General features: G+C 39.3%; 6 protein-coding genes across 10 annotated transcripts; 3 read left to right on the forward strand and 3 right to left on the reverse strand.

Annotated features, from left to right (window-relative positions):
- The first annotated feature begins 3,558 nt into the window (after positions 1 to 3,558).
- On the forward strand, positions 3,559 to 34,269 carry lgr4 (leucine rich repeat containing G protein-coupled receptor 4). Of its 4 annotated transcripts, XM_022767837.1 has the most exons (19): positions 3,559 to 3,751; positions 4,163 to 4,275; positions 13,914 to 13,985; positions 18,345 to 18,416; positions 19,979 to 20,050; positions 23,667 to 23,882; positions 25,333 to 25,404; positions 26,460 to 26,528; positions 27,126 to 27,197; positions 27,438 to 27,509; positions 27,716 to 27,784; positions 27,874 to 27,945; positions 28,223 to 28,288; positions 28,463 to 28,534; positions 28,639 to 28,710; positions 28,861 to 28,986; positions 30,220 to 30,317; positions 31,350 to 31,403; positions 31,552 to 34,269. In XM_022767837.1, exons 1-19 carry the CDS (start codon positions 3,722 to 3,724, stop codon positions 32,958 to 32,960), a joined length of 2,898 nt encoding a protein of 965 aa, XP_022623558.1. In that variant the 5' UTR covers positions 3,559 to 3,721; the 3' UTR covers positions 32,961 to 34,269. The 4 variants fall into 4 exon arrangements, with proteins under 4 accessions (XP_022623558.1, XP_022623556.1, XP_022623557.1 ...); XM_022767835.1 differs by having other exon boundaries at positions 3,559 to 4,275; XM_022767836.1 differs by having other exon boundaries at positions 3,559 to 4,275; positions 31,353 to 31,403.
- Positions 34,270 to 37,498: 3,229 nt separating this feature from the next.
- On the reverse strand, positions 37,499 to 71,417 carry mybpc3 (myosin binding protein C, cardiac). 2 transcript variants are annotated; one of them, XM_022767944.1, is made up of 33 exons: positions 71,315 to 71,417; positions 67,087 to 67,356; positions 65,226 to 65,360; positions 64,445 to 64,522; positions 63,795 to 63,943; positions 63,149 to 63,266; positions 62,977 to 63,025; positions 60,035 to 60,094; positions 59,906 to 59,908; positions 59,036 to 59,059; positions 56,408 to 56,571; positions 56,180 to 56,312; positions 56,052 to 56,054; positions 55,787 to 55,911; positions 55,588 to 55,693; positions 54,379 to 54,545; positions 52,380 to 52,545; positions 52,188 to 52,294; positions 52,062 to 52,091; positions 51,833 to 51,972; positions 51,271 to 51,342; positions 49,392 to 49,551; positions 49,156 to 49,260; positions 48,835 to 49,023; positions 44,116 to 44,250; positions 43,695 to 43,862; positions 43,276 to 43,364; positions 41,865 to 42,060; positions 41,611 to 41,750; positions 39,926 to 40,085; positions 39,657 to 39,793; positions 39,043 to 39,229; positions 37,499 to 38,008 (listed from the first exon to the last, which is right to left on the reverse strand). In XM_022767944.1, the coding sequence occupies exons 1-33, from the start codon at positions 71,337 to 71,339 to the stop codon at positions 37,947 to 37,949; spliced, it is 3,852 nt and encodes a 1,283-aa protein (XP_022623665.1). In that variant the 5' UTR covers positions 71,340 to 71,417; the 3' UTR covers positions 37,499 to 37,946. The 2 variants fall into 2 exon arrangements, with proteins under 2 accessions (XP_022623665.1, XP_022623666.1); XM_022767945.1 differs by lacking the exon at positions 51,271 to 51,342.
- A 3,437-nt stretch (positions 71,418 to 74,854) lies between these two features.
- LOC111238387 (transcription factor PU.1-like) lies at positions 74,855 to 82,804 on the reverse strand. The gene is made up of 5 exons (XM_022767860.1): positions 82,446 to 82,804; positions 81,828 to 81,918; positions 80,387 to 80,583; positions 78,208 to 78,358; positions 74,855 to 75,887 (listed from the first exon to the last, which is right to left on the reverse strand). Exons 1-5 carry the CDS (start codon positions 82,485 to 82,487, stop codon positions 75,574 to 75,576), a joined length of 795 nt encoding a protein of 264 aa, XP_022623581.1. The 5' UTR covers positions 82,488 to 82,804; the 3' UTR covers positions 74,855 to 75,573.
- Positions 82,805 to 97,173: 14,369 nt separating this feature from the next.
- Positions 97,174 to 110,223, forward strand: slc39a13 (solute carrier family 39 member 13). The gene is made up of 10 exons (XM_022767926.1): positions 97,174 to 97,354; positions 98,732 to 99,097; positions 101,590 to 101,697; positions 102,197 to 102,339; positions 104,029 to 104,148; positions 105,180 to 105,269; positions 108,297 to 108,347; positions 108,514 to 108,646; positions 108,745 to 108,844; positions 109,225 to 110,223. Exons 2-10 carry the CDS (start codon positions 98,770 to 98,772, stop codon positions 109,298 to 109,300), a joined length of 1,149 nt encoding a protein of 382 aa, XP_022623647.1. The 5' UTR covers positions 97,174 to 97,354; positions 98,732 to 98,769; the 3' UTR covers positions 109,301 to 110,223.
- Positions 110,224 to 112,329: 2,106 nt separating this feature from the next.
- On the forward strand, positions 112,330 to 122,262 carry LOC111238399 (transmembrane protein 178B-like). The gene is made up of 4 exons (XM_022767878.1): positions 112,330 to 112,915; positions 116,108 to 116,221; positions 117,861 to 117,998; positions 118,240 to 122,262. Exons 1-4 carry the CDS (start codon positions 112,519 to 112,521, stop codon positions 118,485 to 118,487), a joined length of 897 nt encoding a protein of 298 aa, XP_022623599.1. The 5' UTR covers positions 112,330 to 112,518; the 3' UTR covers positions 118,488 to 122,262.
- Positions 122,263 to 122,789: 527 nt separating this feature from the next.
- On the reverse strand, positions 122,790 to 138,767 carry LOC111238400 (growth arrest-specific protein 2-like). Its single transcript, XM_022767879.1, has 7 exons — positions 138,644 to 138,767; positions 133,665 to 133,912; positions 132,307 to 132,416; positions 131,416 to 131,557; positions 128,693 to 128,871; positions 128,492 to 128,599; positions 122,790 to 123,526 (listed from the first exon to the last, which is right to left on the reverse strand). Exons 2-7 carry the CDS (start codon positions 133,885 to 133,887, stop codon positions 123,320 to 123,322), a joined length of 969 nt encoding a protein of 322 aa, XP_022623600.1. The 5' UTR covers positions 133,888 to 133,912; positions 138,644 to 138,767; the 3' UTR covers positions 122,790 to 123,319.
- Between the last annotated feature and the right edge of the window lie 5,412 nt (positions 138,768 to 144,179).

Below are 144,179 nucleotides of genomic sequence, written 5' to 3' on the forward strand. Positions count from 1 at the left end.
CATCCATCCTCTATCTATTCTGGAAAGTTGAATAATAAGTTTAAAAAAGTACAAATAAAATTAAAAAGGCATTTGCTCAAAATGAGTTAGCACAATTTATATCTGCAGCTCAAAATGCCAAGCCAGTCTTGTAGCATTCAATGCAAACTCTTATTTAAAACTATCAAAACTCTTATTTAAACTTCAAACTTAAAAGCTCTGTATTTCAAACCTTAAAAAGCCTCTTATTCTATAACTTGAACCTAAAATGATCATTATTAAAAACTTAACAATGAAACATAAAAAAGAAGAAGGGGGAGAGAGAGGAAGAGGTGGGAACAGAGAGATGCAGAGAGAAAGAGGGAGAGACACAGGGAGGGACGATTAGACGAGAGAGAGAAGAGAGAGAAATAAGGAATGAGAGTGAGAAGAAGAGAGAGGAACAGAGAGCAGAGAAAAGAGGGGTAGTGAGAGAAAGAAATGAGGGAGAGAGAAGAGAGGAGAGAAAGAGGGGGAGTGAGAGAAAGAGGGAGAGAGAGAGAGAGAAAGAGGGAGTGGAGAGAAAGAGGGGAGTGATCGAGAGGAAGAGAGAGGAGAAGAAAGATGAAAGAGACAAGAGAGAGAGTGGGACCAACCACCCGGGATGAGAGAGGAACAGAATGAAGAAGATCGGGAGAAGAAGAGAGAGAGAAAGAAGGGGGTGTGCGAGAAATGCGGGCGAGAGAGGAAGAGAGAGAAAATGAGGGGAGAGAGAAAGAAGATAGAGAAAGCAGGGGAGTTGAAAGAACGGTCGAGAGAGCGTACAGAGAACACATAAGCTAGGGGGAGAGAGAAACGAGAGAGAGAATAGTGAGAGAGAAAGAGGGGGAGAGGAAGGAGAGAGAAAAGAGGAAGTGAAAGAGGAAGCGGGAGAGCAATAGAAAAAGACGGGGGAGAGAGAGCAAACAGGATTCAGATCTTACATCTCTCAGTTCTTGCATTTCTTATGCGTTCATTTTGTGATCTGCTGCTCCATTTACACCCCGTCCGCACATTTCTATTGTAACGCTAATCCCGTTAGTTCGCATCCAGGTCCCCTTCCCTACAAAGGATTTCTCTGCCTGTAGTGCTCCTGTACCCAATCTTGTTTCTGCCAGTAATCGTCTACTCTGCCATTTAAAACCTATCCAAGGTGCTTTTTATCTGCGCAATCTTTTCCGCTTTCAGTCCTCGCAATGGTACGTCCTCACTTGGGGTGGCTCTATAAATGAGACCAAAGCACGGACAATTAGATTTTTAAATGTTTATAAAACAAGAAGTCTATATATTTCTTGACTTGGCTCTTGGCGACACTAGGCAAAACAGTCATGAGGAGGTGAGTGAGCAAAGAAAAGTGGAAGTGATCGTGGCGTGTCTTGTTTGCGAGGGCGGGTGGTGTTATCGATGCACAAGTCAGCGGTGACAAAGGACTGAGAGAGTGGTGAGGGACTGGCGCAGGGCGGGAGTGGGTGGCGGGAGCCACCAGAGGATTGTTCGTTAGTGCGCATTGTTGTTAAGCTGGGACTGTGAGCGTGCGGGATGGAGTGTGCGTGGTGTGCAGAGGAATAAGAGGATAGCAGCCGAGGGACCAGAGAGCTTAGCCGACGAGAGGAGGTGTGTGGTACCAGTTTTCAACAGTATATTTAGGAGACTAGTGGGTGGGGGGCTTGGGTGGATGTTAACCCTGCGAGGGGTCTGAGGCATGACAGTTGTTTTACTCATCGTGTTGGTGGAAGCACATGTGCAAGAGTGTTTGAAGTTCCATCAGTTTAAAAAATGTAATAAATTGTGTGGAGTCTGTGTTGAGATTGCAGGATAAGAGCTGTGTGAGCTTAAGCTGAACTAAGTTAGCGATAACATTTGTGGGTATGAGGAGAAGGCCCAGGTGGCAACGACAGGCGAGGTGTGGGGGCTGAGTGATAGGGGTGTTGAGATGGGGTGTGAGTGCTGAGGGTGGGAGCGTCAGAGTGATGAGGTGGTAGAGGCGAGGTTTGATGGAGTAAAGCGGACTGTTTCTGCCTGCAGACCTACATGGATCTCGATGGCGGAGGTCGTCTTTTAGAAGACAGAAATCGAGTCATACAAGGCAAGAGGTGTCCTGTTATAAAATGTTACCTGTCCGTATCTCTCGTGTGTGGGTTTTTCCTTTGTATTTAAAAAAAAGCTGAGGTGGCAATTGGAGTTAGGGGGCCACCTAGTGTTGAAGTGCCATTTCCATTTGTCTCTAAGTATAGCAGAAAGGGTGGTCCTCACTCCCAATGTGAATTGTTCCGGCCCTCACTTCGATGCCTGTACAGGAATGTGTGTGTGTGTGTGTGTGTAGAACTTGATTGGAGCTCACCTGTGGCAAACTGAATTGACTGTACATAGTCTAGAAAGGCACACACATGTGTATATAAGGTCTCAGAAGTCACATTACATGTCAGGACAAAAACCAAGCCATGAAGTCCAGAAGACTCTCTGTAGACTTCCGTGATCAAGCCATGGACATTTTCAAACCATTTCTAATGAGCTGAGTGTTCCCAGGAACACAGCGGGCTCTAATTGTGAAATAGAAGAACTTTGGAACCACCAAAGACTCTTTACCAGAGTTGGCCATCCAGCCAAACTGAGTAACCTGGCACTAAGGGCCTTGCTCATGGAGGTGACCAAGAAGCCGACAGTCATTCTAGCAGAGCCTCAGAAGTCTTCTGCAGAGATGGAGATCTAAGGTGTAATTTGCCACATAACTTTCTCACTTTAACTGAAAACACCCTACCTTTACTTGCAATCATGGGCACGGGCATGTTATGTACAAACCCACATGGAAAAAGACATGGAGATGCATGTAGTTGTTTTGTGTCTTTTTCTTGATGTTTATTTAGTAGATTTGCGTTTTCTTTTAGCTGTTTTGCATCTCATTCTGGTTGTTTTATGTCTCTTTGTAGTTGATTTACATCTCTTTGTGGTCTTTTTTGTGTTTGTGGTCACTTTATGTCTCTTTTCTTCTCATTTCTTCCTATTTGTTGTCATTTTATGTCACTTTGTTGTAGTTTTTGTCTATTTTTTTTTCTATTTTTAGGTTTTTGCATTTGCTATGTAGTCATTTTTAATAGTCATTTTCTTTCTTTTTTTTTTCTTTTTTTAAAAAAAAAATCATTTTACATCTGTTTTAAGTGATTTGACATCTCTTTAAGTTTCCGTTTTATTCCTCCTCTCCTTGTTGTTGTTTTGTGTTTCTTTGACATTTTGCAGTTGAAGCCCAGGGGCCCCCTGACCATTTGGGGCCCTAGGCCAGGGCCAGCAGTAGGCTCGTCCATGCTTAGATAGTTTACAGCAGTAGAACTTTTAGTCAAGTAAAGTATCTGACTACTTTTCCCACCACACTAGAAAAGTTTTACCTTACGTTTGTTTGTTTGTTTTCGTGTAACTGCTTTGTGGGTGAGTGTGCAGCACTTGGTTGGCAGACTGTCGTTGTGGTGCAGGTTTCAGCACAGGCCGGGCCCAGTGCTGCAGGTTGTCCGGTAGGGTGCCTGCCGAGCTACAAGCATGCTGTTGATGTCAGGAGCAGAGGAGGGGAACGTGAGGAATGGCTGAAAACTGACGGTGATCTCCTGCAAGGAAACATACCAGGACAGAAAATGATTGTCCGGTATGTTTAACTGAAGATTTCACTGTCACCGGATCAGCTTCTTAGCGACGCGTTAACAGCCACCGCTAGTTTTTTTTTCGGGGGGGTTATTTAATGGGACAACGAAAACGCAAAAAACGCAAGGTAGGCTACCGCTCCTGTCGCCAGCACTGCTACTTTATTTTCATGGACTAATACGACACACAGGGGGTTGAGAAATGTTTCACAGCAAGGTAAATCGCTCGTCTTCGTCTTCTTTCTAACACTAACTAGACGTTAGCGTGGATATTTTTGGTCAGGCTCGTTAATGTACGAAGTGTTTGAACGTTACATTTTGTATTGAAAAGCGTCGGTTAGGCTTCATCTCTTCATGCCTCAACCGACCAAACCACATGAGAAGTCGACGTCCGGAATAGATTAAACCACTAACAAAGCCTCCCCTGTCCGCCTTTTTGTGTCGCTTTCACCTGAACCGACGAGGAGAAAATGCGTGTGGATTTGTTTTGGATATGTTTGTGGTGTTTCCTTCGTCCTGGTGCCACCGGTCAAGGGCAGTCGACGGCCGTTTGTTCGCCCTCATGCAGCTGCGATGAAGATGGAGGTGCAGACTGCTCCGGGAGAGGACTGACCATCGTCCCAACCGGGCTCAGCGCTTTCACCTACTACCTGTAAGTGCTAACCAACATCCACCGCGAAGTACACGCTCAAAACATGTCTGTGCACCTATACATGCCTGACCGTAAAGGCCCTGTGCATGTATGGGATGTTGTTGTATTTGCACCGCAAGTGAATGATGGACATTCACCATCACCGGGTAAACTTTTCACATACTGTATGTCTCACTAGAGGAAATACTCTGAAGATGTTAGTCAGAATGACCTGGTTAGTCAGGGCTTGTAGTCTGAGTCATTATTTGATGTGTCACAACCCAAGGTCTTCTCACAGGTCAGTTTACAACACACAGTTATAGCTACAACTGCTTACCAACTTCTCCAGTGCAGCTAAAAAGTTGCATTCCTCTCAGAAACAATATTAAACCAGCTCACAGTTGAGTTGTAACAGACATCTGTAGGGCTGAAACTAATATTATCAGGTACTTTTTACTTTTAATCTAGGGTTGCAACAGATATGATATGACCCAGAAAAGTATTAAATTCTCACATTTGAGAAGCTGCAACCAGTGAAAGTTTGGCATATTTGCTTATGAACAAAATGATTATTCATTATTCAAGTTAGTTGACGATTATCTGTCAGTCAACTAACTGATTAATTGACTAATGGTTGCAGCTCTAAATCAGTCATTTTAGAGTTGATTAGTCGATAAATTGAGCTTCAGAAAATAAATGACAACTGTTTTGATAATAGAGCAATAAATACTTTCTGGTCCCAGTGTCTGAAAAGTGCAGATTTGATTCTTTTCTTTGTCATGGTAGTAACCTGAATATTTATGGGGTTTGGTTTTATTGTCTGGATTTATAGGCAATTTGAATATTTCATGTTGGACACATTGGACATTTTTTAGACCGAACTGTTTATCAAGAAAATTATCAGAAGCTTAATAAATAATAAGAACAATTGTCAGTTGCTACATTCACTCTATAAAATGTATGAAATAGTCAAAAAAGACAGGCACAAGTTTCCAGAGCCAACGTGATGTCTATAAATTTCTTTTTTTTGGCAACTAGCAGTCCAAATTAAAAAATATATTCAATTTACAACTATATAAAACTGAGACGAGCAGCAATCTCACATTTGAGTGTCTGGAACCAGTGAATGTTTACGACTTAATGATCAGCATGGTTTGACTTAGATCTATTTGTGACCTCATCACTCCATGCACTCCCTCAAACCGTTATTTGCTACCCGTCGCCCAGCAGCAGGTTGTGTTTTCAAAGGTATTTTTCAGATATCAGAGATGTCTACTTTCTGCTAGGAATGATAAAATGTTTGTCTGGGGCTAAACCAGCTAATATTGGATTGAAAACCAGGCTATATTGGATTTAAACATTAGTTTGGCCCCTGATAAACATTTTATTTTTCAGGCAAACAGAAGATGTTTCTGGGATCACATAATCACCTTTTAATAGACAACTTACTGCTGGATCACAGGTGAAAACATAACAATTTGAACTTTACCCCTATGTTTGGGTTGGACATGCTATGCGACTGAATCATGGAGTAAAGTTCGGAGTGTTGTGCTCACAAATGGGGCTAGATTTGGGTGAGTTCTGCTGTATGGATTGTAGCCAGCACTGCCTTGTTCCCAGTGCTGTACATACATAAAATAATTAGGAGTCAAGCTTGTGCCATTGTCACATTCTCACCACAAGAGTTTAACTTCTGCTTCAAAGTAAGGGCACTGGTTTTTACAAAAAGTGGAGCTAATGGGCACCAGGCAGGTTAGATCTGCACGGAAGGGTGCAGATACAGTTGATTGCCCCATGAAGAAACTCTTCAGTTTGTTTCACAGCCACTGGGTTAATCATAAACTTAAGTAACCACCTCTGCAACAGAACTGAAAACAGCAATTTATTGTGGCTTGTTGTAGTTACTGTGCTCCCTTGAATAACAAATAGAAGGAGTTATGACATTGAGTTTACACAGGCACTTGTCTATTTAGAATGTTACTTGGTTAATAGAATAACTTGCGTTTCATTGTCGCCTTGCCTCAAAGTGTAAAGGCTTGTGCTTGTTTGGGGAAACCTCTATGTAGTTTTGCCACCTTTTAAGAATGGTGGCCCAAGCCTCACTACACCAGAACCAATATTGTGCCACTTGAAATCACCATTGTTAAGTGAGTGTTAGGTAAAGTAAACAGAGGGAGTGGATTCATATACCAGGCTGTCAAGACATGTCACGCTAGGCCTACTGCTTACAGCTGAATCTCTCGGCATACTTCTTCCTCTGGGAGAAAAAAATGCCTCAATGTATTATGGGCAGTCCGACATCTCAACATAAAACAATGTTTTCACAAAATGATATCATACCTCTTATCCCCTCTGTGCTGGCCTATTTTATGCCAAACTGGAAAACAATATGTTGTTTTCAAGATCTTCTCGTCTCACAGTCTGCTCTCGCCATGGTTATCTCAATGCTCTGTGACAAGTTTTAAACACCAACGTGCCTAATGTATTCACTTCAAACTCTTAAAAGTATGTGAAAGGTTGTTTGTCCCTCTCTCTGTCCTACTCTCATTTGTTCTCCTGGTCTCTTGAACTTTAGTTGTCCTCTCCCACTCCCTCCGTCTTTTGTATGTGAAGCACTGGGGTTAGGGATCATGATGGATTAGTGAGACATATTGCAGCTGCAAGGGCTCCTTCTCTCATGGCTAATGCACCCACAATGGCCTGCTGATGTGTAAGGGGAAAAGTCTCATATATGAGTGTTTTGTATTACAATATCTTCAACTGAGCTCATTCACATTTGTTTGCAGTTATCATGTCTTTAGAATCAATATGGTGATGTAAAGACAGTGAGGAAAAATCTAGTCGGTGCCAAAAACAGGGAGTAAGGTGTATTAATTTTAAAGATACAAACATACAGATATATACAGTTAAAATAGCAGAAACAGACAGATTCAAGGTAGTGTTTTGTAAGCATAACTATGTCCAAAGGTCAGGAAAACAACTCTTTTCAAGGCTGAGTATTTAAGGCTGTTAATTTTGCCGTTCTGTGGATTTGTACCTTTTTTACTCTAGGAAAAAAAAAAAAATGGCAACAGAAGACCATACATTGTACAATAAATCATATGACAGTGTTGGAGTGGACTCTTACCTACAGCCCACAGGGGCTTGAGTTTTGGCATCTGTAATGGAAACAGCCCTGTCACAGAAAAGCAGATGAGTGAGAAAAGAGGAGGCCCCTCAGCCAGTTACAAAGCAAACACTCCTTTTGAAGGTATGTAGTTTACCTGTCACTGAGTCTCTGCACAGGTTTCGTTTTTTGGCACAGTGTCTGCATGAACTTGTGTGCATTTTAAGGGAGCAAGAGGGAGTTATTACAGCTTACATCTCACTTGAGTTAGGCCCTTTCATAGTGTGAACAAGGTTGAGACTTACGGAAAACAGAGGGGTGGCGTCAGGGGTCTTGCACTCTGCTGGTGAAGCTAGCCGGCTTCACCACTGGTGCCCTCAATCCATTTTTAACTGAATGATACTTTTGTTCTTGGTCAGCAGAGGTGAAAGGATCCAGTCAGTGGTTCCCGCTCCCAAACAGGATGACTTGTGGATGGGGGAATATTAACGCTCTCTCCCCCTCTCTGAGTCCCCAACCCTGTCCTCCACTTATACACCTATTCCCATCCCCCCATCACATAGTTTCTAACTGCTAATGATTGCAGGTTTTCTGAATCTTGTGCCCAGTATTCAAAAATGAACTATCATCCCAAGCTGAGTTTGAAGTTTTGAGGTTTTTGACTTAAATGGTCAAAGGTCAGGGTCATAGGACTAAGACCTGTTAACAGGACATGAGAGTTTTAAAGAATGATGGGCAAATGCTCAGAAGTCAGTTTGAAACGTGCCAAATGTTCTTTATATGTAATGTTTGTCGTGTGGAGAGCACATCGACAATTCTAGACCATCTTAGGTAGTTGACATTTATTCAGTGTATAGCCCAAGACTGGAGCAGAAGGATGCTGCTAATTGTGCGTTCACCATCCATAATATAACTGTGCTGAAACTCCCATTTGTTTCTTTCAGTAATGTGACATAATAGAGATAGGTTAGCTTTTAAATGTCCTCTGTACCAAATCATGTACATATCTACGATGTATAATCTTAACTGTCTGTTCACCAATATTTGACAACATTGATTCGATTTTGAAAAAATTAGGTGGCGTAATGCTCGTCATTGCATTGTGCAGTGCAGTGTGCTGCAGCATCCATTTAATTGTTTGTTACTAGTATCTTGAACATCCTTGATTGTATGTTTTGAGAGAATTTTGATGTATTGCAGCACTGGCCTCACATAATGATGCATTATTTGTGAGGACTGACAGAGTTTTTGTGTGGATTGTAGAAATAAGTTTAGTAGAGTAGTAGCGCCTGGTTACAAAAAAGAAGGAAGGAGATTATGTTAGTCCATATTTTCAAGACGTGCAGTTTTTCTCAAAAGTGATAGAAAGTTTAGCTTCAAAAGAAAGGGAGTTTGGAAAAGTCTTGATCTTTGCTGTACAGTTAACTTTCAGAAAACGTTGAACTTGTTAAATACAGGGGGAAGAAGAGTAAGCTCTTCTACCTCTGGAAATCAGGTTTCACTTGTTCAAGAAAGAGATGATAAAGTTAAAAGAAAAACGTGAAGGAAGTGAACTTGCAATTTGCATTCGAAGATATGTAAATCCTGCTATGAATATGCAAAATCGTTGCTAGTACTATTGAAAATGATGTATTGAAATGTACTTAATACGATTATACACTATATTCTATAGATTATGTATAAGGCTCTTAAATGTAGGATTTTTTTGCAAATTTCTTAAAAAGGAAAAACTGAAATATCACATTGACATAAGTACTCAAACTCATTGCTGTGACACTTAAAATTCTGCTCCCATTTCTCGTGATCATCTTTGAAATGAACTTCTGGAAGTTCTGGATCTCCACACAGGATCTCTGGAGGTCAGCCACAGTGACCATCAGGTTCTTGGTCATCTGTCTTACCAAGGCCCCTCTGCCCTGATTGTTCAGTTTGGCCAGGCAGTCAGCTCTAGGAAGAGTCCTACTTGTTCCAAACGTCTTCAATTTAAGAATTATGGAGGCCACTGTGCTCTTGGAAACCTTCAGTGCAGCAGATTGTTTTTTGTAGCCTTCCCCAAATCTGAGCCTCAACACAATCCTGTGTCTGAGCTCTACAGGCAGATCCTTCCTCCTTATGGCTTGGATTTTGCTCTGATATGCATTATCAGCTGTGAGATGTTATATAAACCGGTGTGTGCCTTTTATGAATCATTTCCAATCAGCTGTTTTTTACCACGGGTAGACTCCAATCAAGGTGTAGAAACATCTCAAAGATGATCAAGAGAAATGGCAGGCAAGTGTCACAGCAAAGGGCTTGAATTTGATATTTTTTCATGAGGCTGCAACATAACAAAATGTTAAAAAAAAATCGAAGGGGTCTGAACACTTTCTGAATGATATGATAAAAACATGAGTAAAAGGGAAATAAAAACAGTGCTTAAATTCCCTGTGAGCAGACTGTAGAGCTGCTCCATCAGCAGACTGCCTGAGTGATCCAACAAACTGTGACAGAAACATTAATTGAGAACATGCAACAGATTCTCTATAAATGCCACACAAAGTCTCCATGAGGGAAGTTGCATTTTTTTTAAAATTGTTTTTCAAATTTTCCTTTTCAAAATCCTGATCCTGTCATACATTTATATGTCACTTGTAAGCACAGTCTATTGCCGTTTTCTGATTGGCAAGCTGTGGTAAATTAAAAGAATAAAACAGGACACATAAAGTATGTTCTGGTCAGCAGTTTAACCACCATCAGTATGCAAGGTTTATTAAACAGCAGGTAACCATAGCAACTGGTCTTCTGCTTTATGCTGCGTTATCACTGAACTTAGTTGAAATGGACCTAGCCATATGTTTAACTGACTAATGCAATTCATGTGTTATTGCATGTGTGATAATGTATAGCTCATTATCACACATGCATTTTACATTAAGTAAGGTTGTCCTCCTCGTGTAAATTTAAGGTGTTGTCTAGTGTAATGTTGTACACTAAAAGTCACTTCTACAGGCTGTGAAAAAAAGGCACTGATGACATATACTGTATGTTTCACTTTTGCTTTCACAGCAGGTCAACACACAGGAACCACTGATAATCTAAGCACAATATTCAGAAATTAAAACATTTTTTTTGTATTTTAAGTATTTTTTTTAGAGCTTTGGATGGTAGGTCATTTTCAAATTTGTCAGATGATACAGGTATAAAATATCCATTCAACTTCAGCTTCTTTTTTTTTTTTTTTTTACACAAAAAAAATTACACAAAAAGTGAAAACAAATCTCTACCAACTGATGTAAATTCATTTTAAATCCAAAATGAAAAAATATTGATTGCATAAGCTTTCCTGAACATTTTTACAATATGGTGTTACAGTGTGGTGTGGGATGGTTTTAAATGGATAAGTACAGTAGCTGTGTCTGGTTTGTATAGCCATTACACGTTGCATTAAGGCTGAAATGTTGGATTTTCGATTTATCAGACCACAGGATCTTTGTTCAAAGCGTGTCCCTTTTTTCTAGGAGTGTGTTTGTTTTGGCCACTCTGCCACACAGGCTTGATTTGTGAAGTGCTGCGCTGATTGTTGTCCTTCCGGTGAAACCTCTCATAGGAACCAATGAACTCTCTAGTTATGTTACAGTAGCTTTTGGCATTTTGGCTTATGACCTCAAAGTCTTTTCCTGCTTGTTTGGATTGGTCTGGGTAACATATGGTTTTGTCTTAGTTATGAAGCCTATTGTGCTCTTACATATCACCTCACAAAGTTTCCCAACAAGTAAGTTTTATCAGGTGGTTAAAGCGGCTGCACAGCAGTTACGCCCAGTAGTTATTAAGTGTAAATATTTAGCAACAATTAAGCTCTTTGTAAGACGTAGTTTGTGTGGTTATTCAGTGATCTGTAAATCTGTACTTGGTAAACACACTATAAACAGGCCAAGTTTGAACTTATAAAGTGCTGCTGCAACAGGCAGCTGCTCTGTGCTTCGTTGCTGTGTTTGAATTCTATGAACACTTGTTATAGGCACTGTCTTTTGTGGCGCTTTAATATGGGTTTGTTTTGTTAGAAATAATGTCAAATAAACAACAGGTTTTGCACACATCTTAAGAATAAATTTACATCAGGTTGTAGGAAGTTTCAGAGATGCAACAGATGCACAGAGATGATTGTACATGTGTTTCAGCATGGCAGAAACACAACGGTTTAAACTGTGTATTCCTGATTAAAACCCCCATATTCACATAAGCAGAAATATGCTCAGTTAGTCTTTGCACCAGATATAAGTGTATTTACTGTTAATCTCATTCATTCTGAGCACAATCACTGTCTGATTAGTCTGATTAAAACACATAATTTTAGTAGATGATTGCTACACACTGTTAAAACTGTTATTTATCACACTATACGCAGTGTTTTAATGTTTGTCTCTCTGTGTCTGTGAGTGTGTAAGCAGTGCGTATGCACCCCATTGTATCTCTACCTTCTTCATCTTTTTCTTTCTCTCTAAAGGCAGCCCCTAAAACCATATGGTAAAAAAATTTGAAATTGGGCACACTGATTGGGGACACCCCCGTGATGCTTTTCACCAAGTGTCACATCTGTGCTTTAAGAGGTCTAGCGCCACCAACAGGTCAGATTTGGAGGTATGTTCACGTATGTAACTTTTGGACCGTATGCCCGATTTTCAAAAAATGAGGTACCATTAGATTCCTTGGATAAAGCTGAGTTCAATGATTTTCCACCATATTGGATTTTATGTAAAAGTGTTTTTTCACTACTGCTCAGACAAACTTTGTCCAATCGTCACTAAAATTGGCACGGCTGATCTTCAGACCAAGCCTCACAAAAGTTAGAACATGGAAGAACTCAAGTCATATCGGAACCAATCTTTAATCAACTGACATGAAACTTGCTGTGAGTGCTTACAACCATGCCCTTGACACAATGACACAATGTTTCCATGGCAACAGTGGCCTGCTGGGCTGCTTGGCCCTCACATAGCTGCTTGCCTCTATATTGTTAGAATATGTTCTTACTATACCTTAGCAATCATATTTTCCTTTTCTCAAAGCATGTCTGTTTTTTTTCTCAGATTCTCTGCTTCCTCTGCTAAAATGAAGCCAAATGGCACATGTGATAGAAATTTACTGATACCTGTTTGTAGAAGCATTTAGGCTTGTCACCGTTTATCACATCTGCATTTTTAGTGTCCTCTTCAATCTATCTTAGCTGGGACAGGCCAGGACCTTGATGAGTAAAGCAGCCAGACACAGAGGGAGGGAGGAAGTGTGATAGAGTCGTGCAGGCCTCCCATACTCCCCAGGCTTGCATGTGGTTCAAAGCAGTCAACAGTCTGCAGAAGATTTAGTCAAACGGTTTAAAATGTGGTTAGGGATGTATCCATCTGACCATCAGTGGTGGCAGATCTGCAGCAGTGGTTGCAGAACACCACCAGAGATGTTGTCAGGGTAGGAAAAAAAAACCCCATAAGCAGGATGTTGATGGAAGTGGTGTTGTAGCTGCACAGTCTATATGGTAATTGGATAACCAGGTAAGCGGAGATGGGATATAGGTCGCTGGGATGATGAGGGTTCTGTCAGGGCCCGCCTTTTAAGGCTTCTTTATGTGTGTGTTTGTGCATGTGTGTGTGTGTGTAGTTGGGACTGCAGAGGAAGGGCAATATGATCCTTGTAGGATTCAGGGGCCCACACACAAGGTCCTAGAGAGATCTGGCAGTGAAATTCAAGATGACCAGTCGGAGAGTGAAAGGGAGGGGGGCAGGGGGTTGCTACATTTGTGAATCCCGGATGTTTTTTCAGTCTTGATATGAGCCATCTCTTTACATATGGCGTCTGGGTGGAGGAGGGGTGGGGGCTTTCTTTTGAAGCAGGTTAGTAGATTCCTACTCAAGATTAGGCATCCAGAGTTGGGTTTACTTTCACATTATAGGTCTTCTCTGCAGACCTAATGTAGCATTTTGTCCCTTACATTTCACTGCCAGTTGAAAACACACAGCACTGCTTTCCTAAAGATAACACGGCTTCAGTAGTGAGCATATACATATCAGTGTGTTTTCTTTGAAATATCATTATGAAAATGTAAACACATATTCTCATATTAGCTTTGGCGGGGAAGCAAATCAAGTCCTGTGTGCATATTTTTCATGCTGCTACATGCCTATCTTTACTTGAAGTTGGTTTGAAAACTGAAGATCCCTGCGGCTAAGAAGAAGGGTTTTTTCAAGGCTTTTTTGTCGTTGAGCTTGCACTCATGCAGGCACAGTCAAAAGAGAAAAAAATTTACCCCTTACCCTGTTGTTCGTATAGTTTACTATTACACAACTCAAAGACTTCATCATGTTACAAGCTTAATTGCACGTTTGCTGTAGTTTGGTTCATACAACAAGACCCCACACAGAGATGAATTTCTCTAAAAAAAATACAAAATCTTATACAAGTGAGTAAAACTTTTAAGATCTGTTAAGTCTGCTTACTAAAACCTTAACAAACTCTGATTCAAAGGTTTCAGTGAGCTCAGAGATTTCACTGTTTCTAACTGATATTTTTTTTGTTTCCACAGTGACCTGAGCATGAACAACATCACTGAGCTTCCAGCATATGTATTCAAGAACTTCCCCTATCTGGAAGAACTGTGAGTACATGCCCCCCCCCCCCCCCCCCCCCCCCCCCCACCCCCCCCCCCCACTCGTTAATGATGTATTTACTCTGTACAATGTTGACATGAGGGCTGGGCTTTATGATACGCACCTGGGTATTTGAGTTCGTACTGCAAAACACACAGTATAGGTGCACAACATGCCCTTATTCTGAGCCGGAGAAGATAAGCGCAGCATTACATGAGGTAACAAATCACTCGCCATTCATGAATTGAGCAAGGGCAGTTATAAAAGGTGCAGTAAAGCTCAATTAAAAAGGTGAGGTGAGACAACATGTATTGAAGCTGCAATCATGTGACATCCTGTGTGGATTTTTCCTTTTAAGGGATTATCAGGGTGGCAACAGCACATCTATGCTCTGGGGCTTTGTTGAGTGGCATACATCTAATCTCAGTGGGTGTTTGTTATTTCTTTATTCTTTAAATACTCGGCTGTGTGGCTCTGTGCTGCTGGGAGTCAGAGATAAAATCTGTCTACCTGATATCAGGTAACGTGGCCCTGAGAATGCAAACTGACCAGCGAGTGAACAGAGGTTCCAGCTCCACTCGGCCATGTTTTTTCAGCTCCCTTGCATCTTTCAGCCGGCCGAGTCTTCACCCTCTTCTTTTCCATACACCACCCCAATCTCCTTTGTCGAAAGGCAATTTACTTTTCATCACATTGTGTGGAGGAATGCAAGGCAGGAAGGAAGAGGGCAAAACAATGGTTTCCATGGCAACAAGGCTAAAAAAGCCACCCAGTCTTACTGCTACGTCTTTCTTGTCTTAGATCGTCATAATAAAGAGAGGTATTTTGATTGACATATACCCTTAGTTCATATGTGTGTTTGTTTAACCTTTTTCTGGGAACAAATCTGCAGGCTTGTCTCAGTGAACTTTGGTGGATGGCTTTTTTGCTCTGAGGCTGCAGCAGTGTCAGTGAACCAGAGCATGGGCCCTGAGGGCAAAGACAGAAAGGGAAAGAGTTGACAGAGAAAGAGAGCGGGCCATCCTCATACAGGACAGGAGCGGAGACGAGGGAGGAATATAGCTTCCTTCGTAGTCACGCAATCTCCTCTGCTCTCTTTCTTTCTTGCCAAAGGCGCAACAAAGCTCAGCAGACGTGATGACAGGTATTCTCTAACTCCTTAGCAGTTTGTTTGTATTCTTGAAAATAACCTGTGACCAATAGGCTGTCTGCATCTACAGTGAATTGTGATAATGACATCTGGGTCAGTCTTATGTTGCTTATATGTTGCATTTTGTGGACAGTGTGATTTAAAGCATTTATTGTCATTAATGTAATGTTTTTTGTTTTATAATGTTTAAATGTATTCCTCTGCAGTGGCAGTAGGCTGGTGAACAGTAATCTTAATGTGATGGCGGAGCTACAGCTATGTACTTTCACTACCCCCACAGACACACACACACACACACACACACACACACACACACACACACACTGGTGAGCTTCTTGCTAGTACATATAGATACATGGGAGGTTACCTCTTACTACCAGCTCTATGTCACTGTCCATCTTCTGAGCAGTGTCGCCTGACCCCTTGCCACGAGCCTCCCTCACACTCCCCTGTTGCATTTTTAAAATATTCTGTGAGGAAGGGCTCTTCTTCAGAATTTGAAGGTGTAGTTACTCTTAAAGGATTTTGGAGTTACAGTCTGGACTATGGACTCATTGGTTGGTTTTCATTATTCTCTACAGTACAATGAATATTATGTGTAATAATGATACAGTACCCAAGAGCCTTGGTTGCAGCTGCCATGGAGAAGCCTGACAGTGGCAATACACTTAGTCGTTGCAGCTGGGAATAAAACACAGCACTATAGCTGCTATTTTGATCCAAAATTAATTGGGTATGATTGGATTTTTCCTGCTGAAATGCAGCTTGTGAGTTGTAGTTAACTTCAACTACAAAGTAGTACACGGGCTTTTACCTTATTTGAACTAGAAACTTTAATTTCTGATTTGTTAATCTTTTGTACTGATGATTCAACCAGGAAAGTTTCATGCCTCCAACTCTAAGCTACGCAACATAGTCTCTGGGCAAAAGGAATGCAACTTTTCTATAACCGAGGCACTTTACAACTCTGAACATGGTGATATGAACATTTTCATTGACAACATGAAATGAAATTGAAATGAAGTCATAGGCTTATCGTAACAGCTACCTATACCGACAGTGATACAGAAAGGTGTGTATTGCACATGTGGGAGCATGTGAGCAAGTTGTGGGGGAGGGGTGCTTGTTTGGGTTTTGCTATAGTAGTTTCCCTTATAGAAAGTTAGTGTATTGTTACAGCAAAGTTTAAGGCCTAAATATGTTTTTTTTTTTTTTGTAAAGTTCACAAGTCATGTTTGTAGGCCTTCTGTCAGACTGCACTGCAGGGCTCTTTGTGCATCTACTCCTGACAAAAGTAGACCTGAAGGAGTGGTGTTGCACAAGGATAGGATTTAGCCTTTCCTCAGTGAGATTTAGCACATTCTTCTGTCCTCATCAAAGCCTGGGGGGACGTACTGAATTTGCTGAGAGATGCAAGAGGAGGAGAAGCTCTTTATATTGTGAAACCTGAAGGATCTGAAAGATTTGTCAAAACACCTTTGCTTGTAGAGCTTAGCAGCTTGTGACATTGACTGCAGGTTCTGGGTTCTGTGAGTTCTTGAGGAATTAAGTCATATTGAATTAACCACATTGGCTACTATCTGTTGGAAATCAACCAGAATATGTCATTTTTAATTTGTAGGCGTCCATATGCGTGCGACAACTTGTACTGTAGTCATGACTATAACTGCAGGTCTTGGAGTGAAAGTCTAATTTCAAAAAAGATGTGGAAAGACACGCTCTTGACAAATTGTGGCTCAGTAGAGACAAATGTTCACATTGATTGATTTGGTGGTATTGTGAATTGTTGAATATGTCTTTGTCTCAAAGCCAAGTCAATCTCAATTGACAGCCTCTTTAAAATGCTGGTGAGCATTCACATCCAAATATCACAGCTATAGTCAACCATACAGTAAATATGGCCTGTGACGTCCAAAATCTTTTTTTAATGTGCGTTCAGAGCAGTTAGTCTGCTGTTGGTGGCGGCCCATGATGATGAGACATATAGTTTTTTTTTGACAACAGATTGTAAATCAATCCAAAATAAATAAAATTAAAAAAACAATCAACTAAATAATTTTTTTTTAGCAAAGTAAGATGTTTTTAATTGTTTAAGCTGTCAAGCTGTTGGAAGCTTTCAATTTAGAAGCACAGAAAGACTTTATTTAACTCTTTGAAGCATTTTACAGTCTTTTTGGACTTGCCATCTTCTGTGATACTGTTTCTTGGCTGCTGAACAGGTGACTCTCCATTCATGTGGTAGATGGAAATTTATTAGTAATTTGTTGCCTTTGAAGCCAATTTTCCATCCAAATTTTCCAAAAATCTGCAAAAGAAAGTGGAGTTAAATGACTGTTTCCATCCACCACTGTGATGCAAATATTAAGAGTTGATTCATTGAAATCATCTTGTTTCTATGTTTTTATGTGCACATTGATAAATAAAAACAGGTGGATAGAAACTTATGAAAGCAGTGAACTTTCTTGCATACAAACAAAAAAACAGTTTTCAATCCGCACGAAGGGTACATGGTCTTCTAGTACAGTCAGCCTTGATTCTCAGGCTCACACCCAACAGCTCTTGTTGCAGGGAATTCAGTCTGGCCTGACTCACATTGCAGAGTGATAAATCTGTTGCTAATCTCTCAAGCCAGATAGTATACTTGGGCTCCGTGTGCCAGTCAGCCTGTCCCATGCTTATTTACACCCCTATTTCCTATACACTTCCTGTGCCGAGCAGGAAAGGGAGGTGTCCCCTCAGCCTCAAGTAATTCGTGCAGAGACTGAAGCAGCTGCCTTATGATAAATGTTTCAAGACAGAACTGTTTAAAGGAAATAACGTTAGAGTCATACACAGCTTGTATCAGCCTCAGGGCGGTGAATTATTTTTTCACTCTCTCTAAAGGGAGCATTGAATAGTGATGGTTGGGAGGCCAGGAACAGTTCTAATCTCTTGTGGGTGACAGACGAAGTGACAACAGGCCATGGCACAGACGCATGTCTTTGACACCCCAGACCCCGTGTTCAGCTTGAGAGCTGGAACCTGATCTACTAAGGCGCTGGATGTGAAGAAGTTCTCAACACTGTGTATTGCTTTCTTAATACAATATACTCTGTTTGTAACTGTATGTTCTTTTCATGCAGAAAACATGGTCTCCTGTAGCTTTTAAGAAATGCCTCAAATATAAACTTGTCCCTCTCACTCTCTCTTTCTCTCTTTCTTTCTCTCTCTTATTCAGACGACTTGCGGGGAATGACCTGTCATTCATCCACCCTGAAGCCCTGTCTGGACTGCATCAGCTCAAAGTCCTGTAAGCATACATCCTCCCTGCCACCACCACCGGTGTCAGTACACACATACACACACCACCACATACACTTATGGCTGTGACAGCGTGAAGTGTTCCACACATGGGGTGGGGGGGTAAACACTGCAGTTCGTGGTAACATTCTGGTGCTGTCAGTTATTGCTACCCTAATCATAGTCGTACAACTAACATCCACTTGGAATAGTCTAAATGCACTTTTCCATTCCTGCCCCAACTGTAAACTGTAACATCAACAGAGAATTGCATACAAGCGCTGTCTATGAATTAATTCTGCATAATTTACATCAGGCAGCACAATTATGTGCTGCACACAAAAAGCACTGCCCTGTTGATTCTGCACTGAGCCAAAAGTTTAAAGTCCTGTTGAGTCAGAGGTGAGGTCTTGGATATGAGACTGAAAACACAAACACATTGAGGCATTGTATATGCTTATATCAATTGATTTATTTGATTTTTTCACATTGTTATCGGCAACTACAGAAGTCACAACATTATAAGTTTTATTTTGACTACATGCAGTTCAAACAGCCCCATTCACATTGGATTTGGGTCAGTTATTACAAACACTAACTATATAAGGACACACAATTTATACATTGCTCTTAATGAACCACAGATGGAATACACACTAAAAACAAACAAACAAATGCTTTCATTTGATGATCAAAGTTTTCTCATCAGCTTGGCAAACACCGAAATCAGGGAAACCACTGTCCTTTCCAAAGGAATAACTGTAACCGGTGTGGCTCAACACACTCACTGTGTGTTGACTCAAATCAACACTCAGAGGAGACCTTCAGAAAGCTCACTAGTATCGTGAACAAGGAATGTACCTGTGGATTTGGGGTGGGCGATATGGCAAAAATATCATATCACGATTTTTTAAAAATAAAATCACGATTTCGATTTTATCACGATCTTAAATTGGAAAAAGAAAAACAGACAATTTAGACCAAAGAACCTTTCTAAACAGATTTTATTTCAAATAGTCGCAGTTTTGCCTGCATGTGCAAACAACGTAAAGTTTAAGGTAAACAACAACATTCTGGTTCGTCGTGTTACCACCCGACGTGCGAACGGTTTCTGTGCAAACTTTGCAGATTACATTTGCTTGCGCTTGATCAGTTGCGGAAAATCCAAACCAATTCCATATAATGGAGGTGGAATTTTTTTTAGCGACCGACTCCGTTTGGCTTTCAGCCATCGCTCTCCATGTGCTACCGCTACACACACAAACAAGGAGGCGGGTAGGAAAGTGCGTCACTGCCCGTAATTCGCTATGATTGGTCGGTCAGGTTGACGACGTCAATACGTCTGGTGTGTCGGTGCATCAGCATAGAACTGCAATTTATAGAATGTGCCCTAGACGATCCCACGATCTCTGCAGTTTGAAAGATCGTCTTCACGTTGTAATCCTTCACGATCTAATATCGGCATATCGCCCACCCCTACTGTGGATACATATTGTTTTAGGTTTGTGATGCAAAAGGAACATTGTTGATTTTGTTGAGTTGATATCATCACTTTCACCGTTTTATCTTCAGGATGCTCCAGAATAACCAGCTAAAGACTGTGCCCAGTGCAGCCCTGAAGACCCTTCATTCTCTCCAGTCTCTGTAAGTCATGTGCAAAACACTCACACACACATGCTCAGGCATATCCATGCAAACATGTTTGGGGCATTGTCAAAGAACATTTGAATAATTGTACAGGTGAGATATTTTGTTGTATTAAAATAGCTTGAGTTGGTGAAACTACAGCCTCATGGACTGAAAATTGACTGTTTTGAATTGCGGATGGAACGTGTAAATGATCAGGGTAGTAGTGGTGCGGCTGTCATTCATGTGTAAATGTAAGAAATCACTCTACTATGACAATCTCAAGTCATAATGTCACACCAGCGATGTCAGTGAGTTTTATGAATAGCCCTTGTATTCTCTTGAAGTTGCAGTTAATGAAAAAGGTATTTCGACCTGAATTCCTGGACAGGAAGATATGCTGCAATCATCAGAGCTGTTGTCAGAGACAGCACTGCAGTGTATTTACACAGCCTGCTATCCAAAGTGGAATTCATAGAGTTTGTGCCAAACTAACAACCACATTCTAGACAGTTACTCACAAAGATAATAAAGCAATAGCAGAACACTATTAATCTAATCTACTAAAGATCTAAACGTTTTGTGCTAAAAATTTGCAAAACAAATTTATGCAAAAGTTGGTATATCGGCAATAATGGAGTTTAGTTTGAGGCTACTGATTTGTCAGTGTGAATGACAGATGAGATGCACTAAAAGTATATATAGAATTGAGATCAGTACTTGGGCTTTTTGCCACATTAGGTGCATGGTTCAGTTGGTCCACCATTTTGGGCCAGACCAAACTGTCTATTAGTAAACTAAACACATTAAAGAAGTTTTGAAACTGAGTAGAACATATAGTGGGATTGCTTTTGCAGCAATCTCACCTAACTATTGGATGGATCCTCTGACTCTGGTGACATCACCAAGACGTTTGTAGTTGTGAGTAAAATGTCTCGACAACAATTGAATGGATTGCCATGAAATTTGGTACACACATTCTCGCCCCCCTCAGGATGAACTGGTGATCTTTGCCGATCATCAGGTCAATTTATTCATTTGTCCAATACTTCAGCTGTACTTTGTGTTTAGTACTAATGAATAAATAGCATGCTAACCTGTGTAAAGTCAGTCCGAAGCGCCACTGTGCCTAAGTACAGCCTCATGCATATCTCTCCAAATTACAGAAATAACACGTCGAGCCGGGGCGGCACGGTGGTGCAGTGGTTAGCGCTGTCGCCTCACAGCAAGAAGGTTCCGGGTTCGAGTCCCGGCTTGGACGCGGGGTCTTTCTGTGTGGAGTTTGCATGTTCTCCCCATGCCTGTGTGGGTTCTCTCCGGGAACTCCGGCTTCCTCCCACAGTCCAAAGACATGCAAATGGGGACTAGGCTGATTGGTTACTCCAAATTGACCATAGGTATGAATGTGAGAGTGAATGGTTGTTTGTCTCTGTGTGCCCTGCGATGGACTGGCGACCTGTCCAGGGTGTACCCCGCCTCTCGCCCGAAAGGATGCTGGGATAGGCTCCAGCCCCCCCGCGACCCTACTAGAGGATAAGCGGTAGAAAATGAATGAATGAACACGTTGAGCCACGTTATTTAAAATAAATGTCAACTCTGGAAATGCCAAACTGCATTGTGTTACGGTAAGAGTTTGTCAAACTTCAGCAACCATGTTCCTGGTCATATTGAGCATCAGATTGCTTGAACTGTTCAGAACAGATAGTTGTCATTCACCATCGTAGTTTAATTTTCCCTGTTTAATACATGGCTGCAGCCATCACTTATAGTATCTTAGATTATACCTACAGGTAACAGCAATATGACGAGGGTGAAGACTTCACTCCTGCTGCAGTGTTTGTTGTGCGCCAAGCAATAGCCCTGTGCAAATGTCAGTCACTCTAAATCAGCAGGTTTTCAATGAGCTTGTGTGTTCCTACATGTTTACTCGTAACTGTTAGCCCTCTCACAATTTCCTGCTTCGCTTGCCCTCAATCTCGACATTGTATTTCTGCGTCTACTGAATGTCAGTTTCATTGAGACCATAACATGTACATGGCTTTATTTGTACCACCTACCTCCACCACTGCGCCTTTTGAATTTGACAGACTAAAGGAGAAATGGATCCAGCTGGAGAAACGTGCTGAAAATCCAGCTTTCTGCCATTATCACTCCTCTATATCCCTCCTCGTGTCCCTTGCTTCCCCTTGTCTTTTTTTTTTTTTTTTTTTTTTTTTTTGTGCCTCTCCTCTTTCTTTTTAACAGATGTCTTTTCTCTGTGAGGGTTTTAAGGTCTGTAGCTGAAGTAATATGCTTTGGCAGAGCTAGGACTTGGTTTGTATAAAGCCTTAGAGAGCTAAATGTCAATCAAGACTGTTTTTCTTCCAGCCCAGACACTTGAGGAATTTTGAGGGAGGGCGAGACGCTCAGGGAAGGAGGATAGCATGAAAAAACAGTGCAGTGATGGTGAAACGGGCAGTTGTGCATTAATCTTTAAATTAAGAATATTTCCTTTTTTTTTTTTAAACCACCAAACTATTGGCTTCTGATTACAATTTTATCTACAGGGGTCAGTGCTCTCTAGTACATTAAAATTTCATGGGGAACACTTACACATTGGATACCCTAAATATCCACAGCATGAAACTATGCTCTATATATTATAAAATTAAAATTTTGTGAATTAACCAGTAAGAAATGGACAGTTTAATATCACATTTACCAGGGCAGCCAGATAAACATTGTGTGTCATACATTTGAAGAATGAAGAGTTTCCCTAAGTGAGCGATGACAGGTATTTCTGTATTTCCCATAAGTGTGGCTAAAAAAAAAAAAAGACAGAAAGTGAGACCATTGCAGTGGTTGCAATAATGCAGGTGTTGTGCTGCTAAGTGGTCACAAAGAGCAAGTGTAGCCACAGAGTAAAGCTCAAACCTTGGCCTGCAGTCAAGATTCAGATGTTTCTGGAGGAGTTTATAGTCTAGGAGGATGTTGACGTTGAACTGCTGCCCCTCTGCAGTGAGTTGAATGATGTGAGGTTATGCAAATGCAACTTGGGTGCTTTGGAGGTGTTCTGGGTGGGGCTAGTAACCAAACACACCAAAACGTCTATCACATATACATAAGGCTGTAGTCTTTCTATATTTATTTTATTTAAAGTAAAGATGGTAATCACTGCTCTGCCAGGACACCCTGTGTACAGCGCTGACACACACACACACACACACACAGAGAGCAGGGGCAGAGAGATTCTGCAGACTAGATGCAGAGTTGGGGAAAATATGCGTTTTAAAAAAAAAAAAACTCATCCACGGAGATCTCCTCAAAAACAAATGGATATGATTAAAATGGTAAAAACACAATAACGCAGTTTCACGTTAAAAATCTCCCTTTCTCCAACAGACACAGGACGTCAGGATGGAAAGAGTAGCCGGCTGGAAATGCTTTAATGTCCGGCACTTAGGGAAAACCCTGTCATATAGTATCAATAAAATGATCAATTCTTAAACCGGAAATACAGTTTTCCTGCAAGAATGATATGGAAATAATTGATGAAAAAAAAGTTGTTAATAATTTTGCTTTTTTATTTATGGCAGTATCAAATGTCTTAGTCATTTTAAGCATCATATTAATTGAATCAATCTGTGATTTGTAGTCGCCTGGATGCGAACCATATCACCACCGTTCCAGACGACAGTTTTGAAGGCCTTCAGCAGCTGCGCCACCTCTGGTTGGATGACAACAACCTGACGGAGGTCCCCATCAGTTCCCTGAGACACCAGGCGAACCTTCAGGCTCTGACGCTGGCACTCAACTGCATCTCGTACATACCAGACAACGCCTTCGCAAACCTCACCAGTCTAGTTGTGTTGTAAGTTATATTAAGCTACTGTACAAATGTTTACAAATTGTTTACTCAGCAATTTGCGCTGATCCCTTCAGGTGTACTAAAAAAATATTCTAATGATGGTCTCTATCAAACTGAACTAAACGCTGTTGTATGTTACGTCACTGCTACATGAAAAAATACCAAGAAGGACAGATTTTGTAAATGGGTAAGTAGTCATGTTGTAAATCAGTCCCTGGATTAAAAAAAACATATAGACAGTTACATAGTTATATACCATGGCATTTCATCAGTCAAGGCTTTTGGTGAGATATCTTTTAAAAGCCGCAGCATTTGAGTAATAAACAGTTTGATTCATTAAAGTGAGCTTCCCCAGGACAGCCTGAGCATGCGGTCTTAATAGACCTATACACTAAATAACTCAACAGGAACAACCTGCTGGTGTACTTTTTTTAAACTTTAATTAACCTGCCACACTGACTAAGAACATTCTCATGTTTACTGAAATGACCTGAGGGAGAAGCTGAGGAGGTGACGGTCACACGGTGTTGAGTAGCTCCGGATATTTCTCAAATTGAAAACCAACACATGCAAATTCCCTGCAGAGAGATTATACAGTAACAGTTTCATGTCTCTTTAGTGTCTGAGCCATGACTTGTAATGAGTGGATGGATATTTTTGGGGGGTAATTTCTGTAAGTAACCAACTCTCACTCTATCTGACTGAGTGCTAGTAAAATATGACTGGTTCTCCCCTTTAAATTAAAGAAGCTGTAATTCATAGTTGCTCATACATCATCTATATTATTCTGTCACCACAAATCAATGCAAATTACCTCTCCTTGTGTTCTGCTCTGGCTCTGAATGTATCCTCTGAGCAACTGCAAATCAGATTCACAACACAAACTTTGTACTATTTATTTCCACAGCTTACAGTCAGTAAGTCAACAAAATGGGTTGCTGCTCCTGCCTGCTGCGTTTTTGCGTGCAAAATATGCCACTGGGGTTTGAATTTGAATGTTAATGACACTCTGAAAAAGTTGCTTGATGGTAATGTAAAAATCAAGATTATGTTGTTGTTTTATGCATGGTGGGAAATGCTGAAACCTTCCATGAGAAGAACAAGTACAAATGCTGTATGTGGTGTGTTACGAATCTGAGGGATTATTCCAAACTTACATTTTTTTCCCCCTTGCTGCTGTTATAGAATCACACAAACACAAGCACACAGACACACTGAATGGTATTGCTGGAGGGTTAGTATAAACATGTCAGGATAAACAGGAAGAAAAGACCTAGAATCTATTAGGCTGGGAAAACCCTCTGCATATACACATGTAGTACACACACCTGATCAAATCACACACATCACGCAAGCTGGATTAAAACCCCGGATGAATGGGAAAGATAATTTTATATCTGTCGCAGCATGAAAACCTCAAAAATGTGCGTAAAACTGCTTTTTGCTTTTCCAGGCATCTTCACAACAACAGAATTAAAGAGATAGGAGACAACTGTTTTGCTGGACTCTTGAACCTGGAGACACTGTAAGTGGACAGTCGCACAGTGTGCATCTGTCTAAGTGTGTTTGTGCTCGTGTTTGTGTGTGCTAACAGCTCCCCCACCCACCTCTGCCCCAGTCCTCCAGACATCATTGTGTCCACTTCCTCCTTTAATTGCTCTAGGATAAATAGAGCAAAGTACATGATGCTTATCAAATCTGCCCTCCCACTGTTCACTTCCTCCTGCCACACAGCCTTACCTAATGGCAAACAGCTACTGTACAACACACAGACCTTTTACAGGAGACTGGGGATGTCCTGATCCTTTTTTTGTTTTTTATCCTAACTTCCAGTCTGATCCATTTAAAATGAAATATCTGCTGGTACTTGTGGTGATCTACTGTTTACATTTCCCTACATAACAACATGGCAGAGTGAACACTTAATTTAGTTATATTGAAATTAGTTAAGGTTTGCAATGGTGTTTTCAAGCCTATAGTGTGGTGTGTCGTGTTTTGAATAATATCTACGAAGGATCAAGGCAAAGTCCCTACTACCTATTGTGCCAAAACAATAACAAATCAATTGATTGATTAGTCGATGGGCATGAAATTAACAATATTTTTAATGATGCATTACCCTCCTGTCAATTTTCAAGCAAAAATGCCTTTTTTCTGGCTGTTCAGTTGTGAGTTTTTGCTGCTTTCCCCTGTTTCATATCATTATAAATTCGATATCGAACCAACCAATGATTGAATCCAAAAAATACATGTCAATTGTTAAAGAATTATTGTTTGTAATCCAAGCTCCATGGTTCAGTTGCTTGCAACATGTGGAGCTAAATCATTCAGTACTGCTAGCAAGTCATATATTTTGTTAATAGGATTATAACAATGCTAGTAATCTTAATTATTAACAATTGGTGTGTGACTTGGAGCTGACCACAGTCACACTTCCATTAACAATGCTTAAATGCAGACCTTTTTGTTTGCATGTACCATTAACTAGTGGCTTTAGAGGGATGGATTTGTTTCACTGTAAAGCAAAAAAAAAAAAAAAAACAGCACTGACTCTCTTTGCCTCTCTCTGTTTCTCCATAGAGATCTGAACTTCAACAACCTGATGGTTTTTCCCAAAGCAATACAGGCCCTGCCTAAACTGAAGGAGCTGTGAGTGCATTGTCCTGCTTCTGCTCTGTGTGTGTTGGGGGGGCACTTTAGTCAGGGACTGGTTAACTCATCAGCACATAAAGGAAGCTTGTTGGTGTCTATTAGTTTTTATGTGATTTTAAAAAAAGACAAATATCTGACAAAGTAACCCTCAGAGTGTCAGTGAATTTGACACATCAGGGTAAAAAAAAAAAAAAGGTACATAATTCTGTTTATGACCTTATCTAGTGGCTGTGATGATTCATTCTGTTGAAATTCTTTACTACGTGTTTCAATATTTGTGTCTTTATGTTGACGGCTTATAAAGTCTTATTTCCTGGTTTCTCTGATCAGCACACCGTTTAATTCAGAGTTTTCTCTGAAATCAAATCAAATCAATTTACAGACCTGGTTTCTGTAGCAGGCTGTGAGAGTTGTTTGGCACCTTTGTTTGTGCTTGATTTGGTTGAACTGTCTATGCATTTGTAACATGGTTTTTGTTTATTTTTCTTTTTTTTTTCAAATGTTTGGTTTTTGTATATAGCAACCTAACTTATAGGTCAGGTTTCATAGTGAGCAAAGTGTCTTTACACTGTCTCCTTGCTCTTCCTCCTGCAGCGGCTTTCACAGCAATGATATTGCTTCCATACCTGAACGGGCCTTCAATAACAACCCCCTGCTGCGAACCATGTAAGATCAAACTCCTCTGATTCACTGAAACAGACATAACACACTAATAACTCAAACTTCTTCAACGGCCGCCCATGCATGATGTACAGTACGCTTTCTGATGAGCACACACACAGTTTTAGCTGATGTGAGATACAAGTGTAAGGCTTCAGTAGATGAATGTCCAGAAGATGGTGCCATTCTCGCATAGTAAATGACTTTGGTTTGAACTCTTCCCCTGTGCTCTTGCTGCCCTCCCAGACATCTCTATGACAACCCTCTGTCCTTCGTGGGCGCGTCAGCTTTCCAGAATCTGTCGGACCTGCACTCCCTGTAAGTCCCACTGTCAAGCACAGCTTCTGACAAATCACTGTTACCAAGTTCTGTTTGAACTCCGTCAGTCAGTGGTGTCCTAAACATTAAAATAAGATCTATTTATGTGTGTTTTAAAGGGTCCTTGTGTCTTGTTTGATTCATACCAGCTCATGCTTTGATGTTTGTGACAGTGATTTTACTCTTCATCACCATGTGTGTTTCAGGATGTTGCGTGGGGCCAGTATGATGCAGGACTTCCCCATCCTTACATGGACTAATAACCTTGAGAGTCTGTGAGTGAAGTTGGACTTGGATGAAGCATCTGTTTCCGCTTGTGCTTTTGTGTGTCTCAGAAGTGACTCATTAGGTTTTTCATTTCCAGTACCCTGTCAGGAACCAAGATCTCGTCCATCCCCGCTGATCTGTGTGAGGATCTCAAGTTGCTTCGGACACTGTAAGAGACTTTTCCTTTCTTGTCACCTGCAACAGAACTTAAAACACATTAAACAAATAATTGTACTTACTGAGGATTAAAGATTGTTAAGAATTTTGGATTCCCATTCATGCTAAAAATGTGGCATTTCAGAAACTGTATATACTATACAGGGAAATTGTTTATAAACTACCTTTATAGTGGAACATGATCAACAATCCAACCTTTTTTCTTCATTCTTTTATTTTAAATTGTCCCAGTTGTCTAATTATTGAAGCTGTTTGTGTCCCTCCATCAGAGACCTGTCCTACAATGAGGTCGAGGGGCTTCCGTCCCTCCAGGGCTGCGTCCTACTGCAGGAGATGTGAGTGTGGAACATTTAGAAGACAGTTAACAAATGATTTCAGACAAGGATAGTAAAGATTAAAGGGCAGATTCTATTTTAAGACTAAAATAAGAGAATGTAATAACAATTAACACAATAAAGGTAATTAGCGGCTTGTTTATAATCTGTTAAATTCTTGGTTTGAATCTGCAGAAGCTTTCAGCACAATCATATTCAAGAAATTGAAAGGGACACTTTCCAAGGTCTCTCTGCTCTCCGTTTACTGTAAGTTCGCTCAGTCGCACACACTCAGTAACACACACCGGATCCTGTAAAAACAAAGGTTTTATACCTGGATCGTGAATTCATGCCATTGTGATTTTACACAGAGACCTGAGTAGAAATGAAATCCGGGTTATCCACAGAGACGCTTTCCTCACCCTTACTGCTCTCACCAACCTGTGAGTATGACCTGTGTCTTATTTTACCACCTTTCATCATAAAGAGTACAGAACTCCACTTACATATCATTGTTTGGTTTGACTTTCTGTATTGTACAGCATTAAATTACTTGTGTGTGATCTTTTTTTATTCTTATTTTTTTATTACAGAGATCTGAGTATGAACTCTCTGACTGTGATTCCAACGACTGGACTGAGCGCCCTCAGTCAGCTAAAACTCTCAGGGAACCCACAGATGAAAAATGTGCTGACAGCAAAAAACCTACCCAAACTCAGGTGAGGAAGAAATTCTGTGGCCTCAAGTTCTGTCATCTAAGTGTTTAGGAGGGAATGTAGAACATAACACTATGTAGCTACAACATCCCAGATTCAATTTAAGCAGGTGACTTTTGATGCATGTGTTCCCCCGTTTTTCTCTCCCCTTGTTCTCTCTCAGCTCTCTACAGTCGCCCTCTGACACAGGCACAAAATGCCCCAAAAAAACCAAAAAACATTTAACATATAATTATTTTGATTTGTTGAAGGGTAAAAAAAAAATTAATTTAAATTGTAAATTGTAGAAAATGTATAAGGGTTAGCTATAGGCTTGAAATAAATCTCAAACTGGGATTAGATAAATTGTTTTTTAACTGTTTGTCAGCATTTCTTCTGAATTGTTTTCAGAAAGAAAGATCACATTATTGCAGGACATAGCCCTTACACAGATATGGCTGATTTTTAAAGGATTTTTAAAATAGAGTTCTAGTGAAGGTCTGCATAGAAACACCAGGCCATGGTGTTGATGAGGAATTCATTTTCTCCACAGAATCCTCAGGTACTAGTGTATAGTGTATTTAATCACTTTTAGCCATTTAGTGCACTTATTTTCCCTCACCTTTTGTTTTCACAACTAAATACGAAAAGACATTAAACACCTCTTTGCAGTTTATGAATACATTGATTTTTCCATGTATTTTTTGAGTGAGTCTTATTATGTCATCCCTAGGTTACCTTAAATGCCTTATATATGTACATAACTGTATTTCTCACAGGGGAAAAAAATACTTTCTGGCCTGTGGTGTTCTTGCATCTAAAAAACACTTGCTTTGACACAAAGAAGACATAAAACATCTGAGTCCAAAACGGAGAAAAAACAGCAAAAAAAAATGAATTGGACAAATCCCTAAGTGAACAAAATATAAAAGTGATATAAGTGAATCTGTTTTGCTGTTTTTCTCTGTCTGCTGTGATTTTATGTGCGTGACTGACTGACAACAAACTCCACCTCTTTGCTTCTGTTTAATGAGAAAGCCAGCTGAATCTGTTTTCTTCACAATTGTAGACACACTATGGAAACATCCAAATATTATTATTGAAAAAAATCAGAAGGGCCAGATACTTGCAGACAAACACATTATTTATACTTTTTCCAGTATGGTTTTCAAGATTCTGGACCATCTGTATTATCAACACTGGGCCTCAGTCGGATAATATCGGCCTCTCTAAATGATCATTGTTTTTTTTTTGTAGGTCCATCTCTGTCCCTTACGCCTACCAGTGCTGTGCATTTGTTGGATGTGACTCAATGACGAGTTCCTCTGAGGAAAATGACGTAAAGAAATCTACAGGTGGGAATGCTTCAGTCAGAGCCTTTTCCGTGCAACAGTTTACATGTTAGCTAAACTTTTTTTGTTTTATTTACAAAAGCAACTAAAAATATCAATGGAGTTTGTTTTATATAAGCCTCCAAACAGCATTCTTTATTCCCAGACCACCAGATATCAGATGTAGATGTTGGACGTTTTTGCTTTTTTAAGTTTTACCCACTCCACAGCCTGTATGCGTTTTGAAACCTCACAGATTGCATTATGCAGATGTGTGCATCAGGAAAAATTTACAATGTGTTTTATTGCATTAGACAACTAACATTAAACACTGTCCTACATTTCCTACCTAAAGTGTATAGTTGTAGGAAACATTAGGAAAATGACTCCCATTATGTGCATCTTATGTTGTGTAATATGTGCTCTGTGAATGATCTTACATTATATTTGCCTTATTTTAGTATTTCTGAACATGCTGAAGATGTGGAGTTTAGATGGAACAAAACTGACAGCTTGGAGGAGAATTTTATACCTAAATATATTTGTGTGATATTGCCAGTTGTGGGTCGTAAGTGGGGGATGTAGTATGAGAGCTACCTCTATTTACTGGTCGGATGGTGGATTTATTCCAGTTTATTGTGTAATCAGAGATGTTGTGAGATGTATTGATGGTTTTGATAAGTTCTGTGACTGATTTGTTTGGATCTTGCATGAATAGAAGTACATCGCCTGCATATATGCTGATTTTATGTGTTTTCTTATTAGTGTGGATGCCTGTTATGAGCTTTTGGCGTATTGCTGCCTCTAATGGTTCAATAAAGAGTGCAAATAGTGATGGTAAAAGTGATGTCCACTTTTACCTTCACTATTTGCACTCTTGTCTGGTGCCTCTGCAGAGTGTGAAATTACATGAGATTAGGTTGTCAGTCATAATTGCTGCCCTAGACTCATTTTGGTGGCATATCCTGTATCTATTTAGGATTAAAAGAGTCTTTAACATTTCTTTCATCTATTTTTTTTATTTTTTTTATTTTTTATTTTTTATTTTTTTTATAGCAGGAGAGGATGTGGAAAGAATCTCAATGATTATGCACTGCTCCCCTTCACCAGGTAACCATTAAACAGCTCTTTACATCTTTCATTGTGTATCTACATGTTTGCTTTAGTCAGCCAATGTTTAAGAGCTTTGAAATAATCTGAAAATACATGGCTAAATCAAGTGTCAATTTTTAATCAACCGTATTGTTTCCATCTTCAGGAGCTTTCAAGCCTTGTGAGCACCTCCTGGGTAACTGGATGATTCGTCTGACAGTCTGGTTCATCTGCCTGGTGTCGCTGGTCTTTAACAGCCTGGTGCTGGTGGCGACCTTCTCCCCCGCACAGCGAGCTGCAGGCCATTCCCACTCCCTCACTGTATCTCTCTCTCCAGCCAGGCTGCTCATGGGGCTGCTGGCCCTGGCCAATCTGCTTACAGGTGTGTATGTCGGCGTGCTGACCGTGCTCGATGTTGCTACCTGGGGCTCCTTCGCGGAGTTTGGTGTGTGGTGGGAGATGGGGCCTGGCTGTCAGATCACAGGAGCTCTGGCCGTCTTCTCATCAGAGTGGGCAGTATTGTTACTGTCACTGGCAGCTGTAGAGCGCAGCGTTGCCGTGCGGACGATTCTCGGGAAAGTAATGATGTCGCCCAGGAGGAACGGCGGCAGCCATGGCGGATGCTGGAGAGGAGATCGACGCTTCAGCCTGGCTGCAGGACTACTGGGGCTGCTGGCTGCTGCCGGAGCCTGCCTGCCTCTCCTGACCTCCAGCGACCAGTCGGCCTCTCCTCTCTGCCTGCCCTTCGCTGGGGGTGAGAGTCCAGCTCTGAGTGTCACAGTGGTTCTCGTGCTGCTCAACGCACTTGCTTACCTGTTCACTGCAGCTGTTTATACCCAGCTGTACTGCCACCTGGGCAGGGTGGAGCTGGCTGATCCAGAGCAGACAGGTGCCCTGCGACATGTAGCCTGGCTCATCTTCACCAACTGCATCTTCTTCTGCCCTGTGGCAGCTTTCTCCTTCGCCCCTCTCTTGACAGGCTCTACAGCTGGCGGCCCAGAGATCGCCAAGTCTGTTACTCTCATTTTCTTCCCGCTGCCTGCGTGCCTGAACCCAGTGCTGTATGTGTTCTTCAGCCCGGCCTTCAGGGAGGACTGGCTGAGACTACGCGGCCGCGGAGGTTTCACCAGGGAGGTGAAGGCTGGTGCTGAAAGTCATGGAGACGAAGGTGGTGGAGGGTCAGAGCTCACAGACGGGGGCTCCTCCACCCACCTGGGCTTTGACTGTGGGGTGTACTCACAGCTTTGTGGAGAGACAGTTGTATGCGAGCAGTGCGAGGCAGCGCTGCATGCCAGGACCTGCTCTTCCCCCTCATCCTCCACAGTCTGTAGACACTTGGTGAAGTCTCACAGCTGTCCCACCCTCCTGGCGGGAGCTGCAGTGTGCCCGCGTGCAGAGGGGTTTTGGGCAGACAGCGGCACTCCCTCCGCTCAGTCTGAGTACGCCGACGAGGGGGACTCATTTGTGTCGGACAGCTCGGACCAGGTTCAGGCCTGCGGCAGAGCCTGCTTCTGTCAGACCAGAGGCCTTCCTCTTGTACACTATTCATACAATATACCTCGAGTCAAGGACTAAGGACGCTTCAGAACTCCACTATATGCACAGATCTCTGTCATGTGAATTTAGATGCTACAAGAATATGTAAACCTTTTTATATAAAGAAAAATGTGCCAACTACCCTGCTCAAAGACTATTGAGCAAGCACTTAAGAAAACAGAAGCAACCAATCATTTAAAGGGAACTTGGATACCATTTCTAAATGAGCTGAACTGAGCACATCATGTTACACAATGGTCGACAAAGGATCTTGCAATGGAAAATCTTGCCACCAGTGCCTTCCGAGTGGATATCATGATTTTGCGAGCTTCAATTTATGTGTCGAAGACTTTATGGTTCCTCTGTTTTACCTGTACTTTTAAGCTTTTTAAATTTTAATTGTTATACATCATGTCAATTTTTAAAGCTTCTCCACAGCAACTGTCGATTTTATACTTAGAATTTTTGTTTAAATATAAATGTAGCAAATGTAATAATAATCCTAGACTTTCTCTGTTTGAATGTAACTTTCAGGCGGTCTTCACCCATCAGAGGGGAATAATGTAACGTCACCGATAACTTCTTCCCTACCTGCGATCATACTCTTATCAGTGTGAGAATGGTGAATGCTAGTCTATAATAAACACTTCTTTGCTTTAAGTTACTAAGACTGAGAATGTGATGAAAGTAGCAGATATCACTGTTTTAGCAACAACTATGCTTGGCGGTTTTGAAAGATTTTATTTATTGTGTGAGCAGCAGGAGTGTCTGGGTGGAGACGATTTCAGGTGTATGAAAGGTGGCCTTTGAATGATGAATATACAATATAACCCTAAACATTCACCAAAACAGCAGCACCTCTTTTTCTTATCCTTCGCAGAAAGCTAATACATACACAGGTTTAGGTCATTATTTTCAATAGTCTGAAGGAAAATTCCTGTTATTTTCAAATCTGGGCCTTTTTTTTATTTAGTTATTTTTTTCATCATGCTCTTTGATTTGGAACAAAGTTTTTATTTCTTAACTGCAGAGCTATAGAAAACATACAAACACAGTAAAATAACACTTAAATGAGACCTATTTTATCTGATGTTTCAGCTTATTTTTGGCTGACAGAACAATGGCTGACCTATTGCTCTATTGAATACTGCGTCAAAAGCTGAATGATTAAACAAAGAAGAAGAAACCTATTAATTAGTGAGTTTTGGATATACTGGTAGGTGGATTATGTTCCCTCCAGATACATTAAGGCTAGCTGCTTGCGCCTGTTCCAAACTTTATGCTAAGCTAACATAAGCATACAGATATGAGAGTGGTTTCTCATTTCTCATATAACTCTGGGGGAAAAAAAGAGAATATTTGCCAAAATGACGCAAAAGAAAAATACAGCCAAACTTATGTTTTTATTTTACCCCATAAAATATAAGTTTGTTGACAAACATACAACAAACAGGAATCAAAATCACCTTTATTCACACTATTTTCATGAGATGACATTCATTTGATTGATTAAAACCCATTTTTAAACATAATTTTACTTGTGTTAAAGTTAAACACATGAATACCGTCCAAGTTAAACACGTGAATGTAATGTGAAAGTATCGTGACGTGAACACAGCAGGAGACTGGCAGCCAGCTGAGTCAACAAGAGTGTATACATAGTGCCAAAAGGTTTGAAATGGACTATTATTACTGAAAAGTGGGTGATCATTAACATTGACATTTAACGACATTGTCTACACTGATTTTGTATTTAAAGGATTTTTTTTTGGTGTTGGTATGCAGTCAGTGTACCTGTTGTACTATACAGTGATGTAAATCGGCAAATTTTAACCGGAAAAAAAAATGGGCATGATGGAACAAAAGTAGTAAAATAAGGCCTATGTTGAAAACAGGAGGAATTACCTTCAAAGTAATTCATTCAGGAATGTCTTTGCAATCCAGTTTCATTATCAGTGAGTGACTCAGAGACTTGCTGTATGATCATTTAAGTCTGCATCGTCCACTTTTATTGTACAGATCATCAGAATAGCATTTTTATACTGTAAAGCATATAAATGTAGACATCTTTTGCCCTGAGAGCTGACCTGAGTGATACTGTGAGTGACGAGGAGTTGACTGATGTTTGGTGTGCTGGAGCATGACCGTACACATTAAGGTGGATACACCCTCGGAGCGTGTATCCACAAGTGCACGTCATGTGAGTGCTCAGGAATTTAGACAATGTAGGCAAACATTTTCTTCCACCAACAAGACATTCTTGTGCCCTTATAATGCACCATTTAATTGTAATCCTTTGGGTTTGTTTTCTGTTTTCATGTAGTCTCGACTGGGTGTCTAAAATCTTGCACCAACCAAAATGTCCGTTGATTGTTTGAGATGCCTGATGTCCCATCTGGTGAAAATGTACAAATCTTTTTTAGTAGTTTGGTTATTGGTTTTTGTATTTGTATGTAAATTATTTGAAAAGAAAACAAGTAATCAAGAATGGGATGCTAACCAAGGAAGCTACCTCCTCAACTGTAGTGGCTACCAGCAGTGCTTTGTAAAAGAATAGTCTGTTTTCATTTGTTGTTACTTTGTTTGCGTTCTTGGCTTTATGTTGACACATGTGGTTGTACATCATCATTTTAGTTAAGTGCAAATTGTGGGAGGAATCTATGTACTGTATACTGTGATTTTTTTTTTTTTTTTTTAAATCAAACTATAAACTATGAATTTTTTTGTTTTATCTTTTATAGATACAAACTTGCAGAATAATACGGATTATGAAAAGTATCTCACTTAATTTCAGTTCAAATTAAATCTTGTAGTTTTTCATGTGAGATCTCCCCACGTTGTTTTTTTATTCTGTTCAAGTAGAAAAATAATTCTATAAATTGTGTATGAATAAAATTGTGTTCACTGCATTGTCTCATAGAAAGGTCAGATCCCCTGAAAATTAAAGCATTGACAATAATCCTACATGTTTTTCTCCCAGCAGAGTTCCTCATCAGTCTGCAGTGGCCTCATGGGAAGACAGGTCAATTGTTAATTTTCATCTGAAATTATGTAAACTGTGTTAGTGTTAAAGATGACAACATGTCCTATTTCTACTATATGCCAAAACGCCAGTGCGGTTTAATCAGTTGGTCACTTCAGTCCAGACTGAATACCTCTGCACCAATTGGATGGACAGACGTTCATGGTCCCAAGATGATGTATCCTAATGACTTTGGCAATCCTCTGACTTTCTCCATGAAGTTCACATTTATGGTTTTGAATGGAATATCTCATGAACTCTTTGGATAGGTTGCCATGAAATTTGGTCGACACATTCATGTTCACCTCAGGATAAATTGTATTTGTTTTGATGATCCCTTATCTTTTCATCTAGCGCCATCATCAGGTCAAAATTTCACCTCAACCAGCAGTTTGGTTTATAGCAAAATACCAACAAAACGAATGACATTCTTATCAGCCTCAGCTTCCCTTTACCATCGGCAGTAGTACAGTGTGTACATTGATGTATCAATAATTATAAACCATATTATTCTGAAATAGGCAGCTCTATATAATGAGCACTTAAAGTACATGTTGATGCTAACACTTCTAACATTTTGGCTGCATTGTATTTGTACACTGTGACGTTGTTACTTAAAAAGATCTGACTACTTCTGCTAATGTTAGCATTTAGCTCAGAGCAGCGCTGTGCACAGCCTGACAGGGCTGCTAGCGTGGCTATAGGCTTACTCCCATTAAACAATTTTCAGTTGAAGTTTCCCATGTAAACACTATTTTAGGGGCAGTTTTGCTTTTAATCTAATTGTTCTAAGTCTGTTCACATTTATAGGACCATTCAGTGGAGTTGCCTGCCTACCATGTTGTCCACTACTGCAGGCTGCCTTCACTCATGCAAGTGAGCTGTAACTTGGTGATGAGTGAGAAATTACCCCCTGGGATTGTATAAAGAATCAGACATGTAATTTGATAAATCCTGTTTAGCTTTGAACCATGTAGCCTTTTCATTCTGTAATTTGTGGATTCTGGTGAAGTCCCATGTCAAAACACCTGACAAAAATTGAGGCGCTCCAAGACATCCGTCATGTATGTTAATAGTGACGCTGTGACAGGTACAAGGCCCGCTGGATCTCTTGCAGCTGTACGCTGAGAGGGAGGGCACAGGAAGTATTTACATTCAAGGCATCAAAGGAATAACTGTTGACTGATGTTACAGCAACCCCTGCACCACCATGTGTTCCACTTCACTGACACAAGTCCCCAGTGGGAAAAAAGGACATCCCAGCTATTCCAGTCCTCCACACACATCCCTCTGTGGCGTGCACATTAGGCACATGCCCCACACTTCTAGCTTTAGTGAGGCTTTGTTACAATAAAACTAAGCCCTCGACAATTCTTGCAGAGTTCCACTGGACTTCTGACTATCAGTGGCATGCTTTTTGTATTTCCTGCATGCCACCGCTGCTGCAGTGATCCTGATGGCAGTTTAAGGAGCTGCAGTCCACCTGTACCCAAGTACTGACTACAATGCAACATAATACCACTGCTGGATGTATGACTGAATAAATCACTCTGTATTTTGTGCTTTTGAAGCAAGCTTTATGCACACAAATCAATCACACTAACAACCATGTAATCCAAGAATGACAAATCATAAATTAGTTTCATAAATGCTGCTATTATCTATTATCCATATTTACTACACACCATTATCCATTAAATCTCTAATCTAAGTTTTTGAAATGAAGGAGAAAAGGAGTGACAAACCATTGTAAATACTAATAATTCCATATTAAAGAACAATCAATTTAGTTTATACATTTACAGCAACCCCCGCACAAGTAGTAAATTTAGTTTATAAATTTATTAACAGCAAGGATGACTCGATAATGGTAGATGAGGGAAGTGGCGCAAAAACAAAACAAAAAAAGTGAGCTAAACACAGTTTGTTATGCAGGTGAAGAGCTTCACATGACACAAAACAGTCGACATGCAGGAGACGCTGGAGACAAATTGATCTTCTCTTCAGTCAGCAGCTCGGAGCTCTTTCTTCTTTTCATCTTTCTTTTCTTCTTTCACAATTTGAGCTGCAAGGCAGGGACATCGGTCAAGACACAGAGGCGTTATTAAATCCGTTGCACAAAGTGAGGCTGGTAGCATAATGTTCATAAACACAAACAAGTTACCATTAGTTTTAGTTTACCATTAGAACTTTTTTAAGTTGATTTGGCTAAAATGTTATTAAACAGGTGCCTGTTTACACATCCAGAAGACTTATTATATATTAATATTAATTAATTAATATTCACTCCATTTAGCTCCAGTTTGGTCTCCACCAGCTCCAGAGGGAAATATCTCTGCTCTTTAGCTGCTAAATGCTTCTCTGTGTTCACCAGCTAGTTCCTGGCTTTGTATGTCTGTGTTTCGGTGTTGAGCAAGAAGAGTACATTGAGCTTTTTTTTGTTGAAAATGATGCTATGAGAGCAGTGAGAGGGAACCACAACAGTGAAGTTGCAGGCAGAAAAAGACGGAGGGAGACTTTCATTTAGAGTAGATATATCTACACCAGATCCAGCTACTTTGTTGTTTCTGAAATTTTCAACCACATCTCAAGTGCTCTCAACCCAATGATGAAGGCCAGGAGGTGTGATTGAAAGCTTCAGAAAGAACAAGTTGGATCTTTTGTTAAGAATTTCTTTGGACAGTGTTCATATTAGTTTATGGTAATCCTGCAGTTCTTTTGAGGTCATTTCTATTTTGCTACAATCAGAAACACAAGAAAGTCTTTCCAGGAAATTTCTTAAAAATCAGGAAAACATGACATAATACAGTCCATTTCCATTTTTCCATCACACCATTCTAGAAATTCCACCACAGGAAAAATAAATGCTATAATTGAACATTTTTACTATATACTCTCACATTTACACTAAAATATATTTTTCTTTATAACAGACTGCCATTTATTTGATGTGGACTTTGATGATAAGTGTTATTTTTAAAGCATGGAAAGGAGGGGGAATGGGGAAAAGGAGGATGCTGGCTGGAGGCTGGAGTGTCTAAGTGCATCATGACAAAGAGGACACGTTTCTGTGTCTGTACCACCCGGCAGGATACTTACAGCGAACCTCCAGTTTACACTCCACAATGTCTTCTCCGCTGTCGTTGACTGCTTTGCACATATACACTCCCCCATCGAATGGACAGGGCTTACGGATCTCCAGCGTCAGGACGCCTTGCTTACTCAGCATTCGGTACTTGGCTTCATTTGTGATGTCCATCTTGTTTTTGTACCAGGTCACTTTGGGCTAATAAGATAGGACAAAAGATCGCAGTACATCAGGTGATATTTTTCACAATCTGCAATACTACTTACAATTGCAAAATTAGGCCACAATGCAGTACTGACACAGTAGTATTCACTGGATTTATCTGCTGGATACTGTGGGACTGAGAATGGGGAGTTTATTACCTGCGAGGTTACCTGTGTGTGTGTGTGTGTGTGTGAGAGAGTGTTATAGGTATGAGTCTCTGTTGGTTACAAAACTACAAAGTGGACCATTGGTAAGGAATTGTCCAAACTTCATTTAAAAGTTCTTCTTTTTTTTTTCATTGCGATAAACGTTATGATGGCAGCTATTACCCAGCCGCCGTTCACATCTGAGATTTTTTTCTGGGTGTCATCAAATGTATGATTGATTTTTATCGCAAATATCATGTAAAGACTCTACTGACCTTCGGTATACCTCTGACTGAGCAACTGAGGGTTGCACTGTATCCTGCTATGATAGAGCGGTTCACTAAAGGATGTGTGAACTTGGGAGCCTCCGAGAAGTCGTGTTCCTTGTAGGAGGGCGGCTTGTAAGCGATACCTGCGGACGGACAGACAACATTTATGACGACAACTCGGATTTCAATTGCAATATCTGTACTTGTAAGACATAAAATCAGAACCATAAGTGCTTTGTACTAATTATATACAGCATGGTGCGGTCAAAGCCCACCTGTTTTCTGGATGTAAGCACTGTCTTTTGTTTCTCTAGCCTCTAGGCTGAGGCCCACCACGTTCATGGCAAAGGCTCGGAAGACGTACTCATTCCCCATGATGAGGTCAGACACGACGCAGTTGGTTCGCCTGTACTGATCGTAGACTGTATACCACTCCTTCATATGAATCACAAAAAACATTTCAGTTTTTCCACTTCGTTAAACAGTTTATCTTCTGCAGAATGTGCACATGTATATTAGGCCCTTTTCGTTCATGTACTTGCGTGGATATGCATACAGATACACTTGACAGCACTGTCTGCTGCGTTACCCCCCTTGACACCTCCACCTGGCTTGTAGTGCAATCAATATGTCGTACAGTGAGAAACGTAAATAGGGTTGGTTGGTAATAATATAAAGGCAGACTAAAGTTAATCACATCAGATTTCTGTAGTTTACCAAACCATTTAGGCGCACATAAACTAAAATTGAATCCATTTTTGTTTGTTCACTCAGATAAATTGTATTTGCTGATTAAAATATGGCAAATGAAAAATCTACCTGAAACTGAAGGAGTTGTGTGACGGTTTAAATTAATTTATTAAGGTATAATATTGAAATAGGATACGAGTAGATAGCAGTAGCACATGCACCCTCAGCCCCTTTATGTCTGACATCTAACAGGTACACTGTTCATTGCTACTGGTAACATGATAATCAACATCCCCAAGCTTGCTATAAAGAGATGCAAGTGAAATTAATTTGATCTAATAATGACCACAGTGAAACATGAGCCATCAGACGAGCTGGGCAGGAGAACAATGTCCCTGCGTCACTGTACAGACAACCCGGACCAGGTCAAGGCTACGAGGATAAGATTAGGACATTCCTGGCCGACATTGTTCCTGGCAGCTCGAGGTGGAGGATGGTGGCAGCTCGAGCTCTTGCCAGCCGGCCCATAATGCATCACCCACAAAGGAGACTGTGTGCTCAGCATTGGCTGATTGCAGAAAATGTGTCACAATGGAGGCTAAAATATCCCCCTGTGTCCATGCAGCATTCATCCTCCCACATGTACAGACACACTCGTTTGTGTTAACAGTAAAGGGAGGTTTGCAAATGAAGGCAGCTAAAGGCCTACAATGGATCCATTTCAGGTTTAATGACATGGTGACCATGGTGCCTTTCTCTGAGACGACCACTGGAAGTCATATTTTATTTTTCCACTCTGTTCCTTGTAATCCAGACATGACATGAGTGGCCACATCTTTACTTTCAGTTTGATTGGATTGGGCAGTGTCCCAATTATATTCAGATCTTGGTCTCTCTTTCAATACGTCTAGTACCTAAAAGCACCATTTGCTTTTTGAGGAGTGTCAAGTGCAGGAAAAATCTCATTTTATTGTTCCTCTTTCCAATCGCAGCTGCTCATTATCTGGTGGAGCAACATGCATTTTTGAAAATTAATTTATCAACATTGGCTTCAGGTTGGTATTCCAGCACCTTTCAGATTGGGCCTGAAATTTTCTGAATGTCATATGCATGTGAATTCTCTGAGGGTTTCTTCTGGCTAATTGCTATAAAATGATTTTATTTCAATAAGAACTGCATTTCATCAGAAGATTGTTTTCAGCTTCATTTGAATTTAAATTAAAAACAGATGTGAGCTTTGTTGCTAGGTCCCAAGGGCGTAGAGTCTCACCATGGTCTTCTTGTCAGCTTTCTGAACGGTGTAACCAGTGATTTCACAGTTACCGTTGTCCTTAGGCGGCTTCCACTCGAGTGCCACGTTGAAGCCCCAGACATCCATGATCTTCAGAGCCTCAGGAGGCCCTGGAAGATCTATAGACGAGAGATATGAACTCTGTAGGAGGTCACTAGCACGAATGTTGCTACAGTTTACTGCAGAGATTGTATTTATGCCTGCCAGCTCTCCATGTGTTCAGTCCTGCTCACCTACAATCTGCAGATTGACACTTGCCGTGTCTTCCACGTTCTCAATCTGCACGTGGAGATCATACTTCCCCGAGTGTTTTCTGTCCGTCTTGCGGATGAAGAGGATTGTATCGACATCGCTGTTCCTCACATTAGCGAATGTGGGTTCCAGAGGCTCCCCATCTTTACTCCATGTCACCTTTGGCCTGGGCTTACCCTGCATGGCCAGAAAAAGACAGAGGCAGGGTTTCACTTCACATTGCTGTGTGCCAGTCTACAGATTACAAACAAAATCAACCTTTTAACAATATATTCATCTTCAAATACATGATCAGTTTTTAAGGAGACATTACCCAACACGGCTTTAGTATGTTGGTCAGCCTGTCACTGAGCCACTGTGATTTCAGAGTGAAAAATCTCAACAACTCTGAGCTGGATTGCCATGAAATTTGGTGAAAAACATTCATGGTCTTCAAAGGAAACATCCTAATGACATTGTTGATACCCCGACCTTACATGCAGTGCCACCAACAGGCACCTTTAGTCACAAAATTAAAGGTGCTTTTCGATTTTTCATAGTTTCAAAAAAGGCTGGGTGCATGGACAGATTATGAGAAAATGGGCCCCTGAGCAGAGATAGGTAAAAGCCCCCATACCTTTCCTTTTTAGGATCCTCAGACTGAAAGAGAACATTATTAAAAAATTGTTTTGAGTCTCCTCTTGGTATCCCTTTGTCTTTTAACTGAGCTCTGTGACTTTCAAACAAGAAATACTAACAGTCAATTATACAGCGCTCTGTTTCCCTGGGCCTTACAATAGCTATGTCCCAATGCAGGGGCCGCATCATTCAGAGGACGCCGTCACCAGCTGTGCCTTTACTGTGGCGTCACAAAGCGTGGCTCTTGTCGCCTAGCAACCTTGGGACAGGTTGGGCCACGAAGGATCCACTCATTGGATCTTTCGTTTCCCAGGAAAAGAAGTCCACATTTCTGGGACGCATTTGAAGGAGCCTTCGAAATGGGACAGTCTAGTTGCGCCGCTGTGACACAATTGGTCTTCAAATGCAGCCTCTGAAGGATGTGGCCCCTGAATTGGGACACAGCTAATATATACCATGAGAATGTAGAAACTTGTCCGCCTTGTTGTCAAGCAATATAAAATTACATTTATCGTAATTGGAAAATTTTACACATATCATCAACCCCAGCACAGATGTTTTTTTTAATCCAGACTTTATGTTTTTTTGTCTGCATCTTCCAGACTTACCCAAGTAACTGGTTATTTGTCAAATGTTTCACATGTGAATACTAACTGCCTCATTCATGTTTCACTCAGGTGTTTATACTGTATGAAGTCACCAGTGAAGCGCCTTGGTGTTTTGATGACGATTTTAAAAAGGCGGCTGACTGATTTAGTCGACTGTATACTGCACCTGGAATGGAATCAAAAGGTTGACAGTGTCTCCAACTTTCTTGATGAGAGTCTGGCGGAGATTTCTGGGGAGCCAAATTTTTGGGCGTTCTGTGCAAGAGAAAAACACGAAACACAAAGTAAGAGGCACGAGGGTGGACTCCTGGGAGTTTAGCCTTGAGCTAAAATAGATCTAAATAAACAAACGTGGAAGAAATGAAAGAAGCTCAAGGATGAGCTGAAGTGAGAGGAAAGGTTTGTGATTATCATGTCTCATATAAATAAATGCATTAAATGCTTAATATTTAGTGTTTCACATCACTCCACCAAACAAATGAACATAACAGATAGAAATCTAACAGATGTAAGGTTGAATACAGCCCTGAAACAAAAACTAGAACCAGACGAGATGCCAAAATGAGTAAATCCCCATCTACTCACGCATTATCTCCCTGATGGTGACGGGTTGGGCCAGAGTGGTGGGAGCACTGGGACCCGCCATGTTGTAGGCTCGCACACGGAACTGCAGCTTGTCTCCAGTGGTGAGGTCTCTGACAATCAGGGATGTCCTCTCAGTCAGACCCTGAATGGCTGGAATCCATTCATCAGCTGAGGCCACAAAACACACGAATCACTTGACTGCAGATGTGACTATGGAGATAGAAGTTTATCTGAGCCTCTACTTTGATATCACTTTGATTAGATGTGCGGTATTGGATAGCTGATAGTATAGGGGCTTACAGAAAACAAAGAGAGGTTACTGCTCTTCACTAACTGATTGTTGCACATAAACTTTGATGATATACACTATAAAAACAAGCTTCCTTATCAAAAGCATGCAGGGGTTAGCTGCAGCACTTACTGCCCTCCTTGCAGTACTCAACCCCATAACCCTCGAGTTCAGCCGAGCCGATCCTCTCAGGCGGCCGCCACTTCAGCGAGATAGAAGTGTCACTGATGTCTTCGACAACCAGTCCCATGGGCTCACTTGTAGGGGCTGAGAGAGAAGCAGAGGGCAGATAAATGGGCCGTGTTAGTCAGTTACAACATTAATGCAATCATTTCAGAATGGACTACTGATCAGGTGGATGAACCTGATCATGAATGTACAAAGTATGTAAAGTAACAAAATCCCTTCCAAAAGCTTTGTGACAACAAACAGGGCTTCAGCTCTATCACCATCATCCATCACAACTTTACTGTTGATCCACCATTATCTTTTATTTTATTTAACATTCACTTGACAGTTTCATTTCATATGTACAGCAAATTCATGAAACGCCATCAGAAGAAGACAGGAGGGTTATTTTATACAATCTGCCAACTGAGTGAGCAATGTGAAAGGACACGTGGTTTTTAAATATAGTCTCTTGTAGATTTACTGACATGTCACCAGGGTCTGTTTTGCTTTCAGTGGCATCTACAGGTTTCCTCTGTCATATGACACAAAGGACACCCCTGATGAATGAGCCTACAAAATTAACTACTAACATGAAAATTATTCTCAAATTTACAAGGATGTCCTCTTGTTAAAACTAGACAATGATGAGTTTTGTCATGTGAAAGCTACATGTGTGTTCTGGAGCAATCCTGACAATGACTTATCAGTGATGTCAAATTACAGTCAAGGTTAAGATGTATTTCAGTTTTTTTTAAGCTACAACTGCATCAGCGGCACTCCTGATTTCACAAACACGGGTTCATCTAGTCTAAGGTAAGCATCAGAGCACATATATGATGCTTGTGCTTTTCTCAGTAATGTTATTATTATGAGCTTTATTTAGTAAGGTAGGTATCTCTTGCTCGAGATCTTGATCTCAAAGTGACTGAGTGCAAACAGACAACCAAGCCTGAACATATACAAACAGGTCCAAAATAAAAAGTTAAACTTCATCCACGGTGCAAATCAGTGGAAGGCAGTCAGTTTAAGTGGAACGAGGATGATCAGGACAAATCCAGAGTTTGTGTGCATGGCTGTGGGGCCCTGGTGTCCACACAATCTTGAGTGTACAGTACTTGCCAAGTACAGTTGTCAAGTACTGTAGCTGTAATTGTTCATGGTATTGTGTTATCTTGTGTTGTGGAAATAATTTACGGTTGGGGAATTGGCATGAACTGCAGCTGGTGTAACTATGGAACATTTTTAACATCAAAAACATTAAGCAACTGGGGAAAGATGAGCTGTGCGACTGACCTGCTGGGGCCTGCCGTACTTTGAGTCGTATTAAAAGACGCCCCACACATTGCTTTTACAACACAAGCGCTAAAAGAAAGCAAGGAAAGCAAGGCAAAAGAACATATATGCTACAAAAGAAGCATGTACAGTGATACAATATCAACTGTGGCCAGTATTGACATAACTAAAGCTTGGTCTATCGTGCAAATCAATGTTAAGAGATAAATTCAAAGTGATGCAGCATTAAAAGTCTTTGAGTCTTTCCATGCGTGTTGCACAGCCAGGAAATGTTTATGGTTTTTCCAACTCAGTTACGATCCGGTGTTTGTATGCGCAAAATACTAGGTAATGCGTTGCTGTTGTTCTACTGGAAAACAGTCAACGATGTGACAATGATGTGACATCATTCCCAGCCCCGACTTCAGAGGTCAATGGCACGCAGCATCGGGCCTCAGCACAGAATTTCTAAAATAAGGAGAGCTTCCTCTCTCAGAGCTTCTGGTTTTGTAGGGGGCACTTGTGAATGGGGGCTTTTGGAGCTATAACCACAAAATGTCTGGGAATGACCAACTTACTGAACAACATGTTGACAACAAAAAGTGGTATTCCAGTATATTAGGTACAAATACCAAAAGTCATTTGGGGTGAATAACAAAAGCTAGGCTACAGAATGACCCGCCACAGGCCATCTTGCTAGTCCGGATCCCGAAGTACAGTAAAAGCAAAAATCTGGTCAATGTTGTCCTCGTATAATTCCTACTACTACTCGTTGTGCATGGTGCAGTGCACAAGTGAAGAATCCTCCAAACAGCAACGAAGGACATCAGTCAACCATGTATTTCTATGACGTTGCAACTACTTGTTGACAGCATGAGGACTGACTGAAAGGTGCTCAATTTTAGTTGTGGTCTTGTCGTCAGTAAGGCAAGGACTTCACGTCACAGGACACAGGCTAAGTATACAGTGCAAGGAAATGATGGGAACACTTCTCAGAGGTCAAGGATATCCTTGTGTGTAGAAAGTCACCGCAGCAGGGATTGTTTATAAAGTAGCTCAGGGAAGTCTGAAGTAAAGGTGGAGAACGCAGAGCAAAATCTCATTCAAATGAAAAATCTCATTCAGATGCAAAATCTCATTTAGATGCAAACATTTTTTTCAACAAAATTTTGACATCATCATGACGGGACAACCACATGATTACCAAACCATGCTTAACACTGTCAAACATGTACACCACTGAAAAATGAGCAATATGCAGCCAATTTTTTTTTTCCCATTAATGTCATACACATATAAACACAATTAAGTTTCATTTGCATTTCTAAAACCTACATGACAATCCAACATCTCAAAACGAATAATGCCTACTGCCAACAGGTTGCGGCTCTGGCTCTGGTTCAGCAGCGGGAACCGACTCCACAGGGGTCTCCTCTGCAGGGGGACCGCTTTCTGTTGGGGGGGCACCCTCTGCTGGCGGCGCCTCATTCTCAGCTGGAGCTGCCTCTGCAGGTGCAGCTGCTGGTTCCTGTTCTACCTCTGGAGGTGGAGGTGCCTCTGCCTCAGGCTTGCTAACTTCCACCTCTGCTGTTGCCTCCACTGGAGCATCAGCTGATGTCTCCTCTGCTGGTTCCACTGGTTTCTTCTCAGCTGTCTTTGGAAGCTTAGGCTTTGTCATCCTTTCTCGGTGTGAAGCAGTCCGGCTGCTGATTGAAGCTGGTGGTTGTGCGTATCCGCCTCTTCTGCCAAATGACTTCCTCTAACCTACGCTCTCATCCTCTCTCTCACTCTTTTGTTCCCTCCTTGTAGTATTATAGTCACAACAAATGCTTCTTCTGCAGCAGCCTCCACAGTAGCGTGAACCTCTCTGTGTTAAGCAGCTGGTCCCAGCAGAGCCAAGTGCTTCCAGGCCATTATTTATAGAGGGGGATGCCACGGATAGTTTCCTAATCAGCTGTCTTACAAGCGATTGGCCATCTGGATACAATGATGTTCCCTCTTAAATCAAGAAGTGGAGGGATGAGATGGTCGTTAAAAATCAAAAAGCGACAATCCAAACCTGAGCCCCCAGCATGTATGATACGGTTACAGAGAGTTCATCTAGGTACAAGCCTGGATCCAGACCTCTTGATTATGGCACACATCTCTGATTAGTTCACAATTCAGTTAAAATGAAGCGAAATGGCAATTCATTTCGCTTTTTTAACTCCTTGTGTTTCAGTGTTTCAGTGCCCTAACATGACAAATGCCAGGATGTCCAAGAGTATATTCTGCACCAGTAAAGTTCGCCCTTTAAAAATTGACTTCAAATCTTAATTGTGTCTCTATAACATTAAATATCCATGACTTAATAAGCAACAATCAACAAACGTTTGCCTCGAGTGATCCGATCACAAGCGTACAGCTCAAGTTCAGGTGTGAACGCACCCAAGACGCTTTTGACAGATGTTCATTGAGAGCACATTTGGAGATGGTCTGGGCCACATGTGGCCATATTCTTTCAGCAGCGTGATCACAAATGCATCCTTGGCCACACTGAAGGACCGCCTACTCATGGTCATCTGCCACAGGCTAACTGCATGCACTGTATTTCACCCAGTGCTTGCTCGTGGTCATTGTTGGGTCTCTATAAATAATTTTATAGACAGTAAGGTCTAGACAAGGTCTGTACGAAAAGTTCCCTGAGATAACCTCTGTTGTGATTTGGCGCTGTATAAATAAAAATGGACTTGACTTAACCTCAGAACGGATGAGCAGAGGATCAAATAACCAACCCTGCTCTACCTGAGCCTCAACCTCACCTCTTTCACATGTAAACTAACACTGTGTGACTTCAGTGTGTTTTTTTTTTCCGCACATCATTTGACACACAGCAGTTTGCCTTGTACGGTACCAGTTCCTCTATCTGTCCCCTGTGGTGTTGGAATAGAAACAAACACATAACCTTCATGGCTGACATTACTCAGGAATGACCTGTGGATCATCTACTGTATGTGCAACCTATATTTTTTTTGACACAGAGACCGTCCACAGACTTCTAGCATTACAACAAACATGACCCCGTTCCGCTCCCAACTACAAGTCAACCAGGGGCCGTGACCCCAGAGAAACCTTAGACTGAGCAAACAAGGCGCGACACAACCCCGGAGCCATCAAAAGTCAGACATGTCAACTTCATCACCGTGCACCACTGCTCATCTAGACAAGCCATCAATCAAGTCTGCAAAACAATCTTTCTTTTTTTTTTTTCATTTAGACTAATAATGAACGCATGATCTCTATCTTCAACAGTTTCATCACTAAAAAAAAACTCCTTTCAATGAACATGCAGTGCAGCAAATGTGTGAAAATGATTAAATGAACACACGTGGGATGGGAGCAAGTGAAGACCTGCTGGTAAAGACTCACCGACTGGCACAAATGGCTGCGAGGCAGGGCTGTGACGAGACATGCCAATGCCGTTGACAGCATAGATTCGCATTTCATACGCCACTCCTTCAATCATCCGCTTGGCTTCATAGGTGGTGTCGGGGTAAGGGTCAAAGTTCAGCCTCATCCACCTGTAGCTCTGCTTCTTCTTCCGCTCCACCACATAGCCTGAGAATTAACATGGAAGCAACGTTATGTTGTTATCAGCTTGGCTTGTCAGAACAACAAAGGAGGATGCCTAAGAAATAACAAATTACGCATTTTGATGTGTGTGTTTTTTTTTGTTTGTTTTTTTTTTACCAATGATGGGTTGTCCGCCATCAAACAGAGGGGGGTCCCACTGGATAACACAGGAGTCCTCTCCCACGCTGAGGACTCTGGGAGTCTGGGGGGGATCTGGAACATCTGGGAGGGAAACATTGCTCTTGTAATTAAAAAAGGGATATTTTATATGTTTTAAAGAAATAAAATACATTTGACATCAAGGCTTCATATATGATGTGATTTTACGACTGTGATAGAGAGCTCTGTCTTACCAACAACTTTCACATTGATATCTGCACAGTCCTCCCCAGCAGGGTTTCGAACCACAACAGAGTAGATTCCCTCGTCCTGCCTCTCAGCCCCCTCAATGGTGAAGACACAGTGGCCCTTGGTGGTTTCGACATGGACCCTACCGTCTCCCTCGGTGACCACCTACACAATGAGAGCCAGAGAAGAGTTACTGGATTGTGACTGACTGGAGCATCCGTTGATGACTGTCCTCTCACTCTGAACTGATTGACAGCTCTGTTGCACGTACTGATAAAGATGCTGGTACAGTAGATGTAGCAGAGATACATTAACGCCATGCCACTTTGGGGGAGAGGATAAACATAAAACTTTCCAATATAAAGTTTCTTTAAGTTTTTGTGCATATCATGCTTTTCAAAGACAGCAGCACAACTCCAGATGTCACCATGCAAATGCAGAACCAGTGCTCAAAGGGGCAGTTGTGTGCATGTACTGATTTCTTGTAGTTTGTAAATATAATATAATATACAGTAATTATAATATGATATACAGTAGCTACTGTGCAAAAGTGTTTAGCACTTTAGGCGTTGAGATTCTTATCCATCACACAATCCCATCAGGGAGACGTCTGATCAGTCTCAAATTCATTCTGCAGCATGACAACAACTCACAAACACACAGCCAGAGTCATGAAGAACTATCTTCAGCAACAAGAAGAACAAGGAGTCCTGCAAGAGATGATCTGGCCCTCACAGAGCCCTGATCTCAACATCATGGAGTCAGTCACACAAATAGACAGAAGACACTGAGACAGACTAAATCCACAGGAAAAACTGTGGCAAGTTCTCCAAAATGCTTTGAAACAACCTACCTGCCACGTACCTTGAAAAACTGTGTTTTAAAGGATGGTCACAACTGATTTGAATTATTTTTTTTTCTGTTTACAATTTGTATGAATTGAGGAAAAAAAACTATTAATGGCACTGTTTTTGAAAGCATCCTCACTTTTTTTAGTGCCTAAGACAATTGCACAGCAATATGTAGTATATTGATCTGGTTGGCAGTTACTAAAATCACCAAATGACCTCAAGAGAATCCTTTAGCGTGTAGGGGAAAAGTTAATACCTACAGTAATTTGTCCATAAAGAAAAAAAAATCTCAAAAAAAAAAAAATTATCTCAAGCTCCATTTACTGGCTAAAGAAGTAGCTTTAGTTGAACCTGACAGTGAGAAATTGACTTTTTCACACTGTAGAAATCAAGGTTTTCTCTGCAGACACTGGGCTGACAATACTGCACCTGCAAGTTTGATTTTAATGTCTCAAAATGTAAAATAATTCAGTTAAACTTCACGACATGTTAGTTTATTTGATTATATACAGTAATTATGTATTTGAGCATGTAATCCTAGGATTATTTTACCGAGTCATGTTATAAAATTACCATACACACTTACAGTTTCCTCTGACCTTTGTCCCTCTGAAGGAAGATTCAGAACATGCTCTTACCTTAATGACATGGTGGGATATTGCACTGCATGCATTTTTTTGTTTTACCTTGTTGTGGTTATGTAAAACTGACAAAAAAACAAAACACACATGTTGACTGCTAACCGCTGGAGAAGCTGCTTTCCCTCTGTCATTGTTACTGCGGCAGCCTGTCTGTCTCCAGGGTTGTAAATGAGTAAAGCTCAACCTGTTCAGTCAAGTACTTGCAAAATCAATTCTCCTGTGCTTTGATGGTGGCTGCATGCATTATCTTTTCAACACTCAAGTGGTAACACAACTGCAGGGTGAACTTATTGTCAAAGGGCACACATGGGTAAAAGCTGAGAAACATGATCACTGTCAACAGAGTCAGAGTACTACAAACAGACATATTCATACGGGACATGCACGCTTACTTCCCCATCCTTCATGGTCCAAGAGGTTGCCGGGACTCCTTTCTCCTCTCCATCGGGTTTTACAGAACTAGCCTACATTTGAGCAGAGCAAAGCGGTAAAAGCCGAAGAGAACCAAGAGGGCATGAAGCCTCTCTTTCTCCTCAACTCAAAGATCAGTAGGCTGGTAGGCATCAATGAATTGAGCTGTTAGTAGCATTGTACTTATTCAGCTTGGGGGAAAACGTTTAAATATCTCAGCCAAATGTTAGACACATCATTGGGTCTACAGAGGTAACCTGCGCCGTTTAATAGTTATTTTCAGGATCAAAATGGTTAGTTGATAAAAGTGTGATCTCCTCAGCTTGTATTACATTAGATCTGTTCTGCATGTTAGATTCGCCAACATTTTTTCTGAATTAAACATTTCAGCATTACTCAGGCTTTCAAGTTCATTTTTGATAGTGAATGAGACATTGCCTTCTCGTGAAACCTCAGATTTCAGACCTTACCTACTGCATTCTGGGCAGATGGCACATGTTAGACGATGGGTGTGTAGCTGATCAGCCTATTTGCCTGTTTTACCTTCTCTCCCTTGGTCCAGACCACTGTGGGAGCAGGATCTCCAGTGATCGGGACGTCCAGACGCAGTTTGTTGCCAGCCACCACCACGATGGTTGAGTCGGCAGTACGACCCATACAGTCCAGGTGGATCTTAGGAGGATCTTAGAAATTGATGATAGACATGGTGAAAATGGACCGAGCCTCGCATCGTCTTTAATCTGCACACTGAAAGAGAATAAGTTTGCGATACCTTGGCGCGGCACATAATCGATCTTCACCTCTAGGAGCACAAGAGAAAAAAAAAGAAAGTGAGAAATTGTTTAAATATAATTTAGCTTGTGTGTGGTAATGAATGCATGAAAAGAGTAAATATTACCCAAGAAATTGAGTTTGGCGGAAAGGTTGAAAGCGTAGCCATCTGGCACAAAAGTATAGTCCCCCTCGTCCTCTGGTTTGACATCATCAATGGTCAGTTTGTGGATCCTAAAAAAGATCGAAAGTTTACTTCATAGTCTTATGGGATACAGTATATGCAACACATTGAATGCATCCATAAAAGTGTCCTCACCTGCCAATATGTGTGATATTCACTCTGTCATCGGCCTTGACTTCTACGCCATTCTTATACCAGGTTCCCCTCACGTTCTCATCTGACACCTCACACTTGAAAACTGCCTGGTCCTTCGCTTTCACTGTGAGGTCTGCAATGCTCTGGTAGACCTCCAGGTCTTTCTCTACGCAGTCAGAAAAAAAGCACACACACAAACACACACACACACACACACAAACAGGCTCAGAGTGCAGACAGAGGAAACAATGGAGGCCATCATACTTCAGAGGAGGTGCTACTTTATGAGACAACGGAATAAGATGCACTAATAAGATAATGTGAGAGGATAATGAGATTAAAAGAAATAGATGCAGCTATTGTATGTGGGGATAATATGGTAATAATATGTTCAAGTGTGAGGTGTTCATTATCTTTGTGCAGCCTTTGTGTGTTGTATCATAGCAACAGACACAAAGGGGGATAGTTAATTGGATTTATGGTAGAAAATGAAGTGGGAGGATATGAAGACCAGATGCAGGAGCTTGAGGCTGATACTGTATATCACAAGAAATAATGTACATGGGAGCTATTGAAGTTATCCCAAAGAAACTGTTATCTGGGCGAGATAACTCACACCAAGCTCCTCGTAAAGGTTACAGGAGTTTCATGTCAGCTCGCCACGTCAGCCTGGGAGGGCGAATAACGTGGGAATGGCATTATAATGGGAGTTCGGTGTTGATCCCTGCTGCGCGATGGCAGCTGGTAATTCTTGGCAGGGTTGGTGTTCGATTAACAAGCCAAACAAACATAACAGGACTGAGAGCAGAAAAAAATAAAAAGACTGGGTTTAAATCTACACACAACAACCCCTGGGAGACACACACATGTGCATGAATATATATATATGCAAAAGTAAAAGTATATATATTCAATATGTAGCCAGGACTAAATTATTTCTTCTACAAAAAAACACAGGAGGTCAAACTAATCTATAATGAAACACTGATGGCTGTAATGTAGGTTTTTTGGTTCATAATGAATACTGAGCTAAGATTAAAGGATTATTGGGTGGTAAAAAAAAAAAAGCGGGTGAAACTCGCTGAGGTTTTTATTTTGCCTACGTCCGTGTACTGACGAGTTTGAACCGTCACCATCCACCGTTTTAAGATCACCTGTGGATTCAAATAAAGACTTCTAAGCATATTTATCGAACTTAAATCTTCACTTACAAAATATCCCATGTCTTAAATACACACACAAAAAAAAAACACCATATTATTTGAAAAGAAATTCCACCTTAGAATCACACTTACAAAATTCTGAGGCTGCAGATCTTTCATCAACATCATCAGGCTGTTGAGACTTGGTACTAGAGGAAAATCTATCATCTAGTAATGAAACATACTTTTAAACCACAACTTGCTCTTTATATGATTTTTTACTGTCATGGAAAATTTGTGCCTGAGATATTGAAGATTTTTGAAGCAAAACGCAAAATGAGGTTGCTGCAACTGTGACTGAGTGAGTATCATGGGAATGTAGCATTTTAACTGTCAACGTGGTGTGTGGTAGTTTTTGTCATAAACTATATTGAAATTGAAATTTTTCTTTCAGTTACACATGATGATATAGCTGCTACTGAATGAGAATGTGTGACAAAGAAACATTAAATCAACACAACAAAATGACAACACAGCAAACAAAGACCAGAGAGAGAGAGAGAGAGAGAGAGAGACCAGGTTGCTTGTGCAGACCTGTGCCCTTCAGGTGAAATATTGTCCAAGTCTTCTAACTTTAGCTGGTATGCTGGAATCCCTGCAGTAACCTTGGCAGAATGATGCGACCAATGGCAAGAGCCATTATATCCCAAGGATAGACCGCATGCCAGGAGTGGCAAAGCCACGTGACTATTGGTAGGGTATGAGAATGAGCACTTGGAGTATTCATCACTGACAAAAAGAGGTTCATACTCATACTGTACTCACAGTCCTCAGCACACAGCACGACTGACACTCACCCTGCACCATGAGCTCAGCCATCGACTCGCCGCCATTTGTTTTAACCTTGTAGTGGCCGCAGTCTTCTTTCGTGGCCTCATTAATGATCAGAATATGTTTGCAGCCGTCTTTCTTGAAGCGGTACTTGAAAGACTCATCTCTTGTCAGTTCCACACCGTCTTTCTCCCTGCACAGAAATTCACACAGCAACCAAAGTGATTGCGATTAAAAGTATCATACTGTAATTAAACTTTAGGACCGGGATTCAAGAGCTGGTCAAAAACATCATATGGCATGAATCCAAGCTCCAAAGTCCTCTTACTATTTTTGGAGCTTTCAACCACATCTCACATTGTTACATATACGACCACTCGTTTTCACATGACCGAAAGTTCACATTTAGGTCACATGATGACAACTGAGCCAGCTCGATTTACTGAATGAAGATTGTGAGACGTTGTTGAAAGCTTTGAAAACAAGTGGTAAGTGACCTTTGAGCTGAGAATAGATTACCATACACTGTCCCCAGAGATCAAGAATGAACATCCATGCACAGGCTAATTTAACCAAAAAGTTTTATAAAGGTTAGTAATCAGATTTATGACTGATAGGGTGCACGGATCTTTGTGGTTTCTTCAAGTCCAAATGAACCTCTAAGCTTCATCAAAAGCGATTTTTCTCTTTTGTATTTTGATCTTTGGCCTCTTGTTCCAAAGAAAAGGATTTTGGACTCATGTAAAAGCCCACACACATTTGCAGCAAATTTCTCCTTCAGATAAAGGTCACATGGAACATACTAAAATGCTGATGTGACCTTTTCATTGAGGTGATAATTTACAGCTCGCAGCAATACTTCAGTCTGTCACAGAGGTCTGGCATCTGTCTGTGGACATGACAAACTCAAATGCCATCTGCTGGGTGCCTGAGCAACAAACACTGTGTATGACTGACTGAAAAAGAGACTAAATTAAATCTGATTAGATTTGATTAAATGACACTTAACCTGGGAGCTTCTTCAATCCACCCATGGCTGATTGATTTTATTTATTAATGCTTATTGCTTTAGAAACTGAATGGTTTTTGGGGACTCGGCTGGAATTTGATTTGTACGGGTAGTTTTAAGTTGTAATAGTTTTTGATGATTACTTTTTAAGATTTATGATCCAAGGGCATGAAATTTCCATTACGAAAAGACAGCTGGTTTGTGAGGTTAAAGAAAAATGTCTAACCATTTAACATTGGCTCCTTCCTCTGAGACTTCGCACTCCAACTCCACCCGCTCACCCTTCATGACCATCTGATCCTCCAGATTCTTCACAATCAGGACAGGAGGCTCTGCAGAAAACAGATAAGAAAGAGAGACTCGACTGAAACTCTTAATCTTGCAAATGTGCATCCTCTGGATTGTTTCCTCTAAACCTTAATTACCTTTAACAAAGAGCTCAGTGGTGCATTTCTCCTCCCCCACCACACAGCAGTATGCAGCATCATCTGCCAAGGAGCAGTGGTTGATGGTGAGGTAGCGCATGTTGCCAACACTCTCGAATATGTACCTTGACAAAGGACAGGATGATTTTCACACACTGACGGCACTGTTTCAATCTATTTAACACTTTGACTACATATTATTTTTCAGAAAACTGAACTCTCAACAACTAAAAGAAAATGTTTTTGTTTCTGTTATGACACTTACTTGCTAGTGATGTAATGAAAGGAGCAGGTAGGGAATTCATGAAAGAGGTTAGAGAGAAAAATTAAAAACAATTATTAACACAGTTGCATGACAATGTACAGGTACAGCATGTTGAGGTGAATTCAAACCTTCCAGTTGGTTGAATTTCCTTCCCGTTCTTCAGCCATTTCACATCAACATCTGGATTGGCGACCTGAACAGCTAGTTTTATTTTTTGCCCCTTTGTCACTTGGTAGGCAGGATCCATCTTTTTGAGGAAAGCTGCGTTTCAGAGTGTACATACAACACGATGATCACTCACAGCTTATTTACATTTTGTTAGGATTAGACCAAAGTCACAAAGTCTGCATTCAAACCTTGGCTTTTTTTCTCTTCCTTCTTCATCTTCTTCAGTCTCTTCAGCATGCCTCTCAGGTCGGTAATGCCATACTGAAAAGCGATCTTCTCGTACTCTGAAGCAGGAGCGTGGCTGAGAATCTCCCACACGTCCACGTCAGGCTCTGTGCTCACCTGCACAACTCTGATACATGTAAACCAGAGGAAGATGTTAAAACTAGTTATTTAGCTCAGTTTGCGAGTTACATTATGAATATAGAGCAAAGGAAGTAGGCTGTAACAGAGATACATTAACACCAACATTTTGGTAACACCTCACTAACAGATTAGCAATTTATTTTATTCACAACTAATTCACAATTAACTATCAATGAACTAACAAGCGAGTGATGATGATCAACCTCATACATTGTTTACTAATTTACAGCAAATAAATGAAGTCAGTAGGTTGAAAACGTAGATTATAATTGTGCGTAAAACGGGGGGGGGGGTTAATATTTATAGACTGAATCTTTGTATATCATTAAAAATCTCTTTACTAGTTTAAGCAAAGATTAAATGCTCATTGTGTTTATATGCAAATACAGATTATTCACAGGGCCGATTGGACCAGTGTCCTGGGACCTCCGACCTCTAGGGGGCCTCCAAACCCCCAGTAACTGTAGCCCTACCCTGGCTTTTTTTTTTCTTTTTTTTTGTTGTTGATAAAATCACATAAATTAGTTGAGTGTGTGTATGTTGAAATACGAACGAACGAATGCAGAGTTACTTTCTTTGCAAATAAAAATATTATGATTGGTTTGCTGGATGTATCTGTAGCATGATGATGACGAGTCAGGTCAAAGGTCAAATTGTGACCGTGGGATTTTAACTACCGCCGGTTGGTTGCGAACTGAAATTCGGACAAAGATACAATCTATCTCGACTTTTTTTAAGTCATCTACTAGCTTGCTAGCATTAACAAAGAGCCTGGAGAGGATGCTAACGATGCTACGTCGCAGAGGCGGTGGACAGTAACCAGGCAACAGCCACTGACATTAGTTCAGCTCAACATCCCCATGAAACGGGGACAGAGAGCCACAGTCCAGCGACAGACACCTGTTCAACTGCCCCACCCTCATCTCCACCTGAGTAGGTTACCAGTTTATCAGCCCCACGATTGATTACTTTCTACCTGTTTTACCACATTGTGAGAATTAAAAATGAACTGAGAACAACACTAAGGCAACAACGCTAGAACTCTGGCAACTACTGGCAACAGAGTAGGAAGTCGTCAGAGACCTGGACTTTAATGATGTAGTGCAGGAGTTTTCGAGGAGAAAGGCCAAAAAGAAGACTGTCCAATGAGGTAGGCTTTCTCTCATATTATTATAGAGTATCCTTATTTAATGTATATGTTCTTGTCTCCACCATGTTGTATTAATACAATGAGAAGTAGTTGTCATTGGTTGGTTTTCGAAAAAACTACTTAGATCTACTTGTAGATCTACCTAAGCAGAGCAGTCTCTTTCGCTCTCTCTCTCTCTCTCTCTCTCTCTGTCTCGCTGTCTTTGTCTCTGTCTCTGTCTCTCTCTCTCTCTCTCTCTCTCTGTCTCTCTCTGTCCCTCTTTCTGGGTGTGTGTGATGGAAGAATCTGAATCATAGCACTGTTATGGTGGAGGTGCAGCAGTATGTGCTTGTGTATGCCATTCAGCTATTGTTGCTGTTGGTTCAGGAAAGTTTTGTCTAATCATGTATTGTAAATCCTGTATGATAAAATATATCTACAGGTGTTGATATTGTCCTTCAGGTTGTGACCATAGGCTGAAGACTATCAGTGTAAATCCTGTACAACCTACAGGTGTTTCCAATAGATAGTAGTCTCCACTGATGTGGGAGGGGGGTGGCGGCTCAGGGCTCAGGGGGCTCCAAGATTTTGTGCACAGGGGCCTCTGGATTCTTAATTTCCAAGATTTTGTTGTTTTGTTTCACCAGCGTCTAAAATGTATCCAAATTTTTCTAGTTGTGAGCTGAGAATTGTGGGAGAAAAGTACACTAAAAAAATCAACCATTTAGTACGCATGCTGCCGTATGTGAGAATACTTCTTGTTACTTTTCTAGTGTGAAGACACTACATATTAAACACCTGCTTAGCAACAGTCTTCCCCTTCTTCCTGCTCTCTCTGTCCCTTTTTAGCACACCTGTCCACTAAGTGCCCTCAGTGACTTTTCTTTCTCAGCCAATCATGTGATCGCTGATTGCATTTGTAAGTAGCCATATGCCTGCAGACTCCGCCCATCAACTCATTAGCTCATCAGTACAGTCTATGTAGTTTTTGTAAATGCTCCTCTTGTTTATTTAACTGTTTACGAGTACTGTAAACACCTTGTTACCTGGATAGTGAGATATTAATAGTATTTTGTTAAATGACTGATCTGTGCACATATGATTAAGTATTTCCTACAATATACCTTATGCTATATATTTGCAAACAATGTATTTTTGTTGTTGATCATCAGATAATAGTTGTCAAGTCTAACAATTATTTCAATATCATTATGAAATGATACAGTCAAATGTTCATTGTTTTCAAGTAAATAACTTAAAATAACAGAATCAACAAAAAGTTTCCCTGTGACATCCAGACAGCATGTCAGCATTTTCTTACCGATTTGAGGATTTTATGAAACTGCTGCTCATTCAGAGGTAGAACCCAAGAGGCAAATATGGCAAAACAAACCAGACAGGTTAAAACACAGCAGAAGCAACACAACCAGCATATTAGAAATATGCTATTAAAACAAATTAAATATTGTAACGATAGTAAAACTGCAATAAAGCAAGTCTTCGGCAATAAAGACAAAATAATGTAAGTTAAAATGATATACTAACTTCATGCTGTGCTTGGAGTTTGTCAATTTTCTTGTGCACAGGGGACAATAAGTATGTGGTTGTGGTGTGTGATACACAGAAGGGATTTGTGATGTGTTGGAAGGGGAGGAAAGACTACAAAGTGTCACTGAAAGAGAGGGATGACTCATCAGGTGAATTGATGATAATGAATCCCTATGGCCTTACACAAAATGTCAGGGAAAACCAGAAATACTATGTAAAGGGAAGAAAAAACAGTAGAAACTCTGTTTCTGATAGGTATCAAAGAAGTGTTGTACATTGTATACTGTAGTATGAGTGAGAAGGCATTCAAGATTGAAAATGCAGTATTAGTAATCACAGGATTAGGATCAGTGTAACAATAAAAGTGAGATAAATTAGGGCAACTACCCCAAAAGATGAGGACTTAAATAGCTGTATGTGTGGATATGTCAATATGGTAGCGCAATGTATTTTCACTAGCAGAGAATTGAAATGCTTTGAAGAGCCAACCCCATTTTCAATTTAAAATCCTTAGAACAGGGAGCATCATATCACCCTAATTTATCCTTGTGCATTGTGTGTTAGTGTTCAGGCTTATTTGCATGCAGTAAGTGTTATTAGGTGATCATTCATTTTAGTTTGCAGAAGTGCAGAAGTTGCTTACTCTCTGAAGATGCAGGATGACCCAGAAAGAATGAGAATGACAGAGTTTTATTATAAAAAGTTAAAAAAAAAAAAAGTTACCTCTTCCTGAGAGTCAACAAATTACTGTCACTATTTTGTAGTTGCTTACCTTTTTTTTAATAAGGTGCTGAAGTCCAGCTCTCCCGAGTCTTCATTTCCATCTGTGCTACTGCAGAAATATCAGTCACCAGCAACAAAACATCAACATCAATAGCCACACTAGGTTGATCTCTCCAAAGAACAGATAAATGTTAATACTTCACAGACATGGTTTGTTTTAAATAAAACAAATCCATATTCCCAGGCTTTAACACTATATTAATCTTTTTCTGTTCACTCTATAAACCAGAGGGATACTGAACTGTACAACACAAATATTCAATTACTATAATTAGAGTGAAATTAAGATAGAGAAATTGGATTGGACATAATCACTCTTTAAGACTGAAAGGAAACAAATGGGTTGACTGATAAAAGAAGTAAATATACAGGCAGGTGTTTTGCTGGAGAGACAGGTGTTGCTATGTTTGAAGGAACAGATAGATATCTTTGGGAAATACACTTATGTATTCATACCACTCTAATGTTTGTGTTGACTGTGGAACCACAGCTGGAACATTAGCTTGGCTTACCATAAACACTGGAAGTAGGGTGAAACCATGGATGAATTACCACACCTAAAAGATGGCTTCCATTCACTTGAATAAAAACTGCTCACAGAGTGCATAAGCCAAAAACTTCCAGGTTTGCTCTATATATATTCCAAGTGTCCTGTGAACAGTTTTATAGATGTCTCATTTATAATGGAGGTCTATAGGGAGAACGCTTTTCAGGCCTTCACTTTTATTGTAGTGCCATGATTGGCCACCGGGATAGACAGCAAGGCAGAATGGCGGCACTGTATCCAGCTCTGTTAATACATGGATGAAACAGCTAGCTTGGCTCTCTCCAAAGTTAAAACCCGCACCAGGACCTCTGACTAACACATTACATCTCATATCAACAAGTTGTTTATGGGAAGTTATGAGCTGTAACTACAGCCTAGCTCTCACAATACCTTGCTGTCACAATGCAGATGAAGTTGCAAGGCAAATATGGTCTCAATGGTCGCAATCTTTTTTTCTAACTCTCGGGGGGAAAAAAACGTGAATAAGTGTATTTCGCAAAAAGTTAAACTATTCCTTTAAACCATGAGCAGCAGCAGCAGTTGTCCAAGCAAGAACAAGACAAAACACTCAAGGTTAAAGAAACCGACCGTCACTAAATAGGACCTGCTTGACTAAACACAAGGGCATTGATATGACTGGGTGCTTGTCTCCTGCTTCTAATCTGAGAGCAGGATTAGAAGGTGAGTCTCTGGTTTATGAGGTGAAGTTACAACACACCACAGCTGCATTTCCTTTATATGGCAACCCTGTGGAAGAGCGCGGCTCGCACTTTCAGTACGATCAAACCGCCATCAAAGCTCACTCTGTGGGGTGGCTGTTTGTGCAGCTGGCTTTGCTGTTTTGATTTAGACCCAGGAGGAGATCAGAGAGAGCTGACGGCTGCAACGAGTGGATGTTGCATAAGAGATTAATAAACCAAATCTCTACATATTGAGAGTCAAAGGTTAACACAATCACTGCTACTATAATTAGCAACTACAACCAGGATTTTGAATTTGACCCATCCATCTCTGTTTAGCTCTCTCATGGTCTTCCTGCTGTGGTTACTCTCTCAAACTCAGCAGATCAGAGGCTGCACCATCCACAACACTGGTTCTGTTTCACTCGAAGGCAGAGAAGAAACAGTCCACAGGAGAGAGAACCAGTCTCTGATCCTGGTCCTGATTTCTCTGTTCTTTGAGAATCAGAGTTCTCAGAGTTTGAATTCCAGCCTCCATTGTTGCAACAAACCCCTTTACTACCTTGTTGATGGTCCACTTCTCTTCTTATCGGCTTCACTCCTGATAGGTTAGCATTTCCAGAGTTATTTTTTTAAAAACATGTTAATACTCCAGTACTGTGTTTGTGCTTTTTTTTTCTTGTTTTAATCTCTTAAATCCTTTCCAACCATTAATATAAATTCTGACCTAGTGTTAATTAGGTCTAACAACAAGCTAATTGGTAAAATTCCTTATTATTCCTTATCAACTATGCTATGAACAAAAGTTGTTCAGAAGTTATTTATGTGGCTTGTTATGCTGATTACCGAAAAGACACTGATTTTCATCACTGCAACACATATGACTAATTAATTCCTCTTCATCCCCTTGACCTCTAAATGATCTTGGATTTCTTTTAGAATTTGTCCATATTTTACATGGAACTAGAAGTTACAACACACACCAAAATGCAAAGTAAAAAGCCCCAGATGCTGCATAAAATGAGATTTAAATGCGTCCAAACTATAATGAATATATTCATACTGTAGTCAAGTGAATGTTCCCCACAGACAGCAGGAGATAGCAATTCTATTCTCATTTTAATTTGGTGTCAAATTACATTTCATAATGAATCATAGACTTCACTTTAAATTAATTTTAGATTAGGAGAATTAAAAGATGACCAAGGCTTGAAAAGTAAAAGAAAAAAATCTGATGAGGCATTAGAACAGAAATATTGATGCTTTTTATATCCATTTCATATAAAATCATTCAGTACCTAATCATTCCTTCTCAGCATGGTATCATAAGGTCTTTAATCAAAAATGAGTGATTCGCACCATTTATGAATGTTTGTGGTGTGGGCTTTTTAGTGTAATAAGTTACAAATTGAATCTGGCTTGTATAATCCCTATAAAGAGAGGAAACACAGAGGCTGTGCGATACTGTTGAAGAAATGTGCAGGTGATCCAGCAGTCAAGCTCTCAGTGAGCAGTTATACGACTTCACCTTCACCTTAAAGTGACCTAAAGTTTTACCTGAGTATGTGAGAGTACTGTATTAACTGGTAATAGCAATAAAGGAGGTTCAGCATACATTAAATTTAAATTTAGTGTGACCATTTTTTTGTATTAAATTTGAATTTTGTATTTTCTGCAAAGTATTAAAGTCTTATAAAAACTCACGTGCGCCTGAAGGCTGCTCTTATGTCAAAGCCTTCTGCAGCTCTTGCCTCTGAAATGCAGAGCAGGATTCAAAGTCATTGTGACACAAGACAATCATGTTAGTGACTAATCTGATGGTATAATAAACAATAATAATTGGTGACACAAAATAAAAAAAATACAAAGTGCTCACCATGCACAGTCAAGTCAAAATTACAGCTGTCAAACTTGTCCCTGGATGAAACCTCACATCTGTATGCTCCAGCAAAGTTAGGCTTGGCAGCCATGATCTGCATCTCAAACGTGTAGATCTGCAACCACATGCATGAGGAAAGATGTGAAAGGGACTAAATTACATGACAGAGTGAGACTGACATCTTTGATTTTACACCGTAACCTATAAGCTACATATATGCTTCATATGTATAACATTGTTAGTCAGCCTCAGATTGTGTGCCATTAATTTTCCCTCCCTGCTTACTTCCTTTTGATTTGTCTTATTCTGAAAGGAAATTTGTCCGGTGCATCTCTTTGCCACAACATAACCCTCAAGGTAGCGTGCATGTAGTTCAACATGTTATGGTGTTGAGTGAGGAAAGACCTTACCCAACTGAGTGTGAGAAGGTCAGGACTTGCGCAACACTTTTGTTGCCTCAAAGTAAAATGTTACATGTTGCATTTTTAAGCTCATTTTAATGAAACGCACTGTATGTACCATGGGAGGCTGCTCACATGCTCATTAAAAGAAAGAATAGATCAAATAATTGACCGATGTCAAAATCCGGAAAATTTATGCTTTAGCTGCTTTTCCTGTTTTAGTGTCTGCAGCATTGCAGTACCTTCGTGTTGCGGTCATACGTCTCCTTTAGCTGCAGGTGTTTTCCAGACTTGCTGGCGAGGTCCATCCATTTCCCTTTGAACCACTTGATGGTGGGTTTCTTCAGCAGCGATTCAGCGTTGACTTTGGCCACAAACGTGATGTTTTCACCTGCACAAGAGAGCAGGTTGTTTTGTGTTTTAACACATTATCCCTTAGATTCTTGTTCTCCAACGCAGCTTTGACTTTTTGTTGTTATTTTAATTTTATTTTGTGATGAATTTCTACAAAATAACAGCCATTTTTTAGAGTAGCTTATATTTTATATATTTACTTTCATGTTTTATATCTTTATACATATAAATATCCAATTATTTAATTTCATTTATCCATTAACGCTTGAATTAAGGATGAACATAGCTGTTTGGCAAGCACCAATTTTAGTATTTCATGTTATATTTTCACATGAAGTGAAATACAATAATAAAATATTGATATAGCTGATGTATGAAAATGATTGTAACAGGCTTTAGTTTAATCTTTTAAAAGTTTTTTTCTTTATTTCAAATCTTATTCGCACTTATACATATTCTAGCATTCCCCCAACATGGTGTAGTTGTTCTGAGAGAGATCATAATCCTGTTTAATGGTATATAGTGTGAAGCCACTCACCTACAGTGACTTCTCCAGTCTGGGGTTTCTCTGTGAAGAGTCCAGTCAGATCCTGTCTGGTGTCTGGAGGCTGTGCCTCTGAAAATCAATGGGGTCAAGGCACACAACATGAAATTGAGGGGTTAAAGTCAAACAATGTCTTATCCCAAAGCGTATTAGAAATCAGAGTAGGCAATGAAACCCATTCAGTAGGCTAATATTGAAACCATCATGTCATGACCTTGGAGCTATAAAGGTTTCATATGTATTCAGGGATATTGGCCACTGAATTCATACTCTTGACCACAAGAATATGAATTCAGTGGCCAATATCCCAATCGTTTGAACTTAACAAAATAGCACTTAGCTTAAAATGCTGAAATTGGCTCAGAATCACTGAAGTACTACAATGATGTATGATAAAAATTTATGTTGTGAATTCAAAGAAATTTGATGAAAATTCTGCCTGACTCTTTTGAGATTTTCCAGCAGGTGATTCAAAATCAGGGGCTTGTAAGACACTTTTTACGCTACTTACAGAGGCAACATATGGTACTGTATCCATATCTGTCAAAACATAGAAAAATATGTGCTATAAACTGGCAACTTAGTCCATCGCCTTGTATGTAAGCATGTGTTGTAATGTGCATTTATGTGGCACATCAAAAACACAGGGATGCTTTTGACATTTTTAGGAAAAGCTTAACTCAAGGATCATGATGGAGTAGGGAGCATGATGTACTGAACAAAGGAGTAAATGAGTGATTGAATTGTGAATAAATGTTGGGAGTGTGTAACTCACCCTCAGCTGGAGGAGCAGCATGTGCTGGGGCAGCGGTCTCTTCCCCTGTGGGTGCTGCTGCAGGTGGAGCCGGGGCCGGTTGTGGTTCTACACTGGACTCCCCAGGTCCATCAGTAGGGGCTTTAGCTGGAGCTTCTGAGTTACCATCACCACAGAGATAACAAGGCACAAGTGAGAAATACAGTACAATGACAAATAATGGGTCTTCTAACAAGTTATCAGCTCCAAGAGCAAGTGTCCAACCTGGCTTACTTAATTTATATTTGTTGGGCAAATATAAATTAAGATTTGACTCAGGAAATTGTGTGTAAAAAGCCGATTTGTTTAGAAAATGTATTTTGCTGTTTTGTTCTGTTCTGAATATTCTGTGTACCAAGACACATAATAAATGTAAAATGTTGACATTTGAGCCATTTCATCTATTTCACATTCTTCTAAACACTGTTTCGTCACTGCCAAACATTTATCTCCCAAATATTGCTCATGTCTTATCATCTCTGAATGGGCGAATGATTTTCCATTTGTTATCAGCTGCCTCTCATGCCTATCCTGAGCGCCAGTCAAGTGGTGGTTACTCATGAGGAAATCATGCGCTGGTGTGTGGGTCAAGGTCACCGTGCAGGCAGAGTAAGAGTGGCTATGATATGAGCCACAGACAGCTGTGGGAAGTCGTTCGTCGCACACCGGGCCGATTAGTCTGCTGCCTTTCTTCAAGATTTGTTTCTGCTTTATCAAATCCAAACAAACGACCTCAGCAGGTCACACTGACAGACTAATGGCACAAATGTTGCTCTGTGACACACTTGAGCACACAGTCATTGTAGCAAACAACACAGTGCTCTATAGATTTGTAAAGTGCTGGACAAAATGATTGTGATGAAACCAGTGATAAGACATGCTCACAGCCTTAAAGGAATAGTTTGATTTTTATGGAAATATGCTTATTTGCTTTCTTACCGAGAATTAGATGAGAGGATTGATACCACGCTAATGGCGGTATGGTAAATATGAAGCTCCAGCCAGCACACAGTTAGCTTAACATAAAGACTGGAAACAGGGAAAACAGGTAGCCTGCTTTTTTTTCCACATGTAACAAAATCTACCTTCCAGCGCCTCTACTCACCAACTAATACGTCTTAAAGAAGGGACCTTTGTTAAATGAGTCAAATAAATACCTGCTATTTGTAACTCCAAGTTGCCTGCTGCCAAGGACAGATTAAGAGACCAGTGGTCCCTGGACACAGGCATGTAAAAGACCACTCCTACATAGAAGCAAGGCCCCCAGACTGAAAGCGGCTGTATCATTTGTGGTCGTTTGATTGACTTTTTACTTCATACAGAGGATCTGGTCAGAGCAGGAAGTAGAAGGTTTAAAAGTCGTAATAGAAACATGGATTATTTGACCTTGTTTGAAGGTCCAGGTGTCTTTTTATTGAGATTGATTGATACTGATTGTTTTCCCCCTGTTTCCAGTCTTTATGCTAAGCTAAGATAACTGTCTCCTGACTGTAGCTTCACATTTACCATACAGACATGAGAGTGGTATCAATCTTCATATTTAACTCTTGGCAAGAAAGTGAATAAACATATTATTCAAAATCTTGAAGTACTCCTTTAAGAGCAAACATTTCTCAAAGCTATATCACACAAAGCTGTTTCAGAGATTTGGTTTGGAGCAGCTGTCAGAGGGTGCAGAATGTGTGTCAATGTGCAGAAACATCAAGTGCATGCAGTGCATCAACTATTTACTGGCTCAGTGGTTTTCTGCATTGAGTGCTCTGTTTTGCTTTGAGCTCTGTGTTGACTATACAGCCCGGAGGTGAGTGAGCAGACACACAGCTGCAGCATCAAAGTCTCCCACCTGGCTTGGCTACGACCTTCAGCTCAAACTTGACCTTTGACCCCCCAGCAATCACCGCATAGACATTGGCATCTTCCTTGGTTATAGCTTTTATAGTGAGGGAGTGCTTGTTTCCATCGGCTGTGATCACGTATTTGTTGCCACCGGCAATGTCCTTTGAGTTGCACTGCCATTTTACTTTAGCTTCAGGCTTCTCAGTCTCTGCTTCAAAGACCACAGAGGACCCCTCCTCTGCCTCCTGAGTCTTTGGTTTCTTGATAAATGCTGAAACTGAAGAGGGGGGGTGGGTTCAAAATAAAACGTAAACCCTTTGAAGTGTCTGCTAGACTTTTTTTTAGACAATTAAGAGAAAACACAGATACTATAATTGTCTCACTGAGTGTTCATTGATGAGAATTTTATCAAAATGTGAGAAAATCAAGTAACTCTTTGCACTTTGAGTGTTTTTTTTAAGTGAAATAACAGACCTAAAATACTGTTCATGTTGTCTTTGTTTCATTGGAAAATTGGTTTCATTAAAAAAACAAAACACATGCAAAAAGAACAACACATACAGTATACTGTACCACATTACAGTGTTAAACACAGAGGGAAGGAAGGGGTGGGGCATTCATAGTTTGACAAAAGGAGAAGAAGGCTTATGAGCTGAGTGGAGCTGCTCATATCTACGAATTTACCTTTTCCTACTCCACGCAGAATGTCTCAAAGCATGAATGTCTTGCTTCATAATAAGTCGTGTTTGTGCATTCTTGGGGTAGCCTACTCTTACAGTCTTTGGAAATACCACAGAATACTGCATTCTGAACCACACAGTTTGAGCCTCATTTGGGAAGTCATGAAATAGTTAATCTAAACACGGTTATTCAACATAAACACCAATTTATCAGCATCATTACACATTTAAAGATGTTCCTAAGGATGCCAACTAAATTCTGGTGTCATTGTAGAGTGTGCTTGAGTTCATAATGTGATCTCTCAAGCCGGTTTGTAATTATGTTGAAACGTTCTTGTACTGCCTGAGAATTAGTGGCGGATTAAGAATACACTTAAGTAAAAGTAAAAGTCCTTAACTTAACAATGTGGAACTAATCATACGTGATTCATATATGACATGGTAGTTTAATCCACAACTGTGCATTATACCTTATAAGATGATCATATGTTTTGTATATATGTAAAATATTAATCTGCAAAGTAGTGTACTGTACAGTACATCCACCGCTGCCTAAGAAGATGCTTTTCATCACAGGATGAACAATATCTGTGGCACACACATTGTAACCATCCATCCTATCTTCTTTTTGAAATTAACTTTCATTATGTAGCATTCAATCAAAACATTATCATCGCCATTATTATTATTTTTGATTGTGTTGTCGAGTAGAAGCAAACCTGATGAAAATGAGCCCAACAGCCCCAAACCAATCCAAGGATGATCAGAGACATATGTATGACAAACTGAACATAAGCATGCAGTTACACAACTAACTACACATATCAATAAAAGTAACAGTAAGAGACATGGGTAGTGACCCTAAATGGGAAAAAAAACAAACCAATACACAGTGTCTCCTGTCAGTCTAAAAAACTATTAATAGTAAGTTTTACATTCACTGTGTAAAACACCAGCTGTTGCCTCTCCTCCTTATTCTTTTGAAAATGTTATAAAATTTGCATAGCGATGTCATCCCTGGACACTTGTCATCTTTAAAAGGAATCTAAAAATAGTTGACTGTAACTGACAGCGCTGACAGTAGACCTGACTTTAACAGTAACACCATGTGTTTGGAACCATGAAATGTGGGTAGGCGTAATTCAGATGCAGGTTTGAGGCCTGTAACAGTCGAACACCGCATTACAAAACCATACAAATCAAAAAAACGCCACGTGCTGCAAGACGACCCTATGAGTTTAAATATAGGATGCATATGTACTGGACTATTAAATGAGGTTGCCAGGCTTCAGCTGCAACAGGGGCACAGGTATCATAGTCGAGGGATTAAGCTGACTCTATTTTTGTGACTCTCGAGGCACAGAAAGAATGATGTGCTCTCCGTCTGTCTGCAGCCAGTGTTCTCTATTGCTACACCATCTCTTGTCAAAATGTCAATCATTCATGCTGCTTCACCTTTCACACCTTTTTCTGATTTCATTTCAAGTGAAAAGGACTCATCTCTGTTTTAAAATCTCACCTTTGCTTAAATTCAATTTGTCATATGTTAAGTCTCACAAGTGAATGAGAAATTATGCCACATTATTTAAAATGAATGTCAATAAGTCAGTGAATTACCTGACACATGATTAACTATTGATGTCATTTTCTGTTTGCTCTTGACAAATATCTAGCTGCTATACTCTCAACGGCTTTGTTTACTAAGGTTGAGGTACAAATTTAATCGCATTAGTGTTTGATTAGTGATGGTTAAAGTTAAGGCTAATCTTAACATTAACTTAACTTGACTGTTTCATGAAATAATGTTCATTTAAGCTGAAGGTCAGTAACAGATGTTTATTTGAGGTTATTTGTTTGTCTCAATGATGTATACATTGGCTGAATATGTGTTACAGGCACAATTTATACATAAATTACTCTATTTCAACTTTCAATATTATTAAATGATAACTGGCTGGTAGGCCAAAATGCCAAAATGCAATAACACCTGGTGAGTTGTTTTTATGTAAAAATGTTTTGAATTATTTTACTGTTTTGTTAAATTGTAAATTTGTAAAATTTGTAATGTTTTATATGTTTTTTTTCTCATGAAAATGTATTACAGCAATATACAGACAACTTGACAAAGTTTACTTAGACTAGCAAAAAAAAGAATGCAGCTGAAAACATCCTGTTGATTGCAGGTTATTTATTTATAATTGATAATAATACCTCAGGCTCAAGACAGTCATAACTGTTATTGTCCTGAACAAATCCCCGACACTGAAAGTCTTAGCACACAAAAGCTGGCCACTTGGGCTGCTCTGTGTCATTTGATACATGATACGTCCTCACTCCACAAACAGCAAACAGCTATCCATTCCCACTGAAGAGAGGGAAAAAAAAAACTGTGGAAAGTCATTTGTCAAGTTGGAATCCCGTCAGGCATTTTTGGATCAGGGATGCTGGAAATGTGACAGTGTCCATTTCCAGCATCAGACGATGTTTCCACCTGGACCATGTGACGTATAACTGGGTTCCGGACGCGGCCAAGAGGGGCTTAGAGTAACTATCACACCACTGGAGAGCTCTTTGAAGTGAAGATGGATAGTTGCATGCACTATATTGTGATTTGGGCTACTGGCTATGTGAGTATTGGTACATCATATTACCAAGCAAGTTGTCCCACTGTATTAAGCCAAGGAATATATTTGAATTATATGTGTTGGAGGAACAGATCTGTACTGCTACTGCTATTGCAATGTTATGACTTTATTTTAAACTGCATTTGCCACTATCTGCAGACACAGACTTTATAGTTACTATTTATATTGGTATATTCATAGTATTTTACACAGTTTGTTTTAGTTTTTTAATGCCTAATTTGTATGTAGTAAATTTTTGTAATGCATGTAGCAATATAGATTTTTAAATTTTTGTATTACTTGTCAGTGCATTTATTCTTGTCCTCCTGCTGCTGTAACTTCAATTTCCCTGTATAAATAAAGTTTAATTTAAAACATGTGATACAATTATAGCATACAATATATTCTATATATGCTGATAAATAGCAAAAATAAGGTTTTAATTGTGACCAAATGACCAAAATTGTGACATGACCATTGATATTACACAATTCAACACAAACACAAAAACATGACACATTTTCACATTACTGTGGCAGATAGTCAAGCAGTACAGTATATGACTGTTTATCCTAAAAAGAAAATGGACAGATCTCAAGTACATGGTTTGGTTGTGGTTTATAGTTGCTTAAGAGCCAGGTGGTGGCCCAACATGGTCAAATATTTTCTCACATATTGTAATTTCACATAGTTATTTTCTTAGCGGAAGTTTCAGTTTAAGAAGAAGACTGTAAGACTGCACAAAAGAAGAAATGTTTACCACTAGATATTCTGCTGCAGCATGTTGATAACACAATTAGTGTGGTTGAAAGTTCACAATTTTCATAATATGTACTACAGACTTCTTGATAGATTACTTTGCTCCAAACAGACTTGTGGTCTGACAACAAGATTAACAGACAATGAAAAGTAGCTGAATGAGCACACTTACCTGCTTTTTTGACTGGCTCTGGCATCCTGAATGGTCTCCACTCCTCCACAGTATGACTCACTTTTCCTAAACAGTCTGCTGTCTATCTCAACCCTCTGCCTTTAATAGTGCTGCTGCTTGCAAATGGCCTCCCCTCCTTTCATGAACCATCCCACCTCTCCTGACATTTTTTTTCTAGGCCCAACACAGTGTCCAAAAAACAATAACCACCCCCTCATACTCCCCATCAAAGCTCATCCCATCCCAGCAGCAACTTGGCTTCCACCCCACCCCCAGTCATGTTTGACCTCAGGCTATATTTCAACCATCCTTTCCTCCAACACCTCGGCTGAATGATAGGCCTTGAGAGGGCGGGGAAGGGATGTAAGGCAAGGTTATATTTAGAAACTTGGATCCACAAAAAAAGTTTGTTTGCTCTCCCCACATCTGTGCTGCACCCTGTCACCTTGTAAATCTAAGAATGAATCCGACTGTGTTTGAAATATGTTGATCCACAGTTTATCTGTTGGCAAATATGAGGGTGTTTTTCCCTTAATGGATGAGGTGTTTAAAATAATTCCATACCTTCTATATTTGCAGGTGTCTTTAAAAATAAAAGAATAATTAAAAAAAATGGAATAATTGGTGGTAATTATGCAATTAAATTAAAGGCTGGCAAAATATTGTTTCACTATTTATATGAAGAAATACAACAGAAAAATGTAAGAAATAACACTATAATACAGTCCATTTACATGTAAAGACATTTTAAGTATAGTAGCCTATAGTATAGTACAATAAAATATAGTACTGTATGCATAGTATAGTAAAGTGTAGTATAGTGTAGTACAGTATAGTATAGGACAGTACAATAAAATATAGTATGTGTAGTGCAGTATAGTGTAGTACAATAAAACAGTATAGCATAGTATGGTGTAGTGTAGTGTAGTATAAAGCAATCAAATATAGTATAGTATGTAAATATAGTGTATCATTGTATTGAATAGTATAGTATAGTATATAGTACAATAAATTATAGTATAGTGTAGTATTCCATGACTGCTTTTACAACACTTGTCATTCAACAAGTACAGCCATTAAAGCATTTTTCTTGAATATACTTGAATACTATATTATACTAAGCTATACTATAATGCACTATACTGTACTATACTATACTATAGTATGGTCTTTATTCAGAATTCCTCACATCCTTCCTGTGCTAGTATATTCTATTGTGAAATCTTTATTTTGTTGTGTTGTGTTGGATTGTGTTGTGTTGTGTTGTATTGTGTTGTATTCAAGGCCATTTCTTTTCATCTTCTCAGCTGTCATGGGTATCAATTACCACTTCACCATTGAGGGGAGCTGTTGGCTCTTGGGACAGCAGGTGCTGCATTATTTTTATATTTACACACTGCACATTACATTTTAGCAAGTTACTCCTTTGTATAATAGTGATTCAGTATTATGTTATTTATTATTGACTCATTTCATGTAGGATTTTAGTGTTTTCTCATATTTTATTGGTGTGAATGTCATCTGTAAAGTGGTTTTGAAATGTTGCAAATGAACATAGGTTGCTTACTTCCTATTTTTCTCTTAAAATGGAACTGTGCTGGTAGTAAAGTAAGTGTGTCAGGGCACACAGGTCGATATACATAAGAGCTGAGTGACAAGCCACTTCACCCTCACAGTTCCTCATAATTTACCAGTTATCTTTATAGCTGTAATGAAAGATGAGAGATCTCATCTGTAAACCTCGCACTATACAACTTTATACAATATTTACTTCTTCTTCTCCTTCTTCTTATTCTCCTTCTCCTTTTTTTTTTAGTCTTTTGCGCTTTCCCTCTATTATGAGATGTTATCACAGTCATCGCTGAAAAAGTTACAATACACATACATGGATGAACAATTTATTTTTTACAAGCAATTCTTACAATTAACATACAGGGTTTTGTGTTTTTGTACAAGCCATTTTATTATCATGCAAATAACTGTGATAATAGTATTATATCTAACCTAATCACAGTGAATGCTCAGGTTAGTTTATCTCATTAATGACTTATTTGTGCCACCTTGCTGTTTTAAATATTAAATGGAAATGGAAATATATACAAACAGGAGTACTAACTATAATTAACAGAGAACTTATGCAGGTCCAACAAGGCGAGTCAGACACGGTAGGAGGAAGGCCCAGGCCTACCAGGAAGTTTTCAAACCATAATCTTTCTGAGCACAATAGTGGTTACACACAATGAAACAAAATTTCAATTAATATTGAAAATGTTTAAAGAGACATTTCCAAATAGATTATGCACTGATACGTGTACATCCACGTGTTAAAAAAGCATACTGGGCATCACAGTGACCTATGGTCTAAGATGCATACCATGTAAATGCAACACTCCCTCTCTCTTTCCCCTTTTTCTTTGCGATCGTACACTATCAATGACTGTTCTTCACTTGAATGTGTTCAACGACAGGGTTGATACCACTGTCATGTCGATACAGTTAGTATGAAGCTAGACCCAGTATCTGCTGATGTACTGGCAACCCCACTGTCACGACAACACTCCAGGAAGTGACTGCTCACAGACAATCAATTCAAATAACTTCCTCAAAGTGTTGTTTTTACATTTAGTTTTTATATAGATTAAACAAAAGACATATTATGAGTTTAGTACTGAGCTGCATAACTGATAGACAAGTGGTACACAGTTTTTGTTACCTTTGGAAAGAGCCAGGTCTGTTTCAGTCTTAATGCTAAGCTAAGATAACCACCTACTGGCCATAGCTACATATTTAATAAACATTCATGAGAATGGTATCAATCTTCTCATCATACTTCCAAAAATATTTAAATTCTTTATTTTAACATCAAATTAAAAAAATATATCCTGTAAAAATAACCTCACAAAGAAGATAAAATCTTCCCAAATTTGAAAATGTGAAGAAAGGTTTATGAATGTGTATTTAGGTCTACAGCTGTGATCTTATAGAGTTTACTGAGAACTTTCATTGTAGATGTCGGCCAGTAGTAGTTTTGCTGTTTTAAAGCTGATGGTTTCTCTGTATGCATGAACGTAATTATGCACTGGCATAAGGTGTTTAAGTTATTTAGCCTACCCTCATTGATATAAATTTGACTGAATGTATTAGACTCTTTTAGTTTTTGCCAAATAATAAACTGGGTGTTTTTGATCTAATGATTTAAAGGAGCTATTTGTAAGTTTTCTCTGCCACTAAACGTGCTTTCTTGCTGGGTGCAGATGGTGGTGATTGTCGCTTGACAAGAGCTTCGGCTGTCATTGCGTTTACATGACGGGAGGTTTTAGTACACCCTCTGAGCAGCACTGCATCTTCAGGGCAGATTGGAGGCTACAGTGAGTTGCTATCGGAAAGTGACGGGAGGTACCAGGGCTAGCTGGTTAGCGTGCTAACTTAAGTAGAAGAAAAAATGTGATAGAGACAAGAGATGCTTTCCACTGCTGGAGACAGCTCATGGTGAGTAAAGGAATAAAGTTTGATGCTGAAATCGTAACATTTCTTCAAGACTGGTAAGTAAACAGCTGTTAATGCTAATGAAGACTATGTAGCAATAGCAAAATTTACGAATAGCTCCTTTAAAGTGTGATATCCAGTGAATAGTTGAATTTGTGTGATAGTCAGGAAATTTTCCTCATTCTTTTACTGCTGTTGTTATTTATTTATTGACTTATTAGATATGTTTGGCAAACATCTCTCTCAACCCTAGCATCACATTACTTGCAGTTCCCACTTTCACAACGAAATTGCTGCTCTGCAAAGTGGGGAGGGTTTATTGTGCAGGTTTTGCCTATCTCAGGGAAAATCTGAGCGGAGGCAGAAGAGACAAAATTCCACAAACAGGAGATTCTTATTATGCTTTTTTCAAATCTATATACCTATTCACAAATCTCCATACGCATATTTCCATATTGCTACTTTCTGACCTATAAACCACACTGAGGTTTCTGTGGTATTAGTTCTCTACTTTGGATGACAGTTTCTAAGTGGTCGCCAATATCTTTTGTTATACAGAAAGGCTTTGGGGATTATGTCTGTTGTTCCATACTTTTATGCTGCATTACCAGTATTATCAAAGGATTGGTCCCACTGTACAGCATTATTGGTGCTATTCACAAAATGCTCCTGTTTTTATCAGAACAGCAAGGTTGATTAAGCATCGAACACCAGAAACTATAGCTGTAATGTCAACACTTGATTCAATCATGACATTTCAGTATCTTTCCTGCCTACATATATGGTTTTCTCTCTAGATGACTCTTCCCCAGGACCTCATCACTGAACTGGTACGTTAGTTTCTTCTTAATTTTTTTCACCTCTCCAGTTTTGCCATAGTTGCGCAAAGCACGAGCCATCTTCTGATAGGTCATTTTCTTGCGGTTGCCTTTCTGGATTCCCCAACGGTGTGCGAGTGCCTCTTTGTGTTTGGAAGAAAACTGGAATGTCCCTTTATCTCTGTCCACCCACCAGATACTGTCCTTCATATCACCGTTTCTTAAAAGGTCCAACAGGAACTGGTACAATCGGATCTTCTTTTTATTGCCTTTTGGAGACATCAGAGAGTTGTATGTATTATAACTCTTTGTTGCTCACAAATTTAGCAACATTACATTGTAATAATGTAAAAGATTTGAAAAACAAATTTAAAAAGGTTAATCTGTCTCATTCCCAGGCATGGGAACAGTAGATGAAACTATATATTTTTGTGAGATTCAGTTGAGTCTATACAGTCATATCAATTATACAGTTATACAGAGTTTAAGTAGAATTTGGGACCACAGACATCAGACAAATTAGTTGAAAAAAATAAAAAATAAAATTCTTTTGTGGGTAGCAAAGGCAGAATACTACATATCTTCAAGTTTTATAGCTTTGCAATACAGTTTGATGACTACACAAGAAAACCCATCAAAATTCTGAGGAATACTGCCAGTATTAGTATTAATTACGCTGTCACTGAGCTACGTGATAAAACTTGCTTATGACATAAAAACTGTTTCTGAAGCAGATTAATCAATGCTTACATATTACACATGCTGTATACAGGTTCTTCACATCACTTTACAGATGTGTCTGTAGCCCATTGATACAGTTCAAAGGTCAAGTGCTGAGTTTCAACTAGAAACTCTACATACTGTATACCTATATCAAAAATAAGATTAATGACAAAATAACTCATTTTATTGTCATATCATTCCAGTCTTTGTGCTCAGACAGTTCTCATATACTCTGCAACTTCAAAAATTCAGTAAAATCGTAAATTACAGCCTGTCTGTACTCCATATTGTTTCCATTTTATAAACATGCTAATAAAAATTAAATCTGATTGTAGTTTACAATCCTACTGTCATTGAAATTCGACTGTCATTGAAAGTTACATATATAACCATGGTTCTCCGAGTTCAGAGGCTCGCCACTGCTTATTCCATATGTGCATGGTCTTGTCCCCACAGTGTACAGTCTCAATAAATGGTCATTTAAGGACCATGCATTGCCTCTGTGGTTAAACTTGTCTGAAACATGTTTCTGAGATGCCCGAGCCCAACAAATAGTCACACACTCAGAGAACCATGTTTACTTATCAATCTGTCTGTTCTCTATTCACCCCTGCACCTACATATTGAAAATGTGCTGTCCATGTTCACATTAAAAAATGACATTGCATTAACACGAATGGAAAGAGCTGGCTGTTGTCTGCTGTAAGTACCAGTGAAGTAGATGACATACAGTCACCACTACTGAAGCGCTCACCTACTGTAGGTACTTATAAAACCTAATACAACTAGTTACAAAGGTATACTACACACAAACCATTTGACTATAACTACTGTAGACACTGTGTACCAAACACTGTTTAGGCTCAACTTGTCGTGTCAGATCTTAAGCTTGCCAAAAGAGGAAGTGGAGGCTGTTTAGTGAGCCAGCACACTTTATTTAACTATGAAGTGAAAAAATACATTATCCTGAACTAAGGCCTACTGACAAATGGTCCCTTTGACTCAGGTGGAATAGTAAACCAATCCTGCTGTGCTGGACATGAGGCCTGTTCAACAAACAGGGTGCTGTCAGTCACATTTATGTAGTAAAACTAGACAGAGCTGACCAAAACATCACTCCACAGTTCTATAACAAGTGGGCACCTCATCAGAAGGCCCAAAAGGTAGCCACTAGGGATAGCCTGCCATTCTTCTAGAACAACATTGGATTATTTCCACGATTATTTCCATCCCATGTAAAAATCCAACCTTGGAGACTAAGGATATAACATTGTCTTTTTGTGAGCCCACTTCTGTTGAAGATGCGTCACCCTCAGTGCGAAAGCAATTGTGCAACTAGTAGCTCGTCCTAAAAGTGCATCTCAAGTTGTCAGCAGAACAAAAAACTGACATGACGCAATACCAAACCTCCACCATCCTAATGCGAGGACACTGGCCAGTAATCTAGAAAGGGCCTTTAGAGCAGCTCTCATTCTTACATGGTAAGTAGAAAGCACTAATGCCCACTCACACACTATTCTATTTAAATGAAGGTTAAATACCAAAGCAACTGCACATATCTCTCCACTTTGTGGAGGGAATCGACAAACAATATGCATTGTGATATAGCATAACCACTTATTGACAATAGGAGCACCGCCAGCACAAGTAAGCACTAAGTCAAAGACAACTAGACTTGGTTCAGATTCTTGAATGTAAAGCAAGTCCAGAGACTTAGCACGTCTAGATATACCATGACCTGGATGACTGAGAGTCTTCACATGGCCAGCACAGTTGCTGCGTCTTAAAGTATTGGTGTTAACTGCTCAGTAGAGAACTGGAGTGCTCACACACGGTATGAAATGGCTTGAAAATCTGTTTCCTTACCCATCTCGCCAGGAGTGACATAAGGGGCACGATCTCTCAGACATTCCTCATCAGACACCTCCAGCGGGGGACTTCGTCCTCCATGGTCTTCATCATCAGAGCTGCGCTGAGACACGTGTGGTGTATACACAGTCCGAGGAAAGAATGCTACCTACAGCACAAGTCAGAATTAATTCTTTTAAATATTAAATCAAAACATTTGAAATAATTAAACTTGGATAATTGCTGATCATATACAGTGTCCATTTATGTTGCTCAAAGGTTTAAAAAAAAACAAACAAAGTGCATGACAATGTTACATATAATGTATATTCTGTATTTAATCATCAAGTCAGTATGCCATTTTTTAATAGTTACACAGTTATGCCATAAAAGTAAATTCATGCATCATTTCACAGAATACAACATGACATGCTGGGAAATGCTTGGATCCTTAAAATGCGGTGAGTGACCTCCAAACTGCAGGACTTCACTTGAGCTTTAGCTTGATATTCAAAGCCGGAGAGTATACAGTACTGTACTTAAGTACATTTTTGCAGGACTTGCACTTGAGTATTTCCATTTTAACCTACTTTATACTTTTATCCCACTACTCAACTTTTTAGGCTATTAGAATTATTTATCAGCTAAAGTTACTGTTCCTAATATCAGGCACATGGTTTGAAATGTGAGTTTTTAATCAAAAAATAATTGTCATTGTAAATGAAAGAATATAGCAACATCTGTCTCTGCATGAGCTGTGATGTGTGGACACTGCTATAACTGTATGCCTGGGTGGGCAACATATTCATAACATCCTTTACAAAAAACACCCAGTGGTGGAAACCTACATGTGAATTCCATGTGTGAATAGTGGTTTTCACATTGTATTCTCATATCACGTTTCAATTGATGCATTAACACTTTTTTTCTACACTCAAGCACATTTTGCTCCCATTGTAAAAGTGACAGCCGTTTTTTTTTTTTTTTTTTTTTTTTTTTTTAATCAAAAGGGAAATTTCACTTGCTCACAAGTAGAAACCCTAATGTGGCCTAAAAGCTCACATGCTATGTGGCTTGTTTGTTAAGGACACAAACAGCACAAACACAAGCTGTGGAGCTGAAACGAAGTGTGTAAGTGTAAGTTGAAAAGTGACATGGAAATACTTTTTTTAATATGCCAGTCAACAGTACATGCATTTCATATGTTATAAATGAATAGATTATTTACAATAACAACCCTAATCATGTTAAGGTTTTGCCTGTGAGCAGTGCTGGATGCATCTGAATTTATTTAGCACATAAATTAGATTCATTCTTCCATCCATTTCTTTTCTTTTAATGCAGGTTTAGCACTTTTGCATGTATTGCCTTAAGTGTATGAAGTGTGTGATATAAATAAGATTTTCTTTTTTGACTGTTGCCTTTTTAACCACCTCTGTTTGTAATTGCACGTTCACTTGGTTAGACATACTGCAGTTTAGTGCTGTGCAAAAACAGAAATCTCTGTTCTAGTTCATTGGTTCACAACTGGAGGGTCGAAACATGCAGTTGTGACTCTGAGCGAGCTTCACTAAGCTGTCAGTCTCTATTCAAAGAAAAATGTTTTTTTAACTGAAATTAAAAAGAAAAAAAGAAACAATACTAAAATTAAAGTTTTTCTTCTAACTTAAAGATTCACTTCCTGATTTTTGTAACAAGACCCTAAAAGGCCTCCAACTCCCTAAATGTCCTGTCTGATCTGAAACCCAACTGTGAATTATGTAAAATATCTGCAGTGAATCAGGATGACATTTGCGAATGTGGAGGTGTTATTGTGCATTACGGGTAGTGTGTGTAAGTCATAAGACCTCTGTTTCATTTTAAGAGTTGTCTGTTTCTTGTACATATAGTTTTACTACCTTAGTACCAAAACACTGAGAGCTATTAGTCTAATTAATGCTTTAATTATTCAAATTAGTGGTACACTATGTTCAGGAAAGTCATTCAGTCATCACGTTGTAACCCTTAATTCTGAGGTTACATTGCTTTAGTAAAGAAAACTTAATACAGCCATTTCTTTTTTGTTTTTAGTTTTATGCATCTTAATTAGATTTACATGTATATTTGAATGCATGTAGTTGTGTGTGTTGATGTACTTCCTGGCTGTTTATTTTTTTCTATAGAAGTAGGTTTATTGCTGGGTGCAAGACGGACTTACTGGTTGCTGTAACACATGTGGATGTGCAGCAAGATTTGGATCGAGCAGGTTTTCTGCATCATATCGTATGGCTTCGTGTCGTATGAGGCCAGGCGGGTGGAGAGCCTGCACGCTCTGCAGCTCTGTGAAGTTGGTTTCTTGAAGGTTTTCAAACTCTGCAGGGTGTACGTGAGGGTGAGGGTGGTAGTCCCAGTGATCTAAATAAAGAAGGTGAGAAACAGCATAATAGCCACAGCCTATTGTATCTTAATATCAGTGCTTTGTTGTATCAACAGTTGTTGAAATTGTAAGTCAAACACAGCTCCATACAAAACTCAAGAAATTGTACTAAATATATTTTGATGTAGTAAAAACACATGTTTAAAGATGACTCATGGAAAAAGCTAGACTGTCTGTCTATGAAAATTTATCTTTGTCATAAAGTACCAAGTCAAAAACAACTGCAGTTGACAGTGAGGTGCTTACTCATAGTGCTAGAGTCCGCATAAACTGAAACAAAATGAGGAGAATAATGGAGAATTCAGCATGAAGCTCTTTCCTGTTTGTTGCCACACTAACAGTGTGGCCACAACCGTTGACTGTAAAACCTTGACTCTTTTTCACATGGTCATTGACCCCTATTTCCCACAGAATATAGTTGAATATAGTTAACGGGTAGATAAAAAAAAAAAAAATTCAAGAAGCTGACTTTAAATGTTTTAAAGAGTTAGACATATTTTAAGTGTGAGCTAATCAGGGAAATAGAGGAGAGCCAGATAAAGATGAACAAGTGTTTGACATGACTGCTAATCCAAAATACACCGTATACTCTTAAAACATATAAATTAAATTAGATAGTAAAGCCTTGTCATACACCCATTGTAACACTGTAAGATCACCCCCACCCTCCCAACCCCAGGCACATGCTATTTATGTTGTTTTGGTGCAGTATTCAAAACAGTTGATTACAAGAGAAAGTAAAGCACCTCTCTTGTATCAATAAAACCCCATGGGGCGAAAGTTGTTCTATGTCTGTAGTCGTAGCAGCCGAAAGAAATGGCATCTGTTTCCTGTGTTCCATACACCCTAATGTGGTGTGCTCCAGCTGCACACTGCAGGCTTTTTATGTAGGCTTACAATGCAACAGAAAAGTCAGTGTCACCACATCGGGCCATGGTGGTTAATTTGGAAAATAAGAGAGATGACTAAAATGACTAGTTTATTTTAATGGAAACTGAGAGCACGGTGTCGAATGCAAGATTCACTCCAGTGGATTTAGTTCAAGTCATTACCATTTACCCCAGCAATCATCATCATTATTTGTTTGAATTTTATAGTTTTTTTATATATAAATAATACATTTAAATTTGAATATAACCCACTGTGATTTAAAAGAGCAACTGGCGATTTCAACTCAAACAATGTTCACATGAGACAAAAGCACTGTTGAAGTAAAACTCACCTGCCTGGATATCTGCATCTAGGACATATGGATTATAATATTCTGCAATTTGGTGTCTGTAGATCTCTGGTTCATACATTTCTTCTGAGTGCTGCAAGAGCAAATTAAAACATTTTCAGCCACAAAATATCATGAAAGAAAAATCTTCTACTAGTGTATGTGGTGCAGACGACACCTTAGATCATTACTCATCTAATCCTTTAAAGGAAATATAAATACTCACCATCTGTCTTTCATAAAACGTTCGTATTGTTTCTAGATATGTTTACATTTGTAAATTAGACGAGGCATTAGCAATATTTGTTAAAAAAAAAAAAAAAAATGTTTTCCTTGCCACTGCTGTTCTGAAACTCTCAAGAGCTTTTGAGTTTCATTTTCACGATGGCCAAAGTATAAAAGACTCTTACACTTTGTATCCTGTATTCAAATTGAAGTAGACTCACATTAAGTCATGTAATTTGAAATAGTGAACTTATGTTGTCCTTTCTCTTGAATATGAAACGTGTTTTCAGTTTAACACTGCGTTTAAAACAAACTACCCATGGAGCTCTTTTAAGCCTCAGATATTAAAGAGTCAACTCAGTGTTTAGATATGAATAAAAAACAAATCATACTTACAGGCGGGATGAGGTAGCTCTCCATTCTGTATGGATGCAACATGGAGACCTCTTCTCCAACGGTCCGACTCTCAGACGCTTTGCTGGCAAAACACTCTCACAACCTTTCAAAACTTTAGCGGCACCATTGCACAATGTTTCAAAATTTCCTTTCATTCAACGAAAACCAAAAGATGTCTCTCTCTCTCTTATTGTATAGCATACACTTATGACCTTAACTACTCTCGGAGGCCTTCAGCCGTGTCAAATAAAATGAAATAAGCAAGGGCTCCTGTTTGACTGTGAAATGAAAAAGGAACTTTTGACTTCTGTAAAAATTGTGTGGGTGGGAGCAGTAGAGTGTGTCTGCTAAAGGTTCCTGGCCATTGATGATTTGTCAGAGAAGACCAAGAAATTTTTATCAGGGTCTATCTACTCTACCCTTCCTCTGCAGCCAATCATCAACAAGGGTTTTTCTCACATTCTCACCCCCGCCAAAAAAAAAAAAAGTCTTACAGGTGGTTAACACTGGGTGCAACAATCTACTGTTGAATGTTTAATGTTTAAGTCTGGTTGATTTTATTCATGTCTTGTGCTTTTAAGATATTTTTCATTAAAATGACTGCATGCTTTGGTCTCAACCTCAATACAGTCATCCAGTGAAAAGTGTGGTTATACAAGGCTTAGTGGATACACTACTACTTTATTTTAGAATTAATTGGCTGTCTAAAAGCATTTTAAAATGGTCTATTACACACTACAATGTGGTTGCACACAGATATGAAGACATTTTTAAAGTTTTGATTAATGTATCTTTGCTGATGCCAGTAATTCATAATTATTGACAAATACTGTACTGTCCTTATATATGTGCACAGCTACATTACCATGTGTTATAAACCAGTTATTAAATGGTTATACATGCTAGATTGGGGGTTTAAAGCAACATGTTACCCTTATAACAACAAACTGACTATGTTCATCAAATGTATAATACTCTGTCCTTTGTGATCAATAACAAGAAGATTCTGCTTTATTAGCCATGTTTGTTTAATCATGCATTAATAGGAGCATTAATATGACTCTAGAAAATGTTATATATATAAAACATTTATTAGGCAGATGCACTAGAATTTACAAATCACATGCACAACAAAGACAGTGTTAACTGTGGCAACAGATATTATTTTTAGTTGCCAGTACATTGTAAACAACCATGCAGTCCTGAAACTGACGGACTGAAAGTGTGCACTGTAACAAAATGACTGAAACATGGTGTTTGCTGATGTAAACAGTTTTTGGAGGAAAAAATGTCAACACACAAACATACCCTCACACACACACACACACACACACACACACACACACACACACACACACACACACACACACACACACTCACTCACACACCCACACACACACACACACACACACACACACACACACACACACACACACATCTGGAAGATAAGATGGAGGTAAAGTATTTGTGTTGAAACTACACTGAGGTAAATTAAGATATTTCTAGAACAATGCCTGGGGTGGGGTGGGGTGACTCCCTCTACTGCAAAACAACAATGACCAACCAAGAAAATGCAGAAACTGTGTTTGTTTGATTCAAAATAAAAGTTAAAAATGTTAAATATGTTGGTTACCAGTTTCTGAGCATATTAGGGCAACTGTAAAAACTGAAGATACTGAATATTTACAGATGCTGAGATAATGGTTGAATGGTACAGTAACAGTGCAGCACAAATCTGAGTGTATATTCTTAGCACTGCCGGTTTAAGAAGAGCTCTGCAGCCCTCTGATAAGGCAATGTGCTGGAAATATTACTCTGTAACATCGAAGTGCTGTGGTTATGTTTATCTCCTAACTAACATCAGTATGCTTATTCCTAGGTGCTGAGAGCTTAGCTACCTAAGCACATTAATCACAGAGGAACACTTATGATGAAGCTGCAGCAGATAGTGATTTTCATTGGAAACATTTACAAATAGTTATACTGTGTGCCAAGTTTCATACACCATTCATCTTCTCATTAACAATATCATAACTAAACTGTGAAATTCTGTCTTCATTTCTGATGTAGTTTCAAATGTTTTTGATCAATCTGTCACCCTGTTTTCCTTTTTAACTGATAGAAGACCATAATCGTCAGAATCTCTGTTTGGGGAGCTGTTAAAACCACACAGACTGTGGCCAGCCCCCGACCGGCCCCCATCTTAATCACAGCTGGTTGAGCAAAACTGACGGCATATACAGTAGCATTTTCCAAGAGTATTAATACACAGCTGCAGAAAACCAGGCACTATTTCCATCACAACTATTTTCAGTAAAGCCAAAACACAATGTTTTTTGTTTCTTTTTTTTTTTTCTGGTGGCTTTTTGTTCATGTTGCGTGACAATGTGACTGTTTAAAATGTGTTCTTTGCCAAACTCTGTTGATGTTTTACTAAGTAAAATTCAACTTACAGTATAATACTAAGTCATTTTTTATACTTAAAGTTAACTGTGTTGATGTAGAGCATTGACAAGTATTAATAAATTGATACTAATAGCAGCTCAGTTGTTAAACTTACCTGATCATCATTTGGTAATAACAAGTAAGTGCTATCATTTTCAGAGGTGGACGAAGTACTCAGATGTTTCACCTGCGTAAAAGTATTAATACTACACTGTAAAGTTCAAAGTTATAATAAGGATTAGCATCAAAATATAAACCAAGTATCAAAAGTACTTATTAGTTATTACTTATAAGAACTAATTATGCAGAATGTCCCATGTCAGAGTAATATTTATTATGTTACTTGTTTTATTGTGTAACTTACTTTTAAATCTATTAACATCACTTTAGTTTTGCAGCTGATAAAGGTTCATCATTATTTGTTGATGATATTTTTGAAATAAATGTAGCGGAGTATAGAAGTAAAATGCTTCCCTCTGAAATGTAGCCGGGTGGAAGTATAATGTTGCATTAAAATTGAAATACTGAAGTTTTGTACAAGTACTTCAAAACTGTTCTGAAGTACAGTACTGACGTAAATGTACTACCACTACTGATCATCTTTTATGAAGTGGTTTACTTCAAAGAAAGGTTTGTCAAAGCTGTCTGATGAGTCAAAGCGTCATGTTAACTGTTGTGGTAAACCAGGAGAATAAATATTTGCATCTCCATTGTTTTGCTCAAACTTATGCACATAACTTTGGGTGTGAATTGATCTCTAAAAGAACCCAAAAAATCCTGCTCATTGTTCATCGCTCCACAAACCTTTATCAGGTAAAATTCCTACAGGCAAACAGCACCGGCACCGGTGAGCGAGACGTGATGATCCAATGCACCAGTCTATAAGACTTTAAGAACTTATTGCAGTTATTTGAGAGCTGAAATTAGAAAAGCAATGATGTCAAGTGAATGGATCTGATTCATTCTTAAAATCTATTTTAAAATGAACTTAATGCGTTTAATGGGTTTGACTGTCAGCCAGTAGGACCAAGATATTGCTTTTTGTGTGTACTTTTCTGACTTTATAGAAACGTAACACACTACAATAACATCATTTTGTGGACCACTTTATATATGAGAAATAAATCTCTCACAACATCTTAAAAGAAAAGAAGCACATTACTTCATCCAGTGTGGTAAAGTCACCTCAGCTGAAGTCTTGACTGAAGAGATGGTCAAAATAAAATGGATTAAAAACATTATCACTGTTGCACCTGCTAATGTGTAACTGAAAACTGTATTCAATTCAAGCGATGTTCAGCTCTGCTGTACTAGTCGCTGTATCAACTTTATGACGTTTTAGATGATTTTTCTGATCGGGTTTTTGCTTTGTTTCTGTGAAGCTTTTGTAAGGACTTTTCAGAGGCCTTGAATCTCTACTTCTCTCAGTCTTCCTTGTGGCCTAAGAGATTAAGTACATGCAGAATACAGTGCATGCACACCAAGAGTGACATATTGTCAAATGAGGAACTGGGAAGTTGTCTTTCAGATTCAGTTCCTTGAAGGTGGACTTTAAATGAATCCATTTCATGTCATATGGTCAGGATGATCCCGGCTTCGATAAGAGCTGGTTGCTTTTTTGTTGGTGTTTTTTTCTTTTGATTTGTGTTTGACATAAAGGCCGAGTGATTTAATCCACTGTTTTTCAGCCCTAGTGCTAAGTCTCAGTACCACCATTATTCCTATAAAGTGCAGCTTGGCCTGATGAAATGTCCTTTGACAAGACACTGAATCCATACCAGCCCCAGGTGCTGCAGTGCAGTTAAAACTACATAGTGTCAGCCTCTGTGGGAAAGAGCAACCAAAGTTTCAGAATTTTGTATCAGATCATAAAAGAAGTACATAAAAAGACATTGTTAAAGATTAAACATTGTTAAAATATAAAAAAAATGCTGTAAATGCACTTGATATAATCGACAATTGAAAGTTGTGACATAATGGAGGCTACATATGAGAAACTACAGCAAACACAACGAGACGGATAACATGTTTGGTTTTATTACACCAAAATAATTTCCACAAAACTCTTGTTTTTTATTTCATTACAAATAGTTAAAGGAATGTAACTGATTTGTTATAAACCCTGAGAGAACCCTGAGTTGAGCCTGTAATTCTTCTTTTCAGCAGGCGGATTGCGAAATCATGAAAAACAACCATAAACACCATTACCCTGAGATCACATGCCGTGCGGTGTTTTTCCAAAAATGTTTCCATGTGTCATGTGTATGTGCATGTGTGTGTTACTGTTATTGCTCACTAGCATTGACAATTTTCACTCAGTTACCATTTTATTAGGTACACCTTTAAAATCTACCGCATTCCCAAACAACAGCTCAGTTGCATCAGTTTTGTTTGAGGTGTCAATTTAAATTTATAATAGTTTTTGAGGTTAAAAGTTGCCGTGGTGTTGAACTTTAGCCTATATTAAGAGGTGTCATTCAACACTAAAAACACATTTCAATGCATTACAATCCAGTTCAATGGCACCTCTAAGAGTAATAAATATACAGTTTACACCTCTCTGGCAGTGTTGGGGGAAAGCAGAACATTATCTTCATATATATAGAATTTGATGCAGATCAGTTGGATTGCACTTAATTTTTATAGGTGTACCTAATAAAGTGGCCTGGATGTGTAACATAACCACCCCTTGCAGATTCCATGCCATATTACGCCATATGTATTCATTATACAATAGTTGAAACAATGACATGAGCATTTGTAATATATATTAGATGTTCAATTTTAGTGAAATAATTTATTTATGCAGTGACAGTGGTGCACAGCTGACAAAATGACAGTAAATCTCACAGTAAACAGTAGTAGTACATGTGCTCAAGGTACTTGTACTTCATTTGGGGATTTCCATTTGATACTTTGATACTAAATATTCTATTATTCTATTTACTCCATTTATTTTTCAGCTATATCAACAGGTTTCTAAGCTTTTACACATACCGTACAAAAGACATAATGAGCTTCTGAAATATATTTATATTAAATAATTCTGTGACTGATTAAACTTCCCAACAATATATAAATTAGCTCTACTTTGGGCAATTACACTACAGTGTTACTTACACATTAATGCATCAGTAATCAGCAATGCCCATTTTTCAATATGTTTACTTTTGATCATTTACATTTTGCTAATAATACTTGCATACATTTACTTAAAGTGATCCAATGCAACTTTTACTGAGCTGTGGTAACTGTGGCAACACAGTCAGTTACAGTATAACAATGTCTAACATTAGCATTAAAGACGGTTCATAAAGTCAACAAACTGGCTCAGTAATATCAATTAAACAGCAAATTTAAATTAACGTTTACCTAACATTAGTCTGCACACTTGTCGTCAGACCGAGTAGCAGCAAAACCCCTGAGCGTTTTTGAAATGAGCTTAATTCATTATAAGTTCAACTTTTTATTTGTGAAAGGAAGAATGTGACATTTCTTATTTGAAAAGCGACATAATCTCACCTTCAGTAACATTTCAAAACTGGACTTTTACTTGTGATCTAGTATTTTTTTCAGTTCTGCTATGTGAGGGAATAGTTTGGCTCACAAATTAATACTTTACATCTGGTTTGTTTTATCTGTACACAAAGTGAAGTGCAGTTTTATCGGGGGGTTATGTGGTGGAGTATTTCTTAACGTATAAGTGATCTTTAAAGGTTATGGTAGGTCGACCTGTTTCCCATGTTAATGTTAGGCTAAGCTAACCAACCGCTGGCTCTACCTTGATCATCTCATCTTACTCTTGGAGAGAAATTGAATACGCTGTATGTCCAAAATAAATCTCCAATCTCCAAAATATCAAACTCCTCCTTTATGTAAAGGATCTGAATCCTCTGTCAACCTCTGAATGCACACCAGCACAAAAACCATGGGCTCAAATACTATTTAAAGTGTTGCATTAGATTCCCTGACACTGAATAAATTTTCATATCATTGTGTCAACCTGGTCCAGGTGATATGCTATATAAAATAAAGTTGCCAGCAGTGATGTATTTGTTGTAAGCGTAAGTGACACACTGTGAATTTGCTCTGACCAAGTACTGCACTCTGGTTTGGTCCCACCACAGGGTGTAACTGAGCATTTCACAGTTTGCCTTCTGAATACAGTCACAAGATACATATCTCTAATGGTTTGAGCCCACACAAGCACGCAAACTGTTACAGTGGCACCTCTTAATTCACGGTCACATAGTTTGGCCCCTGGAGTCTTTGGGCCTGCTGTGTGGAGGTGTCAATGTTCTCATCACTATCTTTGCATGCATTTATTTTAAGAAGCTACCAATATTGTGAAAGAGGCACAGTCTGCTGGCTATAAAATGGTGCTATTATTGGTTCTGCTACAGTTTGCTTAACACCCTCAAAACACATTATACAGTGAAATATATCTGTTATGAACTATAGTCTGCCCCAACAACTTTTAGCAAGGTAGATTAAATCCATAGTCATTTCTCAACATAACTTGATAGTCATTGTGATATTGTACACATTCCTTTGCTGAAATTTAGAGTTTTTGTCAGACATGTGGAGTCTCCCTCGAGTCACAGCGCAGGGTCACGAGATTGTACCCAAACAGCCTAGCAGAGGGGAGTGACACGCATGACCACTGACTGTGGAAAACAGGATACAGGGTACGTCGCAACAGGAAGTGTTGCACTCCTTCTCTGCAGAACATCAGTTTGACCAGAATGACTGCAGGTTGATGTCCACACTCTGTAACTCCTGTGGCAGTATTCAAATTTCGTAATCATCTTCGCTCACCATTTTGTCTGAGCTAGTTGAGTAATTCAGTTAAAAAAAAGAAAAAGGAAAAAAAAAACCTAGGCAGGCTTTACTATTCTTTATATTGCAAATAATAACTTACATTGGTTAATTGTGTTTGACAAAAATACACAGAATCATCCACAGCAGCATAAAGTTTATGTTTAGTAGGCTTTTATAGAAAATAAATAAATACATTAATAACCAACCTAATAACCTTTACAAACTGAAGAACATACATTTCTTGTTGAATTGTGCATTTTAAGTAAATACAAGCTGTTTCAGCCTTGCACGTGAAAAAATCTAAAACATTTTAATTGCCGTCTGATAGGTCAAACATTAAAGATTGAAAGAATTTAATGACTGAATTTAAATAAATCGGCAGCAGTTAATGTCTGTCTATCTATCTAGCTATCTATTTTTGAGTGAAGCAGGCTACTAGTAACAAACAACTAATTTGTATGAATTCATAAAATCATTCAAGTATAAGCAAGCAAACAAAAACACATATGCAGTTCTGGAAATAATACAATATAAGTAAAGTCAACCTTGTAAAACACAAAGTAATACTAAACCTCCTGCTCATAACAGTGTGCTCGTGTAAGGAAAGTCAGGAAACGCCCACAGTCTCATTCGGAGAACAAATCTGCTCGGGTCTTACCTTCGCCCTCAGAATAATACGCAGTGATGAGCTAGTAAAGGTGTCCACGAGGGAGCTGCTGAACTACTGGGAGCAAATAGCCAAAGGTGGTTTAAAAATGCAGGCTTTCTATATATCTGTGAATTAGCAGGGGAACTAAAAACTTCCTTAATTCTACCAATTTAGGTTGGTACCATAAGGCTTCTTCTTCTTCTTCTTCTTCTTCTTCTCCTTCTTCTTCTTCCTTATTAAAACAAGAAGGTGACAAACTCTTCCTACAGAACAAGTTTTTAAGGCTGCGAGTGTGCGCTCCTGGTGCTGCTGAGTTAAAGCTCATTCGGTCACATCTTGACTCTACAGCCTCTGGCCTCTGTTACAGTGCTGATCCTGTTTTAATGTTTTGTTTTTATTCTTTTATTACTGTACATTAATTGCCAGCACAGAATGACACACTGAAAGTGACCACTTTGTGTCAACACTGCATGCCCGTCGAGAATATATTTTTGTCTTTCATTTTAACATTCTCAGTAAGCAGTAGCCTATAAGCTATGATACAGGTTGCATGTAAATACATTAGAGATTTTAACAGAAGTTTTGCCACACTTTGAATTAAATGGCAACTAAAATAAAAAACGACAATAACAAACAACATTTTTTTATAAATGAATTGAATAAATTGATAGATGCTTATTCTTTATCTTACTAATTTATTTACATTTATATTTCAAAAAGCTGAGTGAGAGTGGTAGAACATAAAAACATATTTCAGCATGTGGTTACACAACTGCCTTCGCTTCGCAAAGCATGGCGTGTGTATGGGTGTGACTAACTGATATTTTTGACAATTTTGTGAGTGTCAGAGCAGCGGTTTCACCATTGTAACATAAAAAGCTACAGCTTTTATGTTTTCTCCCTAAATTAATAAGAGGAGCTCATTTAATAACCAGGGTAGCTGCTACCATGGTGTCTTTGTAACAGGTGAAGATTGTCTCCAGGAGGTTGAGAGTTACTACTTATACATACGGTTCTTGCATTAAATTTGTTTCTGAAGCTACAGAAATGTCTATTCACACATAATAAATTGCAAAGAGCTTCTAGAAGACACTATCTCTCTCTAAATAAACTAGCTTTTTGCAGCAATTAAATGTGTATGCTGTATGTTGTTTGTTTGTGTATTAAACTGACTGAAAAACTTCAGTTCAGTTAGTTATTCAATTATAAACTGATACTGAAGAAATGAAGTGATCTAAGTAAACATGACCTTGTGTGATTGTGTGATGAGGTCTAACTGTATAATAATGCAGCAATAGACTAGACAATAAATTAGATGCAAATTTGATTGAATAAAAACAGAAATATATGCGTCAGATGATTTACTGTGTACTGACTCCCTTGTAGAGCTCATTACAGTGTGAGCCACAAATTACCAGCAGGCGAAAGAAATTGTCACTTTAACATGCAATGCAACTTTGCACTGCCTGATCTGAGTCTTCAAAAGGCAAAGCGTTGTCACAGACTCTGACATGCAATCCAACAACTATCTACACGGTTGTATCAGCCTAAAAAAAAGTGGTGCCCAGTTTACGAGTTGGATCCAAAAGTGTTTCGTTTTTTTTTTTTACAAAATGCATTGTTTCACTTATGATTCCTATGAAATCTGCAAAAAGCAAGAGAATGCTATATAGAATATTTCAGTTCTGTGGGTGGACAGTCCACAGAGAAGGGCTATGTTTCCTGGCTGATAGTCACCAGAGGTTTCAGTGGCCATCGTGTGTTTCACAATGACATGGAACGATCGCTTGACATGCGTGCAAGGGGACATCCAGCCCTCTCACTTCTTATTCCTGATTCCTCATTTTCTCTGGACTCCACAAGATTCAACTATCAGACTGGGCTGTGGGTATTATTAGACAAAGGTGAATCACAAGGCATATAGACAAGCTTGCGCACACACAAACACACACACACACATACAAAAAAAAAAATTCACAGTGGAAAACAACAGTGTTTTTTACATGACACATTAGAGACCAACTCTGCAGTAGCATGGCTAATCTGCTGTCTCATTCTGTTTAACTTTTTTTTGAATATTTTCATTCCCCGACTACATACACACAAACACTCACATTTACCCATTTACACCCATATAAGGCTTTGGGCCTCTATCCCACCAAACAACTAAGTTCCTCTTTCTTTATGTATTGCTCAAGTCAGACAAGGATGACTCAGTGCGGATATTAATCATGTTTTTTTGGGGTTTTTTTTTTGGGGGGGGGGGTTATCTTCTCATCTCACTCTGCGAAGTTTGCCGGTCAGAGTTAGCTTGTCTATTTTTAAAAACCTGAAAACCGGTCAGACTTCTTAAATGTTAAAATCAATGTCCCTTTACAACACATGGTCAGTTTGACTTCAACTATCTGCCTTTTTTTAACAGGAGTTAAAACTGTTCATCATCATATGTTTGTGCATTTAAGCCGTTTTATATTATTCATCATTGTGGTGGCAAGTATGCCTGAAATTACAGTATGTGCTTAGCTACAAGTTCAAAACACAATAAAAAAAGCTAATAATGCTGTGGCAAGAGATGAAATGTAAATGCTGTCATAATATAATGAGATTTTTTTTTCTTGGCTGTTGTCAGGGCAAATTTCATACTATAATCTATGCAGTAACCTCCTGTCACATACACCACCTGGTGGTCAGGCAGTTCATTAAGAGAATTTACTGCACAGTTTGACCTTGGGTGCTCTGCTAGAGATTAGGACCTTGACAGAGTGAATATTTCGAAATAGATATAGTACTATGAACTATTCACTATTTTAGAACTGCATTTATTTGAAAGATGGTTTAAGAGAAGAAGTACTGAAGTACAACTACTAATGCATGAATTGTAAATTAGAAGTAAAAGTCCTGCCTTCAAAATCCAAAGTATTATCAGCGAAACATACTCATTCTGCAGAAAAATGGTTCTAAAAATGGGGAAAAAGGTCTAGTAGAACTGCAGACAACTCATGGACATCTAAAACATGACCAAGAGTATGGAAGCCTATAGTAGACAATATTAATACGATATTGTCAACTTGAAAATTAAAATGTAATTCCACAGTAGAAAAATAATTTTCCACACATGAATGGGTTATTTGAGTAAAAATGAAAATAATAAGAGTAAGATAGTTAAAAAGATAATTAAAATTGCATTTTCATTTTCACATATAGGTGTTTTATACCTATTTTAAAATGAAAATGGAAGAACTGTTTGACATTTCAAAGTCACACCCCTGCTGTACAGTTGACAATATTAAAATGTGAAATCAAATTTGAAAACTAAAATGCAATATAAGCAATGTAACCTAATTTTCCATTTATGCAGGCAATGTTGAAGTTACAATTAAAATTAAAATGCAATTTTTGGAAATTGCAGTCAAATTGATGACACTCCTTGCATTGGTAGTGTTAGCGGTGGAAGCAGGGGGAGTAGCATTTTCAATATTCGTTGAATGTTACTGCTCTGAGGCCTCTGCAGCCTCTTAGAGGAGACTTCACAATCACTCAATGACAAATGCCAAAGCCAGGTTCCGGCAGGTAGCCTACGGTGATTGACGTCTTAACTGACGACTCACCTTAATGAGAGATTGCATTTTGCACAGATTCCATTTTCATTGAGTGTGATGACTTGAAATAAAACTTCAAACAGCTTTTCTGTTTTCATTTTGATATGGTCACAGAACACCAGTATCACCAAATTTTAGTCAAATAACACATTCATATGTGATATATTAGAATACTATTGTGGAATTACATAAAGTTTACATCATCATTTTAATATAGCCCCTATAGGCTCCCATAAGGAGAGTATGAAGTAGCATAAAATGGAAAGAGTGTAGTTCCTTGCTACACCCCTGCCTGATTTTTATCAACTCCAGATACTTCCTGTGGCGTGTTGAGTTTATTAATAAACCCCATTTTCTCCATCTCAACCGATCCAGGGTTTCTGTTTCTTCAGAGAAAAAAAAGCGGCGAGGATGGTGTGGCTTATACTGTGTAAAATGTACCTTCCATACTTATGGTTCAATTCCAGGTTAATATTAGTTTTTTTTTAGCCGAGGTTCTGGAGCAAATAGTGGAAAAATCTGTCTCACAATGCCAAGGGATAATAACAGTGTTACAATGCCTTAAGTTTACCACGATTCCCCTCTATATGAGACATTTTTGGCTCAGCCGTCTTCATGAAATGCATATAAACGTCACACTAAAGGTTAATCCCATGGTATGTAAAATGAATGCCTATACATGAAAAAGTGACCTTAAAGACAAAATGGGAGCAGACTTCAGTGACAACTGTATGTAGAAAAAAATGGATTATGCAAGTGGTTCCCAGAACAGATAGAGTATAACTTTAATTATTTTACTTCCTGTAAATTAGTACAATGACGATATGCATAAGGCTGAGTAATTTGCTTGTAGGTTTCACGCTCCACTATCTTTATGTCTAATAACATAGCCTACAATAACACATACATTTTGTAATTCTGTTGAAACTCTAACAACAACTATGTACTCTAATGGGGCCCTTGAGGACAACATTGACGGTTTGCCTCTCTTATTTATTTATTTTTTTTTACTATTTTTATTTATTATGAATGTTTAGTGTGTTTGACTACTTTGTCGACTTATGTATCTTTACATGTTAGGTCCACCTTGTTCTAAGCCAAAGAAGATTACACATGGACACAGTAACGTATCAAATATCTTAAATCTGATTAGAGGAGGTCTGTAAGGCACTGACAAAGAAAGGTTTGGCAATGTAGATTAGGCACTGACCGCCCCCACATTAGCTGGTGGTGTGTTGATGAGATTGGGCCCTTGTGCTCCTGCAAGGTGGCAGAAACGTAGAGAAACCAAACTGCTCAAATGAGAAACCCTGTTTTGGTGTGGGTGCGACTTTGAGGGAAAATAGTAGACCTATTTACAGTGCATTCAGAAAGTAAAAAAATAATAATAATTTTCATCCTCATCAATCTACAGTCAATACCCTATAATGACAATGTAAAAACAGAATTTTCGAAATATTTGCAAATTTATTAAAAAGGAAAAACTTATATCATGTCTGACATATCACATTGACATACAGTAAGTATTCAGACCTTTTTTATTGACAGGTGTGCACCTTTCCAAATCAATCAGCTGAATTTACCACAAGTGGACTCCAATCAAAGTGTAGAAGCATCTAAAAGATGATAAAGAGAAATGGAAGCCACCTGTGTCACAGCAAATGGTCTGAATACTTATGTCAACGTGATATTTCAGTTTTTCCTTTTCAATAAATTTGTGAAAATCTCTAAAATTCTGTTTTCGCTTTATTATTCATTATGAGTCGTATGTGAGTGTAGATTGAGATACGCACAAGGCTGCAACATAACAATGTAAAAAAAACTGAAAGGGCCTGAGCACTGTCTGAATGCACTGTATATAACTTTTACAACAAACTGTTACTTTAAGAGAGGTGGGCTATAGTAATGCTATCCAATTCTCAAACAGCTCCAAATGTATCAAAAAGGCAATTTTTTTTAACAGACATTTTAAGTTGTCATAGTAGGAAAGCTGGTGTTACTAATAACACTGGCAGTGGCTCGGTTTTATTCAAGTGTCTCTGTAAGCCATGAAAGTGCAACAGCATGAATAATACTATGACAAAACTGTGACATATCAACATGTCATGACAGAACTGAACTGATCCCAAATGAAATTTTTGTTCAAAGATACTCAGTAGAAAAATAGATATATACATAGTAGATATGCTGGATATACATACATGGTAATGAAAATGAAAATGCTTGTTTTGTTGAACGAACAGTACAAATCCCAAATATTATTCAGTTGATTATCATTTAAGACAAAAACAAGCAGCACAACCAGTAATTCTTTGGCATATTGTGCTTGAAAAATGAGTAAACCGATTCATCAGTTATCAAAGAGGCTGCAGATGAATTATCTCTTGAATGCCTTATCAATTAATCCACCAGTCATTTCAGCTCTACCTGAAACTATGTTATGAATTAGAAAACTTTTTCACATCAAGGACGGCTAAACTGACAAAAAATTTGACCACGGACCCCTATTTTTTTAAGAATTTGCCCCAGGGTCCACCACATAAGATAAGATGTTTGCTTTTAGGTGTTTTATTACAGAAAGTGTGTGAGACCCACAACCAAATTAGTCATACATTCTGTCACTGTGCTACTCATGGGTGTAATTATAGTGAAAATTAATTATCCCCCTTTTTGCCGGGGACCCCAGGGATCCAGGGACCCCCAGGACCCCTGGGGGTACCTGAACCCTGCTTTGAGAACCACTGATCTATGTCACAATATGACAAGCCCTGGTCCATGGTCCAATCCCTGAATAAAATTTGAGTACGTAATTAGATTTATTGTGTGATTTATATATTTTACTTTGGTCTATTTGCATGCTTTATATCGACTGGGGTGAAGCACTTAGATACTTGATACAATAACAACCCTGATACTGTGATGTCTGTTATGAAGAGGATGGTGAATCCTCTGTGAGATTGTGTGTTAAATGCACCTACATTTGTACATGAACTGCTTTTATAATGACCTGCCAATGCATAAGCATGGCTGGCCTGTTCATAGGTTTGATTATTTGCACTTTTTCCGTCCTGTTTCACTGAAATATAAGAAACATCTCCTCAGATCAACTCTGCTACATGGTGTGGAGAGAGTCCTCGGGGGGAAAACACAGTAACTTCCTGAAATCTTAGTTGGGGCGTGATCCTGACACTCCTCTCCTGTTTATATTTTTTTTCCTCCAGGATCCTGATACGTGGCTGTTTGGGAAAGCCGCCGCGACCGACTGTTACTTGAGTGCTGCAGCTAGCGGATCTCTGCCCTCAGCAGCTGGGAGTGTGGAGAAACTCTAGCCTGCCTTCATCAAGCCGGCCTGGATGGCAGGGACACACTGGTGCAAAGACTGCCGAAACCACAAGGTATTTAAAAATAATAAAACGCCACATCCATGTAGTACTTTGATGGTTTTCCGAGCCTTAACGTTAGCATTAACTTAACTCAAACTGGTGCTAGTTTTAACGGTGCAATCGTCACTGTTTAAATCTGCAGTGATTGCGTGTGTGTCAAGCTAATCTGTCCGGCTAATGTTAGCCTGCTAACTTTTATTCACAGGCGTGAGAGTTAGCGAGTTCAGCATGTCTTTGTCAAAAGCTCGGTTTCCAGTGTAATGTCTGTTTACTGTGTTGTTTTGTCAGTTTTCGCACCGCGGTGTTTTGATTTTCTGTGTACTTTATGTCGCAACGCAACTGTTACGAGTTTACTGGCGCTGGCTCGGGTCGACTCTGCCCTGCTAACTCCCACACAGGAACATGAGCAGCAGTGTGTCTGGATGTTTCCAGCACTAATAATAAATATCTGTTGCATCCTTTCTGCTAAAGATGGGACAGAATAATCAGTGGCAGCGAGGTTAACGCCACTTTAACTTTTAACTTTTAACTATGCACGAGTAGCTGCCAAAAAGAAGCAGACACTTGATACCTCTGCTCCACTACAGTTCAGAGGCAGATGTTACTGTCGTACCTTTTACTTCACAACGTGTATCTGGCAGCATTTACTTACTTTATAGATTATGCATATACATTATATCAGTCACAGGATGAAACTTTTACTTTGATATTTAAGTACATTTTGCTGATAATACATCTGTACTGTGTATTGCTGTGTTGATCTTTCTACACCACTACCTGGCAAAATTTAACTTCAAACACAACTTCAGCATGGATCAGCAGCAATAATTTGCATCAGGTTTGAGTTTAAAAAGTAACTAATTACTTTGATTAGTTGATTTTAGCTTGATATTTTTAGAGTAACTTCCAGTTCCACAAAGGTTTTACCTTGTCCAGATTTGTGAATGTTTTACTTCCATAATATATATTGGAGCCATATTGGATATTGTCTTATCACAGATATATCAGTATTGGTTGATAACTAACCAGAAATATAACCACGATATGAGTTGCAGTCATTTAGAAACATTGTCTCCAGTTTGTTCAGCAGTTTGCAACAGTTTATTTTACAACTGTAAAATGTCCCAATCAGTACATACTCATAACTTTAATTTAAGGGATCCTTATTAGCATTATCCTGTGTTTATGTAGAATAAATCATTTCAAATAGTGATATCGGTATGAGACTGAAAAATGCATGCTTGGGCTATAATGTATGTTGAAATTGAATTGAATTTTGTTATTTAATGTGGAGCTGAAATAACTGATTGATTAATTATGTGTAACTTAACAGAACATTTATTTGCAAGGTGCAGGAGAGGCCTGTCTGAAAGTGTGCTCCTCTTACAGCATTACTGGTTGCAAGTGCTCTTCGGACCGTGGGACGGATGAAAGGTGGGCACTGCAGGAGGCCCAGCTGGGCTGTAGCTGCTCTGTTTATCCCAGTTACCCTGCTGATGCTGACCTCCAGAGGAGCATCAAGCAGCCAGAAGATGACACAAACAGCTATGGCTCATGCAACAGCCACAGCAGCAGGACCAGGCCCCAGCCTGACAGATGACCTCCCAGGCCTCCAGGCAGTAGCAGACCTCTTAGCCAGTGAACAGGCTCATGTTTGGTTCCTGTCCCTGGTGGGCTCTGTTGCTGTAGGCCTCAGCGGGATTTTCCCCCTACTCGTCATTCCCATTGAGGCTGGAGCAGCCCTCAAAACAGAAGGTAAGAGATGGCAATATGGAGTCTAAATATGCCTTAAATTGCTTGGTAAGGCACAATACTATACCATCACAATATTTCACTCATGACAATACTGACAACACAATATAGATTGTTATATGCAATATTTTGAAAGACAGTCATCACTGATACATCATGTTGTGTAAGAGAAAGGGCCTTTAAAGGAGCTATGTGTCAGTTTTGCTGTTGTTACATAGTCAAAGTTACCATTGACAGATGTTAACTTACCAGTCTTGACAAGAGGTTATTATACGCCCTCTAAGCAGCACTACTTCTTCAGGGCAGACTGGATGCTACAGTGACTGGGTATAGGAAAGTGACAAGATGGCCCTGTTGGGCTGGGGCTAGCTGGTTAGCATGCTAACTTCAGGAGTAGAAAAGAAGTGATAGAAAATAAACAAGAGTAAACAACAAAATAAGAGTTAACATTGGTGTTGCAAATGGTACAATTTAAATGTTAATCAACTAAAAGCTGACAAAATCCCAAAGTGCTGAAAGCAGAAGAGTTCAGAGTTCAAATTTCTGCAATGAAAGAAGGAAATATCTCTGCCTCATCAACCCATCAGAATGTATCACATTCCTGGTCCATACTTAATGCATTACAGGAACTGCAGACAGGACCATCCGTCTGTTCTGGCATCCACAAATTTCACACTTCTCAATACTATAAATAAAAACTCCAGCTCTTTAGTGGCTCTGTAGTAAATCTCAGCTCTCCACACCCCCTTAACAGGAGAGAACGACTTCAGTGGGTTCAGCAAGTAGTGCTGCCAGGTCTTTGTCAGCCAGTCCTCGGCCCAGCTGCACCTTCTTCATGGTTTACAATTTTAGATGGAGCACAGCTTTAAATGGGCACTTGTACTTCCTGGAAAAGAGAACGTCTTCAATGGTGACTTCATGAACTTCATTACAGGTTTCTCTGAGGAAAACATGAACATGCCTTAAAGTTTAAATGAAATTGAAGGCTTTGAAAGCAGTGTGCCCAGTAAGAGATGTAAATTTAGTGAAAACTTTTACTTAAAAACATTTTTTCTCACTTTACTTATAGTCCCCCAATTAAGAATACATAAGAGCCATATAAACATTTAATAAATGGTGTTTTTAACAGATTATAATGTAGTTATAAGAAGACATAAGGACACTTGAGTGTTTATTAATGTACAGTGTTTGTGGACAATTTTAACTTGTACTTTGAAGACATATTATTACAATGATCTTTTACTATGTGGTCATTCATTTTTATACAACAGCCTCCATTTGTGAACGCCCACAGCAGGAGTTATATCTGCTTATAAATACATTATAATGTGTAAATCATTTATTGAATGTATACATACTGCTTATAAATGTTAAATAGTGGGACTTAAAGTAAAGTGTTCTTTTTTTATCGGTTAGGCATTATTTTAGGCATAGTTTTCAGTTTGTCTTTTTGCCCGTACATATGTCTGTCTGTCTGTCCGTCTGTCTCATTCCCGTAAACGCAATATCTCAGTAACACTTTGAGGGAATTTCAGTATGATTCAGATTTGGCACAAACATTTACTTGGACTCAAGGATGAACTGATTAGAATTTGGTGGTCAATGGTCAAAAACACATTTCTGGACGTAGCTCACGGATTATTTGATTATGACACAATTTCCCTCAGATGTCAAATAGGATGAAACAATGAAGTGATGGCATTTTATATCAAAATGGTCATGGAGGTGTACAACCGCAAGGTGGTAATTCTAGTATAAAATGACAAAATCAGTAACAAGAGCCATGTGTTGTACTGAATAGAAAGCATTTCAGTTAAATGGTCCTCCAGTTCCACATCAAATGAAACTGAGAGCCATGAAGTACTGTGGGAAAAATGTAATTAAAAAAGGAAGTTTCTGTGTAACCTTTTTAAACAAGAGTAAGAGTCTCAAGCTGCACTCTCAGCTCTCTGAGGCTGCACTGAGGCGTAGAAGTACTTACTTGTAACATATGAATAACTCTGACAATGGTAGATTGATCATCTCACTCACATACTGAGCTTCAGCAACCAGGGATAAGTTACTTTAGGTCAGCCTGAGGCCTGTAGCCTCAAGTGGCCCCACCCACAGGAACGTGGCATTCCAGATGTATTTTTGGTTGTCAAGTGCAGTCCTGACCGGAGGCTAGTCATTACCAAGGAAACTCCTCAAAAATAAAAATAAAAATCTGTGGAATACATGAGTAATCACAGTGTATATTACTATCCCAAGATAGAACCACTTTTGTGCATTTATGTGCATGAAGTTTTATTTGTTAAGAAATTATAAATGAATCAAAAGAGGATGCGCCATTTATGAAAAAAAAAATTAAAAAAAGAGAGAGAGCTGTAAATATTTGCGTTGGTGATCTTAAGCCAAAATGAAAGATAACATGAAATTAATGAATAGTTCTTTATTAATCGGACTGTACAGTAATTGCTGCCTTGTTTCTTCACTCTTTCTTTGTGTTTCCTCAGCTGGATGCCAGAAGCTGAAGCAGCTCTTGAGCTTTGCTATTGGTGGTCTCCTTGGTGATGTATTTCTTCACCTCCTCCCTGAGGCATGGGCGCTCTCCGTCTCTTCAGGTTGGTCTCCTTTGCGCCAATGCCATCACCACCTTTGTATCTGAAGTATTTATTATTTCTTTGAACCATTCTTCCCTCTCAAATATACAAACAAATTGGGTAGTTCTACCAAAGTGGCTAATGATATGTTTGCTATAGAAATTTACTATTAATACTACATTGCCTTGCCCTCCAGCAATCTGCTTTCTCACCGACAACACAGACTCATGTAATGTCAATTTCGTAAACGTCACATAGGGACAGTATTTGGGGATTGATAAACCTTTAATTAATCAACCAAGTATTACATTGCATTCTTATTATGTATACTTTTTCTGTAACATTGTGAACAGGCAGTATTGTTAATGCAATGTTTCACGTTGTTGTAGTTATTAGAGACAGTGTTGTTTGTGACACTACCACTCATATACCTTAGTATTGGTATAATGCTCAGTTGTCACTCACTGTATTTGTTCACTCAGTCTTATGTGCAATCTGTCTGCTACCACCCCTTCCCCAGCTGGTAAACAAAACCACTACATGACCCAAGGCTTGTGGGTAATCGTTGGCCTATTGGCCTTCCTACTCCTAGAGAAGATGTTCCCAGACCAGGACAGCCACGAGGATCCTGCTTCAAACTCGGACCTGAATTTTAACTCTCCTGTAAGTATCTCAGTTGTAACAGTATGTTTTAGGAGAATATGCTCACTGCTGTCCATGGGACTCTCATTTCTCACAGACATGTCATTACAAGCCTTAACATATTTCTTTTTTCTTTCTTTTTTTTTTTTGGAGTGCTTAGTACAGACCCATTTCATGCTTGGTCTGCATATTTCTGCCTGTGGTATCAGTGTTTTGGTCACCGACCGTAGCATCAGATGACCGACTGTACAACCGCCATATCTGTGATCTCCTCTAAGAAGGAATGTGTTAAAAGGAACAGTTCAGCAATTTGGGAAATGCACTTATTGGCTTTCGTGTAAATAAAAAGATTGATGCCGCTTGTCAAGAAATAGTCCAGCACTTAACCCCTCATAAAACCACAATGTGTTGTTTTCATGCTTAGGATTTTGTACAGATTATTTGTTAAACGAGCAGCCGAAACCATATGAGACATTGTGTCTACTGTGCACTGGGTTGAAACAGTTGCTCATGTTGTTCATCATTTAATTAGTGTGTTAACTAGCATCAAAATGAGCTGCTTGCCCTAATAAGTGTTTAACACATCACTTCTTTGTAGACTGTGAACATGTGGTTGCAGTATGTTTGTAAAAGCAGCCTCATCCTCCCTCCTGTCTTTATAATGCCAGTGAGGGAGAAGATTGGAATCCACGGCTCAGCTCCTCTACTTGTGTCTATTTATAGTGCCGTGGTGAAGCAGCTGCTTTAGCCATTTCAGTGTCCACAGGAGAGCACTCAGCTTATAGACAGAGGCAACAATAGACAGGGACAGAGTGCGACAGTGTCTGTGAGAGTCAGAGAGGGAGGTTATGACCATTTCCTCTTAAAATACTCAGTGTTTCAGCTTTTGTTCCCAAAACATGCAAAGACTGTAACAAGCTAAACTACTTTTAATTTCAATATTGGTCAGTGTTTTTGATGGATGCGTCATATGTGCGGATATTTCAAATTCTTTATGTAAAATGTTATGTCATTGAACAAAACTAATAAGGTGTTTTGTATTTTGCTGTTGACAATTTAGCCCCAATCTGTTTTACAGCAGGAGGAGATTGATAGCCCTGAAAATTCATCACACTTTATTACTTCCTCATGCTTCAATCATAGACATGGAGCAAACATTTCCTTGCCACAGCCAGAAGACAGCAGGCTATTTTCCTTTCGCTTAATTTGACTATCAGTTTAAATTGCAACGTAGGTGGTTTCTGAATGAGGGAACAGGGAAGTTGGCTGTTCTCGGAAAACTGAGGCTATAGCCCGAGATGAATCTGTCTCCTCTTCTATATTTAAAAGATAAACATGTTGAACTTCATCTGTTATGTCTGAAAAATAAAGCAGAAGTACAAATGACTGCATATCACTGTGTGTAGGAAGTTATTAAAATAATCAGGACTTTTTTTAACAGATTTTCTGCTGCTGGTGGGTGAACCCCATGACACACAGCGGGAGCAACAATAAAATGCCTGTTTGTTGCACTTGACTTGCAATTTTTAGTAAGTCTATATGTAAGCAATATGTTCCCTTTGGGGAGACAAGTCTGTCCAAGTTAATGGTATATTGCTGATGGTAGACACTGGTGGTTAATAGGAACATAAAAATTATTAATGAAAAACTGTAAAACAAAGAAAAATTAAAAGCACAGAGTTCATTCTGACCTGGTTTTTTTCTCCACAGACACAGTCTAATTCAGTTTTCGGTGAAAAGGCAGTGGCATCACTCAGAAATGGGCACCATGCTGAGTCAAGGAAATCCTCCAAGCAACAGAGTCTGCCGGAAAGATCAGAGAAAATCAAGGTAATGCTGACAACCGAAACATTTCCCACTTACAAAAAAGACAAAAAAATAAAGAGAGACATGACTGGGGTTAAACTTTTGATATGAATATCTAATATAAGAGCTGCATTTTTTCAGTACTGAAAACTGAGTCATGTTGTTGTATATGTATCATAACCAGCACTGTGAAACCAAAAATATAAACTTAACACAACTTACTAGCTTTGAATAGTGCATCCAGGTCCTAACATAACAGCACTTTTATTACTTATGGTCTTTACACTGGACTTATTAAAAATGACTCGGTTATTTGTGACACCAGATTATTAGGACACGTAACTGTACATGTAAAAAGACGCAAGAAATTAAACTTGTCACTTGAGATCAACTAAAACAACTGCACAGTAGAATATACCCCTTGTCTCACTGTTCACAAAGACTAACCTGTTATTCTTGTGAGAAAGTGAGATTTGCACAAAAACCATAAAAACAATAATAAAAAAAAAACCCTATCCAAAAATACATATCAGAAAGAAGTCTCCTGGAATATCTGTCTGTTTTCTCCACCTGCGTGTCCTGTTCAGGATTGCAGGGATCTGATGCCTGTCCCAGCATATATTGTGCAAGAGGAGAGGTGGTGTACACGTCATAATTCACTAGTATGTCACAGGGATAAAAACAACAAAACTACAGCAGAAATTCATGGTACATCACGAGCAGCTGCTTTGTTAAAGTGTGTTTGTGTCTTTGTTTTCTTCCACTCGGCTCAGATCCCAAGTTTCCTCAGAGGAACAGATCATTTACAACCTTATTTTTCATGTGGTCAGTCTACAAAGCTTAAAGTAACTTTAGGTAACACACAAGACTTACTTAGTATTTAACATAACAAGCTACACAAGCTTACATTCTGTATATTTGAAGTACAACGTGTCAAATTCAACCAGCATTGTTTTGACTGATGAATAAATACATTCCTGTCGAGCATGGTTTCTTTCTTCTGAATAATGAAGGGTAATGTGAGTAAGAGCGGCATTATGTTTTGTGTGTCACAGACAAGTGGATATCTAAACCTACTGGCCAACTGCATTGACAACTTCACTCATGGACTGGCAGTAGCAGGGAGTTTCCTCATTAGCAAAAAGGTAAGACGCTGTGATAACCTCTACCTTCACCACTGAATGAGAGCACCCTCATTCTTTCACCCTGTGGCTACTTACGAAGTACAATGCATGTGGTATGTTGACTGTGAGGCTGCTTTAGAAATGTTTACATTTCTAATCACACTGGTTTAGCAAATTACCTGTCTGAGAACGTGATTACATTCACCCATAGTCCTCACCATGCATATTGATACAAGAGCTCCTGGTTTTCATAAACTATAATTGCAGGTGAAATAGCTCCCTTGGGTTGCAGACTAAATCAGAACGCAATTATGAGCTGACAATCACTGCTAATAAATATTGTGCACAAACTGACTCTAGGCTTGCTCATGTCAACATAAAGATATGTTGAACATAGAACTTCAAATTGCACTTGAAACTGGATGGAGAAGATGATGGATGATGGAGAAATGCAATCGTATAGTCTGATACAATATGTTTTCAGCTCTGTTGTTTTGGGGAACCCCATAGAAAATGACTAACAAGAAGGCAATGTCAGACTGAACAAAAGGCCCACTGAATGTGAATACTGTAGGTGTGAACACTTTAAAAGACTAAGTATTGAAGGAGCTATTTTTAAATTTTGCTATTGTTATAGCATTAGCAGCTGTTTACTTAACAGTCATGCCAAGAGCACCTGCCATTGTTGCATTTACAAGACGAGGTTACTATACATCCTCTGAGCAGCTTTACTGTTCAAGGCAGATTGGACGCTGCACAAACTCAAAGCTATCTAGATGAGAAGCTAGTTGGTTAGCATGCTAACTTCAGTAGAAGATAATAGCAGAATAAGAGTCAACAAAGCATTACTTTCCACCACTGGAGACAACTCTTGTCGGGTAAAGGAATGAAGTTTGATGCTGAACTTGCAACGTTTCTTCTAGACTGGTAAGTAAACAGCTGTTAATGCTAACGTTAGCTATGTGGCAATAGCAAAACTTACAAACACCTTTTTCCACCGGGCTTTGTCCTGGTAGTTCCTATGGCCAGTGCGACTATGGCGAGAGCTAAGGGACTTCAGAGGGTTCACAACTGACATTCAGTTGGCATTATGTCTACTACATCAGTAAGTAACAAAACCTGCCTACTAATTAATACAACTAGGTGTTTTGTTCTGCCTTTCTCATAGCACTGCGATCAAGTTCGGTTTCACAGGGTTGTTTCCTGCTTTGGACAGTAGCTAGTCTGATAGCAGTCGCCATGTTGCTAATGTTACTACTAGCAGCCAGAAACAAATATTTCAATGTCCATTTGATAATCGAAATAAATGACACATTTCCTGGCGGTGGCCTTTCTAAAATGAGCATGGGTGAAATTAACTATATTCTTCTTTGCACAAGCGGTGGCTACATTAATACCACTTGGAAATGCTGGGGGGGGGGGGGGTAAGTGTCTATTGGCACTTTAATGAAAGCAAAGGACAAAAATATATCTGCGGAGTTTGGACATATAACAGCTCCCTTGTGAGTACAGTGTTTGGCAGTGTACACTGGCAGAGCAGTAGACCTGTTTTATCACCATACCCACTGTCTTAAAAGAGGCATTCATTACAGGATACTACAAACTTTTTCAGTGTGAAACCTGCTCTTGTTGTATTTTGTTACAGGCTTGTCCAAAAAGGTACACATCAATATGCAGTGACACGATTTTTGTATTGCTTCAGTAGTTTACGGTATATTTGTAGCTGTGGGACTGAGAGAGTCCAGCTGGAGAGACATAAGGCTAGCAGCATGAACTATGGATCAGTGTGCCAGAGAGGAAGTTAACTAGATGTCTCAAACATACACATACAAGACATCTCACCAGTGTTTTCTGTTCACGTTCATGCACATTTATCACAATGTGATTTTGCCACAATGAAGTACTGTATGAAAATGATCTGTGCCAACAGAGTGTTGATTAAACATGAATAAATTAGGGTTTTGAAGTTTTTAATTCTGAACGGCCGATCAACATACTTTGAATAGATTATTAGTAAAATAGCACTTAAGGTTGTCAATGTAATGTCAAATTTCTAATTTCCTCTCTGGAATCAGTGAAGTCTGGGATCAGTGAATATGGTCATTATGTCGAATTGCCTTGCTCAATAACACTCATCATTTTGAAGAATTTTTTTTTTTGTTTGTTTTTTTTACTTGCTGATTTAATGACTGAAATTTTGATTGAATGAGCTTTTGAGGTTTTTCCCTCCTCCTGCTTCTTGGACAAAAGGTTATTTTATTATTTCATCAGGCTTCATTATGCACTTGTTTTTAACTTCATTTGAATTTAACAGATTTTCAAATATTTGTATCTGTACACATTGCTCCTTTTATTATAATGAAGCCTGGCTTTGGTGTCATGAACATTTTTAACTTTTTTAACATTTTTTTTTTTAAATGTCTTCTTCAAGAAAGAGTTTAGAAAATAATTTGGAAAGAAGTCATGAAGCTACAGTTGACACAGTAGGGTGCCCAAACTTTTGCACGTCACAATTTTTTTTCTTTGTTTTAAGTTCATGATATAAAGACGCCGCATTTGAAGAAAGGCTTGATTTGTTTGCTGCAGGTGTTGTATTTACTTATCTCCACTTGAAAATCAACAATGTAATTTGCCCTTGAGTGCCAAAGCATTTGCATACAGCTGCACATTATGCCTCAAGATTGTCTAACTATAACCGGTTTGAGCTTCGAGTTGGCTGACAAAACCTGCTGAAATTCAAAAGCCTTGCACTTACATGTGATGTGCACATAACTATGCCCCTAACTCACTTCTGATTTGCATTATTGATAGGTCTTATTATGCTCTTCATATAAGACTATTTAATCTTTTAAACTCTGCTCTTTAAGTTTTTACTTTGTCTTTGTCTACATTTTCCATGATTGCACTATGTATTGGAAGCTGAACAGATAAAGCTAAGCACTCAGCTTAGGTGCTCCCAAGCCCCTAGTAACATTCTCCCTTTGATACTACAGATCACATTTCTTTACCAAGTAAGACAAAGCAGTGTTAATGAGACTTTTCTTGCAGGTTGGCTTCCTCACCACCTTTGCTATCCTGCTCCATGAAATCCCACATGAGGTGAGATTATAGAATTCTTGGTTAAATTATATAATATAATTTCTAAACTTCAGGTCAAGGTTTAACCTCAAGGTTTCATGTTTACATGGCTAAAAGTATGTAGGAAGAATTAGATTGCTGTGGTGTTTAGGCATTGCTATGATGAGAGAAATACCTTCATCTGCAGGTGGGAGACTTTGCCATTCTGCTGAGGGCCGGGTTTGACCGATGGAGTGCTGCTCGCATGCAGCTGTCTACAGCGCTGGTCGGCATCCTGGGAGCTTGTTTTGCTCTGTGCACTCAGTCACCAAAAGGCACAGGTAAGACATTACGACCAGTATACATAGAATCAAACACATTATCGTTAACTTGAGAGTTGCCAGAATCAGCTTTAAGTTTTTTTTTGTACCATTTCTAGAAAATGCCACTGCCTGGATATTGCCTTTCACTTCTGGAGGCTTTCTCTACATTGCCCTGGTGAATGTGGTGCCTGACCTGCTAGAGGAGTCCAGTTTAAGGTATGTTAGATGTTTTCAGATACTCAAGCTCTTAAAGGTGCCCTGTGGATTTTGTTTTTGTTTGTTTTCAGAAAGTTATGTTTGCATTTAGTCTCTATTGTTTACATCCATGTTTACTAGCTTGCAGTCTTCTTCTCCACTGATTTTTTTGGTGCATAGCTACGTTAGTCAGCATTGCAAAAGCGTGAAACCAGCAGTAGGATTTGACACATGTACATGGTGACTATGTAAAAAGGCTTTTTACTGTAGAGCAAAAGTTGATATATCATGCAAAGTGCATGAGTTCTATGGTGTGAAAATGGGCAGATGGCGTATTTCTTTAATGTCCTGGAATTGCTAACCTTTTTTTATTTCATTGCTTGTTTGTTTTCTTTCTCTAGGCACTCCCTACTGCAGATCCTGCTCATTTTCTGTGGCGTGGCGGTCATGGCTCTGCTCTCTGCCATTGTTGACTGAACATGGAGGCCTTACCAAAAACTAAAACTCAGCACTGGAGAGAAATCCTGTCCTCCACCATCCCTCATATCTGGTACCTCCCATTCTTGGAAACATCCTCTTTACTAAGAAATTACATCGTTACATTGATATCATCATCATCCCCACCATCATCATCGTGTTACACTAAAACAAATGTCTGACAGAAGAACGGAACTTTATGGATGGATGACTGAAAGGATGACCTTCTCGATCTGCTGACAGGACGTTTGTGAGGACATGTCAAAATGTGCCAGACTTAAACATCAAGGGAATTCAGAGGGTTTGTATGGATATCAGTTACCAAATTGTTTTATATTGTTGATCAGACAATCATGTTGATTTGCACATACATTTACACAGGTACATCTGATGTACCTGCTCAACAGAACAGGTGTTATTGGACCTTTTCAAGGACCTCCTCCTTTAAAATGCATTGAACCCTAAATTGTTTAAACATTATATGTGTTTGTTACTGTTGTGCATCTTCTGTTTCCAATGTAGCTGCTGCATATTTATTGAAAAAAAACAAGCAACCCAGTCTTACCAGACGTGCGCCACAACCACCACTCCATATTCTTGTCTAGTTAAGAAATAAGTGCCAAGAAGTGAAGATGGTCTGTTACACTATTGTCGACTCTACACCAAAGTATGCTTTTTCTGGTCGTATTGCCCTCACACACTACAGTCTGCACCTTTTTTAAAGCACAGGTTAGTGCTTACATAAACCTCTGCTTGAATAAATAATTGTGATAATGTTATAAATTCTTGTTACCAAGAACTTTGTGAGTCATGGGACAGATAACAGCTCTTGACCATGCAGGATTATTCGTATTATTATGTTGTTCACTTCTGAAAGTAAAAGTTTCCACTCCTGAAGAAATAAACTGTAAATTTCTCTATAATCTCTATTTAAAAAAAGTCTGTTTATTTTCAACTTTAGGACAAAAAGACCACACGTACAAGCAGACAGTTTGTATGAAGAATTAGGACACAGGCATTGTATTGATCTCAGTGGGATTAGGATATCCTGATATTGATTGGTAGACCTATGTTAAGGTACTGACGCAGCCCAGCGGCTTGAATTGACCTTGCTGCACAAAAACCTCTCCACCGTGAGCATGTTTTTACTGCAAAGATCCTATGCCTGAAATGTCATATGGGAGTGGAGGGAGGGGGTATTGATTGTGTGTTTTCACACTTGTCCAATTTCAACACAGTCTGTTTGGCAAGCTTCTGTTGCCATAACGACTCCGCTGCGGGTTGCCTTCCTTAGTCATCAGCCTGTGAGCAGCCCATTGTCTGTGGGAGCCTTCCTCAGTCATAGCACATAAGGACAACAAACAACCACTATGTACACCGTAGTGGAAGACATTCAGTGGAAAATGGTGCAAATACACGAATGACAAATCTTTCATTGATACTTGGACAAGGTTCCATAACTTCATGATTTAATCCAAGTGTTAAAACACGCAAGTCTAGATTCAAACATTTGATCACCGGCCGACAAATATAACTTCGTTGAGAATACGGACGACCCCTCAGTAATTAGATGGTTTTATATTAAGCTATATCAATCACGCAGTGAGAGGTTTAACAGTGCACCTACTGCTCACTAAATCCTGGAATTTCCCATCTTCTGCTTTTTGATTTAATGCCTGTGCAAGAGTCAACATCATAGCAAGATATCGTAATGCCAAAACTGAACATTTCCAACTGTGTGTGTGTGTGTGTGTGTGTGTGTGTGTGTGTGTGTGTGTGTGTGTGTGTGTGTGTGGTGTGTGTGTGTGTGTGTGTGTGTGTGTGTGTGTGTGTGTGTGTGTGTGTGTGGTCATTAGTCAATGTAGCCATTCAATTCAAATTTGTTGTAAGATTACAGTTAAGTATAGTGTTGCCAAAGCAGGTTGTACAAGGTTTACAATATAGAGTATTCATAATATAATGTAAACAAACATACATAATTATATGCTGCACAATATGAAATATTGCTGTATAACAAATATAGTGTTGGAAAGTGACTATACAATATTATATACTACATACAAATATATTTCTATCACCTACAGTTTACTGTAATAAAAGAAAAACTAAGCGTATTTATTTATTCTCAAAGCCTTTCTAGGAAAACAATCTAGAGTATCTTGAATCTTAAACTCACTCACTATACAAGCTCTTGTGTGGGACTTTTGTTTTGTTTTGCTTTGCTCCACTCATGTTATTAACAGCAGTAGGATCTCAATCTGGATCATGGAATTTCTTTCACATACATTAAATCTTACAATTAAATTGAGTCCAATTTATCCAATACTCAGCTATTCTTTTCTTTTATCCTTAACATTCTCATCTTTTAGTTTTATATGTTAGTCTCAAAGTCTTTTTTCATTCTGTAGCACTTTGGCTTTTGTTGGCCCATGTACACTAGATGGCCATGCAAAAAAAGAGTGCTGCTCTCATTGGACCACCCTGTAAAATAAAGTTTAAATCAACAAATATATTGTTGTGGTGAGTGCTTAACATGCTTATGTAAGTTTATATTCTGAACCTTCACCTGGAAGGGTACAAGTTTGCTAGTTATGACTGATTTAGTAAGTCTTATATTTTATATGTAAACATTGATATATAGAGTACAAACTTGGCGCTCACATCACCACTAACAGTGCAGCTCATAATTTTCGGCAACCACTTAGTTTTGCTGCTGTTCAGGAAAAGAAATGATTATTGATTTAAAAGATGAATTGCACATGATTAAATCCCCCCTCCACTGCACCTGTGTTTTACATGTTTACCAAATCCAAAAGGTGACCATTCAAGCATCACAAATGACCCCCCGCCCCCCCACCCCATAACAGAGCATACTCCTGTCTGCTCCCCATCCCGCAACAACAACAACCTGGAGGAGAGAGCGCGCAACTACATCACTGCCCCTGCCTCCTCCTCACAGCGTTGGTCGCCATCCATCCCCTCTCCTCCTGTACCATAACAGATGGTGGGAACAACATTGCATCCACCGGGTACCACAATAGACCGCAGCATCCAGTCCAGACAACGCTGGCCTTGCACCATCATGCTCCTAGTGCAGGACTGCGTGAGGCTGTGAGTGCCGTCGTGATTTATTTCACGCGGTACCACCACCACCACCACCACCACGGCCACGGAGGAACCTTCTTGCGACTGTTTGGGCTCTCCATCGAGTGGGGAAGATGGCCGCTATGAAAATATTAACCAGCACAGGGCTTTTCTTGGCGTTCTGTGCGCTGGGGCTGCTCGCCATGGCGATTTGCACCGATTATTGGTACGAGACCGACGCGAGGAGACATCGAGAGAGGTGTAAAAACTATGCCAACAAGCGAAACGACCCGGGGTACATCTACATTTCAAACCACAACCTCCCCCTCCAGATGCCTCCAAAGAGCCTGGAGAGGAAAGGTAACGGGCCAGATGCTGGAGCTCTCATCAGGGGGAAGCGGCACTTCCTGGCCGCAGCGTCTGCCATGGAGTCTCATTGCAGCCGGCAGTTTAACTCCACCATCTCCGGACTCTGGAGGAAGTGTCACCGGGAAGGATTCGACCTGGAGACCGAGGACCTTATTCACAAAGGTAAACACGAGCTGTCTGAAGCCTGCACCAGGCCGTGATGCTCGGCGGTGAGCTCACACCCAGCCTGACACAAACACAGGATCATCCAGAGGCCCACGTCCTCCCCTCACAATAATGCGTGTCTGTGTTTTACATTTTAGAGTAATAAAACTGGAGTGTTTTTTGGGGGTTTTTTGGGTTTTTTTTTTAAAGCTTGAATCTTTTTTATTTTTTTTATTTGTGAAATTCGTTGTCCATGGTGCTGAGTGATCTCCTCTTGCTGAGTCCCTCTCCCTGAGATAATGGCCGGTCTATTTTTGCTCCTTCTGTTTTCTTAACCCGTTTGCCTCTGTAGGAGATTTAAACAACATCTTGTGAAGGTTAATGTCGCACAGGGGGATTTTATAGAGCAGAAGAAGCTGAATCACTCAGGGACAACACAACATACAGCCCTGAATAAGACGCTCAACTCTCAGGCCTCACTCATTGATGCTATACCTGGTCCAGAACCAGGTCCTAAAACTGAGCAGATACACAGAGAGGGGAATCTCACTCTGTAGAAAACATGGTTGTCACAAATTGTTGTTGTGATCACAGTTGCCGGAGTTAATGTAGATGAACCTTCATTCATCAGTATAACCTAAAAAGAGTTATTGTTATAATTGTTTTCTATTCCAAGCATTAACTGTCAGCTACACCTTGCTGTTTTTAAAAATCCATTTCTGTCTGCGCCTACACCCCCTGATCTACTGTAAAATAATGATTAATGCCACTTTTTTGTTAAGTTTAACCACCGAAATCTTTAAATCTGCCAAGTTAATAACACAAGACTTAATTCTCTGGAATAAAACCATCCACAGTAGCCTATGACACTCTCAGTTCTGCTTTTCAAAAACCAGGATGTAGCGACAGCAGTGAGCAATAGATGTGTATAAAGTATAGTTACAGTTATTTTTTTGTTGAGCTGACTGCACCTCTCAGTCATACGGGGGTAGACTTTATGACATGAGCACACTACCTCTCAGAAAGGTGTTAACTACAAGTTTGTACCGGACGACATACTGTCTAAAAAATACACCCGACTGTCTTTCACATTGTGTCAGCAGAAACATACTGTATATATTACAAGCTTCACAAAGGGAATATTGTTTTGCAGTACATGTGTGCATGATATTATGTCCACACCTTGTACTGCTCAACTTTGATCATGGTCAAATTACTAAAATGAATTGAACTGCTATTAAAAGTGCTTGCTACTACTAAATCATGCACCTCTGGGTCATTCACCATGCTGAGAGCAAAGCAGCAGGAATGAAGGTGCAGATTAGAATTTGCCTCAATTGCAAGTATGATAATGAAATCCAAATCCAACCTAAACACTGTTTGTTATCTACTTTGCCTTGTCAGATTCTTAAAACTCCATTTATTCCTTTTGATAATTATGTTTAGTGTAAATATTAGTGTTGATATCTGAGCAACTTGATATCACATATTAATGCTGTTTTCACAGATTATTTATGAAGGCCACTAGGTTGCCAGAGTCAGTTTTATAAACAGACTAGTAACTGTTTAAAACAGATTAATGATAATGTTAAAATGGAACTGAAAGAAAGCACAAAAATTACCAGCTCTACTCTTGTCACTGTCATGTTCACTACACTGAAGACGCATTTGCACAAGTATGAAATGGTACACATGTCAAAGTGATATGCCATTCAAATCACACAAATAATTTAACATCATAATAGCTCTGACCAAGCTTGTTTTCAGAGCTATGGCAGCTACTGACTAAATGTCAGTATGTTCACCTGTTTGGAACCAAGTGTAAACACAGAGTGAGAGCAGATGTTTTCAACTTTCCTTATTGTAACTCTGTCTGTCATTGCACCTGTAGGCAAACAACAGATACACAGCTCTCAAGTGATGCAATTTACAAAACTGTGTTCAAAATCAGACAGAATGAAAGATGAAAGCAAATGCAAAATGATGCAAAATTTTTAAGAAGTGAGTGTGTCTCATCAGGGAACATAATCTGTTGAAAGTTATTTTCTCAAGTGCTGCAAATTGTGAACTTTGATGGTGCACGGGCGTAAAGGTGTCTGATGTCTGTCTAATCATGATTACAGCCTCGATGATCACAGCGTTGTGACAGTAGTGATATCAGGAAAAGAGCAGCGTCTGTGTTGAACAAATTCTGCCGTTGTGGACAGATATAGCAGCAAGTGTTGATTTTCGTTTGTCCGTAGCTGATACGTTTTGGAAAATGTGTTGAGTTGTCCATTAATCGATTAGTCAACTGAAAGTTTTGTTAATCATTTCAAGTTTCTATCAAGCTTGAATGCCAAACAATTGCTGGTTCCAGCTTCTCAGATGAAAAGTGAATTTGAAATGAATTCTTTGTCTCATATGATAAAGCGGAATATCTTTGGGTTTTTGAAGACCTTTAAATTTTGCCCGGGTAGCCACCATTTTGAAAGTTAAAGTTTCCTTAACATGATATGTAAATTTGTAACTGCGTTTAAAGCAGGTACGTATGTGAAGCTGAAGTCCTCATATGAAAGCTGGTGCTTTCTAGATCATTAGATTAGAAATTACAGAGGTTGAGGCTTTGACACAGTCATGTGACAATTTCCTGTAATTGTGTTATCTAATTTTTTGAAAATGTATTATAGAAGGAAAAACTTTCCCCGTGGCTCTTGTGATTTATACCAAATACTGTACACTAGTTTATAGAAATCACAGTTTTTCCCCAAATTATGAAAAATAACTACAAATATCACCAGGGATTTTCTGCTAGGGCATTGATATAAATAATTATTAAATCTAAATGTAGCTAATTTGGAATACAGTTTACTGCACTGATCTTCAAGTAAATATGAAGACATTCAATTTAAATGAGAACAATTAAGGTTCTGTATGTGGCCTTTGGCGGAATAATCCATATTCCATATTGTTTCCTAATCCGTCCTTAATAACAGTGAAGGAGTGGTTGGGAACATGAGGTTAATAAGGCCAAGTCAGTTTGTTAAAACTCAGTAAGGTTTTTAAATAAATATGAAGCTTTTCTACCATTAATATATTGTTTCATAATCTCACAAGTCAGGCAAAGGTTCACAGTGACATTTACATTTAACTTTCCTGTTACCGCTCTCCACTTCTATTAAGGATGTTTGTGCTCCAGTTATAATTGTCTCTATCATTGTTCTTTACCAGGAATAATTCAAAGATGTACTCCAGTCAAGTATCACTACTCTTCATCCATCCTACCACGAAATTTACCCATCAACATCACAAAGACCATACGACAGGATGAGTGGCATGCACTCCGTAAGTATGAAAGTGTTTGTCTGTCGTTTGTTTATTCACATTTATTTTTCTGCTTTCTCCGTCTAATGTATTCAATTAACAGACTGTTTGAGACATAAAAAAAGGGAAAATATAAGAAAAGGTCGAGAAAATGAATGGTTTAATGGTTACATTTTAAGTCTCTGCTTAAAAACTGCATCTTCTATACAAGCTTCCTTTGCATTTAGCCGTTTAGTTGAGTATATGTGAAATCTGGTGAGCCGAGAGGAAGGATTTTGGGTCCTATCTTATTTTCTTTGTACGTGTTTCTCATAGGTCACTTTATTCACCAACATAGTCCTACCATAGGCATTCTGAGATATGTTTAGATTTCCCTGTGTTGTCATCATTCACGTCAATCCTCTGTAAGTCAGTCAAACAAAAGCCAGTCAAACAAATTGTTTGAAAGATTTTACTCATCTCTTTTAAGGCACAGCTTCCCCTCACTCCTGAATATATCACTGATGTAGACTCTTCCATGTCTAGACCCATGACCAGAGGTTATCATGTCATCACTATTAGGGAGCCATTGGCTTTGAAATGGCTTATCTGAGGACATTAGGTCAGACAAATCTCTCCTGAAAAGGAGGCTTGTATTACTTACTCGATATCCTTGTTCAAAGAGATGGCGTAAGAGTGCTGTTCGACCTTGGATTGCAGCGGTAGTGATTTTCAATATGATATACAGGTACTTTTATCTTAATGCTTCCAGGTGTGTTCTGTGCAGGTGTGTCTGTGATTTACTTCAGTTTTAAATTCAGTGTTGTGACTCTGCTGTGATGTGTTCTGCTTTACACATGAAACGATATCTATACAATATTCTTATTCTTATCATCATGCTGTTCCTGCTGCTATTATCATCATCCAATTCTATCCGTCATTATAGCTCAGCGGGAGTAAAGTTTTATTTTATGGGTTCTTAATTTAAGAATTATTTCCTATTGTATTTCTATGAATTTTCCTGGAAAGAACTGCAATTTGGGTTAGTTGACATCCTCTTCTTTTAATAAGTGCAAAGCAGGTCAGCTGAACAATTTGCCTACAGGCAAACGTACAGTTCTATATAAATATACAATTTTGTTTCCAATAATAAATGAATAATGAACGAATATTTATTTGGGTTCAATTAGAGCTTTTCTTGTAAAGACATTCTTATTTTTGCCATAATTAAACTCAAATACATAGTACATTCTGTAAAACTTCCTGAGAGATCATTAGAAATTAACAAATGCATGAAATTAAATGCTAACCTTATTGGCTTTCAGTCAATTCGCTGACATAAGCTTGAGCATGGTATAGCATAGCTAGAATAAGCATAATACGAGTGTCTCTTAAAGCTAACATGGGGTCCTTGGTTCGGCTGTTGTATCACATCTTGTATACAGATAAAGTAAAAACATATTCATTTTCAAGTTACCTGCACAGTCAAAAACATTTTAGTGTGGTAAAGTGCTAGTAGAGTGATAGTGTGACACTAGCTGCTCAAACATCAGCACTGTAGTTTGTAGATTCCAGCTTTAATTTCAGTTTCTTTGTACATACTGGTGAGTAATCACCAGTTTCATTGTTGAGCAGCTGTAAGTCACAGTTCTCCTGGTGACGTTTTCATCTCTGCTTGCAGATCTAAGAAGAATGACGGCTGGCTTTGTGGGCATGGCCGTGTCCATCATTCTTTTTGGCTGGATCATTGGAGTGCTGGGATGCTGCCAGCAGCATGACCTCATGCAATATGTAGCTGGGCTACTCTTTCTCATGGGAGGTACTGTGAGAGCACATATGCTCACATCCACACACAAGCGCACAGACAAAATCCAATTTTATTCAATTTCTGTGTTTATTGGGTGACAGCTGAGATCCTCTTTGGGTTACCATGAGATAGTAGATCAATGCTGTGCAGTAACACGACCCCTGTCCTGCAGTAAGATGTACAGAGCATGTAGGAATTTAGAAATCAAACTAGAACCATTTTAAATCACTGCTTGTCTCTTCTGCTCACACAGGAACATGCTGCATCATCTCCTTGTGCACATGTGTGGCAGGAATCAATTTTGAGTTATCCCGCTACCCCCGCTACATGTATGGCCTCCCCGAGGACATTAGCCATGGCTATGGCTGGTCTATGTTTTGTGCCTGGGGGGGTCTCGGTCTCACATTGCTGGCTGGCTTCCTCTGCACCTTGGCCCCATCCCTGAGCACACCCGCTCGCACAACGACCCACAAGCCGAGGCAGGAGAACGGAACCGTGTGACAGGACCGAGGCGCCGAGAAGCGATTGACCCACTGAACGCACAAACCCCACCCTTCCAGTCTTGATGTGCAACTCTGAAACAGTTTTTGTCTGATCACCATCTCACACCACCCTCGACATCGCAATCGCCACCCCCAACCCCCTTCAGTGTTTTAAGTGTGCCTGAGTTGTGACGGAAGGAGCAAAGGAACGACAAACTTCACACACCTAATCTCAGAATTCGCAGAGGGACCTCCAGGAACAGCAAGAGTATCACCTACGTAACATATGACTGAGGCATGGCTCTCACAGCACAAATAAGACGTTCTTTTTTGGTCCAGATTTTTGACATGCTGTCTTCACGCTGATCTAAAGGTGACTGTTTTCTCTAAAGAGAATTTGTCTTAAAATGGTGCTCTCTTTAATACATAAAGCCACAAACACTCCCACACAGCACAGCACAACACACAGCACAACACACACACACACATACACACACACACACACACACACACACACACACACACGCACACATCCACACACACATCCACACACACCAGCTTTTCCACACATGCTCAATTACTCTGAATGAATCATGAGAGAAATCCTCCAAAAGGAACAAACATACAAATATCAGGCATCCTGTCAGCATTCCTCTTTCAGTCGAGTGATGTGTGCTGTGTTATTGTTTGTAATGAAAAAAAAACAAAAAAAAACATTCAGACGTCAGATGACTGCCCATTGCTTATCTTTAGTGTAGCACACTTACGGATATCAAACATGAGTCCCGGGGGTAGAACGTCTGCAGCCTCTGCAGAGCATAACATGGATATACCTGTGTGGTCAGTACGATAAAACACACACAAGTAAATTTGCATTGGAAGGTAAATCGTTTGATGCTTCTTTAAAGATTCTATATGTACAAATGCATCTCTGTGTAGATCCAGATCATTGTTTGTGTGAAGTAGATTTTGAATAAGAATGTTTGTTTTCTGTTTGTATAGAGGTGATGATGGCTGAAAGTGTGCAGAAGATAGAGAGTGACAGGATTGTGCTAGCAGAGTGAATCCATTATGTATTCAGCAACATGAAGGTATTTTGTGGTACGAAATGAAAAGAAAGTGAGAAGCAGGAGAAGGCGTGAGGTCACAGTAACTGCTGAGCTGTGACTTAAAGCTGCTGTGCCGTTACCGCTCTGACGGACCCAGTTGTTTGCTGACAGCTGAATCATAACCTGACAAGAGCAAAACAAAAAGCCAAACTGTAGGGGAAGTATTTGATAACTCCATTGTTTGCCCTTAATAATGGTCAGCTGTTTTGTGTACCACTCTGAATACATGCAAGTTAAGCAATTTTAGAAGAAGAAAAAAAAATTTCCCAGTCCTCATTTACACTGAATACAGTAACACAGTGGTAGAAGTGTAATCATTTCCTGACTAAAAATCTGACTGATACAACAAAACAATGGAACATAATTTGTTGTTTTGTTTTGTTTACATGTGGGTTAGATAGCACAATCAGTAACGTCTATTAAGGCAAGTTTCATGACGTTTGTTTGCAAACCAGCGTGCAATACAGTTTACACATGACGTATGTATCATGACAACCAAACAAATTACATGTCCAAATTTCAGGACACAATAATGTTCCAGTAGAGTGAATCATCAGCTGCCACTAAAAGCAAGATATTTCAGTCCTTTGTACTTTTATGATCCAGTAGTTTGATTGAGAATGCATTAGAAAAGCACAAATAGTAATCCAGAAAAACTCACTGTCCCTCAGCACAAAGCACAGTATGTACAGGCTATACTTTGAAAACAAAACCAAAAGGTCAAAATGAAGTAATACATCCATTGCAGTTTGGTTGATCTTTGGAACACAACTTGTATCATCTCTTGATCAGTAAAAACATTTTATTTTATTGTGTACTAACATAACAAAAAAAAAAGTACACTGTATATTGTGTAGTATGTGATAGGAACATGGGAAGTTTGGAATTCAATTGTTGGATTAAAAATTCATCCAAATCTTGTATCGAAGAAAAGCACAAATAGTGATTTAGAAAGGCTTAAGACGGCAGAGACGTACGTAAAAAGCTGTAACCCAAATACACCGTATACTCATTTTGTGTTTCAGTTGTGCTGCGTTTATTTTCAAAAATAATATAAAAACAAAATAATTAGTGAAAATAAAGTAATATGGGAAACGCCATATGCCATTTCATATTAACAGTTGGACTAATGTGTGGTACACAACCTCCAATTCTGTCATTACTACAAATCAGTAAAATACACCGGTTTTGTGCACTAATGTGTACTCATGAGATGAAACGAGATGAAGCTTTTGAAAAGCGTTGAGGGAGGGGTTTTAGTTTGTTCATTGTAAATGGAAAAGCAATTCCCCTGATGACATTGTAAGATGATAACTAACAGCAGACAATTTTCTGTTATGCAAATATTCTTTTTTTTCCCCCCTCTCCCATAAATGCTGATTGCTGGACTCGAGTCATGGGATAATCTATCAGCTATGTCAATGAACTTTCTTAGAAAAAAAAAAGGTGTTATAATGTGTGTTGACAACACTGTATGTGATGTTCAGTCCTTTCACCATCACCATTAACCTCCTCATGAGGCCACCACTTTCCTCAAGTCAAGGAAATTTAACTGAGGCATGATTGAAAACTGTATCTTCAGTGTCTTGTTGAATCTTTGCACTTTGCTGGGTCTCATAAAAGTCTGTGAACCTGAAGTCTGAGCAGGTGGAGTTATACATTATATGTTTGCAAGGCCACATACAGCAGCAAAAGATGATCAGAGCATGTAATAAGCACCCTGTTGTGTCTTTTACAAAGAGTTTGGGTTTATAACATGTTGTGTGTTTAGGGTCAGTCGGTCCAGGCTCTTATTGTGAAAATATTTATGCCAGAAACAAGGACATGCCATAAATATAAAAATATTTATATGTATGGTCATTACACTGACAACTGGCTCAGTGTGTTTTCTGACATGCTATGACTCACAGAATGCAATGCTGTTTGATGTTTTGGTTTTATAAAGTCTTAAGTTCACACCCAAACTGATACACAGTAATTTAAGTATTACTGTAAGCAGTAAACTGTAATGTATAAGTACATGGTGCAAGTATAATGTGTTAGCACAACTGCACACAAATCTTACAAGTTCTTTTTCTTTTCCAGACTTTTCCAGTACTGACGTGCCACCACTGCACATGTGCAGGACTTTGTCCAAAACGTGTTACAAGCAAAAAACCGAGAGCACATATTTATGCCCCCATATCCCAGATAGTGAATTTTAAAGTACACAAACACATAACAACGTCTGCGATTTCAAACTAAGCTTTCATCATTGATTGGATTGAGATTCAATACAGAAGAACAGCAGCACACAGTAGCAAGATTTACAAAACATTAAAAATAATGTACTTTAGAGAACGAATGAGGTCAGCACAGTGTAACAGCGTATTTGAAATTGTTGTAAAATCCCTCTCAAGTGGCAACTTCCTGTGTTTCATGAGGAACTTAGAAATGTATTCTGTGCAATGAGAGATGCCCTGTGAAAACGCCACCATTTAGAGTGGCGCTTGTTTCAGTAGCACAGCTATTATTTTCTACAAGTCATTTATACTGTTTCAATCCACTGCAGATGTTATGTGGGGATTAAAAAGACATTACAGTCTTGCATGAGCTCATTACAGCTAGTTTCTTTCAATATATTAAAAACTTGTGTCCATTTTTAATTAATTTATTTTACTGAAATAAAATATGTAATTACTAATGCGTTGTGACGTTCAGTGTTTACATTTGTATCCTAATTCTGCAGGTTTGCTCTCCAAAGTTGCACACTTCAATAATCAATCAATAAGAATGAATGAATGAATGAATAAGAGGTGTATGTCATCAAGAGGTAAGACATGATCATTACAGCACTGTCCTTCAAACAAGCATGGAGGCGAGGCCTGGCCTTTTGTCACTTAGGACATGGTGCCATCTAGAGGGAGGACTTGATGTTTTGTGCCTTTGCCTTTTTAAGGCTGAGGTGATAAACTCACTGCTACAGGCATATATATATATATATACTGTATATATACTGAATCCATTGTGTATTACAGAATATTAAATGAATGACGAATGAATGAATGACACATATAAACAAAATGTTATAAGCTGTAATTTTTTCTTTCAAACATTTTATTTTAAACAGAAACCAAAACAGATTTTATCCAGGAAAATATGGAAAAATAATTCCATACATTAAAAGTCACTATTCATAGATCTTTAACACTACAATTCAAACTGCTGCTGGAACTAAGGAATCAAAACTATCAAAAATACAATACCAAAAAGCTCAAAAATACAAATTCAAACTACAGTATCATGATACATAAACTCGGAGCTGTATGTTTACTAACTACACTACAATAACACGAGTCACAGTCTGTTATAATTTATAATTCAGATTTGTTTTATTCAACAACCATCCAAAACCCAAAGATATTTAGTCTGTGATCATGTGTGATAAAGAAAAGCAGCAATCCTCACACTGAGGAAGCTGGTTTGGCATTTTCTCTTGAGACAATTCATTGATTATCAATTTTCTAACACTAATCTTTGCATACATACAGTCATGTAGCTTCACTGACCTACTGTTACAGTAGGTTGAATAATTCATACAGATAATAATCAGGTAAGAACCAGTTGTATCTACAACTTCAATAGAAAAAGTTGGATTTCTCTTTAAATTTGAGGCAATAAGGATTTGAATTACATGTTAAATCATTGACCTTTTACAGTTTGGTCTTATTAAACAAGAGGAGCCAGAAGCAAAAGTTTGAGTCTACTTCTTGCCACGGTAATGGGCACCCACCACCATGTAGCTGTCAGGTGAGATGTTCAAACTGGGTGGCTTAGCTTTGTACCTACAGACCCTGACCTCAGACCTGCCGGCCGGTCCTCCTCTGCACGGGTCGTGTTTGTGCAGGTAACTTATAAAGGTCTCCCAGCCTCCGCCTACACGCACCATCACATGACGCTCATTCAGCATCTGCAGAGGTGACACAAGACAAGACGGGGATTGATAGGAAATAAAGTGTGCATATATTTTCTGGCTGGGTTATTGCAAGGATGTTTATGAATTCTCAATTACATGAAAAATCAGTAATGAAGAGGACCCCCACCCTTCCCCCTCCACACACACCAGTCTAATATTTACAAGCTTATCCTATGCTCTCAGATAGCTTTGTCAAAATCTCATTAAACCAAATGAGACAACACGTCATGACACACGTCAGCTGTGCTCACACACGCAGGACTAATCGACATACGAACATGCAAACACACGCATGCAGTGACGCACAAAAGCACACCCACATAGATCTGCAACACAAATTAAAAACACAAATCAAACTGACTACTGTACAGCCAGTCTATAGCTGAACAGCAGTTGCAGAGAGGTCAGTTGTATCTGAATCAAGACATTCTTCACAGGCAGCCGTCCTTACAGCTGAAAACCAACTGCTGCCATGGCAACTACTGCCACAATATAAAGCCTGGAAAAAAAAATTGAAAGGAGAAATTGAGATGAGTTGAGCGCAGACCCTCAACTCCCAGGAGACATTAACATTCCCAGGAGGTGCTTCAAAGCCATCCGTTGTCCTGTCAGCACCGGCCCACCCCCTCCTGCCTTATCACCAATAAACCCTTCATTACGGAGCCATTAAGATTGTGATAATACAAGCAGATCTACTCTTCTCATGCGGGGAGGTGTGCGTCACGGGTACATAGGAAGAAAAATCAATGGTACAAGCAGAGACGACACGCAGGCGACACGGGCAGCTTTAGAGGAAACTGCAGACACGGTCCGTCTCAGCTGTCATCCTGCAGATTAAAATGTTGAGGTTGACAGGGGTCAAGTCTGACATCCTGAATAAACCACTCTCCTGTCAGACGTGGAGGGAATATCGTTCTGACTGCTCCTCATTCTCAAAAATTCACTCATCATATTATGTTTGTTTCCCAAAGAAATGTATGATCAAACTCTATAAATGATATCCAGCATTAATTATCATTTCTTAATGTAAGTTGTTTAAATTTAAACCTTAATTTAATTGCTCATGTGACTTTATTTTATATGTCTTGTTTCTTGTGTGCTGGTTGTCTGATTGTTGGACTATGACTGTTTCTTGCTCCCAGGTTTCTGTTAATATAAACATATATGTATAAACACGCATATGTCTTTTAATGAATTCATTAATTTAAGGAACATATGATTAACAACCAATATGCCAAACTGATGATTTAGTATAAAAGAAACACAGTCAGTGTTTCTGTACTATAATATTCTACACAAGCCCTCTTTGTCAGGCAGACTCCTTTATTTCTGTCTCTACAACCACCCCCCACCACCCCCACACCGCCCCCCTCCTTCAGGTCTCCGTACAAAGTGTGCTACGTCTGCAGCCCATAAACTACCGTCTGGATTCCCCTGTGTCCTCCCCGGCAGCTCCATTGATTCCCTCTCTCCTTTCCTGCTGAAAGATGCATGAGTGTACTCAGGAAAGACGAGTCATTGAAACACTTGCCAGTAGGAGGCAGGCTTTAGCCACATCCGCTGTTTTTGGTACTGTTTTTGAGTAAAGCCAAGTCCTTTGTAAAGTGAGGGCTGATGAGGGTTAGTTTTGCAATTTCTAAATGTTCATCTCTTTTTCTAAACCTTTTCTCTCTTTTTTCTTTTTGTTTTTTCCTCATCAAACCATAGGTCAGATGATAGAGGGTGTTGTATGCTTTACCCCTTGAGGCATTTTATTTTATTTTGATTAATATAAATACAATGGTGGGCTGATGTAAAATTTTGTACTCATGTTCATTGCACCCAGAAGATTAAGCTTAGTGACTTTTGTGATCCACTGACTTTTCCTGTCGGAAATGAAAATGAATGAAATGTCGATAACTGGAATGATTGCCATGGAATCTGGTACAACTGTCCATGGTTGTAAGAAAATGCTGCCTAATTAGTTTTGAGTTAACATTTGTACAGACGTCCATGTTTTCCTCAAGTTGAACTCAACTAAATACCTGCAAAACTCGGCCTCAGCTGTTCTTTAGCTTTAGTGGTAATTAACAAATGTTAGCATTTAGATGGTGAAAATGGTAAAAATAAAAAACGTGAACATGTTGCCATGCCGACATTAGCATTTAGCTCAAAGGTTTTGTTTGTTTTATACTAATAATGAAAATCACACACTGCTACACTGTTGGCAATCATATTTTCACTTTCCTCCTGCGATGTAAGGTCAGGGGTCAGGGTCACCTACAAAAACAAGACCCTGTGGCTTCTACAGAGTCAATGTCTTGCTCAAGGACACTTGAGAAAGGAGGATGATGAAGGGGTTTTCTATCAAGAGGCATGGCTGAGGGCGAGAAAAACAATAACCTCATCCTCATTTTGGTTCTTTTGCTATGAAATAACTAATCTTGATGTTTTCATTTAATTTTTAGGTTTATAGCACAATAAACAAAGAACTGATGGCGTGATATTGTGAAGTGTTTGAATGTCTTTTCCTTCCATTGACACAGTCAGACTGCATCCCCGCTACAAAGCTGAAGGAGAGCCTAATTGGGTTCAGAGAAGAAAGAAAAGCCTTCCTCTTTTTTAACACCAAAGAATGGCGGAGCACTCCAGGGCCGGCATGATTGAATAGTCTCCATAGGGAATAGAGGGAGGGGGAGAGGTGGGGTATAAAGTTTACATGTGAGGAGGGGCGGTCATGCTCAGCCGCTCATTAACAAGCAGTCTGATTAAACCCCTCGCTAATGACTTTGTCTGGGTAATCAATAGTATCTGCTCTTTAAAAAGGTCTGTACACATTGAATGGCACACTCTCCATGGAGCAGCACACGGGTTATCATGGTATATGGTAATTGAGGTTCATGGCGTGTTTCCCCCGCACACATGTAGGCAGCTGTGAGCTTCAAGGTATTGGATGGAGTCAGGGTTGATGGGCTGCAGCGCTCTATTCACACAGCTGAGGTGTGTTTGCTTGTCAGCGGTGAGGAGAAAAGGGAAGGGAGCAGTGCGAGCAGAGTCTACAAACTAGTAATTATAGCTGAAAACTGACAGATGGACACAGAGTTTTGGTAAAACACTGTATTTTCAAGGCTACATGGAGAAGGTGAGAACAAAAGGTCAACAATTGATAGTGTAGGAAAACAAATTCTAGAAATACTGGAATATAAAATAACTAAAATGTGATTTTTCTATTTTCTCAACATTTCATTTCCTTCATAAAAAAAAAAGCATTTTACTGGACTTAATAATAAACTAATAACATGCTTTGGTTATCGCATCTTTATTGCTTCAGGTCTCTTTGATGTTGTGTTCAAACACACGCTCCCGTGTCATTGACAGGTCTGCAGTGGAGAAACAGATGTGCAGTGACTTGAAGAGGAGCATTCTTTTCTAAACGGGCAGTAAAAATATGTTGTCTGTCAGCCAGTCAAAATGTAGATGTTACTCTGTTGCAAGCAAACTGCTGCTGACGGCATTGATTACCAGTTTAGAAAGTGTTGGGTCAATGGGGTTTTCAATACATTTAACAAAGCATTAAATGGGTTTCAACTAGTGACCAGTTAACAACCAAAGCTGTGAGTGGCTCTGTTTAATATTGACGATCATATCTTCATCACAAAACGTCACATTTTCAGAGGGATTTTAGCTTCAATCATTAAGCTATTCCAAATGATTAGGTGTTTTTTTTTTTAAATTTACAACATGTACTGTCTTATGACTTTATGGACCATGGATTACTTATACAATATGCTCTAATATACACCACACACTGAAGCTGTTATGTTTTGTCTTTGTACAGATGGATGGTTTATACAGACACTTAGATAATAGCTTCTTATATTCAAAACCCTCCCCACATAGACGGACTTGGATTCCTGAGTGGGCTGCCATTTGAACCTCACGCCACGGTCATATCTTCGCAAAATCATCCTGAAAGAGATGTGTTTGTTTTTCCTTCAGGTTTGAACTCTTTGCTGAAGGTCTGTGTACTGAAAATCATTGTCAGCCCAGTCCAATCCTGACCACTGGTTGCCAAGCAACTCTGCCTCCCAGAAGGCCATTCCTCGAGCCTTTGTACAGACGCATACATGTGAGGCACGACTCAGGGAGGCTGAAAGGCACTGATGTCTCCATCCTAAATGACAGGGTTAGGGCGCTCTGACACAATGCACTTGTTGCTGACTCAACTGTTGATTAATGACTTGAGGGCCTTCGCACCTAAAATCTTATTATGTGTTGCAGCATCTATGATGCATCAATTTGTCATGGTATCAAAGTATCAAGTTACCACATATCAGATTTTACATCAACGTATACAATTTTATATCTGTAGCTGTAATGTATTCACTTTAATCTTTCGCATTATTTATCTATTTTTGGACTTTAAAAAAAAATATAAAAAACATCAGCAGTATTAACATCAGTGGAGGAGGTGGGTGTGAACCAACCTTGTCCTCTGTCTAGAAAATACATTTAAAGCTACTGCTAATTTGTTTTGCTCGTTATCTTTTGATGTGAAACAAAGTTGTGGCCTGGATTATGTTCACCGGCAATGTTTTCCCAAGTGTACGAAGCACTACATTTTTGTACTACATACAAAGTCGCAAGGAGCAGGTCAGGGTTGATGGTGTGTGTACAAAATGCAGTTCACATCCGAGTCCCCTGCGTGGTTAACCAAGGACTGCGAGTGCACAAACATAATAGAGTTTAATCATGATTGTACAAACAAGGTTAAAACCAAGTGCTCCTGCCTCTTTGCAGGTTTTTTACGCTTGTTCGCTGCATACTCAGTCACTCAGACACTGGCATATACCTTCATTAACAATATTTCCTCATCATGTATGTTTGTACTTTGTATGTATGTAAAATATATTTGGTGTTGCACATTAGTGGTGTATGAACTTAATCTCTAGAAGACCGAGATAGCATGAACACACTTACCCGTATATACAGAACTTTATCCCCAACACGGTAGCAGCCTTTAGGTTGCTTCTCAACAAGGAACCTGGTGGGACAGCTGCAAGGGGGGTTTTCAATAATGTTTCTCACCTGGAACAGGTTAGACAGAGAGAGGACAAATCAAGTACAAACATTCTTTGCAAACTCAAATACGCTTCATTTCACTGGATATAAAATACTTACAATATCATCCAAAATGTTGTTGGTGCCTGCGCTCCTCCGGCTCGTGGATTTGCTTGAGGATCGAGGAGTCTGAGCTGCTGGTGGGGAGGTGGGGGGAGGTGTAGCTGTTGGAGTGCGGCTGTTTACTGTGGTAGGAGAGACTTTGGCAGTAGATACCAGGGTTTGGCCTGGTGAGGGTGCTGACAGTGGAGGTGAAGCAGATGTGTTAGTGGTGCAGGATGAAGAGAACAAAGGCGTTTGTGTTGCGACTGTGGTTGCACAAGGGTTAGAGGCTGAGATGGAGGACTGAGGAGGGGATAAACATGTAGGCACTGGGTTTGTTGTGGCTGATGGAAGATCAGAGGCGAGGGAAGCAGCGAGGGGTTCAGACAGAGAGGTCGTGCTTAGAGTGAGGGGCGCAGGTGGAGGAGGAGGAGGAGAGGGGGCTGGGGGCAGGGATGACTGTGATGGTGAATACAATGATGGAAAAAAGGAGAGGGGGAGAGGGGATGATGGAGATAAGCAACCCGCCTCCTCCCTCTCTATCTCTCTCTCCAACTTCACCAGCCCTGGAGGCTCCACTCCATACCTGAGAGAGAGGTTTAACAAAAATATACCAGCAATCAAAAGGATAAATCAACACTAAATCATGGAGTACATGGAAAGATGTGGAGTGGCTCAACTAATTTGAAAAACAAGTGAGTAGAGTTTAAGCAGCTCAACAGTTCAAATACATAACTAAAAGTAACAAATAAGTGGTTTAAATAGTTCAATAAGAAATGGTCAAAAAGGTACTTAATCAGCTAATAGAAGGAGAAACTAAAATAGTTAGCTAAATTCTTGTTAGCTAAAAGTAACCAAATGGATAAACAGATGAAATAGTTCAAAGTAATGTTATAAATAATCAGTTGAAATACATAAGTTAGCTACAAGCCATAGCATACAAAGTCTATGACTAAAGGTAGTGGATAAACAGTTAAAACAGGTAGGTATACAGGTAGGTACAAAATAAAAGAATTAGCCTAATGGGCAACCAGCTGAAACGAAGCTAAGTAGAATAAAATGGTTGAAACACCCAGCTAGTGGCAGCAGTAAATGCCAACATGAACAAACATTGACAGTTCAAATATATGAAACAATGCTCTAACAGTAAAACCTTTTATATAGTTAACAGTGTTAAATAACGCTCAGTTTAAAATGACGTCAAATGAACACGATTGGAATATGATGGGTGACGTCAATGAGGAGTTACTTGAGTTCATCTTTACCGGGTTGTGGGGGATAGAAAAGGCAGATAGAAAAGTTTGCTTTACTATTGGTTCAAAGTTTTAAGCATGTTGAGTCTTCTGTATCAAGATTTTTGTGTGTGTTTTGTGTGCACAGCAGTTTTCTACTCAGTGTAATTCAGTTTTGATTTTCTTTTCAGGAGCTGCACAGAAGGTGGGGCAGTCCCTTTTTTTCTAGTTACCTGGCTGCAATCCGTCCCAGTTCCATCAGGCACAGGCACACCTCCCGAGGTTGCTTGTGGAGGACTTCTCACAGCACATGCACAAAGTGCAAACAAAGAAGGTGGAGAGGCAAAGATAAAAAAAAAAAAAAAAAAAGTTACTCATCTGAGAGGAAAGATGTTTCCGGAGATAAACTTCTGGCTGTGTCAAAAGAAAACAGGCGCTGTAGTCTGAACAGACAGGGCGCCTTTCAGGAGGTACTCTGTCTCTATTGTGCATCTCTATCTTTGAAGCTGAGCAGGAATTCCTGTGGGATCTGGATGTGCAGCTGAGGGCATGAGGGTATGAAAGCCTCTCCTGCCTCCAGTCGACTATTTATAAAAAGGGTTAGTTCATTCCTCGTGGTGACATGTGGTTGAGCATGCATAAAAGTATGCACAGCTACATATCTCAGTCCACGACATTCTTGATTGAAAAAAAAAAAAAAATGTCAGCAGAGCGAGTGTCACTATCAATGGTGGTGTTTTATTTTCATTCAGCTGCATTTGACATCCACCATTACATCATGGCTGCAGCAAGAAAAAGAGACGAGAGGCAGGAAAGAGGATATCATCTGTGGCACCCTGTCACTGAGGCAGGTAGTGAAGCCTGAAGTAAAAGTACAGTAAGTTTACTCTCGCTGTCACTCAATTAGTCAAGTGAAGTAGGTTAGTCTGCCTGCAGGGGGGACTCATTGTTGCTGGGGATTAACCTGCACATTATCGTTCTCACGCATCTGCCGCCTTGCGTAGACATGCCCAGGTGAGAAGTGCATGGAGAGGAGTGTGTTTATTGATATAGAACCATGTTTGCGTGTTGACTGCAAGTTTTCTCCTCAGGCACACGGAGCATCATACACACAGAGGGTGTTAATGAGAAATGATACAGGAAGTCTGAAAGCATAGAAACATATAATCATCATGACCCAGTCACATTCAATGTGATCATCGTGACTCATCTTGAAATCTGAACTTTCCGTACTCCTATTTACTTTTAATAAGTTTGTGAGCGGTGTTTTAAGTTTTGCAACATATTCAGCTTTTGAACACCACCCTTAAGTAAAAGGTGTCTTTTACTGAAGTGTCCCTTCTACTTTAAAAGGCACTGAGTTACTTGGGTTTCAGGAGACATTGTAAATCCCCAATAATACCAATTATTCAGAAACTGTACAAAAATAATATCGCTTAAAAGTAATTGCTGGGAGGTCAGAGCTCCTAAACTCCATCATGTTAAATGCAATCTCCGGTCTTAACTCACCCAAATCCTCTGATTCAAAAAGGTAAGCCTCATCAACGCCAATCTTTCGACACCAGTAAAGGAAGTTGGCTGTGTTGTCTCGGGCGAAAAATGATCCAGAAGTTGCATCAGCTCGCCAGTGGATCACTCTTCTTATAAAGGGCTGTAATTGTTTTCAGTAGACACATACACACAGTGCGGTTATTTCTACAGTAACACATAAATGGATTAATGTTGGCTCATGTGTAATTATAGCCAATACACATGCCATCTGTATTATAACAGCATTGTTTAAATATAAAGACAGTGACATTGACAGAGACATCTTCTTCCCTTATGCCAAGTTTTTTTTTTTTTTTTTGGTTGTGCATTGAGGACAAATCATGAATAGGATCTTGTCAAAACAAAACCTACTGTAGGTGAGGCTTATTAATAGGAAACATGAACAGGCATAGATAATTCCTGAATTCACCTCCAGATATTGTCATTGCCAACCTCAGACCGTTGCATCTAAAGCTCAGCGGGTTCTGTGGGCTTTACCTGTGACATCAGACATTACTGCATTTTCTTTGAGCAAAGATTCTTGACAACTGGGCCAAAAACTTGGTTAATCTATTTAGACAAAATTGATATCTTCATCATCTATTGTCAGTTTGTCAGCCTTATTGTGACTTGTACAGGTTTGCAGAGTCATAGTAGTAAAGTGCACAACAGAGTTAAATGTTCTGAAGTCACTGAGCATAAATTATTATGATGGTAAAATTAAGGTGATTTTATTTGTTTGTTTGTTTTTTGGTGGATTAAAATGACTTGCAAGGTGTGGTTTTGTGTTTTTGTGATTGCACAAGTCCTACCCTCTGAGCTTGTGTTTGTTTGTGTGAATGTGTGCGTGACTTTGTGTTGTTGCAGCACCTTGCCATTGTTGGCATGGATTATCTTCTCCTGGAGCAGCTGTGCCAGCTGACAGAGGAGAACACCATTATCCAACCTCTCCATCAGACTGTCTGCTGTGAGGTCCACACCTGAGGAGGATGCACACACATGCACACAGAATGACATACAGTAAAATATATACCAAGAAGATATACCAAGTATGAACAAATTTTGCCTGGCTTGGCATCAAAAAGCTGTTATATCTCTTGTTTCAAGAGGAACCTATCCACTGTAGTTTTCAGGAAGTGGGGCCCTCCAAAGATGAGATCAACTCAAAACAAGTTTGAAATTAAGAAAAAAATTTGGCGAAAATGTAAAAGAGCTGCTGATTATACTGCTGATCAGCCAGTGTGTGAATTGTTGTCAACTGGCTAGAAAATAAAAACCACCTATAAAAAGCCCTGTTAACATATTTACTAGAATCCGGACAAAAAAAGAATCTTATAACACCTCGGTTGAGGAGGTGTCTGAAATGAGAAGCTAACCATTTGCAAACAGATGTCCCATTCCTGCATATGTATATAACATAATCGACATGCATATTGCAGTTTTAATCACACATCTGCTACAATATCATCCTGTTGCAAACAACATTTTGATATTATGACACTGCTGCTTACCTCAAATCTCATTTTTATAGATTTACAAGATACCTAACGTGGCCACAGGAATGCTTCATGAGAGAAAAGCTTTGAAGTGTCAAGCAACAACCAACAATCAGGGTTTAACTTTAAGACATTAACACATTGAAACCCGAACTAATAATATCACTTTTCTGCTTCCAAACAAATCAGTACTCACAGGCCAATAAGCTGTTGGCTCTGTTTTAGCATCAGTCAGAAACTCATCACGTTGGAGTCTTGTCACTTTCTAGACGCCCTCCAACAGGTTGTGGCTTGTATACACACTTTATGGTTTTCCTCACAATGCAGTAAAGTGGGAGAAAACATCCCTTTCCCTGGAGTCACAGCCATGCTTCCTCTAATGGAGAGGTATTTCAAGGATTTGGGATAATAAGTAGGTTAATGTGCCTCTGCAGCCTTTTTTCACCTTTCTCTTCAAAATAAAAGCCCCAGTTCCAAATTCAAAATGGTAAAGTCTTGTTATTCATCTGTGTTTGACTGTGACAAACAACATCCCAAGGTGATATTTTGTATATTATTATTACTTAAATATGTTACACTGAAGTTTTGAATTAACATTCTCTCTTGTAATTTAGCTGCACAAATTCAAAACACCTGTGTGTATTTTGTAAAAGAAAAGTCATGATCCCAGTTTTCAGTTTTACAGACTTTAACAATCAAATATATTTTTGAATTACAGGACAACAGTCTCACCCATCATGGTGTTGAGCCAGAAGGCCAGGTCTTCTTTCATGGGCAGCAGGCTGGCGTCATGACGGTAAGGCAGCCACTGGTTGTACTCCTGAGGACTGGTGAGGCCCGGCCCAGAGTGTCTGTACTTTTGGCTTAGAAGACAGTTCATCCCCAACCCAGTCAGGTGCCTGGGGCTCAGAGGACTCTCGAGGCTGGTGTTCATCACTCCCACGTCACTGTCCATGTTTGAGCTCTAATTGGTCTTTGGCCTTGATGGAGATAATACATATGTTTTTTGTTTTGATCAATAATGCTCTTTCCTTTTTCTTTTTTTTTTCTTTTTTTTTACAGTTTTCATTAGTATCAAAGTGGGAGGGGAGATATCATGTTTTTCATGCTCATATTTAACAATTTTACTCTTAACTGCTTTCAGTGAAACGGAATACATTATTTACAGTTCACTTTACAGATGTTTTTGTCACATTTAGGACAGTTTGGCTTTAGCTTTAGCTATAAATCAAGAATTGAACTTGGCTCAGCTGCACCCTACAAAGTTTGTCTTTCACTACTCCTTTGCAAAATACAACATTAACACACATGACATTACAAATAACAACTGAAACAACCTACAAATGTTATTGATGTGTAAACCAGTGGGTGCTCTCCACAAGTAATAACAAAGAGTAATAACTGATAGAGGTTGGAGTGAGAAAATAATGAAATAAAATAAAGTAAATACACATGAATTGAAGTAAAATCACAAAAACACTACAATTTCATGTTTTAAATCCTAATTGCATTGTAATTGAAGGATTATCTATTCTTAACATTTTGTAAACTGTGATAATGTATACAGTAATTAGCTAACAGCAAGCTTAAGTTAAAGGATAGCTCCACATTTTTTCAAGCCTATCTCAAAACATTACTCACATGCTCAAATGTAGGAAAGTTAAGACTTGCTTAATCTTTTCTCCTGATCATATTGTCTGTAGAGAGACCCCTCCCACCAATGTAAGTCCTCTTTTCAAGCAAAAATGTATTCATGTTCACCTGTGGCTAATCTAAGCTTCAGCAGCCAGCAGGAAAATCAAGTAGTCATAAAGTCTTTCTAGTGTAAAATTCCCTCTTTCTTTTTCAGATGTTTTCCTTGCTACTGACAAAGTCATTTTTAGGTTTCGCCACATGCCAATGCCAATTAACATGTGGCGAAATGTACGGGCATGTCAGTGTTGTTTTAAGACAAACTTGAAAGACGCAATAAATAATTAAATTGTAATTGTTTTTGAGGTTACTAATGGGCGTTCATTGGCATGAAAACACAGAAATGTTCTGCACATGTACAAAAGCAACAATACATGCTGAAACGTATTTTACACACTGGCTCCCATGCATGGACCTTATACTCACAACCGCACAATACACACAATCATTAATCAAAGGGATTAAACTGACTGGCTTAATAAGACATACAGCTACAGCCCTGAGCCAGCCTCCTGGTGCTGCTGCATGGCTCATTTGCCTTGTTCCCAGAGCAGCCTCCATCATAAAGCTCAGCCCCATGCAGAGGCATGGTCTGACTGCCAGTAATACTCGCTGCTAATCAGCTGGAATTGAGACAACAACACATGCAGTGGGTCACTGGGTCTGCGGAGTAATGTACAGTAGACACACAGGCTTGGTTTGTGCCAAATGACTGACTTTAAAGTTTCATTGTAAAGTTACAAGACCAAGCGGGCATTCAGACCAAAAACTGTCTTGGGTTAAAACAACACAAAGGGTTGCAATTTCGGAGGTATGTTGTCTCAGGTACTAGTTAGAGAAAATTTTAAGGCTGCACAGATGCAAAAATGCTGCACAGAGGTTTACAATATACTATGAGACTAAATTTTTGATCTATTTTATGTTTTGTTGTGATGACAGCATTCGCAGTACGAAGCCATTCATCTGGAATGCGTGCCTGTGTGCTGAATAAAATCATGTTGAAGCAAATATTGAGCCACATTCAGCTTTTTGCTGGTCGACCCTGTGTTGTTTTGCTGGAGCCTCATGGTCTCATTCAAATGAATGAGAGGGCTGCGTGTTTTTGCATAGGAGTACTGCTTTTTAAGGCTTTACTTGAGCTAAATTCTAGCATGTTTAGCAGGTATATGGTTTACAATGTTCACCATCCCAGTTTTCTAGTGTAAACGTCATGGCATGAATGTCAAGGGACCATTAATGTCTGTACAAAATTTCATGGCATCCAGAAGCTGTTGAGATGTTTCAGTGGTGGACCGACAGACCAACCGACTGAGTGATATTGCCATCCCCAGAGCCCTGCCGCTAGCTTGACTATTAAAAATCTTATCTGTAGCAAAGACTTTATCTTTAGCAGGATAGTCAAGTGAAAGCACACCTGGAGGGCAGACGTTCGGGACCCAGACAGGCAGCATCACAGCTGGCCTTCAGAGCTCATTTATAGTTGTGCACCACCTGTGTCTCTGCATGAATGTACCTGTAGCTCAGAGTGGCAAATCATCGTTACAAGTTCAAGTGTAGTTCGTTGTAAACTTGCCTTACATCAGCAAAAAATTGATGACAAATCCCTCGCACCGTGATTATAGTGGAAGTAGGGCAAAGGTGTATGTGCAATATGTATGTCAGTGAATTCTGGGCTAAGGCTGTGTCAGATAAATGTGAGGATGTTGTAGACATAAGGTTCCAACTGGACGTGGTTAAAAGGGTCTTTTGTAAACAAATCACGCAGACATGGGGCAGAGACAAGGTATATGAAGGGGCTTCCTGCCAAGTTTGAGGCTGGTTTACAGGTTGACCAGCAGGGCATGAGAGCCTCTGTCTCTGACAAAACATCCAGGTGCAATATTCACACCTCTGCTACAGGATGGCTCTGCTGGGAAGAGAAGGCAAAGGTCACCCACTGGCCTGACTCTCAGACACTAGCAGTCTTTATATTCCTGCAGAGCAGAGGGTCCATGTATGTAAACACACACTGGTGCACAAGCAGACACACACACACACACACACACACACACACACACGCACACACAGGCCCATGCATGTATTAGTGTTTCTATTCCACCTAATTTACTTTGCGCAACCTTTAATGTTTCCAAAGTAAGACTTGCTTCAGTGGTATTTCACAGCCTTTAATTGTCTTTTGGCAATAAAAGCAAACGTCTTCGGTCTAACCGGCTATTTGGAGGGAAAAGTTACAATTACACACCAGCCTACCTGAAAAATGTGTGCAAAATGAATGATCTGAGCTGCAGCATGGGCTTAAATACCTGAACATGTAGTGTATGTATATAAGATGACAGAGTGATTAATGATCGGGTGCCTTCAACACAGCTCGAACACTGGTGTCTCCAGAGAATGAAACCAAAGCCAGTCTCTGGTAAACAACTAACTTCACAACTAGTTACCAAAATTCTGTTTCCCTACATGACAGGCACGGCTCTCCCCTTCTTCAAAAAAAAAATTTAGTTTGCAAATCTGTCAGTGAAAGAATTATCTCTTCATTCGGGAAAATGTGTCTTTGTTTCTATAAACAAATTTCAGTACAAATTGAGTTTGCTGTTACTGTAACCTGCAGGCTTGTGCGTTCTGCTTTTGTCCTCAAAGTCTGTTCAACATCCACTGCATCTGTCAACTGTTTGAAAAAAAAAGAAGCTATTCATAAAATATCAGGATGAATGACTTCAAGTGGATGTCCGACAGCACTGATGGCAGCAGTAGCTCTCTTGATCAATGATCTGCTGTCTCAAGTGTTAGCTGGAGGATTGTAACAGCTTAAAAGAGGTAATGTAAAACTAGCGAATGAATAACAGATATTGAATGGATACGACTGCATAGTTGAGGTATAGGTTTCAGCTTCAGTGGTGCTCTCACCCTATGGCTTTTCTTCTGCTGCTTCTAGACTAAATAAACCTCATATCAACACAGGATGGAAAGGTCTGTTGCCTGCTTCTGGTTACACACCCTGAACAGTGGAGACCTACTGTACCCCAGCTCCAGTGAAACACAATAAAATACAATTTTGGCACCAAGATGTTAAAAAAAAAGAAAAAGAAAAAAGGTTGTTGTGAGGTAAATCAAATAAACAGTGAGCACCTCAGAACAGTTGGTTCATTGAGTGAATTCTGACTCAAGTTTTTGCTACTGAGGCCATGACAGGTCAGACACCACGAACATGCTGGAGAATTCATTTCTGCATTAATCTTCTGAGCACTCGTGTAATAACATTAAACACATTAAACACATTTTCCCATTCATTGTCCCATTCAGACACATATTTAGTTACCTCGTTTTTTGTTTGCGTGTACAAACTGCTTATTCAAGAGAATATCCAATCAAATCCAATCAGTCACTTTAAATTCTGAAACTGCTGTGTTATGCTGTTATAAACAAAAAGGATAAAAACTTAGCATAGTGAAAAACTTTTCCAGAAACGGTTAGATTATCATATTAATGAGGGACAGTGGTGGAAAGTGCACATTTATTTCATAGCCTATCTTTACAAATCAAGATCTTATATGTAAACAGTTATAAAATATATTGTTTTTCCCCCGCCATATGTAAATATTTAAAGCGAAAAACTGTTAAAGATAAACCTTAATTACATTATAATGCTGCTCACACGTGAATTACACACAGTGAATCATAACCCGATAATAAATTATATTAGTAGGCCTACATGACAAATGCAACACTCTGAATGTGGTTATTTTGCTCAGTGAGTACTTTTACTTTGATATTATTATTGAATTTTGCTGCTAACAGTTATTTACTTTTACCTCAGTAAGATTTTGAATGCAAGGTTTTTACTATATTTACACTGTGGTATCTCAAACTTAAGTAAGTAGGCTACGTCTTCCTCCACTGATGAGGGAGCTAATATTTCCATTAGTACAGTGTTCATCATCATCATATTCACTGTCAACATCAGCACCAAACTTTTATAAAAAAAATTAACACACAGTTTATCCTGCAAATATACTTACAAAACGCCAACAGGATTCTTCAAAAGATTAGCTTTTTCATAAAAGTTTGTTTAGTATCTTCTCGCCCGTGTGTGTGTCCTCTCATACACATGCACTCATCACGGAGAGCCAGATGTTCACCGCCCTCAGGTTCGCCACATGTAACTACACCACACTGTGACAGGGGCCGTCGCTTTTAAAACAAACTCTCCTGAACACGCCTGCAAGTTTGTGGTGTCAACTTACAGTTCCTGAAGAGTTGGACTGAAAAATAAATCATCACCGCAGTTTGGTCATGTTTTTTGTTTTTTTTGGCCATGTTTTTATTTAACCGACATATTATAAGCAATGTCATTCCATTTCTAATGCACTACATTTTGCCTATTTATCAACAGCAGTTACAAGTTACTTTTCAGATTAAAAGTTTCAACATACATGATCAGCTTCTAAAATATGACGCATGTTTATAGATAAAAAAAGTGCATAATTTAGTTTTTAAAGATTACTCTTAAAAAAGCAACAACATAAAATTATATTTCAATAATATGTATGATACATTTAACACGACAAAAGGACAGGCCCCACCTCCACCAATACAGTTCTGTGATTCAGATTCTTCCATCACAAACACAGAGAGAGAGAGAGAGAGAGAGAGAACACAAAGACAGAGAGAGAGAGAGAGAGAGAGAGAGAGAGAGAGTACAATAGTCAAACAGGTTTTCCTAAACCAACTAATGTCAACTACTTCTCATTTCTGGGCTATTAACACAACACCTTGGAGACCATACAGTATGTATATCATCACATCATCAAAGTCCAGGTCTCTGACGACTTCCGACTCTGTTGCCAATATTAATAAAGACTTCAAGCGTTGTTGCCTTATTGTTGTTCTCAGTTCATTTTTTAATTCTGGCAATGTGGGGAAAACAGGTAGAAAGTAGTAAATTGTGGGGCTGCTAAACTGGTAACCTACTCAACCCACTCAGGTGGAGATGAGGGTGGGGCAGTTGAAAAGGTGTCTGTCACAGGACTGTGGCACTCTGCCTCTGTTTCATGCTGATGTTCAGCTGAAGTGGCTGCTGCCTCCTTACTGTCCAGGCATCGTCCTCTTTGCTAACGCTGTCAAGCGCAGTAGATAACTTTTAAAAATGTCAGATAAATTGTATCTTTGTCTGAATTTTACTTTCTCCTTGTCCTTTCCTTTTCATATTTGTCTTTGCTGCTCCACCGCTCCAACTTTTGTTTTTCATGATGTTTTAAGACCATCTTTTGCAACCAGCCGACTTTGCCGCTAAATTCCCACGGTCACCACCTGACCACTGACCTCACTCGTCATCATGTTACAGGGTCCATGCATGAAGTATAATTCTTCTGCTGTTGTTCACGTTGTCTAATGAAAAATTGGTTAGTTAGTTAGTTTTGTTAACACCACGTTAACAACCTTGTTCATACTGAGTAGTTAAAGTATAAAAAGGGTTTGATTTTGATCAACATACATCTATATGGTATTTTTTCATAGCTTTTCAAACATGTCTGCTAGAAGCAAATTTTCAAAAGTTGAGACCCATTTCTCAACTTATCTTTTCTTCAAATTATGCGATGAAGCTGAAGACATAAATCGCTTCTTTCGCTCCTTGTTTGTAAAAAAAAGTTTTTTAGCTGAAAAAGTTTGGAATTTATAATCATGCCATCATAGGACAAATAACAGTTCACAGTTCTGGCTATGAATCACCAGTGAGCTTTATTTACACGTTAACTTCTTTTTTTTCTCGTGACGTTAACGCTTGGGTTCGTTCGTTTCATGCTTCTTTATTTACCGTTCTTCATTTGTGTTATTCTTTTTTCCGTTTTATGGCGCTTGATAACCGTTTTATGCTTCCGGGCGTCCCCTGTAACCACGGTAATTCCCTGTTTAACGTCACACCGCTATGAACTCTGGGTAACTCCCTCATTGCAAAATCTTTAGAAATCGGTAGAAATACGGACATGTGGAAAGTGTCCATAAAGGGCACAGAATGTCTGCTGGAGAGCCACCGTGCACTTAATAGTTTTACAGTGGGGCGGCCCTAAGCCCTAGTGGACTTGCCGTGATACCTTGAGGGTGGACGCTGAACCAGTTAGCATTAGCTCAGAAGGCTAATGTCTGCCTTCAAACTAGCATGATTGACAGAAGGCATTATCCAATAACAGCGCATTCTACAACTGGCATAGGTTCATCACCAGGTTCGCTATCTTCACCTTAACTTTCTGGAGTCAAATCTGAACGGAACGTTGCAGGGAGACTTCCCATTTCCCAACTAACTAAAACAAGTATACCCAAAAAGAGGCATTTTATGAGGGAAAATGGCGGAAATGTGGAGTGAAGTGATGCTAATGAAGTTGCCGACAGTCTCTAGTGGACTTCATCATTGGCAACTTGGAAAGCTTTTATTAAAGACCCCTTTGAATGTTCTGATCTGTGGACCCGCATGGACTAAAGGAACATAATTAATCGAGGATTGGACAATCGGGCTCGGTCCAAGACGGCTTCTAAGGTAGGGATTCGCCATTCTGCTGGTTTACAATGTTGGTAAATATGAATGAATTGTACTTTCTGCTCATGGTTTCTGTAAAATGATCTAAACGGATGATTTGCGGAGGCACTAACGGATTGATCATGTGTAGAATGTCAATGTTGACAAAAGTTTAAGCGTGTAGGCTTACACCTTTGTGAGTGTTACAGTTCAATTTTGCAAAAAATTTAGTGAGTTCATAAACTGGTCCCAGGTTACCAGGGTCTTCAGGGGTGGTCTATGGGGAAATGCCTTTGGGGCTGCAGGGGATTTTTTCGTTCCAATACTGTGAGTGGCCACTGGGATAAATTGGTGGCAAGGCTGAGTGACTGCGTTGCAAATCAAGGTCTCTTAATAAGTCCATGCATGAGGTAGCCTACTCAAAAACGTTCTAGCTTCGTGCTATAGATCAGTGTAGACGTCTATCTGAAGTCTGACTGTTAGTTAGATTTAAGCCATAGTCAAAGTCTGTCTTTGTGAAACTGGCCCTTGGAAAAAAGAGATGAAAACACACTTGTCAAATGCTTTCAGTTCTTGTGTCCACAAGGGCCGCACTTGTGACCCCTTGAGGCTGTGCAGGTCCTTACAGAGAGACAAAAAACACCCAACAAAGGAGTGTTAGACATAGTAGAAGTGGCACAGCCACACACTGTGTGCTCCATAAAGTTACATTTTCTGTGTTTGTAGGATCTCTGAAATTATTCTGATGAGGAGGGGGTGTAGTGGTACACATTGTTGTCTGATACAGTACATGCTCTTGACGCTCCCATTGAATGGTGCCAAAGTAATTTATTTTCACATCCTGCATATAGTGGCTTTAAAGTTAGGGTGGAAAGGGTGTTTGGACAAACTGTATTTTTGCAGTTACTTTGATAAATACCCATTTGAATTACATCATTGTATCACTCAGCATTAGTAATAAACTGAATTCAATGTTTCACTAATGCATAGTTGGTTGCCCTTGCAGAGCAACTGCTTTTGGCATATTTATACAACTGTTCGATTTTTCTTTAGACTCAGTAAAGAACCTGAACTTCACCTGGTGACTCTGTGCTCTGATAAGATGCCTGTAGTGGTGAATAACATTTTTTTGAGCCAATTCACTCTTTATCAAATTAATACTCAGCAATAATGCTGTTTCTGCAGCTGCTTGGGACCATGTCTTATTGGCCGTATTTTATTTCAGACATTTGTCCTTTTTCTTACAAGACTGGATTGAGATGAAATGGCTAATTATCTCTATTGACTAACTAATAACTGTTCCACTATTTCTTGGCCAGTAATATTTTAATTTCTGCTGCCAGGATGGTATGGGTGTTAATTACACTTTTGTCAAGAGGATAAGGTGTTTTTTTCTTTTTTTAATACTTGTAAAAGACAGCTTCAAGGCATCAATCAATCAGGTATGTGGTGGGGGCAGCCACATGCTCACAAGCAAACCCAAACATATATGTGTGTGTGCTTGTGTGTGTGTGCTTGTGTGTGTGTGCTTGTGTGTGTGTGTGTGTGTGTGTGTGTGTGTGTGTGTGTGTGTGTGCGTGCATGCGGGCACGTGTGTGGTGTAGTCCCAGGTGTGGCTGCTGGTTCATTTGCAGCTCTCTCCCAGAGGACAAGTCCCTCATGTCACTACGTCTATTAGACCCTCCCCTCTTCCTCCATAGGTACACCTCCCTGCAGCCCTCCTGCTCATTTGCACTGGTTAGCATTCATCTGACCTATGCTATTGTGAATAATAATGAGTGTGTGTGTCTGTTGGTGCATTAGTCTCACTTCATGCCACATGCATAGATAGTGAGATAAGATATTATCACAACACTTTCAGAGTGTTTTAATCACACTGAAACAACAAGCCATTTTGAGTGACGTTTTGCTTTAGAGAAGCTTCTGAGACAATGAGCACTAAACTGAGTCTAAACAGAGTGTGAATCACATCCTGTCTCTGTTATAGGAGCAATGTGCCTTTGAGCAGGTATAGTACAGCGGACATACTGATGACGTTTTAAAGACCTGTTAAACCAATTTAATAATGACTCAGAAGCACCCACAGAGTTAATAAATAGTCCCTCAGCATCTGGAACACAGCCTGGATTTTAAAAGGAAGCCAGACAACACAGTCAGGTACACTGGTTTATCCATTTCCTTCTTTAAAACGTAAAGTATGGGGCTGGGGGTATTCCTGTATTTTTCTTTTTGTCAGTAAAGCGCATGAAAAGGCAGAAAGTGGTGTATTGTCTGTAAAGCAAAAGCCTTTTACAGCTTATTCTCCTGTGCCGCTGTTCAAAAACTTTGAAAACCACTTAAGTTAGCCACACTGTTGCAGTGGCTGATATGCCTCATCATTACCATGGGCATTGGTACTGTAGTTTATTTTGAGTCAGTCCCACATACATTGGAGCTGTCGTAAATACTTGCTAGTGCACCAAATCTGTAGATCAAAAACAGGTTAAGCAAGGTAGTCTATATGTCCCCCTCCCCAGCTTCCAGTTTCTCAACATTTGGGAAATTTTGCTTCCTCTTTTTTTTTTTTTTTTACATTTACATTTGCAGTTGCATGAGAAGACCACTCTAACATAATATACGAATATAATATATTAATATCAAAAATAGGTCTACAGCCGACAACTTGTTAGCTTATATCTTGCTAAACACAATAAATATTGTACATTGCACAATAAAATTGAATATATGCTGACATGAGTTCTTGTATTTTAACATTAGGTCTCTCTGGCAGTGAGAAAATGATTGAATTAAAACAATGTCTCAGCTACACATTGTGGATCAGTACACACATGACAGATGGCATCTCTGGTTGCCAAGACAACTGAACCGTAATCCGCCTCCCTCTTGTCCCCACTGCAATGGGGGTGGTGGTGGTGGGATGGGGGGTCGGTAATTCAGCACACGGCACCATGTGCTGTGTCCCACTCAAATTGGTCCCCTGGGTTAAGAGGACCCCAGGCCCATCAGATGGGGACACAGTTATTAGAGACTTACAAGTGTTTTAT

The sequence above is a fragment of the Seriola dumerili genome, unplaced genomic scaffold, assembly GCF_002260705.1.
Source record: "Seriola dumerili isolate Sdu_G_001 unplaced genomic scaffold, Sdu_1.0 BDQW01001299.1, whole genome shotgun sequence".
Classification (NCBI taxonomy): Eukaryota; Metazoa; Chordata; class Actinopteri; order Carangiformes; family Carangidae; genus Seriola; species Seriola dumerili.

What these genes read in the sequence shown, in the direction of transcription:
- slc39a13 (XM_022767926.1), top strand. Translation starts at nt 98,770, where the DNA reads ATGAAAGGTGGGCACTGCAGGAGGCCCAGCTGGGCTGTAGCTGCTCTG. An exon ending in ACCTGAATTTTAACTCTCCT is followed by an intron (nt 102,340 to 104,028) that starts GTAAGTATCTCA and finishes TTTTCTCCACAG; the next exon opens with ACACAGTCTAATTCAGTTTT. An exon ending in AAAGATCAGAGAAAATCAAG is followed by an intron (nt 104,149 to 105,179) that starts GTAATGCTGACA and finishes TGTGTGTCACAG; the next exon opens with ACAAGTGGATATCTAAACCT.
- mybpc3 (XM_022767944.1), bottom strand. Translation starts at nt 71,339, where the DNA reads ATGCCAGAGCCAGTCAAAAAAGCAG. An exon ending in GGAAGAGAAAAAAAGCCAAG is followed by an intron (nt 56,313 to 56,407) that starts GTTTGAATGCAG and finishes TCTGAAACGCAG; the next exon opens with CTTTCCTCAAAAAGATGGAT. An exon ending in GGCTGAGCTCATGGTGCAGG is followed by an intron (nt 52,546 to 54,378) that starts GTGAGTGTCAGT and finishes CTGACTGCGTAG; the next exon opens with AGAAAGACCTGGAGGTCTAC.
- LOC111238399 (XM_022767878.1), top strand. Translation starts at nt 112,519, where the DNA reads ATGGCCGCTATGAAAATATTAACCAGCACAGGGCTTTTCTTGGCGTTC. An exon ending in CGAGGACCTTATTCACAAAG is followed by an intron (nt 112,916 to 116,107) that starts GTAAACACGAGC and finishes GTTCTTTACCAG; the next exon opens with GAATAATTCAAAGATGTACT. An exon ending in GGATGAGTGGCATGCACTCC is followed by an intron (nt 116,222 to 117,860) that starts GTAAGTATGAAA and finishes CTCTGCTTGCAG; the next exon opens with ATCTAAGAAGAATGACGGCT.
- LOC111238387 (XM_022767860.1), bottom strand. Translation starts at nt 82,487, where the DNA reads ATGTTGCATCCATACAGAATGGAGAGCTACCTCATCCCGCCT. An exon ending in AGATGCAGATATCCAGGCAG is followed by an intron (nt 80,584 to 81,827) that starts GTGAGTTTTACT and finishes TTCTTTATTTAG; the next exon opens with ATCACTGGGACTACCACCCT. An exon ending in CACATGTGTTACAGCAACCA is followed by an intron (nt 78,359 to 80,386) that starts GTAAGTCCGTCT and finishes CTTGTGCTGTAG; the next exon opens with GTAGCATTCTTTCCTCGGAC.
- LOC111238400 (XM_022767879.1), bottom strand. Translation starts at nt 133,887, where the DNA reads ATGGACAGTGACGTGGGAGTGATGAACACCAGCCTCGAGAGTCCTCTG. An exon ending in TCCATGCCAACAATGGCAAG is followed by an intron (nt 131,558 to 132,306) that starts GTGCTGCAACAA and finishes AAACAATTACAG; the next exon opens with CCCTTTATAAGAAGAGTGAT. An exon ending in ATAAAGTTCTGTATATACGG is followed by an intron (nt 123,527 to 128,491) that starts GTAAGTGTGTTC and finishes TCACCTCTGCAG; the next exon opens with ATGCTGAATGAGCGTCATGT.
- lgr4 (XM_022767835.1), top strand. Translation starts at nt 4,094, where the DNA reads ATGCGTGTGGATTTGTTTTGGATATGTTTGTGGTGTTTCCTTCGTCCT. An exon ending in AGCGCTTTCACCTACTACCT is followed by an intron (nt 4,276 to 13,913) that starts GTAAGTGCTAAC and finishes TTGTTTCCACAG; the next exon opens with TGACCTGAGCATGAACAACA. An exon ending in ACTAATAACCTTGAGAGTCT is followed by an intron (nt 27,785 to 27,873) that starts GTGAGTGAAGTT and finishes TTTCATTTCCAG; the next exon opens with TACCCTGTCAGGAACCAAGA.